Raw genomic sequence first — 120,536 nt, forward strand, 5'->3', positions numbered from 1 at the left:
CTACAAACTTTCTTCGCATTACTGCTTTTATTGCATCCCATAACTTTTAGGATGTTTCTTCAGTTCAAGATGTATTTAAAAATCACTTTTTGATCCAGTAGTTTTTAAGAGTATGTTAGTTTCCATGTATTTGTGAATTGTCCCCCTTTCTTGTTACTGATTTCTAGTTCCACTTCATTGTGGTCAGAAAAGATACTTCATATAATTTTGATCTCCTTAAACTGGTTAAAACCTGTTTTGTGGCTTAACATGTGATGTATTTTGGAGAATGTTCCTTGTACACTTAAAAAGAATGTGTATTCTTCTGCTGTTGGGTGAAAAGTTCTGTACAAGTCTGTTAAGCCCATTTGGCTAACAGTGTTGTTCAAGTTCACTATTTCTTGATTTTCTGCCTGGATGTTCAATTTAGTATTCAAAGTGGAGTGTTAACGTTTCTTATCATTGTTCTACTGCTGTCAATTTCTCCTTTTTTCTCTCTCAATATTAACTTTAGGTGCTGTAAAGTTTTTGGATGCATATACGTTTACAATTATTCTATCTTTCTGTTAAATTCACCCTTTTATCATTATGTAATAACCTTCTTTGTCTCTAGCGACAACTTTTGACTTAAGTTTACTTTGTCTGATATATGTATAGCCACTCCTATTTCCTTTGGATTACCATTTGCGTGGTAACATATTCCTCCTAACTGAAGTTTTGTACTCCTTGGCAAACATCTCCCTATTGCCTCCCCTGCCCCCAGCCTCTGGTAATCACCATTCTACTCTGCTTCTATGAGTTAAGCTTTTTTGCATTCCACATATAATTAAGAGCATGCAGTATTTGTCCTTCCGTACCTGGCTTCTTTCATTTAGCATAATATTCTCCAGATTCATCCATGTTGTCACAAATAAGAGGGTTATTTTCTTTCTAAAAATTAGTAGTGGCTCAATCAGTCGCTCTCTGCGTGCTAGGCGCTCGGGAGGGGGCGGCTCCTCTGGTGCCCGGCGTAAGACACGGTGGAAGCGATGGATTTGGGCAAAAACCCCAACGGGCCCAACCATTCCTCAACTCTGTTCGCGAGGGAGGACGGCAGCTCCACGTCCTTCTACGTGCGGCCCAGGCCCGCCAAGCGGCGGCTGCACCGAGGGCGGGGTGCGGGAGCCCTCGGGCGGCTTTGCCTGCGCAGTGCGTCCTGGCGGCGTGGAAGGCTGCAGCGGCCGGGGCGGGCGGCCTATCGCTGAGCCCCGCCTAGGCGGCCCACCCGGGCACAGACGCAGGGCAGGACCCTGGCCGAGCGCGCCGCAGAGCCCGAGCCGTAGTCGCTCGCGGGGCTGCCTTCACGGACGCGGGCGACGTGGCCTTTCGGGCCTACGTGAAGGAAAATGCCCGCTCGCCCCATTCGGTCGCGGGCTGCAGGTCCCGAGCCCTGCCCCGCGGGGAGGCAGCTGAGGCCCGGCGAGAATTCGAGCACGGTGCTGGCGGCCGGCAGTGCTGGGGGACCCGGTGCATCCCCTGCGGCTGCGGGCCTCGGTCCTAAGCCCCTCACTGCCCGGGGCAGGCGGCGCCAGTCGAGCTCACGCCCACCCCACCCGGAACTCGCTCACGCCCACGCCCACCTGGAACTCATTGACCGGGGCCGGCGGCGCCAGCCGAGCCCACGCCCATGCCCACCCGGAACTCGCGCTGGCCCGCGAGCACGGCGCGCAACCCCGGTTCCCGCCCGCACCTCTCCCTCCTCACCTCCCCCAGCAAGCAGAGGGAACAGGCTCCGCAGAGTGGGGGTGAGGAGGCACCGAGAGCGGGGGGGGTTAGGCTGGGGGAGCGGGGGGTGGGGGGGGGGGGAAGAGAGACAAACAGAAGTAGAAAAAGTTGTAGCCAGTATACCAGTGTTATCTACGGTGTAGATTTATACCTTTTCTACTTGACCAGGTCTCTTAGGTCCTGTCTGAGTAAATATTTTTAACACTAAAGCGATTACAAATGAAAGAGTGGCCAATAAAGTGACGACTCTCCTCAGGGCTTTAAACCAGTTGGGATAATGTGGTAAGAGAAAAAGTTCAATGTGTAATGCTCTCCCCGTTACCTATTACTGTGACTGTGGCTTCACTGAGTGTTTCAGAAATAAGGCATACCATGAAAACACAACAGGAACTGTACTATTAGCTAAATTAAGGAAGTCGGGTTTGGCTGGACTGCCTTCTGGTAGAGCAAAACCCCATCTGACCACCACAAGAAGGATACGAAACTGACTCCATCTGAGTAAAAGCTAATATGGGAATATAAGCCTTTGTTATTAGCAGGACCAGTGGTGGAGCAACGAAGGGGATTAGTCCTGCCAGAGTTACCTATAATGCTGGCTTTGGACTGTCAGGCAGGTACATGATGGTGCTTGGTGGCCTGGCTGGAAATACTGCTTGCTTCTGCTTCTTTTTAAAGTTGCAGGGGGATGTGTGATAGCCTTGTGTCTTGCTCATATACACTGGAAATGATGAGAAAAGCCAAGGCCTTGGAAACAAAGAGGGAAAAGTACTGCTGGAGAGACATCTTGAGAGAATGTGTATCTGTTCCTCTGCTGGCTCCTAGTGCCACTGCGAAAGAATACTTAAACATCTTAGAAGATGCTTGAGAAAACTTCAGGATGAAGTGAAACATACTGGGCCCTATTGAAAGTCTTTTTCAGGAGGATGCCAGGCAGTTCTGATAAACGTATTGTTATAACTAAGTGGAGGCATTGAATCAGAAGCATGTTTTTGTCAGCATCTCGCAGAGAGATGGAAAACTGAGCTGAAAGAACAGTCCAGGACTCCCGGAAAGGCACTTCCAACAAGTGAGTCAAGAGCCCTGATTTTGAAATACATACAACAATGTGTGATGATAATTCGCCCATGCCTGAGGAAGACAGAAACACAGCAGGAGCAGAAAGGTGAGAATGGGAAAGAGGAGGAGCGGGGAGAGACAGAGAAGGAGGGGGACTTCTGGGGATGGGAGCTGCCATTACGATCATTCGGCAGTTAATTGAAAAATTTAACTTGGATCTACCAACAGTTACACAGGCCTTCTTAAAAACTATTGGTGAGTTGGAGGCTACTTCTTCCTTCTTAGCATCTGGTCAGAGAGCTGATAGATACCCCATTTGGTCCCGACAAGATGACATAGATCTGCAAAAAGATGAGGATACCAGAGATACATTGGTCAAAAAACTTGGTGCTTAGAATGTAGCTCGGAGGATTGTGTTTTAAAAGAAATAATTGGCAAGATAAAGAGAAAAAAAAAGTCGTAGCAGATGAAGTGATTTAAAAAAGAAATTGTGACCATTGAACTTTAGAGAGTTCTTGCATTAGAACTGGCACTTACCTTTTGACCAATGCTGCCATTGCTGTGAGAGTCCTAGATTTTGTAGCCAAGCAGAGTTGTATAGGGGGGATAAAAAGAAAGGAAATTGGATAAACTTAGAGCTCTCCTTGGCAAGGGTCAATGTGTTTATGAAAGGAAAATCTAAACCAGAGAGGAGTTGGTCCTCAGTAGTAATCCTTTGCTGGAATGAACCCTTGCTATATTAGTGACAGAGTCAAAGGAAATTTAGGAGACATAGGCCATTTTAGGCAACAGAAGTGATCTCCTTTTCTTTGGCAGAAGCTCCTTGAAATTGTGACAGATTCCATATCAAGAATCTGGAAATGTGGGAAGATTTCATTATGAGGCCTTGAACATGGATTATCTCCAAACCCAGTGAGCTCTGATTTCTAGACTGCTTTGAAAAATCCCATATTCATTTTGCTAACTTGGTATTTGGGGACACTCCTCCTTGGCTGTTCTTTTCTTTGAGCCCTTCTCAGTCACGTTTGTAGGGTGTCTTTCTTTACCTACCACTCAGTTTTGTTTAAAACACACACACAACCCTAGAGAATCTCAAGAATAATCTTACTCCATTAATAATGTGTTTTTATTTATTGAGCATAGTTTGTGCTAAGCATTGTGTTAGATTTAAAAATTAGTGCATTGACTCCACTTCGTTTTTTGTTTGTTTGTTTGTTTTTTCGTTTTTGAGATGGAGTTTTGCTCTTGTCGCCCAGGCTGGAGTGCAGTGGCATGATCTCAGCTCACTGCAACCTCCGCCTCCCAGTTTCAAGTGATCCTCCTGCCTCACCTTCCCAACTACCTGGGATTACAGGTGCACACCGCCATGCCTAGGTAATTTTTGTATTTTTAGTACAGACAGGGTTTCACCATGTTGGCCAGGCTGGTCTCAACCTCCTGACCTCAGGTAATCCACCCGCCTCGGCCTCCCAAAGTGCTGGGATTACAGGCGTGAGCCACCACGCCCAGCCTGACTCTGTTTTTTGCTGTTTATTGAAAATTAATGCAACTTTGTATTTGAAAAAAATTGAACAGTATTCCATTGTGTATATATACCACATTTTCTTCCTCCATTCATCCACTGATGGATGCATAGGTTGACTCCATCTCTTAGTTCTTGTGAATAATTCTGCAGTGAACATGGGACAGCACATATCTCTTTAGCACATTGATTTCAATCTTTTGATGTTTACCCAGTAGGGGGATTACTAGATAATACGGCATTTCTATTTTTAGTCTTTGGAAACTTCCATACTGTTTTAGATAATGGCTATACTAATTTACATTCCCACCATTAGTGTACAGTATTCATAGTTTTGTCAACACTTGTTACTTTTGTCTTTTTGATGATAGCCATTCTATTAGCTATGAGGTAATATCTTCTTGTGGTTTTATTTCTTATTTCCCTGATGATTAGTGATGTTGAATATTTTTAAATGAAACTATTGGGCATTTATGTGTTTTTTGAGAAATGTCTCCTCAGGTTCTTTGCCCATTTTACAACCGTGTTATTTTTCTAACTATTGAGTTTTTAAGTTCCTTATAAATTTTGGATATTATCCTCTTATCAGATATATGGTTTGCAAATATTACTCTTACTCTACAGGTTGTCTCTTCACTTTGTTAATTGTTTACTTCACTGTGAAAAGCATTTTAGTTTAATGCTATTCCATCTGTATTTTTGCTTTCATTGCCTGTGCTTTGCGGGTGATACTCAAAAAATAATTACTCAGGTCTATGTCGTGGAGCTTTTACCTTCTTTTTTTCTAGTACTTTTACAGTTTCAGGTCTTATATTTAAGTTTTTGGTCTATTTTGAGTTTATTTTTGTACATGGTGTGAGATAAGTTTTTAAATTCTTTCTTCTGCATGCAGGTATCCAGTTTTTCCAAGACCATTCACTGAGGAGACTGTTCTCTCCCCATTGTGTGTTCTATATATCTTGACTAATCGTCAATTATTTACAAATTCATGGATGTTTACTGGACTCTGTATCCTGCTTCTTTGGTTGACATGTCTGTTTTTAGGCCAGAAACATGATGTTTTGATTACTATAGCTTTGTAATATATATTTAAGTCAGGTAATGTGATGTCTCTAGCTTTGTTGGTTTTGGTCAAGATTGCTTTGGCTGTTTAGGGTGTTTTGTGGTTCCATGTAAATTTTAAGATTTTTTTTTCTAATTATGTGAAAAATATTATTAAAATTTTGATAGGGATTCTATTGAATCTGTAGATTGTTTAAGGATAGTATGGACATTTTAATATTACATCTTCCGATTCATGAACATGGAATAACTTTGTGTTTGTGTTTTTACCAATTTCTTTATCAATGTTTTGTAGTTTTCTGCATATAGATCTTTCATCTTCTTAAATAAATTTACTCCTAAGTAGTATTTTTTGTAGCTATTGTAAATGGGATTCTTTATTAATTTCCTTTTTGGATAATTTGTTAGTGTACAGGAACACTACTGATCTTTACAATATGATTTGGTTTCCTACAACTTCACTGAATTAGTTTATCAGTTATAACAGGTTTTGGTGGAGTGTTTAGGTATTTCTATATAAAATATCATGTTGTCAGCAAACAGACAATTGCATTCCTTCCTTTCCAATTAAGATGTCCTTTATTTCTTATTCTTGCCTAATTCCTCTGGCTAGAACATCTAGTACTATGTTGAAAAGAAGTGGGAAGAGTGGGTATTCTTGTTTTGTCCTTGATTATTGAGGAAAAGCTTTCAACTTTTCCCCATTGAGTATGTTGTTAGATGTGGACTTGTTATGTATGACCTTTATTGTGTTAAGATACATTTCTTCCATACCTAATTTGTTGAAAGTTTTTATGGTGGAAAAAAGTGTTGAATTTTGTAAAGTGCATTTTCTGCATCCATTGAGATGATCATATGGTGTTTGTCCTTTGTTTTGTTAATGTGATGTGTCACATTTATTGATTTACATATGTTGAATCTTGCTTGCATGCCTAGGATAAATCTCACTTGATTACAGTGAATGATCTTTTTAGTTTTGTTAATTTCAGGTTGCTGGTATTTTGTTGTGGAGTTTTGCGTATTTGTTCTTCAGGAATAGTGGCCTGACCCTGTGTATCCAGTCCCAGGTTAACCACTGAAGCCCCAGGACCCAAGCCAGCCATCTCAAACCTAGCCAGTAGCTTAGCACGGATACATTTAGCCTGAAGACCAACACCAGTGGATACAGGCTCCAGGACAGCCACTGTGGCTTCAGTGACAAGGCCAGCACTGACAATCCTAGGCCCCAGTCCAGTTCCTGCAGAGTCAGGCTCCATGCCATCCTAAGTACTAAGATGTTCTCAGGCTCTAGACCAGTCTCAGCTGCTCCATGACCTAGAACCTGCTCCAGCAGACTCAAGGTGCAGGAACATTAGACTCCAGTGACAGGAAGGATTCTGTGAATTGAAGTTCTAAGACCACCCCTGAAAACAAAGGCTTTGGGCCAGCCACCATGGATTCCAACTCCAAGGACATTTTACTGGTCTCAGTTGCCAGGTAAGCCCCAGAACAAAGCCAGTTCTTTTGGGCTCAGGTTCCAGGCCCATTCCAGTGGATCCAGGTGCCAGAGCCATCCTTGTGCCTATCTAGCCCCTGCAGACTCAGGCTCAAGGCCCACCCCAGCACCAGGTCATCCCTGTGGATCTAGAACTTAGGCAGCCTCAGCAGATACAGGGTCACCCTCATAGACACAGCCTCTAGGCCCATCCCCATAGACTCAATCAATAGGTCTACCCAAGGGGATCCAGGCTTCAGGCCAAACCCACAGACCTAGAAGTCAGTTCTTCCCATCTGCTGACGCAGGCTGGCCTGCCAAAGGACTCTTGTAGCAACACTGACCTCAGACAGAGAGCCTTGCTAGAATCTCTAGATGAGATGACTGGTGAAAATGCTTCCCAGACAAATCCAGTCTGCAAAGACTGGAATAATCCTTACTTTGTCAAATGTGCAGACATCAACATAAAGCAAAAAGAAACAGGGAAAACTAAAGAGGTATAATACCACTAAAGGAACACAATAAACTCCCAGTGCCAAATGTCAAAAAAATGAGGATATACAAACTGCCTGACAAAATACTTAAAATAATAGTTTTAAGGAAGCTCAGTGAACTTCAAGAAAATAGAAACAATTCAATGAAATCATAAAAATAATAAATGACCAAAACTAGAAATTTAACAGATATTTAAATTATTTAAAAAATCAAACAGATGTTCTGGAGTTGAAAAATACAATTAATGAAATTTTAAAATGCAATAAAGAGGATCAATAGCAGAATTGATCAAACAGAAGAAAGAATATGTGAACTCTAAGACAGGTTATTTGAAAATATACAATCAGAGGAGGAAAACAGTATAAAAAGAATGGAGAAAGTTTATAAGACCTATGGAATGGTATCAAAAGAACAAATATTCGAATTATAGGAGTTTGTGAGGAGCAGAGAAAGATAAAGGGATAGGAAGAGTAAAGAAATAACAGCAGAAAACTTTCCAAATATGATAAAAGCTATAGCTATCCAGATACAAGAATATCAAAGGTCTTCAATAAGTTTCAATCCAGACCAGAAATATAGCAAGACATTATAACACAACTGTAATAAGTGAAGAACAAAGAGAGAATCCTGAAACTAAGATAAAATAAGTAAATAGCATATATGGTAGTTTGAATGAGGCTTGGATCCATCAGCAGATTTCTCAACAGAGAATGTGGGATGATATAGTCAAAGCGCTGAAGCAAACAAGCAAACAACAACAAAAACTACCTATCAAGAATAATGTACAAGGAAAATTATCTTTTAGAAATGAAGGAGAAATTGAAACAAGTAAAAGCTGAGGAAAGACAAAGATGGCTGACTACAGGCACCCAGCACTCACCTCCTCCACAAGGAAGAACCAAAACAGCAAGCAGGTAATCACACATTGAATATAGCATGTAGAGAAAAAATGCTGGAATCCAGAAGGGAAGCAACTGGACCATTCTGAGGCATGAAAGCTTGAGATGGCAGCACAGAGAAGGAAGTGAGGCATCCAGTCCGATTAGCTCAGAGCCAGGAGGGACTCCCATTGGAGGAAAAGGCAAGTAAGAGATCCTCAGCAGTCCACATGCCAGAGTCCTGTAGTACATGCTACAGGAAAGTCCCTCAGCCCTCAAAGGCCCTGAGTAGTATAGGGATTTGCTGGGTCCATGTTACTGCACTGTTCCACAGAAGGAGTTCATGCAGTGTTATATCCCCAGGACCCAATCAACTGCAGCATGACATCATTTTGAGAACAGACCCAATACAAGACAACATTCTGCACCATGGCTTAATAGCCCCTGCATCTCCACATCCCTGGGGTCCCATGAGCATCCTCTCATATCCACCCAGAAGTCTGCAGCATCAGAGCATTAGCTGGACCCAGATGTACAGTAAATCTGAACCCATGGAGCACTCTAAACCCGGACAGCAGGCATTCCTGCGCATCAGGGAGTCTGCGCTCAGAACATAGAGAACGGAAATACGCACTCCCCAGAACTTGAGAGCCGCCTTCCTGGGTCCACCACCACAAACAGTTACTCTGTTCCCTTCAGTAATTATGTAAATAAAGTTTATATGCTATTTTTAATTTTTAGTTATTTCTTTATAGTTAAACAGTTAATCTTTCAAAAAAAAAGTGAAATAACTCAGAAAAAGAAGAATGAAGAAATCCTATATGACATATGGGACACAATCAAGTGAACAAAAACTCAAATTTTGGGAGTTCCAGAAGGTACAAACATGGCAAAAGGCATAGAAAACCAGTTTAAAGATAATAGCTGAAAAGTTCTCATGTCTTCGAAGAGATGAAAACATTTATATGTGGGAAGATCAAAGAATCCCAAATAGACCAAACCCAAAATGTCTTCTCTGAGGCACATTATACTCAAATTGTCAAGAGTCAAAGACAAAGAATTGTAAAAACATCAAGAGGAAAACATCAAGTCACATGAATCTCCATCAGATTAACAGCATGTTTCTCAGCAAAAATATCTGGGCCAAGAGAGAATGGGATATGTTCAAAGCCCTGAAAGAAAAAAAAAAAAAAAAAAAAACTGTCAGGCAAGAATACGATACCTAGCAAAGTTATCCTTCAGAAATGAAAGAGAAATAAAGTCTTTCCCAAAACAACAAAATCTAAGTGAATTCATTATCACTAGACCAGGCCTTCAAGAAATGCTTGAAGGATTCCTGCGTCTAGAAGTGAAAGGATGATATCTCCCATCACAAAAACACACAAAAGTATGAAACTCACTGGAAGAAGCAGATACACAAATAAGAAAAAGAAAGGAATAAAATGTCATTACTATAGAAAGCCATCAAATTGCAAAGATAATAAGAGAATAAGAAAGGAACAAGGATATACAAAACAATTAAAAGGCAATTAACAGAATAATAAGAAGTCGTTGTTAGTAACAGCCTTGAAAGTAAACATATTAAATCCCACAATTAAAATTAAAAGTTTTTTTTCCAAGATGGTGGATTAGAGGCATTGTTAGCATGCCTCTCCTACTTGGAAAAACAAAATAGTGTCTAGACATACACACTGTGAATTTTTTTTCTAATAAGCAGGCAAGAACTTAACAGGAAAACTGAAAGAAACCACAAACTCTGAAAGAAGTGGCAGGCTGCAGCCTACACAATGAGTCAGGCAGAAAACTGTAAGTCCTCAAAGTATGAGGGGGGATAAACTACCCCCAAGATATACACTACCACTGGGGAACCTGACAATACAGGCCATAGGGGATGGCCTTAACTCTATCCAGCCTGAAACCAATTTAGGGAGTAGTGGGGAACAAAAAATTAGAAGCACCAGCACAAGAGAGCCTTGCATGCATTCCCAGTCTCCAGTGTGGACCAAGGAAGCCATTCCTGATCCTACCTCCCAGGGGACCTCACAGAAGTCGACCAGCTAATTCAGGCAGCAGTCACAGGTTAAGAGAAGCTTCTAACTAAAATTCATCATATTCTCTCAAGTGGGATGAACTTCCTTTGCCAGAAGTGGGAGGTGAGTGGAAAGCGTGCTGCATCCGTGAGTGCAGAAGCTGGGCACCCTGGCTTTGCTGGCAGACTGGGAGGGGCATGGCCTAAGTGCCACAGTTGCTGTCTCTGCCAGAAAGGCTTATGGCCTGGAGCAGTTTTGAGTTCTGAGTGAAAACTGCCTGAAACTTAGCCACTGCTAGTGGAACACCATGGGCATGAGATCTGCCTTGCCAAGTACGTGGGGACTGGGTGGGGCTTACTGCCACCTGCTGCTCCCCACTCCCTGTGTAAACTCTTCTGTGCAATAGAGGCAGCTGCACCCCTTCCTAGAACGTTGCCCCAGTGGCAAGAGAACCACCTTCAACCCCCACAAGAGCCACTGTTTTCCTTGCATGTGGAGAGCCAGCACGTGGACCCGCCTGACCCAGCCTCGACCTGGTTTTGCCCCTCCACCTACCCTGTTAACTTTATACAAAGGACGGAAACTTTTGGGAATTCTGTAGCCCCTCCTATTGCCTGAGACACCAGAGTACCTCCCCTGGGTAAACATAAGGCAAGCATAAATCCCACTGCTACTACTGCAGCTGGTGCTCTTTTCCAAGCAACACCTCCAAGCTAGAGGCCAGCTGACACATTCCATTACAGCAGCTCCAGGTAGAGTAACAGAGCACCCAGGAAGAAGAAAACTTGTGTGTAACCTCAGCTATCACCATTTCCCGCAGTGTCCTGACTAACCAGTGGATCCTAGTCTGTCCAGGTGACAGTTCATTACTACTATAACCATCATTTGAGAAAGCCAACATACCAAGGCTATTTATAACGAAGGAATCTCAGAGTCTACGTTACTCTCCTGCCACCCTCATCAGAGCTGGTGCTGGTACCCATTGCTGGGAGACTTGGGGACAGATTACATCACTGATGACTTTACTGGCAAATTCTACCAAACTTTAAAAGAAGAATTAATACCATTTCTACTCAAACTGTTCGCAAAAGTTGTAGAGGCAGGATCTCTCCCTAACTCGTTCTATGTGGCCAGCATTGCCCTCATACCAAAGCTAGGCAAAGACACAACAAAAAAAGAAAACTACAAGCCAATATCCTGAATGAACATAGACGCAAAAATACTAGCAAACTAACTCCAACAACACATCAAAAAGATAACACACCACGATCAAGTGGAATTGATCCCAGGGATGCAAGGATGGATTAATACACACAGATCAGTAAATGGGATACACCACATGAACAGAATGAAGGACAAAAACCACATGATCATCTCAATAGACTCAGAAGTAGCATTTTATGCAATTCAACATGCCTTCATGATGAAACTGGATATACAAAGAAAATACCTCAACACAGTAAAGACCATGTATGACAGATCCATAGCTAACATCATACTTATTGGGAAAAAAACCTGAAAGCCTTTCTTCTAAGATCTGGAAGAAGACAGAGGTGTCCACTTTCAATACTTTTATTCAGCATAGTACTGGAAGCCCTAGCAAGAGCAATTAGGCAAGAGAAAGAAAGAAAGTCCATTCAAATAGGAAAGGAAGAAGTTAAATCATTCTTGTTTGCAAATGACATAATCTTATAATTAGAAAAACTGAAACACTTCAACAAAAATCTCTTGGCACTGATAAATGAATTGAGTAGTTTTAAGATACAAAATCAACATACAAACATCAGTAGCATTTGTATATGCCAGTAGTGAACAATCTGGAAGAGAAATCAAGAAAGCAATCTCATTTACAATAGCTACCAAAAATTTAAATAGCGAGGAATAAATTTAGCCAAAGAGGTGAAAAAACTCTACAATGAAAACTACAAAAAACTGATACAAGAAGCTTGAGGAAACAAATAAATGGAAAGATTTCTAATGTTTATGGATTGGAAGAATTATTATTGTTAAAATATTCGTACTACCAAAAATGATCTATAGACTCAATGTAATCCCTATCAAAATAGAAAAAGAGTCCTAAAATGTGTATGGAACTACAAAAGACCTCACATAGACAAAGCAATCCTAAGCAAAAAGAACAAAGCTGGAGATACCACGCTGCCTGACTTCCAAATTTACTGCAAAACTTTGGTAACCAAACAGCATGGTAGTGACATAAAAGCAGTCACATAGACCAACAGAACAAAATAGAGAATCCCAAAACAAATCCGTACATTTACAGTCAACTCACTTTCAACAAAGGCAGCAAGAACATACACTGGGGAAAGGGCAGTCTCTTTGATAAATAGTGCTGGGAAAAATAGATATCCATATGCAGAAGAATGAACTGGATGCCCCATCTCTCACCATATACAAAATCAAATTAAAATGGATCAAAAAACTTAAATATGATACCTGGAAGTACTAGAAGAAAACACTGGGGAAATGCTTCAGGACATTGATCTGGGCAATGGTTTGTTTGTGTAAAACCTCACAGACAACAAAAGCAAAAATAGATAAATGAGATTATATCAATCCAAAAAGTTTCTGCATAAAAAAGAAACAACAGAGTGAAGAGACAGCCCACACCATGGGAGAAAATATTCACAAACTAGACATCCAATAGGGAATTTCTAACCAGAATGTATAAGAATTCAAATAAACAGAAAAAAAAAAAAAAAGGCTTGATTTAAAAATGGGCAAAGAACTGGAATAGACATTTCTCTAAAGAAAACATTTAAATGTTTGAAACATATATGAAAAAAATGCTCAGCATCACCAGTCATGGGAGAAATACAAACTAAAATCACAATGGGATGTCAGTTCACACCTGTTTGAATAGTGATTATCAAAATGATGAAAGATTAGTGTGAAGGATGTGAAAAAAAGAGTTCTTGCACACTGTTGGTGGGAATGTAAATTAGTACAGCCATTATCGAAAACAACATGGAGATTCTCCCGAAAATTAAAAATATGACCACCTTATGATTCAGTAAGTAATACTACTCCTGGGTGTATATGCAAAGGAGTTTAAATTGGTATGTTGAAGAGAGAGCTGCACTGCCATGTACATTGCAGCATTATCCACAACAGCCAAGAAATGGAATCAACCCAGGTGTCTGTAAACAGATAAAGGGATAAAGAAAATGTAGTTTTAGTAGAGATGGCCAGGCTGATCTTGAACTCCTGACCTCAGATGATCCACCTGCCTCGGCCTCCCAAAGTGTTGGGATTACAGGCGTTAGCCGGGCACGGTGGTCCATGCCTGTTATCGCAGCTACTTGGGAGGCTGAGGCAGGAGAAATCGCTTGAACCCAGGAGGCAGAGGTTGCGGTGAGCCAAGATCACGCCATTTTACTCCAGCCTGGCTGACAACAGTGAAACTCAAAAAAAGAAAGAAAGAAAAGAAAGAAAAAGAAAGAAAGAAGGAAGGAAGGAAAGAAAAGAAAGAGAAAATGTTGTGTATATACAAAAACATTTATCTAAAGAAAATATTAAACATTCTGTATGTGTATGTACGTGTGGGTAGACACTATGTATGTATATAGATACACAATGAAGTAGTATGAACCTTTAAAAAGAAGAAAATCCTGTTATTTGTGACAACCTAGATAAACCTGGAGGACAGTATATTAAGAGAAATAAGCCAGGCCCAGAAAAAGAAGTACTGCGTGATCTTATGTATATGTAGAGTCTAGAAAAGTTGAACTAACAGAAGTAAAAAATAGCATGGTGCTCACCAGGGGCTGAGTGTATGGGAAGTTTGGGGAAATGTTGGTCAAAAAGTAAAAAGTTTGAGTTAGGAGGAATTCATTTAAGAGATCTATTGTACAACCTGGTGACTATAGTTAATAACAATGTATTGTATTCTTGAAAATTACTGAAACAATAGATTTCATGTGTTCTCATCACAAAAAAGATAAGTATATGATGGAATGCATATGTTGATTAGCTGTTTATAACCATTCCACACTGTATAGATATTTCAAAACAACATGTTGTACACAACAGATATATACAATTTTTGTCAATTAAAAAGAAAACAAAATAGCTGAGTGCAGTGGCTCACGCCTGTAATCCCAGCACTTTGGGGAGGCTGAGGCAGGCAGATCACCTGAGGTCAGGAGTTTGAGACCAGCCTGGCCAACATGGTGAAAACCTGTCTCACTAAAAATACAAAAATTAGCCTAGCTGCTTGTGGTGGCGGGTGCCTGTAGTCCCAGCTACTCAGGAGGTTGAGACAGGAGAATCACTTGAACCCGGGAGGTGGAGGTTGCAGTGAGCCAAGATCACACCACTGCACTCCAGCCTGGGGGACAGAGCGAGACTGTGTCTCAAAAAAAAATTAAATATTAAAATAAAATAAAATAAATATAATACCAAAAGAAGAAACAAGTAACTTAGCCATAAGGAGAAAGAACCAAATCGAGAAGCCATAAAGTTTTCCCTGTGGAGACAACACTGGGGTAGGTTGGAAAGGGACACTGTAGTAAGGCACTGGGGGGCTATTGCTTTTTATTACAATGCTTTTAAAAAATCATGTTTTTGGTTTTTTTGGGGGGGGTTCTGTTTGTTTGTTTGTTTATTTGTTTTGAGACAGGTTCTCTCTTTGTTACCCAGGCTGGAGTGCAGTGGTGTGATCTCAGCTCACTGCAGCCTCAACCTCCCAGGCTCAAACAGTCCTCCTGTCAGCCTCACGAGTACCTGGGTCCACAGGCGTGAACCACCCACCTGGCTAATTTTTTGTATTTTTTTGTAGAGACAGGGTTTTGCAATGCTGCCCAGGCTGGTCTCGAACCCCTGGGCTCAAGCAGTCCACCCACCTGGCCTCCCAGAGTTCTAGGATTATAGACGTGAGTCACCGCACCGGGCCTAAAACCTCCTTTAAATATTAGTTTGCATTACTTTGATAAAAATCCATGTTTAACAGTCACATGGGCTTCTCTACATCCCAAGCAGATCTGGGATGTGAAGTCAGGTTTCCTGTGTGAGTGACGTTGCTGCTGCTTTTTTGTGTGAGTTTTTGTTTGTTTGTTTGTTTTTTCGTCAGTTTTATTTTCTTTTTCTTCCTATTTTGGCCTTGTAAGAGAACAAAACCACAGAATAGCTCAGAAAATTTCACTTTTACCCCTACTTCTTTCCTCCTTTCTCCTTACATCTCTCTCTCTCTCTCACACACACACACACACACACACACACACACACACACACTCTCTCTCACACGTCTCTGTATGAGCTTGGCTGCCCAAGGCCGTCCTAGCCCTCTCTCCTTTCCTTTCAGAAGTTAATTTTCTGACACCACCTTCCACAGTGCCCTCTCAGCTATTTTGTTCCTAGACAGTTCACAGCAGTCCATCCACCTATCTCTAATGTCTGTCTTCTGGTAGTTTCTGAGAGTATTTATTACTCCCTGAAGAACACACAGGGAACCTGCCAGCATCTCTTGTCACTCACCACGTGCTCCTTCGGCTCCCTCTGTCCCTCTGGCCCCTGGACTCAGCTCATCGACTACAACCCGCTCTGCTTCCTCTCCCTGAGGTGCCTCAGGAGCCTTGCATTCTTCCCCAGGCACAGCGGGGGCACTTAGCTCCTGATTTGGGCCCCACCGTCCTGCTTCTCACTGCTGTCCTAAGGCTGGAAGCTCAATGGCTGCACCAGGAGGCAGGCTCTCCGGAGCTTCTAAAAGCCCATGTTGCGAAGATTTGGCCCCTGACACCAGCCTGGGCCTGAGCAGCAGCCACTGGGCCTGGTGCTCCTGTCTGTCACTGCTTTAGTTTGTTTTAATCATCTCTATGATGAAAACTAACTTGGTGGTTGGGATGTTTTGTGGGGGAATTCATTATATTGGCACTTATTGTTTCTAGTCTGACTACCATGTTACATTAATGTTAGCTTTATCACCTGTTGTTCCAAGTTTCTTATTCATGATTTTAGTCCTTATTTAGTTTGGATGGCACAGCTAATGGCATCATTCAATTTTGATTTGTTGAAGATAGTTGTTCTGATATTCGAAGCTACAGAATTTTTTTAAAATCTTCTATTTCATTGTCATTTGATGTGGGCCAATACCAGTTGAATCTCTGCAACTCTGTTTCACACACATTTATTTATTTCAACAACCCAACTTCATTTTGAAATAAATGTGTTTTTTTGTTTGTTTTTTGAGACAGAGTCTCGCTCTGTCACCCAGGCTGTAGTGCAGTGGCTGGATCTCAGCTCAATGCAAGCTCCACCTCCCGGGTTTATGACCTTCTCCTGCCTCAGCCTCCTGAGTAGCTGGGAGTACATAGCTGGGACTACAGGCGCCCGCCACCTCGCCCGGCTAGTTTTTTGTGTTTTTTAGTAGAGACGGGGTTTCATCATGTTAGCCAGGATGGTCTCGATCTCCTGACCTCGTGATCCGCCCGTCTCAGCCTCCCAAAGTGCTGGGATTACAGGCTTGAGCCACCACGCCTGGCCAAATAAATGTTGTTTTTTTAAAGCTACTTTACAAATTTTTGTTTTATTTTGAAACAGTCGTATAAATTTCCAGGAAATTGCAAAAATTGTTGAGTCTTGAGTACCCTTCACCAAGCTTTCTCCAATGTTAACAATTTTTTTAAATTAAGGTAATGGCAACATCTTATACAGCTTTGCTATGGCACAATATTGAAACCAGGAGATTGATATTGATATAAATATGTTAACTAGACTCCAGGCCTAATTCACGTGTTACCAGTTTTTACATGCACTCATTTGTGTGTGTGTGTGTTTATACATGCACGTGCGTGTAGTTCTGTGCAATTTTGTTAGATATATAGATTCAGGTAACCACCATCATAAACAAGATACTGTTCCAAACCAGGCATAGTGGCTCACACCTGTAATCCCAGCACTTTGGGAGGAGGATCCCTTGAGCCCAAGAGTTTGAGACCAGCCTGGGCAACATAGGAAAACCTAATCTCTACTAAAAATAAAAGTTAAAAAGGTAGCAGGGCATGGTGGCACATGCCTGTGGTCCCAGCTACTCAGGAGGATGAGGTGAGAAGATCATTCAAGCCTGGGAATTTGAGGCTGCAGTGAGCTATGATTAAACCACTGCACTCCAGCCTGGGAGACAGAGCAAGACCCTGTCTCAAGGGAAAAACATACTATTCCATCACTGTTGAAGACCTCCCTCAATGTGCATCCATAAATCACTCTGATATGGTGTGACTCTGTGTCTCCACCCAAATCTCATGTCAAATTATAATCCCCATGTGTCAAAAGAGGGACCTGGTGCAAGGTGACTGGGTCATGGATGTGGTTCCCCCATGCTGTTCTCGTGATAGTGAGTTCCACGACATCTGACAGTTTAAAAGCATGTGGCAGGTCCCCCCTTGTTCTCTTTCTCTCCTGCCGCCATGTAAGACGTGCCTTGCTTCCCCTTTGCCTTTTGCCATGATTGTAAGTTTCCTGGGGCCTCCCCAGCCATGCAGAACTGAGTCAATTAAACCTCTTTTCTTTATAAATTACCTAGTCTCAGGTAGTTCTTTATAGCAGTGTGAAAACAGACTAAAACACACACCTTTCCCCCCTTTCCTAATTCCTGGAAACCACTTATTTTTCTTCCTCTCTATGATTTTGTGATTTTGAGAATATTATGTAAATGGAGTCATATACTATGTAACTTGGTGAGATGGACTTTTTTCACTGAATATACTGCTTTCAAGATACATCAAAAATGTTGCATGTATCAATAGCTTGTTCCTTCTTTTTAACCAAGTGGTATTCCATCTACAGCTGCTTTAAGACACACTCTCCCAGCGCTACAGAGAAGGGACTGTGGAAGACCCTGTAGATTTTCACTTCAGTCCCCCTCAAGCTCCCTGGGGTAAGGCCAGAGGGATTGAACATTGGCACCTCCTGGGAGCTGCCAATCACCTGGCAGTCACCTCTTCTCACTCAGCAGATGCTGCGTTAAGAAGCACATCCAGGCCGGGCGCGGTGGCTCAAGCCTGTAATCCCAGCACTTTGGGAGGCCGAGACGGGTGGATCACGAGTTCAGGAGATCGAGACCATCCTGGCTAACACGGTGAAACCCCGTCTCTACTAAAAAATACAAAAAACTAGCTGGGCGAAGTGGCGGGCGCCTGTAGTCCCAGCTACTCGGGAGGCTGAGCTAGGAGAATGGCTAAACCCGGGAGGCGGAGCTTGTAGTGAGCTGAGATCTGGCCACTGCACTCCAGCCTGGGTGACAGAGCGAGACTCCGTCTCAAAAAAAAAAAAAAGAAGCACATCCCTCTCCCCCTCTTGACACTGTCTACGCTCAGGTACCTGAGTACCCACAGACTTGGACATTCCATAAAATCAATAAATGAATAGTAGTGTATCAGGCATATTACTGTGATTTTAAAAATGTGAGTGTTCATATTATAAAGTGAAAGAAAACAATCTAAAAAGACCACATATTGTATGATTCCAACTATATGACATTCCAGAAAAGGCAAAACTCTGGAAATAGTAAAAAGACCAGTGATTTCCAGAGGTTAGTGGTGAGGGAAGCAGGAATAGCAGAGCACAGAGGATTTTTGGGGCAAAGAAAGCATTCTGTGTGATGCAGTGATGATAAATCCATGTCATTATCCATTTGCCAAAACCCATAGAATGTACAACACCAAGAGTGAATGCTAATGTTAGCTGCAGACTTTGGGTGATAATGAGGTGTTAACACAGGTTTATTGGTAGTTGCAGTGTTCCACTCTTGGTGGGATGTGGACAGTAGGGAGAGCTATGCACCTGTGCGGGCAGAGGGTATATGGGAACTCTTTGTACTTTCCATGTGACTTTTCTATGAACCTAGAACTGCTCATTAAAATAAAGCATACATTTTTAAACATGAGCATAGCACTCAAAGGATGACGTTCGAAGGCCAGGAACCTTCGCCTTTCTGGTCTTTCACCTTGGCCACGCCTTGGCTGGGCCTCAGGCTGCTCACCTGGATCTTCTGGATATTCTCTCTGTCCAGCCCGGTGTTCCCTGTGTAGTAAGAAGCATTTGGAACTGTGGAGGGCTCTGGCTTGTTACAAGGCAGATCCCTGCTGCCAGCACAAGCACTGGCCACATGAAACGTAAGGTCTAAAACGCTCTCCTGTAGTATCTGTGACCCAATAGCTGTTGGCTGTTGTTGGTCGTGGTGTTTAATATTTCTAAAAGCAGCTTTATTAAGGTATAGTTGACATAAACTGTACACATATAAAGTGTTCAATTTGATTATATTTGATTTATGAATATGTCTATAATCCGTCACCACCAAAGTGACAATCGAGATAGTGAATATACCGTCACTTCCAAAAGCATCCTTGTGCCTTCCTCCCACCCCTCCCTCCCCTCCAAGCAACCACTGATGTGCTTTCTCACCTCAGTTTGCATTCTCTCAAGTTTCATATACATGGAATCACACAGACTGTATTTTTTTTTGTCTACCTTGTTTCACTGGGAGTAGTTATTTTGAACTCCATCAATGTTGTGTGCATGAATAGTTCATTTTTGAGGGGCAGGGAGCAAATTAAACTTCATTTAGTTTTAAAATCAAACCACTAGGAAAATATATCACAGCCTGAAAACAGCAAATGGACAGGCTATATTATCATTTCAAGTATTCAGTTGGTAAAAATACAATGAGTTTGCTATCAAAACAGTAAGATGCCATGCTGGGGCAGGAACACTAGATGCCACAAAGGCCCCAAGCAAAAATGGCATTTGGTAGTAGGGGGCTGCCTCTCCTTTGCTCTAAGGGAGTCACCGCCCATCCTAGCCCAAGTTGCTTATTTTTCTCCCTCCCTTACCTCCTGTTGCCAGAGGTTTGTCTCGATTGTTAATTCAGGGGGCTAGGTAAGCAACGCTGGGTCTAGGCTTTCATTGTATTCTGTTCTATGAAAACCAGGTTTTTCCAGATTCAGTGCATCATAACTCTCTTATAAGCAAGTAGCCAACAGCTCCTCTTTCACTGTTCGTTCCAGGATACTAGTATATATCACAGTCAAACCCCCCTTCTTTCTGAGGGGAAAAGTGCTGCTGTAAGGTTTTCTTGTCATTTTGCTCCAGGCAGCCTCAAGGCCTATTAGCCAGTAAGAGGGAAGCTCTGCTTCCCATAATTAGTGTGACCTCTTGTGTTGCCTCTTGTGTTTTTCGCATGGTCTCCAGGTTGAAAGATGCAGTGTGTAATAATTTGCAATGTGTAATAATTTGCAGAAGAACTGCACATCCACATCTTGATGGGCAGAAAGAGTATCCACGAGGAACCTTTCAAAGTTCTTATCCAAACTGCTCTCCCTCCCAATTCCACACCTTAAAATCAACTTTTATTCCACGTATACATTACACAAAATCAAGAAAACAAAGACCCAGAAGACTTTTTTTTTCCCCAAGCTAGTGACCTCATGGGTTTTGTGTGAGAGGTTGTGGGAAATGTTGTGGTGACACTTTGGGAAACAGGATGTGACAACAAACAGAAACACCTCTCCTCAAACACCATCAGATCTAACCTGCCAGCTGGTGGTCCCTGTGTGGCAAGAGGAATTTGGTAGCGTGGAGGGCTCTGGCTTGTTACAAGAGAGATCCTGCTGCCACATGAAACATGATGTCTGAAACCCTCTCCTGGAATATCCCTGACCCAACTTAGCGCTAGTTTTTCCATTTCACTTTTTAGGACTGGAACATAAAAGACCCGGTGTGTGGAGGAGGGTGACGCGTGCCTTTCGCTTGTTGCCATTCTTAACTTCTTCCTTCGTAAACCTGGCTTAAAAGACTAAAATTCCCATTCCTTTTTTTTTTTTTTTTTTTTTTTTTTTTTTTTTTTAAGACGGAGTCTCGCTCTGTCGCCCAGGCTGGAGTGAGTGGCGCCATCTCGGCTCACTGCAAGCTCCGCCTCCCGGGTTCCCGCCATTCTCCTGCCTCAGCCTCCCAAGTAGCTGGGACTACAGGCGCCGCCACCACGCCCGGCTAATTTTTTGTATTTTTAGTAGAGACGGGGTTTCACTGTGTTAGCCAGGATGGTCTCGATCTCCTGACCTCGTGATCCACCCGTCTCGGCCTCCCAAAGTGCCGGGATGACAGGCGTGAGCCACCGCCCCCAGCCTCCTATTCCGTTTAAAAAAATGAACTCTTCGGAAGGGCAGTGAAGGGTCGTCACACAGCTGTTGTGGGTGCAGGAGGTGGTGGACTCTGTGGTGAAGAGTCTGGACAGAGAATATCCAGTAGATCCAGGTGAGCAGCCCGAGACTCAGCCAAGGCGTGGCCAAGGTGAAAGACCAGAAAGGCAAAGGCTCCCGGCCTCCCAGGTGGCCTCATGTTCCGCTGCAGTGCCAGCTGTTGTGAGGGCCACTGGCAAAGACTTTTATTTCCCAGAGGATAAGAGAGACTCCTTCATTTCCTTGCTCATAGTCGGGATGAGGTGTACGTGGCCATCCACACACTTGGTCACTCAGCCGTCCAGTGGTTGCTTCACCTGAAGCTCCTTACTCCCTGCTTGAATCTTCAGCTTTGTCACAGCAACGCAGGAGGCACCAGGCCAGGTGGTCCCAGAACGTCTCCAGCTCGCTGGTCACCAAGGCCTAGGCTTGAGTCAGAGGCGCTTGGCAGTGCTCAGTGCACTGCTGCACCTGCTGCATGGATGCTTGACTGTCCTCACAATTGTATTACCACTCCAATAGGTAGGAATGGTATCTCGTTATTGTTTTGAGTTTTCTCAATTACTATGATGTTGAGCATCTTTTCCTGGGCCCGTCGGTGACGTGGAGCGTCTTTTCATGGGCCCGTCAGTGACGTGGAGCGTCTTTTCGTGGCCTGTCATCTGTGTGGCTTCTTTGCTCACAGGTGTAATTTTTCCTGCATCTGTCGAAGTGATCGTATCGTTTTCTTTTTCAGTTTGTTGATGTGGTTAATTATACTGGTTGATATCTGAATATTAAGCCACATATGAGAAAAACCACATTTGGTAGTGATGTCTTATTCTTGGAATGTATTGCTGGATTCAGTTTGCTAAAAGTTTAATTAGAACATTTGTGTCTAAGTTCATGGGGGATATAGACATGTAGTTCTCCTGTCTTTTCTTGTAATGTTATTGTCTGGTTTTGGTATGAAGGTAATGTGGGCTCTATAGAATTAAATGGAAGTGCCCCCTTCCCTATAATTCCTTGGCTGTGGCACAGAGCACGTGCCTGTTTCATGGGTGATTTGAAGTAGGGAACAATAAATTCATGTGAAAGAAATAAGCAAAGACCTTATGAAAAGTGTAATATAATCAACAAGCCATTAGGATACATTCTGTCACCAACAAGATCTAAGCATGATTCACATTCCTTGTCTACTTAATCTACACCACAGGCTGTGAGTTGGGAATTCCTGACTGTTCCTCACCTGAGAGGTGGTGACTATTTCAAGATTACTTAGCTGGATGGAGTGAGAGCAAACTAAATCTAATGTCAGCTTTCTTCCCTCCCCACTCAGGGCAGCCATGACCCCTGACTCCCATATGGACAGGCCAGTCCCCCTTCATCTGGAAGCCACCTTGGCTGGCCGCTGTGGGACTTCGGATCTGGGAGAGAAACCTTAGTATCCTAAAGAAGAATGTGAGGTGTGATTCGTCCTACGCATCACTCCCGGGGAGGAAGGGCGTGGTTGCCTGTGAGGAGAACTCGCTGTTGCTTGCCTCTGGGATTGCAGAGGCGCTTTGCCAAGAGACCTTTCTCTCCGATTCCTGGGTGACTGGGCAGATGACTATGGGAGTCCCATTTTGCTCATTATGGGATGGATACTCAATGTAGGGCCTCAATAAACCTTCAAACCGACATGTCAGGGTATAAATGAGGGACTGGTCATTTATGTTGAAGAAGGAGACGGTGCCGCACTCATAGTCCAGGAAGACCCCTATTTGTGTCAGAGGGGTCCTGGGGCAGAGGCTGATAAAATGGGGATTTAACGTGAAATACAAATTTTCTGCATTCATTCCGAGGACCCAGTACCCATGATTGGGAGACAAAGTCACTCTCTTCTTCCTCCTGCTCACGCCATCCCGGCACACTCCCACGTACCACCTTTGATTGTGTCCCACGTCCACCTCCCAGTAATGTCTCCCTGCTTGGAAATTCTGAGAAGCCACCACACTCTTCCTTATAAATCTCTTCTCAGAGGGAGGCATATCCTGGGGAGCTTTTCTATGGGTTACAGTTTTCAGATCAGAAACGCAGAGCTGTGGGTGAGCCGTCTCTGGGTCCAGCGTCACCTCCACTGGGGTGCGGTGGGGGAGAGAGGAAGCGTGAGTTACTGAAGAGGAAATCTGGGCTGGAACAAGAGGTCAACCCTCCCGCTGCAGACTGGCTCCGGGTGGCATAGGTGAGGCCCCGGACCTGAGCCTCCCTCAGACACTGCTTTTCAGATTCTCTCATCACCAGTGCAGCCTGGAGGACCCATCAACGTCTAGAAATGTCCCAATATGACGTCCCAATCTCAGCATATCACCCAACCCTGCCACTGTCCCTTCACACATAAAACTATTTGTTTCATAAGAGCTGGAGGGACTCCACTATCTAACTTCCTCCCACTCAGAATTTTCTACCTGACTTCACTTCCTTCCCCCAGCTCAGACCCCTGACCAGTCACAATTTCCTGAGGTCAGGATATTGACCTCAATTTCCTGAAACTGTGCCAAAGACTCCCCCTATCTCCCAGCCCTTGTCTCCTCCCCTTCTAGACCCAGGGGAAGAAGTGTGTCTGGGGGCACTGCACTCTTGGGAGCTATCAAGCATTCCAGTTTCTCCATCTGCAGGCAGGATGGGTCTCAGCATCACTCTGTTCCCATATCTGTCCCTCTTCAGCTCGCCCTCTCATGTCCACCTGAGATTCTGTCCCACCGTCACCCGACCAGGCATTGGTACCTGCGTGTTTCCGGGCATCTCTCAATTCTGAAAGCAAGCAGACAGAGCAGGCAGTTCAGTGCTCAGGTGGGAAACAGGCCTCAGGGAGAAGGGAGAGACCAAGGATTAGGACCTTTTTTGAGTGTCGTGGGCCCTCCAGAGATCTGAGGAAGGCTGTGGGGCTTCTCTACAAAATGTACCTCCCCCAGAATCTGCAGTTTCAGAGTTCCCATCACAAGCTTGGCTCTGCAGGGACCCATGGGCCTCCGGATATAAAAATCCATAAACGAGAGACTTGGAAAGGAGTCATAAATGTGGGAAGAGGAATATTTTCTTTTACCTGCCTGTCTGTGCTTTCTTCTCCAGTCTGAAAAACAAAAACAAAACACACATAAGAGGCTGACATCACAGAGCAGGGCCCAAGGAGAGCGTGGGAGGAAAGCCCTGCATGTGATAACATTCTCACCCAGTTTATCCTGCAGTTCGCTCGAAACAAAAAGCAGACGATTTAGTGGTTGATACAGGACTGGGTAAAGTCTCAAAGCATCAGGCCAGGGAGGTTGAGGATCACCCACCAATTTTTCTCAAGTTCCTCCCTGTGGTCCACACACCCTCAGAGCTTGTGATCAACACCTCCCCCCACCACACACAGAGCGGACCAACGGGCAACAGGCACAGATGGGACTTCCAGGCCCTGAGGCCTATCCTAAGCCCTCCAGATATCTGAGGGGCAACTCATTAGCCGTGGATGGAGAGAGCGAGGCAGCTGCTCTCCTCCCCCTGCCGGTACTTCCTGTCCAGCCTGGAGCCGGGGTCTCCAGAGGCTCACGCTGTGGATCAGGGAGGGACCCGGGAGAACCATGTGTGGGAGGCTCAGGACGTGACACACACTTACCCAATTCTGCCTGGATTTTCCCTGAAACAGAAACAGTGTATTCAGTGGTGGACACAGGAGTGTGCAAGGTACAAACATGACCCTGGCTGCTTGCACAGGTGGGACAAGCTGCGGGTGTGAAGGGCAGGGCCTCTCCTAGAACACTTACATGTGCTCGTCTCCGCAGCCCCCGCACGGAGCGTAGCTGTCTGGGGAGAGCAAGAGATCAGGAAGGTTCATGCTAAGGAGAGGGACAACAGCTGGGATGCTGTGGAGGTGGAGATGGAGATGGGAGAAGGCGGCTGGGAGGGGAGGCGGGGGCGGCCTCATCCCCGGGAGAAGTGTCACTCCCAAGGGGGAAGAAATTGGTTTTGGGGGTAAAAAGTCTTATTGAGACTGAATATAATTTTATCTTATTGTCAGTCACTTTGACTTCTTCCTTTATGAATTTGTTCGCCACATTAAAACTTTTTAATAGGAGTCTTGGTGTTGTTCATGGAAAATTATCCAAGCTCTATAGGTACTGAAAATCATTCATCCCCTTATTATTTGGCCTCAATGAAGTAGCAAGGGCCTGTCGTAGTTGATATTTGCGGAGGAAGAGTTGTTTGAATACCCTGCAGAAGGGTGATTACTTTTTTGGGCCTGGGCCCCTGGAGGCTAGGACTAGAGGAAGAGAAGCAGCTGGGATGTGGGAGCATCTCTGATCCTGTCCCTGCTGGAACCATAAATAAGTCGCCGGCCCATGCTTCTCTCTCTCGCTTACCCTGGAATTTGGAGAAGAAAATCTTCAGTCCAACAATGCCAAAAAATAGGCCACAGCAGAGTATTCCCAGTACTTTGGTAGCCAGGTACCATGATACAGGCTGGAAAAAGGTATCTGAAAAACAATCCCACAGACATTTTAGTTATCGGTGAACAAAGGACACAATTCAATTCTTCTTTAAGGACTCACCTATAGAAAATTTATAGGTTTCTATAAATTCTCCCATAGGTTTAACACTTTGATTTTATTTTTGTTATAAAACGCAGTAGTGGTTCTATTTAATTTTCTTCTCAACAGATAACGACCGTGCCAACATTTACTGAATGGACTTTCCTTTCCACACTAATACACGCACCGTCACCTCTGACCCAGTGGGCCTTCTGTTTAGGTTTGGATTTGTTGCTGGGCTCTCTGCTTTCTGTTTAGGTTTGGATTTGTTGCTGGGCTCTCTGCTCTATGCCATTTGTCTACTTGTCCACTTTTGTGCCAATAATTTTGAGTGGCTTAATCACCACAATTCCAGGATATGTTTTGGTATAAACTAGGCTAATTTTCCTCACTTCTTATTCAGTTGTGCCTTGGCAATCATGGCCATTTGCTGTGCAACATAAATTTTTGTATTGACTTGTCAAGTTCTAAGAAAATTCTGCTGAAAATTTGAATGGAATTGCACTGAATCTATAGATCAATTCAGAGAGAACTGATACCTTAAAATATTTGCATCTTCTTGTCTGAAAAAATATCTCTTCCCTCCTTTTACTATTATTTAAACTGACAAACCTCATACATATTAACGGGTACAGTGTGACTCTTTGATACATGCCTACAATGTGGAGTGATTAAATCAAGCTAATTAATACATCCATCATCTCCCTTACTTATCATTTTTATGATGAGACATTTAAATTTTGTTCTTTCTGTTATTCTGAAATATACAATATGTTATTATTGACTACAGTCACCCTGTAGTTCAACAGACTTCAAAACATATTCCTCTTGTCTATCTCAATCTTTGCGCCCTTTGACCAACAACTCCCCATTCTCTCTTGCCCTCTGCCCCAGCCTCTGGTAACATTCTACTCTCTATTGTTGAGTTTAGCTTTTTTAGCTTTGACATAGATCACGAGAGATTCATCTTTCTGAGCTTGGCTTATTTCACTTAGCATAATGTCCTTCAGGTTTATCCTCGGAATTACAAATGACAAAATGTCCATCCTTTTTTTAAAGGCTAAATATTATATTCCATTGTATTTATAGATCACATTTTCTTTACCCATTCATCTGATGATGGACACTTAGATTGAATTTAGCAATTGTGTGTAATACAGCTATTCATTCAACATATTGATTACAGTGCATTTTCATATATTCCCACAAGTAGGATTGCTGAATCATGGAGCAGTTCTATTTTTAGATTTTTGAGAAAACTCCATACTGTTTTCCATAATGGCCATACTAATTTACATTCCCACCAATAACGTACAAGAGTTCCTTTTCTCAGCATCCTCGCCAACTCTTATCTTTAATCTTTTTGATAACAGTCATTCAAAGAGGTGTAAGGTGATATCTCATTGTGGTTTAATTTGCATTTCCACAATGATTAGAGATGCTGAGCATTTCTTCATGTACCTGTTGTCCATTTATTTATTTATTAATGTTTATGTGCAAAGAGCTATTGTGGTTTTTCATTGCGTAGATGCCTTGGATAATCCATTCAAGGAAGATCACTTAGTCCATCTTAATGAAACCTATATCCTTTGCGTACTGATGGAAACACTTCCAGCACATATTGAGGCCATATTTCCGGATCAGACCGTGCCGGTTTGAGCAGACTCGACAAGAGAAGGACCCTGACCGAATTTTCACGGGTGGCTCCAGTACAGCTGCTGGTGGCCCATCTTGCTCTCAGGAGTGCAACTAGGTGGAAGAAGAGAGTTAACGCAAGCATACACCCTCCCTGTTGTCCACTTAAATATTATTTTGAGAAGTGTTTGTTTAGGTCTTTGCCCATTTTTAAGATCGGGTTATTTGTTTTCTTGCTATTGAGCTGTTTGAATTTCTTATATATTTTGCATATTAATCCCCTATCAGCTGTTTGGTTTGCAAGTATTTTCTCTCACTCTGTGGGTTGTCCTTCACCTTGTTTACTGTTTTCTTTGCTGTACAGAAGCTTTTTAGTTTGATGTAATCCCATTTGCCTATTTTTGCTTTTGTTGTCTATGCTTTTTATGGCATATTCAAAAATATTATTGCCAAGATCAGTATCATGGAGCTTTGCCATATGTTTTCTTCTAGTAGTTTTATAGTTGCAGGTCTTACATTTAACTTTTTAATCTAATTTGAGTTCATTTTTGTACATGGTGTGAGATAAGGGTTCAGCTTCATACGTGTGCATGTGGATATCCACTTGTTTCAATATCATTTGTTGAAGAGACTGTCCTTTCTTCATCCTGTGTTCTTGGCACCTTTTTCAAAAATCAATTGTTCATAAACACATGGGTGTATTTCTAAACTTTCCATCCTGTTCCACTGAGTCATGTGTCTGCTTTTGTGCCAGCCCCAGGATGTTTTAATTATAATCACTTTATATTTTGAAATCAGAGTATAGGGGCTCCAACTTTGTTACTTTTGCTCAAGATTGCTTTGGCTGTTTGAGTTATTTTGTGGTTCCATATGAATTTAAGGATTGCTTTTTTCTTTATCTGTGAAAAGTGACATTAGAATCTTGAGAGAGATTGTGTTGAATCTGTAGATAGCTTTGGGTAGTATGAACATTTTAACAGTGCTAATTGTTCCAATTCCTGAACATAGAATATATTTTCTTTATTTGTGTTCAATTTTTTAAGTTTTATTTTATTTCGTATTGACGTAATAATTGTTCATATTTACAGTACAAAATGGTGTTTTGATATATGTATACAATATGTAATGATCAAATTAAGGTATCACCTAAAACATTAATCATTTCTTTAAGGTGAGAACATTCAAAATCCTCCTTTCTAGCTATTCTGAGATATGTAATATGTAATTGGTAATTATAGTTACCCTACTGTGCAGTGGAAGACTAGAACTTATTGCTGCCATTTAAATGTAATTTTGTGCCTGATCAACCTCTCCTCATCCCCCGCAATCCCTCTACCCTTACCAGTCTCTAGTAACCACTGTTCCACTTTCTACTTCTATGAGATCAGCTTTTTAAAAGAATTTTAATTTCCACATAATAACTGTACGTATTTATGTGGTACAATGTGATGTTGTGATACATGTATACATTGTGTGAAGATCATTTCCATCACCTCAAACACTTGTCGTGTCTTTGTGGTGAGAACATTCAAAATCCTCTCTTCTAGCTATTCTGAAATATACTATACATTCTTGTTAACTATAGTCACTCTGCTATGCAATAGGACACCATTTCTCCATTCCTCCCTCTACCTTATCCCCAGCTCCAGCACTCTCTGGTAACCCCACTTCTCTACTTCTATCAGATAAACTTTTTGGATTCCGTATATGGGTGAGATCATGTGGTATTTGTATTTCTGTGTCTGGATTAATTTACTTAACATAATGTCTTCTAGGTTCTCTACCTCTATGAGATACATTTATTGGATTCTACATATGGGTGAGATCATGTATGGTTTAATGTACTAAACATAGTGTCTTCTAAGTTCATCCATGTTGTTGCAAATAATAGGATTTCACTCTTTTTATTACTGAATAATATTCTATTTTGTATATACGTCATATTTCCTTTTCATTAATTTGTTAATAAACACTTAGGTTGATTCCATATCTTAGCTATTGTGAATAGTACTGAAATAAACATAGGAGTGCAGATCTCTTCAATATGTTGATTTTCTTCCTTTTGGATATACTCAGTACTTTGCTGGATCTATGGTAGTTTCATTTTTAATTTTTTGAGAAATCTCCATACTGTTTTTCATAATGAACATACTAATTTAAAATCCCACCAGTGGTGTGCAAGTGTTCCTTTTCTCCACATCAACAACAATTGTTATCTTTTGTCTTTTTGATAATAGCAATTTTAACTTGAGTAATGTTTTATCTAATTGTAGTTTTTATTTGCATTTCCCTGATAACTAGTGATATTGAACAGTTTTTATATGTCTGTTGTTCATTTGTATGTTTTCTTTTGAGAAATGTCTATAAGGTCTATCATCTTGGCCGGGCACGGTGGCTCGTGCCTGTAATCCCAGCACTTTGGGAGGCAGGCGGATCACCTGAGGTCAGGAGTTAGAGACCAGCCTGGCCAACCTGGTGAAACCCCGTCTCTACTAAAAATATAAAAATTAGTTGGGCATGGTGGCAGGTGCCTGTAATCGGTTACTCGGGAGGCTGAGGCAGGAGAATCACTTGAACCCAGGAGGCCAACGTTGCAGTGAGCCGAGATTGTGCCATTGCACTCCAGCCTGGGTGACAGAGCGAGACTCTGTCTCAAAAAAAAAAAAAAAAAGAAATCTATCTTCCCTTTTGTGATTGGATTATTTGGGTTTTTCACTCTTGAGCTGTTTGAGTTCCTTATATGAATATCTAGTCAGATGTATAGTTTGCAAATATTTTCTCCCATTCTGTAAGTTACCTCTTCACTCTGTTAATTATTTCCTTTGCTGTGCAAAAGCTTTTCAGTTTGATATAATCATGTGTCCATTTCTGCTTTTGTTGTCCATGGTTTTGAAATCATATATTTAAAAAAATTATTGCCCAGTCCAATGTCCTGAAGCATTTTTCCTATGTTTTCTTCTAGTAGCTTTATAGTTTCAGGTTTTACATTTTAGCCTTTAATTCATCAAGAGTTTATTTTTATATATGGTGAGAGATAGGGGTTAGTTCTTTCTTCTGCATATGGATACTAGCAAATGCAGCACTATTTTTTGAAGAGACTGTCTTTTGTCTAATATATATTCTTGGCACCTTTCTCAGACATGAGCTGACTGTAAATATGTGGATTTATATCTGGGTTTTGTATTCTGTCTCATTCTTCTGTGTGTCTGCTTTCATGCTAGTACCATGCTGTCTTGGCTATTATGCTTTTGTAGTGTATTTTGAAGCTCCATAATGTGATACCTCCAGCTTTGTTAATTATTCAGTAATGCTTTGGCTATTTGGAGTCTTTTGTGGCTCCATATGAATTTTAGGATTTCGGTTTTTATTTCTTTAAAGAATGTCATTGGCATTTTGATAAGGATTGCATTGACTCTGTACATCACTTGGGGTAGTATCGTCATTTTACCCATCTTAATTCTTTTAGATCAGGAACATGGGGTATCTTTTCATTTGTTTGTGTTCCCTTCAGTTGCTTTCATCAATGTTTTCTAGTTTTTATTGTATAGATCTTCACCTCCTTGGTTAAACTTATTCCTTGGTATTTTATTTTGTTGTAGCTATTGTAAATGATACTGCTTTCTTGATTCTTTTTCAACTAGTTTGTTATTGGTATGTAGAAACACTACTAAATTTATATGTCGATTTTGTATCCTGCAACATTACTGAATTTGTTTATCAATTCTAAGAGGTTTTTTTGGTGGAATCTGTAGTGTGTATATATATATATAAAGATATATATATATATATAAAGATCGTGTTGTTTGTGAACAGGGACAATTTGACTTTCTCCTTTCCAATTTAGATTCTCTTTATTTTTTTTCTCTTGCCTAATTGCTCTGGCTAGGACTTCCAGTACTTGGTTGAATAAGAGTAGTAAAAGTGGGCATCCTTGTCTTGTTCCAGTTCTTATTGAAAAGCTTTCAACTTTTCCCCATTCTGTATGATGTTAGCTGTGAGTTTGTCATATGTGACCTTGATTGTGTTGAGGTACATTTCTTCTACATCTAACCTGTTGAGAGTTTATATCATGCAGGAATGTTGAATTTCATCAGATATTTTTTGATGTCTATTGAGATGATCATATGCTTTTTGGTCTTCATTCTGTTGATATGATATATCACATTTATTGATTTCCATATGTTGAACCATCCTTGCATCCCAGGAATCAATCCCAGTTAATCATGGTGTATATTCTTTTTGATGTGCTATTGGATTTGGATTGCTAGTATTTTGTTGAGAATTTTTGCATCTATGTTCATAATGGATATTGGCCTGTAGCATTCTCCTTTGTGTTGTATTCTTTTATGATTTTGCTATCAGGGCAATACTGTCCTTATGGAATGAGTTTGGAAGAATTCCCACCGCTTCAACTTTTTGTAATACTTTAAGAAAAGAAGGTGTTAGATCTTTAAAAGTTTAATAGAATCCAGCAGTGAAGTCAGATATCTTGTTTTGAGCTTTTGTTTGCTGGGATACTTTCTACCACTGATTCACTCTTGTTACTCATTATTGGTCTGATTAGGTTTTCTATTTTTTCCTGACTCTATTTTGGTATGTTCCATGTGTTTATGAGGTTATCTACTTCTACGTTTTCCAATTTGTTGGCATATACTAGTTTTCTCTTTCTTTCTCTCCTTCCTTCCTTCCTTCCTTCCTTCCTTCCTTCCTTCCTCCCTCCCTCCCTCCCTCCCTCCCTCCCTTCCTTCTCTTTCTCTTTCTTTGGCTAATTTTTGTGGGTTTTTCTTTTTTAGTAGAAACAGGGTTTCACCATGTTGGCCAGGCTGGTCTCGAACTCCTGACCTCAAGTGATTTGCTGCCTTGGCCTCCCAAAGTGCTGAGATTACAGGCATAAGCAGCTGTGCCCCAGGGCATATGTTTCTTAATAGTCTCCAGTGATCCTTTGTATTTCTCTGGTATCAGTTGTAATGCCTCCTTTTGGTTTCTAATTTTCTTTATTTGGGTCTTCTCTCTTTTTTTTCATAGTCTAGCTAAGGGTTTGTCAATTTTATCTTTTCAAAACACAAACTCTTATTTTGTTGGTCTTTTGTATTATAATTTTGGTCTTTATTTCGTTTATTTCTCCTCTGATATTTATTTCCTTCTACAAAATTTGGGCTTCGTTTCTTCTTGCCCTTCTAATTTCTTGAGGCTAATTGTTAGGGTTTTTTTTTTTTTTACTTGAAATATTTATACCTTTTGTGATGTAGGCATTTATTGCTATAAACTTCCCTCCTAGTACTGCTTTTGCTATATCCCATATGTTTTGGTATGTTGTGTTTCTTTTTTTTTTTTTTTTCCCTCTGAGATGAAGTCTTGCTCTGTCACCCAGGCTGAAGTGCAGCGGCATGATCTCAGCTCACTGCAACCTCTGCCTCCCTGGTTCAAGAGATTCTCCTGCCTCAGCCTCCCGAGTAGCTGGGATTAGCGCCACCACACCCAGCTAATTTTTTATATTTTTAGTAGAGACGGTGCTTCACCATGTTGGCCAGGCTGGTCTTGACCCCTTGACCTCATGATCTGCCTGCCTCAGCCTCCCAAAATGCTGGGATTACAGGCGTGAGTCACTGTGCCCAGCTTGTATATTGTATTTATATTTTCATTTGTTTTAAGGAGTTTTTTTTAACTTTCTGTTAAATTCTGCATTGAGCCAATGGTTGTTCAGAAGAATGTTGTTTAATTTCCATGTATTTGTACAATTTCCAGTATTCTTGTTATTGATTTCTTGTTTTATTCTATTGTGCCCTGAAAATATACTTGATAGAGTTTTTATTTAAAAAACTTTTTTTTGAGGTTGTTTTGTGGCCTAACATAAAATGTATCCTGGAGAACGTTCCATGCACTGATGAGAAGAATGTGTATTCTGCAGCTTGTGGATAAAATGTTATGTAGATATCTGCTAGGTTCATTTGGTGTATAGTGTACAATAAATCCAATATTATTTTGTTGATTTTCTGTCTAGATGATCTGTCCAATGGTGAGTGTGGACTGTTGAAGTCCCCAGCTTCAACAGCTAGACAGTTCAGCTAGACGTTACATTCGTTAATGTACTGAGATCTACCTTTCCCTTTAGATCTAGTAATATTTGCTTTATGAATCTTGGTGCTCCTGTGTTGGGTTCATATATATTTACAATTGCTATATCCTCTTGCCGAATTGACCCCTTTATCATTAAATAATAATCTCCTTTGTCCCTTTTTATAGTTTTTGACTTAAAATCTATTTTATATACTGATACTTATATCAGCTACGCTGATATATAAGTATAGCTATTCTTGCTTGTTTTTTTTTTTTTCTTTTGTGTGGAATACCATTCATCATCTCTCAATTTCAGTCTATGTGTGTCTTTACAAGTGAAATGAGTTTCTTCTGGGTGGCATATAATGGGATCTTTTTTCATTCATTCATTCATTCATTCAGCCAATTTATATTTTTTAATTAGGGAATTTAAACTATTTACATTGAAGGGTATTGTTGATGAGTGAGGACCTACTCCTGTCATTTTGTTAACTTTTTGTTCATTATTTTGTAGATCCAGTTTGATTCTTCCTCTCTTATAATTTACCTTTGCCATTTGATGGATTGCTATAGTGATAAAATTTGATTCTCTTTCTCATTTTCATATCTGTTCTTCCAGTGAGTTTTCTACTTTCAGGTGTTTTCATCTGGTAGTTATCATCCTTTCCCTTCCAGATGTAGGACTCCCTTGAGCATTTCTTGTAAGACTGATCTAGTGGTGATAAATTCCCTCAGTTTTGCTTATCTAAAAATGTATTTTTCTTCTTTATTTCTGAAGAATAGCTTTGCTGGACATCATACATTAGTTGGCTTTTTTTCCTTCCAGCACTTTGAACATAGTATCCCTTTCTCTCTTGGCCTGTAAGATTTCTGTTAAGAAATCTGCTGTTACCATCCTGGCCAACATGGTGAAACCCTGTCTCTACTAAAAATACAAAAATTAGCTGGGTGTGGTGGTGTGTGCCTGTAATCTCAGCTACTTGGGAGGCTAAGGCAGGATAATCACTTGAATTAGGGAGTCAGAGGCTGCAGTGAGCAGAGATTGTGCCAGTGCACTCCAGCCTGGCGACAGAGCGAGACTCCATCAAAAAAAGGAAGGAAGGAAGGAAGGAGGAAAGGAAGGAAGGAGGAAAGGAAGGAAGGAAGGAAGGAAGGAAGGAAGGAAGGAAGGAAGGAAGGAAGGAAGGAAGGAAGGAAGGAAGGAAGGAAGGAAGGAAGGAGAAAGAAAGAAATCTGCTGTTAGTCTGATGGGAATTCTCTTGTATGTAGCATGACACTTTTATCTTGCTCATTTTAGAATTCTCTATATGTTGTTAACTTTTGACAATTTGACTATAATGTGCCATGTAGAGGACCTTTTTGTGTTGAATATATTTGGAAACTTTTAAGCTTCCTGGAACTGGATCCACATCTCTTCCAGGACTTGGGAATTTTTCAGCTATAATTTTATTAAATAGGTTATTTACACTATCTGTCATTTCTTCTTCTGAAACTCACATAATGTGAAAATTTTTTCACTTAATGATATTTCGTAAGTCCTGCATACTTTCTTCATTCTTTTTCTTTTTCTTTCTCTTTCTTTTTTTCATCTGACTGGGTTATTTCAAAATACCTGTCTTCAAGTTCCGAAATTCTTTCTTCTGATTGATCTCCTGTATAAATTTGAAAGGAATCAAATTTTATCACTAGAGTAATCCATCAAATGGCCATGTTTTTATTTCATTCATTGAATTCCTTAGCTCCAAGATTCCTGTTTAGCTCTGTTTTGTAATATCTGTCTCTCTGTTGAATATTTCTTTTTTAAAAATGGGGAAAGGAGTTTTAAAAAAATATTTCATTTAGATCACAAATTGTTTCCCTGATTTTGTTAAATTCTCCATTTCTAGTCTCTTGTATCTCAGTAAGTGTTCTTAAGATCATTATTTTGAACTCCTTTTCAGGCATTCATAGATTTTATTTTCCTTGGAGTCTGTTACTGAAGAATTATTGTGTTCCTTTGGAGGTGTCATATTCCCATGGATTTTCATGTTTCTTGTGTTCCTACATTGATATCTGCAAATTTGGTGGAACAGTAACCTCTTCCAATTTTATGGAATAACATTATATATAAACCAACTATTAGTTTTGTTGATGTTTTCTTTTGTTTTTCTACTCTCTATTTCTGCTCTAATTTTTGTTATTTCAAACATTTTCAATTTGGGGCTTAATTTTTTTCTTAAAACTTTTATAGGCAAAGATATTTTCCTGTAGATGAGTCCTATGGTGTTGGCTGGATACGTGGGCACTGTATTATATTAATAATTTCCATGTAACTGCTTCAGCTGTAATCAACATTGGCAGTACCTTCAAGTGTGTCAATGTTGTAGGCTGTGTGTATTTTTGGAGGCAATGCCACAGCTTTGCTGGGGGCTGGGGCCACCAGGTAGGCTGGTTTTTAGGCAAGGAAGGTGCACACCAAACTTGACAGCTCCACTGGTCACTTGTCCCAGTGGTGTACCAGTCGAGGAGGCAAGGTTACTAATGGTGCCAGATGCTGAGTGGGCCAGTACCTGGAGTCCTGGGTGATGGACATAGCATGCAGAAGCTCTGCAAGTAAATGAGATATGGCCACCATCAGTGGTGGACACCAAAAGGGCTGTTACTGAGACTCCTGGGGGGCTGCATGCAGCATGTAGTCACTCTGCCAATCAAGGGTATGAAGTCATGGCAGCAGGTGCTGAGTGCACCAGTCCTTGGAACCCTGGGGGATGCAGGCAATGTGTGGTGCCTCCACTGTTCCAGGGGGTGGTATTTCTGGTGGCAGCAAATGCTGGGCAGGCTAATTCCCAATTCCTGGGGAACATGTGTGGTGTACAGCACCTGTGCCAATTGAAAGTTTCGGCTCACCAGTGGTCTGGTCACATGTGACTCCACAAGTCCTTAGATCACTGGAGTCACATGTGGCATGCAGCAGCTCCACCAATCAAGTGGTCAGGGTCACTGGTTGAGGGGATGGAGTGGCTGGTGGCAATCTTCAACTGTGCTGGTCCACAATTCCTGCAGAGCACACTCAGCACACGGCAGCTCTGCTAGTCAAGGACATCTAAACGATATTAATTCTTCTAATTATGAACACAGGATAGTTTTCTATTTGCTTATGTTTTCTTCAATTTCTTTAATTAGTGTTTTATAACTTTCCATAATTTTAACCAGGTCTTTCATCTCTGAAGTACTTTTTTGTTGCTATTGGAATTGTTTTCTTAATCTTTTTCAGACAGTTTTTCATTAGTGTATAGAAATGATACTGATCTTTGTATGTTGATTTTGTATCCTTCAACATTACTAGACTTACTTACCTGTTCCAATCTTTTTTTGGCTAAGTCTTTAGGATTTTCTATATATAAGATCATGTCATTACTAAATAGAGACAATTTTACTTTTTTCTTTCCAATGTGGATACCTTTTCTTTCTTTCTTTTGCCGAACTGTGCTGGTTAGGACATCCAGTACTACATTAGAAAGAAGTGCTGGGGGCAGTGGCCTGTAATCCCAGCACTTTGGTAGGACGAGGCAAGCAGATCACAAGGTCAAGAGATCGAGACTATCCTGGCCAACATGGTGAAACCCTGTCTTTACTAAAACTACAAAAAAATTAGCTGGGTGTGGTGGTGCATGCCTGTAGTTCCAGCTACTCAGGAGGCTGAGGCAGGAGAATCACTTGAACCCAGGAGACAGAGGTTGCAGTGAGCTGAGATAGTGCCACTGCACTCCAGCCTGGCAACAGAGCGAGATGCCATCAAAAAAAAAAAAAAAAAGTTGTAAGAATGGGCATTCTTGTATTGTCCCTGATCTAACAGGAAAAGTGTTCCACCTTTCATGCTTAAGTATGATGTTGGTAACCGTGGCAGCCTGTGTGGAGCAGTTGCTGTGAAGAAGCTGGCTGCAGCAGGGGAGGTGTGGCTGGGGCTATGTGCTCCATGGAGCCAGGTGGGGCTGGGAACAGGTGGGAGTCCCACCCTCTACCGAGTCCATGGGGCAGGAGTCCTGCCCTCTGGGGCACAGCTGCAGTCACCCAGCTGTGGCTCCATACCCAGGCATCTCTGTGGTCATGGAGCCCTGGAAACCCTCTCTGCCCCTGCAGGCTCAGAAGTGCCTGTTCCTGCTTCCTACCCTCTCCCTGCTCCTGGTGCCCACTCCAGCGCAGAGTAAAGTTGTAGCTGAGTCCAGGCACTGTTGTGACCCAGCCAGGTGTGCATGTGCTGGAGGCAGTGCTGACATGCCAGCTCCTGCCTCCTCAGCTCCCTCTAGACTTTGAGCACCAATGAGCACAAGAGGGAGGACGGGGGCTGAGGGCAGCTCTGCACAGGTCTGCAGGTGCCACTCAGCATGAATGGCCTGGGTGCCATGGATGGCATGTTGATGGTGCAAGGGAAACGGTTTCCTGGGTGAAAAGGGGCAGGTCCCTGACTACCTTCAAGCCAGGGATGACCAGAAGCCTGGGGGCTGGGCTGCCAGTTCTGGGTGGACTCCATTGCCTGGAGTCAGAATTTATGGTGGTTTTTCCTAGCCACCCATGGCCATCCATGAACCAATCAGCATGCACTCCCTTCCTTCTGAGCCCATAAAAACCCCTAGACTCAGCCAGACATCAGGACTATGAAGTGAGAAGCAGGAAGGAGCTACCCACTTGTCGGGATGAACTGCCTGCAGAAAGGAGCTACCCACTTCAGGTCTCCTGAGAATTGTTCTGTTGCTCAATAAAGCTCCTCACCACCTCACTTGCCCTCCAGTTGTCTGTGTACCTCATTCTTCCTGGATATGGGACAAGAACTTGGGAACCATTGAATGGTGGGACTGAAAAAGCTGTAACACAAACAGGGCTGATACACACCGCCCTATTTGCCATGTTGCAGACAATGAGAAGGAGAGAAGAACTGCAGCTCTTCAGGGAGCCCAGACCTAGGGGCTTCCCAAACCAGGACTGTGATACCCTCTTTGGGACTGTATGGTTTCTGGCATTTCCAAGCTTCCAGGCACCACCACATTCCCCTCGTCCAGACACAGGGGCCTACAGTGGAAGCCGCTTGCAGTGCATCTGGTCTAGCCACACAGAGGCTTACATGGAGCTGGCACCTGTGCTGATGCCTAGAGCTGCCTGCTCCACCACAGCAGCCAGCATGCCTGGCTGTGCACAGTGGCTACATTTTGCATTCACTCACTCATGCACTCCTCACTGCTCTGTGCCTGGCTCGCCCTTGGCAGGTGCAGGATCTGGATGGTAGCACAAGCCAAGCATACCCTGCAAGGCCAAGGGGGCAGAACAAGCCCAATGGGCCTGAGAAAAACTTGGGCAAAGGTTTCCAGAGGAAAAGCAACACCCAAAGGATCCCATGACATTGTTAGCTATGGGTTGTCATATATGGCTTTTATTGCATTGAAGTACATTCCCTGTATACCTAATATGTTCAGAGATTTTAATCATGAAAGAGTGTTGAATTTGTCAAATATTTTCTCTGTATCAATTGAGATTATCATATGATTTTTATCCTTCACTTTGCTTATATGTTATATCACATTTATATTTGTATATATTGAACCATCCTTGCATCCCAGGGTTAAGTCATACTTGGTCAGTGGACAGTTCTTTCAATGTGATATTTTATTTGGTTTACTAGTATTTGGTGGGGGGTGGAATTTTTGCATCTATTTTCATCAGGAATATTGGCCTGTGATTTTCTTTTTTTTTTTTTTTTCAGTGTCCTTGTCTGATATTGGTATCAGGGTAATGTTGACCTTGTAAAATAAGTTTGGAAGTATGTCTTCTGTCATTTTTTGGAAGAGTCTGAGAAATGTTGGTAGTTTTTCTTTAAATGTTTGGTAGAATTCATCAGTGAAGCCACTGGGTCCTGGGCTTTTCTTTGATGGGAGAATGTTTATTACTAAATCAGTCTCCTTACTTATTATTGATCTGTTCTTTGGACTTAATTCTTTTTTCTTTTTCTAGTTCCTTGAGGTGTAACATTAGGCTGTTTATAAGAGATCCTTCTTCTTCTTTGATATAGATGTCTATTGCTATAAATTTCCCTCTCATTTCTGCCTTTAATGAACCCCATAAGTTTTGTGTGTTGTGTTTCCATTCTTGGTTGTCTCAAAATATTTTGTATTTCATTTTTGTTTTTTTCTGTGACCCATTGGTTGTTTGAAAGCATGTTGTTTAATTTCCACATATTTGCCTATTTTCCAAGATTTCTATTTCTAGTTTGTACCATTGTGGTCTGAAAAGATACATAATATGATTTGAATCCTCTTAAATTTAAAACTTTTTATGTGGCCTAAGATATGATATATTCTGGAGAATGGTCCTTATGCACTTGAGAATGTGTGCTCTACTGCTGTTGGATGGAATATTCTGTATATGGCTATTAAGTCCATTTGCTCTAACATGTAGTTTAAGTCCAATGTTTTCTTATTGATTGTGTGTCTGGATTATCTGTTCATTGCTGAAAGTGGGATTTGAGGTTCCCTACTTCTATTGTGTTGTAGTTTATCTCTCCTCAAAATATTTACTAACTGCTTCAATGTTTTGTGCACATATATTTACATTGTTATATGTTCTTGGTAAATTGGTCCCTTTATTATTACATAATGACCTTTTTCTCTTTTTATAGTTACATACTTAAAGTCTATTTTGTCTCATATAAGTATAGCTACCACTGCTTTTTGTTGTTGTTGTTTTTATTTGCATGGAATATCCTTTTTCATCCCTCACTTTCAGACTTTGTGTGTCCTTACTAGTAATGTGAGTTGCTTATAGATGGTATATGGTTGATTTTAAAAATACATTCAGCCACTCTATGTATTTTAATTGGAGAATTTAACCCATTTACATTCAAGGTTATTTATAGGTACAGACTTCCATTTTGTAATTCGTTTTATGTTTGTTTTGTAGATCTTTTATTTTTAATATTTCTCTGACTGTCTTCCTTTGAAGTTTGATGATTTCCCACAGTTGTATGCTTTGAATCCTTTGTTTTTTATTATTTGTGCGATCACTGTGGCTTTTTAAAAATTATACTTAAAGTTATGGGATACATTTGCAGAATGTACAGGTTTGTTACATAGGTATACACGCGCCATGGTGGTTTGCTGCACCCATCAACTCGTCATCTACATTACGTATTTCTCCTAATGCTATCCCTCCTTAGCCCCCACCTGCTGACATGCCCCAGTGTGTGATATTCCCCTCCCTGTGTCCATGTGTTTTCATTGTTCAACTTCCACTTATGCTTGTTTATGGCTGCATAGTATTCAATAGTGTATATGTGCCACATTTTATTTATACAGCCTATCATTGATGGGCATTTGGGTTGGTTCCAAGTCTTTGCTATTGTGAACAGTGCTGCAATAAACATTCATGTGCATGTGTCTTTATAGTAGAATGATTTGTAATCCTTTGAGTATATACTCAGTAATGGGATTGCTGGGTCAAATGGTATTTCTAGTTCTAGATCCTTGAGGAATCACCACACTGTCTTCCACAATGGTTGAACTAATTTACACTCCCACCAATAGTATAAAAACATTCCTATTTCACCACATTCTCTCCAGCATGGGTTGTTTCCTGACTTTTTAATGATCACCATTCTAACTGGTGCAAGATGGTATCTCATTGTAGTTTTGATTTGCATTTCTCTAATGACCAGTGATGTTGACCTTTTTTCATGTTTGTTGGCCACATAAATGTCATCTTTTGAGAAGTGTCTGTTCATATCCTTCCCCCACTTTTCGATAGGCTTGTTTTTTTCTTGTAAATTTGTTTAAGTTATTGTAGATTCTAGATATTAGCTCTTTGTCAGATGGATAGATTGCAAAAATTTTCTCCCATTCTGTAGGTACCTGTTCACTCTGATGAGTTTCTTTTGCTGTGCAGAAGCTCTTTAGTTTAATTAGATCCCACTTGTCAATTTTGGCTTTTGGTGCCATTGCTTTTAGTGTTTTAGTCATGAACTCTTTGCCCATGCCTATATCCTGAATGGTATTCCCTAGGTTTTCTTCTAGGGTTTTTATGGTTTTAGGTATTATGTTTAAGTCTTTAATCCATCTTGAGTTAATTTTTGTATAAGGTGTAAGGAAGGAGTCCTGTTTCAGTTTTCTGCATATGGCTAGCCAATTTTCCCAACACCATTTATTAAATAGGGATTCCTTTACCTATTGCTGCTTTTCGTCAAGTTTGTCAAAGATCAGATGGTTGTAGATGTGTGGCATTATTTAAGGCCTCTGTTCTGTTCCACTGGTCTATATATATGTTTTCATACCTTTACCATGCTGTTTTGGTTACTGTAGCCTTGTAGTATAGTTTGAAGTCAGGTAGCATGATGCCTCCAGCTTTGTTCTTTTTGCTTAGGATTGTCTTGGCTATATGGGTTCTTTTGTGGTTCCATATGAAATTTAAAGTATTTTTTTTTTCTAATTCTGTGAAGAAAGTCAATGGTAGCTTAATGGGGATAGCATTGAATCTGTAAATTACTTTGGGCAGTATGACCATTTTCATGATATTGATTCTTCCTATTCATGAGCATGGAATGTTTTTTCCATTTATTTGTGTCCTCTCTTATTTCCTTGAGCAGTGGTTTGTAGCTGTCCTTGAAGAGGTCCTTCACATCACTTGTAAGTTGGATTCCTAGGTATTTTATTCTCTTTGAAGCAATTGTGAATGGGAGTTCATTCATGATTTGGCTCTCTGTCTATTATTAGTGTGTAGGAATGCTTGTGATTTTTGCAAGTAGATTTTGTATCCTGAGACTTTGCTGAAGATGCTTATCAGCTTAAGGAAATTTTGGGCTGAGATGATGGGGTTTTCTAAATATACAATCATGTCATCTGCAAACAGAGACAATTTGACTTCCTACTTGAATACCCTTTATTTCTTTCTCTTGCCTGATTGCCCAGGCCAGAACTTCCAATACTATGTTGAATAGGCATGGAGAGAGAGGACATCCTTATCTTGTGCTGGTTTTCAAAGGGAATGCTTCCAGCTTTTACCCATTCAGTATGATATTGGCATGGGTTTGTCATAAGTAGCTCTTATTATTTTGAGATGCGTTCCATTGATACCTAATTTATTGAGAGTTTTTAGCATGAAGTGGTGTTTAATTCTATCGAAGGCCTTTTCTGCATCTATGGAGATAATGGTTTTTGTCATTGGTTCTGTTTATGTAATGGATTATGTTTATTAATTTATGTATGTTGAACCAGCCTTGCATCCCAGGGATGAAGCCAACTTTATCGTGGTGGATAAGGTTTTTGAAGTGCTGCTGGATTCAGTTTGCCAGTATTTTATTGAGGATGTTCACATCAATATTCATCAGGATTATTGGCCTGAAATTTTCCTTTTTTGTTTGTGTCTCTGCCAGGTTTTGGTATCAGGATGATGCTGGCCTCATAAAATGAGTTAGGGAGGAGTCCCTCTTTTTCTGTTGTTTGGAATAGTTTCAGAAGGAATAGTACCAGCTCCTCTTTGTAACTCTGGTAGAATTCGGCTGTGAATCCATCTTGTCCTGAGCTTTTTTTGGTTGGTAGGCTATTAATTACTGCCTGAATTTCAGAACTTGTTATTGGTCTATTCAGGGATTTGACTTCTTCCTGGTTTAGTGTTGGGAGGGTGTATGTGTCCAGAAATTTATCCATTTATTCTAGATTTTCTAGTTTATTTGTGTAGAGGTGTCTATATTATTCTCTGATAGTAGTTTGTATTTCTGTGGGATCAGTGGTGATATCTCCTTTATCATTTTTATTGCATCTATTTGATTCCTGTCTCTTTTCTTCATTAGTCCCGGTAATGGTCTATCTGTTTTGTTTATCTTTTCAAAAAACCAGCTCCTGGATTCATTGATGTTTTGAAGGGTTTTTCGTGTCTCTATCTCCTTCAGTTCTGCTTTTATCTTAGTTATTTCTTGTCTTCTGATAGCTTTTGAATGTGTTTGCTCTTGCTTCTGTAGTTCTTTTACTTGTGATGTTAGGGTGTCGATTTTAGATCTTTCCTGCTTTCTCCTGTGGGCATTTAGTGTTATAAATTTCCCTCTAAACACTGCTTTAGCTGTGTCCTAGAGATTCTGCTATGTTACGTCTTTGTTCTCATGGGTTTCAAAGAACTTATTTATTTCTGCCTTAATTTCATTGTTTATCCAGCAGTCATTCAGGAACAGATTGTTCAGTTTCCATGTAGTTTTGTGGTTTGAGTGAGTTTTTTAATCCTGAGTTCTAATTTGATTGCACTGTGGTCTGAGAGGCTGTTTGTTATTATTTACATTCTTTTGCATTTGCTGAGTGTTCTGTTTTGAATTATGTGATCAACTGTAGAATAAGTGTGATGTGGTCCTGAGAAGAATATACATTATGTTGACTTGGGGTGGAGAGTTCTGTAGATGTCTATTAGGTCCACTTGTTCCAGAACTGAGTTTGAGTCCTGAATATCCTTGTTAATTTTCTGTCTCATTGATCTGTCTAATATTGACAGTGGGATGTTAAAATCTTCCACTATTATTGTGTGGGAGTCTAAGTCTCTTTGTAGGTCTCTGAGAACTTGCTTTATGAATCTGGGTCCTCCTGTATTGAGTGCATATATATTTAGGATAGTTAGCTCTTCTTGTTGCATTGATCACTTTATCATTACTTAATGCCCTTGTCTCTTTTGATCTTTGTTGGTTTAAAGTCTGTTTTATTAGAGACTAGGATTGCAACCCCTGCTTTTTCCTGCTTTCCATTTGGTTGGTAAATATTCCTCCATCTCTTTATTTTGAGCCTATGTGTGTCTTTGCACATGAGATGGGTCTCCTGAATACAGCACACTGATGGGTCATGACCCTTTATCAAATTTGCCAGTCTGTGTCTTTTAACTGGGGCATTTAGCCCATTTACATTTAAGGTTAATATTGTTATGTGTGAATTTGATCCTGTCATTATTATGCTAGCTGGCTGTTTTGCCCATTAGTTGATGCAGTTTCTACAACTTGGTATGTTTTTGCAATGGCTGGTACTGGTTTTTCCTTTCCATATTTAGTGCTTTCTTCAGGAGCTCTTGTAAGGCAGGCCTGGTGGTGACAAAATTCCTCAGCATTTGCTTTTCAGTAAAGGATTTTATTTCTCCTTCACTTATGAAGCTTAGTTTGGCTGGATATGAAAGTCTGGGTTGAAAATTCGTTTCTTTAAGAATGTTGACTATTAGCCCTCACTCTCTTCTGGCTTTTAGGGTTTTGGCAGAGAGATCCACTGTTAGTCTGATGGGCTTCCCTTTGTTAGTAACCCAACCTTTCTCTCTGGCTGCCCTTAACATTTTTTCCTTCATTTCAACCTTGGTGAATCTGATGATTATGTATCTTGGGGTTGCTCTTCTCAAGGATTATCTTTGTGGTGTTATCTGTATATCCTGAATTTGAATGTTGGCCTGTCTTACTAGGTTGGGGAAGTTCTCCTGGGTAGTATCCTGAAGAGTGTTTTCCAACTTGGTTCCATTCTCCCCATCATTTTCAGGTACACCAATCAAACGTAGGTTTGGTCTTTTCACATAGTCCTATATTTCTTGGAGGCATTGTTTGCTCCTTTTCATTCTTTTTTTCTCTAATCTTGTCTTCACGTTTAATTTCATTAAATTAATCTTCAATGTCTGATATCCTTTTTTCCACTTAATCGATTTGGCTATTGATACTTGTGTATGCTTCACGAAGTTCTCATGCTGTGTTTCTCAGCTCCATCGGGTCATTTATCTTCTTCTCTAAACTGGTTATTCTAGTTAGCAATTCCTCTAACCTTTTTTTCAAGATTCTTAGCTTCCTTGCATTGGGTTAGAACATGCTCCTTTAGCTCAAAGGAGTTTGTTATTACCCACCTTCTGAAGCCTACTTCTGTCAATTTATCAAACTCATTGTCCATCCAGTTTTGTTCTCTTGCTCACAAGGAGTTGTAATCCTTTGGAGCAGAAGAGGCATTCTGGTTTTAGGAATTTTCAGCCTTTTCACACTGGTTTTTCCTCATCTTCATGGATTTCTCTACCTTTGGTCTTTGATGTTGGTGACCTTCAAATGTGGTTTCTGTGTGGACATCCTTTTGGTTGATGTTGATACTATTCCTTTCTGTTTGTTAGTTTGCCTTCTATCAGTCAGGCCCCTGCAGGTCTGCTGGAGTTTGCTGGAGGTCCACTCCAGGCTCTGTTTGCTTGGGTATCAACAGCGAAGGCTGCAGAACAGCAGAGATTGCTGCCTGCTCCTTCCTCTGTAAGGTTCGTCCTAGAGTGGTATGCACCATCTGCCAGCTAAGCTCTCTTGTATGAGGTGTCTGTCGACCCCTGCTGGGAGGTGTCTTTCAGTCAGGAGGCACAGGGGTCAGGGACCCACTTGAAAAGGCAGTCTGTCCCTTAGCAGAGCTCAAGTGCTGTGCTGGGAGATCTGCTGTTCTCTTCAGAATAGGCAGGCAGGAACATTTCAGTCTGCTGAAGTTGCGCCTGCACTGCTCCTTCCCCCAGGTGCTCTTTCCCAGGGAGATGGGAGTTTTATCTCCAAGCCTCTGACTGTGGCTGCTGCCTTTCTTTCAGAGATGCCCTGCCTAGAGAGGAGGAATCTAGAGAGGCAGTCTTCCTACAGCGGCTTTGCCAAGCTGCGGTAGGCTCTACAGAGTTTGAACTTCCTGGTGGCTTTGTTTACACTGTGAAGGAAAAACCTCCTACTCAAACCTCAGTAATGGCGATGTCCCTCTGCCTACCAAGCTCTAGTGTCCCGGGTCGACCCCAGACTGCTCTGCTGCTGGTGAGAATTTCAAGCCCTTGGATCTTAGCTTGCTGGGCTCCATGGGGGTGGGATCTACTGAGCTAGACCAGTTGGCTTTCTGGCTTCAGCCCCCTTTCCAGGGGAGTGAATGGTTCTGTCTCACTGCCATTCCAGGTGCCACTGGGGTATGAAAATCTCCTGCAGCTCTCTTGGTGTCTGCCCAAACGGCCACCCAGTTTTGTGCTTAAGACCCAGGGCCCAGGTGGTGTAGGCACCTGAGGGAATCTTCTGGTCTATGAGTTGCAAAGACCATGGGAAAAGCATAGTATCTGGGTTGGAGTGCACTGTTCCTCACGGCACAGTCCCTCACAGCCTCCATTGGCTATGAGAGGGAGTTCCTGACCCCTTGCACTTCCCAGATGAGGTGACGCCCCACCCTACTTCAGCTTGCTTTCCATGGGCTGCACCCACTGTCTAACCAGTCCCAATGAGATGAACCAGGTACCTCAGTTGGAAATGCAGAAATCACCCGCCTTCTGCATTGGTCTTGCTGGGGGCTGCAGACCACGGCTGTTCCTATTTGGCCATCTTGCCAGCCACTGCCTGCTGTGGTTTTTTGTGTTGTAGTTACCATGATGCATACACAAAGTATCTTATCCTTATAACAGGCTATTTCATTGTGATAACTTAACTTTAATCACATACAAAAACTCTACATTTGCACTCCTTTCCACTTTTTATGATTTTGATGTCACAATTTACATGCTTTGTAATTTGTATTTCTTTACAATTTATTTTAGCTATAGGTGCTTTTAATAATTATGTCTTTTAACTGTGACAGTAGGGATAAATTAGCTTTAAATACCACCTTTACTATATTAGAGAATTCTGAATATGACTATATATTATTTTTACTGGTGAGTTTTTTACTTCCATATGTTTTTGTTATTATTATCCTTTTGTTTTATTTAAAGGGCTCCCTTTAGTAATATTTATAAAATAGACCTAGCAGTGATTAATTACCATAGCTTTTGTTTGTCTGGGAAAGATTTTATTTCTCCCTCATTTCTGAAGGACAGATTTGCTAGTAATGTAATCTTGATTGGCAGTCTTTTCCTTCAACACTTTGAATATATCATGCCATTCTTTCCTGGCATGCAGGATTGCTGCTAAGAGAATATGGCTGAAAACCATATTGGGGCTTTCTTGAATGTGACATGGTTCATTCTCTTGCTGCGTTCAGTGTTCTTTCTTTGTCTCTGATTTTTTGATAATTGGAATATGATATATCTTGGTAAAATCCTCTTTGGGTTGAATTTGATTGATGACATCCAAGCTTCCTGAACCTGGATATTTTTGTGTTTCACCACATTTGGGAAATTTTCAGCCATTATTTTCTTAAATATGCTTTCTGGATCTTGTTCTCTCTCATCTCCTTCTGAAACTCCTACTATGCAAAAGTCAATACACTTGATGGTGTCCCATAATTCTTATAGGTCTTTTACATTTTTTATTATTTTTTCTTTTTTATTCTCTGACTCGATAATTTAAAATATCCAGTCTTCAAGCCCAGTGATTCTTTGCCTTGATCAAGTCTGTTGTTGAAGCTTTCTAGTTAATATTTCAGTTCAGTTACTGTATTCATTATTTCTAAGATTTTAACTATTTTATTGCTTTTATTTCTTTGTCAAGCTTTTCTTTTTTATTATTAACCATTTTTCAAATGTTATTTATTTTCTATCTGCATTTTCTGTAGTTTCCTGAACTTCTTTAAGGGGATTATCTTAAATTCTTAGTGGTCTCATAGACTTGCATATTTCAGGGTCTATTACTGAAGCATTATTAGTTTATTTTGGTGTCATATTTTCTTGATTTTTAAAATAATCCTTGTGTCTTTGTGTTGGTGCCTGCACATTTGAAGACATGGCCATCTTTTCTGGCCTTTGCAGGTGTTCTTTGTCAGTAAGAGGCCTTCACTATTTAATATAGGCTGGGATTCTGAATAGGCCAACTGGTAGCAACCTCAGACAGGCAGATGTGGGTGTTGGGTTCTCTAGTTGGGCTGGGCCACTACCTGTGCTCTGACATTAAATGGAACTGCTGGCTGTGCTCCTGTGACAGGTGGAGCTGCTGATTGGGTTCTGCAATTGCCTCTGACTGTCCAGGGTTAGAGGTTGTCTTTCTTGCTAGATGGTACTGTTGTTTGGAATCTGTAGTTGGTCAGGGACATATGCTGAGCTCTGAGGCTGGGTGAGATTTCTGGGGTTGCTGCTTGATCGCTCAGGGTGGGCAGGGCCAGAGGCTATGCTCCACAGATGTGTGTGGACTTGGCTTGCCTCCTAGTCTAGAGTAGCCTTAAGCAGAACACCAATGGTGGGTTGAGTTGCTGCACAGCTCCTGGGGCTGGGCAAGATCAGATGCTCCCTCTGTGGATAATCACAGACCTGCATTGTCTTCCTATCTAGGGAATATGCAGAGAACCCAGGGCTGGCTGGGTCACTGCTCAGCTGCTGAGGTCCAGATGCTCCCTGTATGGGCAACTGCCAATGTGCACTTGCCTCCCAGAGTGAGTAAGGCTTAAAGATAGCATCAGGAATTGTATTGCCACTTGACCAGTGGGGCTCAGTAGGGCCAGATATGTCCCTCCTCTTATTTTAGTTACTTTAGTAAACTTATCTAATCCTCAATAAGAGTATAAAAATATTTTATTAAATATATTTCTATGTAACATTTTGTGTTATTATACATGGCACATTTGTTTGTTTTTCTGTCTTTCCTGGTGTATAAAATGCAAGGCATTTTGTTTATTGATCTTATTTTTATGAACATAATGAAGTATAAATTGAAAGAATTTGTCTGTAGATTATTCCAGATTTCCAATGTGTATTATCATATAACTTGTTGGAAATAGGCATTCTACTTTTTCCTTCCTGGAAATTATAATTCTTTTTTCACTTTCTTTCCTTTTTTGCAGTGATTAGTATTCCAGCATAGTGTTGAACAGCAATGTTTAATGCAGTTATCTTCATTAAGCTCCTGAGTTTAAGCCTCCTACTATGATATATGATGGTAGCTATGGGTATTTTTAAATAGCTCTCTATCAGATGAAAGAAGTGCTCTTCTGTTGCTAATTCATAAAAGGTTTTCTTTTATTTCTGGATTCACAAGTGTTTTAAATCATGATTAGATGTTGAAATTTATATATGTTTTATTAACATCTATAGAGAATCTTATAGATTTTCTCCTTTAACTTATTAAGGTAATACTTACATAAATATACATATTCCAATGTTGACTTAACCTTTTATTCCTGGGTAAGCTCAATTCAGTCATAATGTATTAAGTTTTTTAAAAAACATTTTATTGGAATTTATAAAATTTCTTATTAATGTTTTTTGAACTGCCTTATTGGTTAAATCCCCCAATTAAAAGGCACAGAATGGCAAGCTGGATAAAGAAACAAGACCAAATGGTATCCTGTCTTCAAGAGACTCATCTCACATTAACAACATCTACAGGCTCAAAATAAAGGGATGTAGGAAAATCTACTAAGCAAATGGAAAGCAGAAAAAAGCAGGTTTTGCAATTATAATTTGCGACAAAACAGACTTTAAACCAACAACAATCAAAAAAGACAAAGAAAGGCAATATATGATGGTAAAGGGTTCAGTTCAACAAACATAACTATCCTAAATATATATGCACCCAACACAAAAGTACCCAGATTCATAAAGCAAGTTCTTAGAGACCTTCAAAGAGATTTAGACTTCCACACAATAATAGTGGGAGACTTCAACACCCCACTGACTGTATTAGATAGATTATTGAGGCAGAAAATTAACAAGATATTCAGGACCTGAACTCACACTGGATCAAATGGCTCTGATAGACATCTACATAACTCTCCCCCCAAAAATAACAGAATATACATTCTTCTTATCACTACATAGCACATACTTTAAAACTGACCACATAATCAGACACAAAACACTTCTCAGCAAATGCAAAAGAACTGAAATCATAACAACACTCTCTCAGACCACAGCTCAATAGAATTACAGATCAAGACTAACAAAATCACTCAAAACAATACAATTACCTGGAAATTGAATAACCTACTCCTGAATGACTTTTGGGTAAATGATGTAATTAAGACAGACATCAAGAATTTATTTGAAACTAATGAGAAAAAAGACACAACATACCAGCATCTCTGGGACACAGCTAAGGCAGTGTTAAGAGGGAGCTTTATAGAACTAAACAACCATGTCAAAAATTAGAAAGATCTCAATTTAAGAACCTATTATCACAACTAAAAGAACTAGAGAACCAAGAGAAAATCAATCCCAAAGTTAGCAGAAGATAAGACATAACAAAATCAGAGCTGAACTGAAGGAGATTGAGACATGAAAAACCATTCAAAAGATCAATGAATCCGGAGTTGGTTTTTTGAAAAAAATTAACAAAATATACAGACCACTAGCTAGACTAATAAAGAAGAGAGAAAAAAATCTGAATAAACACAATCAGGAATGACAAAGGGGATATTACACTGAGCCAAAGAAATACAAATAACTATCACAAACTATTATGAACACCTCTATGCACACAAACTAGAAATTCTAGAAGAAATGGATACATTTATTTAAAGGTGTTAATTAATTTTTCTGTTTTGTTTTTTGTTTCTTAAAACCCTTTCTCAAGGTATGATAGGTGTGATTCACATGTAAAAAGCTGTACATATTTAATTTATGCAACTCAAAGAGTTTGGTGATAAGTATATACCCATTCAAATCATCACCACCATCAAGACTATAGACATATTCATCATCTCCTATAGTTTCCTCCTACCACTTTTACTGTAATTATTACCATTATTGTGTGTGTGTATGTGTGTGTGTGTGTAGTATGAACAGAATATAAGATCTACCTTCTTCACAGAATTTAAGAATACAATAGTTTATTGTTAGCTACAGGCACTGTGTTGTATTGTAGATCTCCAGAACTTCTTCATCTTGCACAAATGAAATGTTTTTATACCCTTTGAATATCACCTTCCCATTTTTCCCTCCCCTCATTCCCTGGCAATCACAGTTATGCTCTATGCTTCTATGACTGATGATTTTAGATTACACATGTAAGTGAGATCACTTTTATGTCTGGCTTATTTTACTTAACATAATGTCCTCCATGTTCATCCATGTGTCAGGATTACCTTCTTTTTATTGTTGAATAATATTTAATTATATATATGTCACTTTTTAAATCCATTCATCTGTCAGCAAATAGATTGTTTTCATATCTTGGCTACTGTGAACTATGCCACAATAAACATGGAAGTGCAAGTATCTTTTTGAAATCCTGACTTCAATTCTTTTAGATAAATGCACAGAAGTAGGATTGCTGGATTATAAATTACCAATGAGGTTACTTATTTTATATAATTTTGTATACTGCAACTTTACTAAATGTATTAGCTTTAACAGTTTTTTGTGAAATCTTTAGGGTTTAGTTACATGTAAGAGCATGTAGCATAGTTGTATTTGTATTTTCTTTAAGGAATCTGCATACTGTTTTCTATAGTGAATATATCAATTTATATTCCCAGCAACAATGCAGCAACACCTGTAATATTTTTTAAATTAGTAATAACCAGTCTAACAAGTATGAGGTGATATCTGCTTATACTTTTGATTGAATTTCCCTGATGGTTAGTGATAGTGAGTCACTTTTCATGAACCTCTTGGCTATTAATATTTATATTTCCTTTGGGGGAAATGTTTATTCATGTACTTTGCCCATTCTAAAAACTGGAGTATTTTTGGTTATTAAGTTGTATGAGTGTCTTACATATTTTGGACATTAACTCTTTATCAGGTATATACTTTGAAAATATTCTCCCATTCCACATGTTGCTTTTTATTTTGTTGATTATTTCCTTTGCTGTGCAAAAGCTTTTTAGTTTGATGTAATCTTACTTGTTCATTTTTGCTTTAGATGGAAAACATGAGTTTTCCATCACTCTGTTGCATGTAAATATCCAGTTTTCCAAACACCATTTATTAAAGAAACTATCATTTATCCATTTTGTAGTCTTGGTAATCTTACTGAAGATTAGTTGACCATACAGCATGGGTTTATATCTGGGCTCTTAATTCTGTTCCATTGATCGATATGTCTTTTTTATGCTAGTACCATATGGTTTGATTACTATTAGGTTGGTGCAAAAGTCTTTGCAGTCTTTGCTATTACTTTCAACGGCAAAAACCACAATTACTTTTTTCATAACATAATTTGAAATCAGGTAGTATGATGCTTATACTTTGTTCTTTTTGCTCAAGACTTACTTGGCTATTTAGGGTCTTTTGTGGTTCCATGTGAATTTAGATTTTTTTCTAATTCTGTGAAAAATGCCTTTGAATTTTAATAGTGATTGCATTAAATCTATAAATTTATTTGGGTAGTATGAACATTTAAGCAATATTAATTCTTCTAATCCATGAACACATGATAGATTTCTATTTATTTGTGTTTTATTCCATTTCTTTCAACAGCGTCTTATAATTTTCAGTGTACAGATCTTTCACCTCATTGGCTAAATTTACTTCTAATTTTTTGATGCTATTGTAAATGAAGTTGTTACCTGGATTTCTTTTCAATTTATTGCTAGTGTATAGAAACACTACTAATTTTGTATGTTGATTTTGTATCCTACAACTTTGCTAAATTCATTTGTTAAGTTCTAACAGGTTTTTGTGGATTTTCTAGGGCTCACTACATGTCATGTCATCTCCAGAGACAAATATGTTTCTTCCTTTCTGATTTGGTTGCTTTTTATTTTTTATTTATTTATTTATTTTTTGCCTAATTGCTCTGGCTACAACATCCAATACTATGTGGCAAGGATGGACACCTTTATCTTGTTCCTAATCTTAAAGGAAAGCTTTCACTATTTCACTGTTGAGTATAATGTTAGCTATGAGCTTATCATGTGTAAACCAAAAATAAGTTCTAAGCTTCCCAGTCGACTGAATGGACCCCCCTTCTCAAGAAAGGGAATTCCCAAGTAAACCTGAAGGACGAGTCCAGGCCATGATGGGAAGGTGAGGTTGGGCATGCCTCATTATATCCTCTTCCCTTTGGAGTTCAGGCACAACAGAGCAGCATTAACATTACAACAGAGGTCTTAAGACTGACAAAACGGACTCTTTATAGCAATAAAATACCAAATGCCAACCTGTCATATAGCATCACATTACAGATAGCAGGCCCTGAAAGAAATTAAAATATTTTACCCCAAAGCATATTTCTTTGACATATTTTGAAATAGCCTGGCAAAGCTGCCTCTGGTGGGTGAAATGTAAATTCTCTACAGAATATAAATTTCCCTTTCCAGGTCTTTGTCTGATCCTGAAGAGATTGATTAGCTGAGAGTCTAGCAATTTTTAAAGATCTGAATATGAAACATTTGCCATCTATTGCCTGTAAGAGTGGCCACCTATGAGACTTCATCTACATGTAAGAACCTTGGTCTCCACATCCCCCTATCCTAATCCAGACACTCTTTTCTACGATTCCAGGTCTTTTAGATAATAACTTAACTCATAACCATTTGCCAATCAGAAAATCTTCTAATCTACCTATTACTTGGAAGCCCCCACTTGAAGTTGTCCTGCCTTTCCAGACCAAACCAGTGTATACCTTACATATATTGATTGATGTCTGTCTGTAATTTCTGTCTCCTTAAAACATAAAATCAAGCTATAACTCAACCACCTTGGGCACATTTTCTCAGGACCTCTTGAGACTATGCCTTGGGCCTTGGTCACTCACATTTGGCCTAGAATAAACCTCTTTAAATGTTTTATAGAGTTTGACTCTTTTTGCGGACACATATGTGATCTTTATTATGTTGAGGTACATTCTTTTGTTACCTAATCTGTTGGCTTTTATTATGAAAAGATGATGAATATTGTCAAATGCTTTCTCTGCATTTGTTAACGTAATTATACATTATTTGCTCTTCATTCTGTTAATTTCATATATTATATGTATTTATTTGCATGTGTTGAAACATTCTTGCATCCCAGGGATAAATTCCATTTGATCATGGGGATTCTTTTAATGTTTCTTTTAATGTACTTTCTAATGATTCTTTTTATCATGAATTTGATTGGCTAATATTTGTTGGAAATGTTTGCATCTATGTTTATCAGGGATATTGGCTTGTAATTTTCTTCCTTTTTTGTGGTGTTTTTATATGGTTTTTGTATCAGGGTAATTGTGGCCTAATAAAATGAGTTTGGAATTATTCCCACATCTTAAATATTTTGCAAGCATTTGAAAAGTATTGGCATTAATTTTTCTTTAAATATTTTGTAGAATTCACCAACAGAGCCATCTGGTCATGGAATTTTCTTTCTTGGGAAGATTTTGACTATCAGTTGTATTTCTAACTCATTCCTGGTCTGGTATTTTGTTAAAAAATTCTGAAGCAGTTTTTATAGGTTGTATGTTTCTAGGAATGTATCCATTTCTGCTAGATTATCCAGTTTGTTGGCCTATAATTTTTCATAGTGCTATAGTCTAACCTTGTCTTTGGTTTCACTTTTCATTATTTTAGTTACTCATGATCAATTGTGGCCCAAAAATATTAAATGAAAAATTTCAGAAATAAACAATTTGTAAGTTTTAAATTGCACACCATTCTGAGTAGCATGATGAAATAAATCTCTATCATCCTGCTCTGTTCCATTTGAGACACGAAAAATAGCATATATAGGGTTTGGTACTATCTGTGGTTTGTGGCATTCAATGGGGATCTCGGAATGTAACCCCTGCGGATAAGGGAGAACTAGGATCGTCTCATGACATTTCATATTTATTTCTGTGGTACCAGTTGTAATGTATCATCTTTTATTTATAATTCTATTTATTTGAGTCAGCTCTTTTTTTCTTGGTTAATCTAGGTAAAGGCTTGTCAATATTATTTATCTTTTCAAACAAACAACATTTAGTTTTATTGATCTTTTTATTGTTTTTCTATTTCATTTATTTCTGCTCTAATTATTATTTTTTCCTTCCTTCTGCTAAATTTTGGCTTAGTTTTTTCTTTTTCTAATTTCTTGAGGTATAAACTTATGGTGTTCATTTGAGATCTTTCTTTTTTCTTAATGTAGATATTGATAGCTATACACTTTTAGAGCTGCTTTTGCTACATTCCATAGATTTTGCTATTGTTTAAAAATTTTTCATCATCACTATGGTTTCAATGTATCCCCAAAGTTTATGTGTTGAAAACTTAATCCCCAATGTGATAATGTGGACAGGTGGGACCCCTAAGAGGTGATGAGGCCATGGGGATCCTGAGGATCCTGCCCTCATGAGTGGATTAATGCCGTTTTTGCAGAAGCAGCTTCCTTCCTCTTTCTTACTCTCTTGCCCTTCTACCTTCCTCCACGGAATTACACAGCTAGAAGACCCTCACAGGATGTGATCCCTTGATCTTAGACTTTGCCCTTCTACCTTCCTCCACGGAATTACACAGCTAGAAGACCCTCACAGGATGTGATCCCTTGATCTTAGACTTTGCCCTTCTACCTTCCTCCACGGAATTACACAGCTAGAAGACCCTCACAGGATGTGATCCCTTGATCTTAGACTTTGCCCTTCTACCTTCCTCCACGGAGTTACACAGCTAGAAGACCCTCACAGGATGTGATCCCTTGATCTTAGACTTTGCCCTTCTACCTTCCTCCACGGAATTACACAGCTAGAAGACCCTCACAGGATGTGATCCCTTGATCTTAGACTTTGCCCTTCTACCTTCCTCCACGGAATTACACAGCTAGAAGACCCTCACAGGATGTGATCCCTTGATCTTAGACTTTGCCCTTCTACCTTCCTCCACGTAATTACACAGCTAGAAGACCCTCACAGGATGTGATCCCTTGATCTTAGACTTTGCCCTTCTACCTTCCTCCACGGAGTTACACAGCTAGAAGACCCTCACAGGATGTGATCCCTTGATCTTAGACTTTGCCCTTCTACCTTCCTCCACGGAGTTACACAGCTAGAAGACCCTCACAGGATGTGATCCCTTGATCTTAGACTTTGCCCTTCTACCTTCCTCCACGGAGTTACACAGCTAGAAGACCCTCACAGGATGTGATCCCTTGATCTTAGACTTTGCCCTTCTACCTTCCTCCACGGAGTTACACAGCTAGAAGACCCTCACAGGATGTGATCCCTTGATCTTAGACTTTGCCCTTCTACCTTCCTCCACGGAATTACACAGCTAGAAGACCCTCACAGGATGTGATCCCTTGATCTTAGACTTCCCAGCCTCCAGGACCATGAGCCAAATAAACCGCTGTTCATTATCAATTACCCAATCTCAGGTATTCTGTTACAGCAGCATAAAGTGGACTAAGACAACCTCTGGGCATATGCTCTGTGGGCATGTTACACATGGCCTTTATTGTGTTGAGCTACATTCCTTCTATACCTAATTTGTCGAAAGTTGGTTTTGTCATGAAAGGGTGTTGAATGACGTCAAATGCTTTTTCTGCATCTATTGAGATGATTATGTTGTTTTTGTCTTTCATTCGTTAGTGTAATATTTATTGATTTGCATATGTTGAACCATCCTTGTGTTCCAAGGATAAAGCTCACTTAATCATGGTAAATGAATCTTTTAATGTGCTGTTGAATTCTGTTTGACAGTGTATTTGGTCTTTCTATCACTCCTCCTCCTCCAGTCTGTACAGCAGACTTTGGTAGACAAAGACCTTGACCAGTCAGCCTGGCTGGATACTCCGGAAGTCTCTCAAATCTTTTTTACGGATGTACCTGCTTTACTCCTCTTGTTCCTTCTTGGTGAGAGGGAGTCTTGGGATTTTCTTTTCTCAGTCCTGCAAAGCAGACTAGCTGCTGAGAGCCTTCCATTTATTTATCTCTAGGGCAATTCCCTAAAATACTCAAGATTGTGCACCTTCTCTCAATCCAGGAGAGTCAAGCTGATTGCTATCTGTGTTCTGACTGCATAAGTTTGTGTGCACATCTGCTAGGCTCAGGCACCCTGGCTGCAGGGAAGCACGTGCCCGACTGTGATGGACCAAGAGGTTCCAGCCACAGGGGGTGGTGTGTGGAGGGCTGGGGGCATGTATCAGCTGGCTGGGTAGTCAGCAGGCTGTGAGGTCGCCCCTAGTAGAGTGCAGGAGCTGGCCAGTAGGTTCTGCGGCTTGTTGTTCAGGTCCACGCACTGGCTGCCGTAAGCCCCTCCTCTTTCCCTGCTCCTAGCTGCCCCCAGGTGATTCAGCCACACTGGTCCCCTCAGTGTTCTGCATTAAGTGAGACAGAAATGGGTTTCCTGGGCAGCATCCCACATGCCTGGGGAATGTGGACATTCGCTTTGCTCTCACTTTCCCCATGGCAAAAATTGTGGGCTGAGGGAGTCTCTCTTGGCACTGAACCTTGGAAGAGCAGTGAGGCAGGTAGCATGAAGCAGTTCTTACCTTCCTTCACGCATCTGCTCTTGGCTTTTTTGCCTGATCAACCAGCTGGAACCTCTCAAGTGGCTTCCTAGACTCCTACAAAAATACCTTTGTTCATGGTAGTTGTTAAAATTAGAGTTTCTACGGGAGTTTGAGAACTGAAAACTCCTTTCACCATCCTAATCATGTCACTTCTTAGAAGGTTTAGTTGTATGATAGTTTGTATGTATAGTTTCATTATCATTCAGTCATAAGACACTTTTAATTATCATTATGACTTTTTCAGTGACCACTTAGTTATTTTTGAAGTATGTTTTTAAAGTTTCAAACATATATGAATATTAAATTTTCTTTTTCTCAATGAATTTAATTATATTGTGATTAGAAATCATCGTGTGAATCATACCAGTCTTTGTCTATTTGCGCTGCTATAACAAAATACTACAGACTGGCTCATTTATAAACAATAGAAATGTATTTCTCATCGTTCTGGAGGCTGAGAAGGCCAAGGTCTAGTATCAATAGATTTGGCATCTGATGAGGACTCTGCCCTCTGTTTCAAGATGTCACCTTGGTGCTGTGTCCTCTGAAGGCAATGAACGCTGTGTCCTCACATGGCAGAAGGGGCGAAAGGGTAAGTTCACCCCCTCAAACCCTTTTATAAGGCACTAACCCATTCATATGGGCATAGTCCTCAGGACTTAATCACCTCCTAAAAAGCCCACCTCTTAACAGTGCTGCATTGGGGATTTAGTTTCAACATGAATTTTGGAGAAGACACAACGCTAAAACCATATCGCAATACCATTTTCTTCAGAGTTTCTGCAAATGATTTTATGTGCTTGAGCCTGATGAGAATTAATTTATGTTCTATGTGTGCTTCCAACGCTTTGCTGTGGGTGCAGCCTTCTAAGAATATCTATTAAATTGGGTTTGGTAATTTGTAGTTCAAATATTTTACATTCTTACTGATTCAAGTCACATTGCAACTTGATGGCCCATGATTAAGTGTTCAGTCTCTCCTAAGGTCTAGCCCAAGATGTATTTTTCAAAAGAATAGTAGTTATTCATAGAGAATGGCAGGGCTCTGCTCCTAAATCCTGAGGGCCTGTGCCATGATTCACTTATGGGGCCTGGCAAAGGCTCCTAACAGCATGCCTGTCTGTTACTCTCTGTGGGCCACATTTTGATCCATGCTTCCGCCAACCAAACTACAGAGCCTTTCTTACATTCTGAGCTGCAACATTAAATGCAGAATCTCTGATTAGTGAGGCCATTACATGTGGTTTGAGCCAACCTTATGTCCTTGTACCGCCACCTTACACCCTAAATATCATTTGACATGGATTCTCTGGATTTCTGGTCTGTATAGATTAGAATAATCAACTAGCTCTTTTGGAGTGTGGTTCACTTTCTAATGCATCATGCATTTTTTCCAACTTTAGGGTCCTGTTGAAACTTGAGCCTAGGTACAGGTCTAGAAGCAAAGAGGGATGGTAGGGGTGGGTCCTGAGTAGAATCAGCATTGTCTTGCGTGGCAGCTGCCTCAGGAGAGAGGCCATTACAGTTTCTTTGGGCAATGCAGGGTTGATCCCCTGAGATGAAGGTGGAGAGGCTATTTCCAATTGACGCAGAGAGACTGAGACTGCTTTCACTGGCAGACTCATCAGCATTTAGGGTTCACTGTCCCCAGCTCCATCAGTCTTCCCATACATCCCCATTTCAACTTTCTGAATCTCATTTCTTCCCAGTCAATGCCCCCTCACATTGACAGATATTCTGAGGAACAAGTTTGGATTTCCACTGTCATTCAGCCAGTCACCAGATGAGTTCTGAATTTGGTTTTCAGCTGTCTTAGCCCGGTGGCTACAGAAAATAAGGGTCTCTTTCAGGGCACTCATGGAAGCTTTCATGTTATTTATGCAACACCAAGAAACTCAGAATTCAAATTCCTCCGCTCATATTTTCTTTCGTCACTTTCCTCACTTTCTCTAGCAAGAATAGGAGCAACCAGCCAATCTCATCTTATTCACTAGGTCGACAAACACGTTTGAAAATATGATACACCAGTCAACCCATGGTTAATTACAGGTCGCAAATGGTGATATTTTGCATATCTGTATTGCTAGATCACAGCATGGACTTTCAGTGCTTTTTGTTTTGTTTGTTTGAAGACGAGGTCTTGCTATGTTGCCTAAGCTGGCCTCAAACTCCTAGGCTCAAGTGATCCTCCCACCTCAGCCTCCTGAGTAGCTGGGACTACAGGTGTGCACAGTAATCCCAGCTCAGAGAATTTTAGAATTTTAGGGATGACTGAAAAGTCATCCCTAAAATTCTTTTTCTCTAGAAATACTCTTAGTACCAAATTTGTATTAGCGAGAGTTCTCCAGAGTAACAGAACCACTAGGATGTATACATACATATATATGTATGTATACGTCCTGTTGTTTCTGTATATTTGAGAGAAAGATGGAGATAAAGAGAGAAAGGAAGAGGAGAGATGGAGAGATTTAGTATAAAGAATTGGCTCGCATACATCATGGAAGCTCTTTTAGTTCCCAACTCATGGGTGAGTCAGCAATCTGGAGACCCAGGAGAACCAATGGTTAGTTTAAGTTTAAACCAGAAGACCTGAGAACCAGAAGAGCCAATGGTGTCAGTTCTGTCCAAAAGTTCGCAGGCTCAAGACACAGAAAGAGCCAGTGGTTCAGTTTGAGTCTGAAGGCCAGCAGCCTGCTCTGAGGCCAGGAAGAGCCAGTGTCCCAGTTTCAAGGCTCTCATGCAACATCATTCTCTCACTTAGGGAAGGGTCAACCTTTTGTTCTATTCAGGTCTTCAACTGATTGGGTAAGCCCACCTGCATTATGGATGGTAATTTTCTTTACTCAGTTTACCAATTTAAATGTGAATCTTATGTGTAAACACCCTCACAGAAACATCCTGACTAATACTTAACCAAATCTGAGCAAATCATGACCCAGTCAAGTGGACACAAAAAATTAACCATCACAGGGATACATCATAGGGGAAGGAAATACTTAATTCTACTCCTCTGGAATTGTAAACAATTCTATTTCCACCTAACCAAATGTTTATAACTTTATTTTTACATCTCATTGATTTTAAACGTTTAAAACAAATCATTAAAACTGAGAAAGATAAAACAACAATGCCAAGATAGAGGCTCCTGTCCTCACTCTGAGTTACTCAAGCATCCACTCCTCCTCCTCTTCTCCTCCCCTCCCTACTCACCTCCTATCTGTACCCTGGATTCCACCTCTTGGCTCAGATGAGCATGCTGCATGGAACAGGATACGCTCCCAGCGTTCTCTTGGACGGTCAGGGAGAGCTCCACATCAAACAGGCCATGCATGTTCGTGTTTGTCCTGGAGTCTGCGGACAAATCCTGTCCTTGTGGACCTTTCCACTTCGCCATGGGCCGGGGGAACCAGCCCGAGGACCGACAGAGTAGTTGGATGCCTCTGTCAACATATCCCACGATGGAAATGAGAGGAACTGAGCCCAGTGCTGGGGAGAAAACAGGGAAGAGCTTAAAGCAAAGATCATATCCCAGAGCCACAGCAATTCTGAGTCAAGTGCATTAGTCCACCCCCCACCCATTCTCTCTCACACACACACACACTGAAACCGCGACCACCCCCCGCCCATTCTCTCTTACACACACACTGAAACCGTCAGTCCACCCCCCACCCATTCTCTCTCACACACAAACACTGAAACCGTCAGTCCACCCCCACCCATTCTCTCTTACACACACACAAACTGAAACCGTCAGTCCACCTCCACCCATTCTCTCTCACACACACACACACTGAAACCGCGACCACCCCCCGCCCATTCTCTCTTACACACACACTGAAACCGTCAGTCCACCCCCGACCCATTCTCTCTCACACACACACACTGAAACCATCAGTCCACCCCCACTCATTCTCTCTCACACACACACACTGAAACCGTCAGTCCACCCCCACCCATTCTCTCTCACACACACAAACACTGAAACCGTCAGTCCACCCCCACCCATTCTCTCTCACACACACAAACACTGAAACTGTCAGTCCACCCCCCGCCCATTCTCTCTCACACACACACACTGAAACCGTCAGTCCACCCCCACCCATTCTCTCTTACACACACAAACACTGAAACCGTCAGTCCACCCCCCACCCGTTCTCTCTCACACACACAAACACTGAAACCGTCAGTCCACCCCCCCACCCATTCTCTCTCACACACACAAACACTGAAACCGTCAGTCCACCCCCCACCCATTCTCTCTTACACACACACACACTGAAACCGTCAGTCCACCTCCACCCATTCTCTCTTACACACACAAACACTGAAACCGCGACCACCCATTCTCTCTCTCACACACACACACACTGAAACCGTCAGTCCACCCCCCACCCATTCTCTCCCTGAAACCGTCAGTTCACCCCCCACCCATTCTCTCTCACACACACAAACACTGAAACCGTCAGTCCACCTCCCGCCCATTCTCTCTTACACACACACTGAAACCGTCAGTCCACCCCCCACCCATTCTCTCTCACACACACACTGAAACCGTCAGTCCACCTCCCACCCATTCTCTCTCTGAAACTGTCAGTCCACCCCCCACCCATTCTCTCTCACACACACACACACACTGAAACCACGACCACCCATTCTCTCTCACACACACACTGAAACCGTCAGTCCACCCCCCACCCATTCTCTCTCACACACACAAACACTGAAACCGTCAGTCCACCTCCCGCCCATTCTCTCTCACACACACAAACACTGAAACCGTCAGTCCACCCCCACCCATTCTCTCTCACACACACAAACACTGAAACCATCAGTCCACCCCCACCCATTCTCTCTCACACACACAAACACTGAAACCGTCAGTCCACCTCCTGCCCATTCTCTCTTACACACACAAACACTGAAACCACGACCTTTGGCAAAAGCCTTCCCAAGGCCTTTTTTTCATTTGCCATTTTTTAGCAACTACTGTATATGCGTCGCTATTCCTAGGCACCAGTTATGATGAAGTAAGACAGAACTGCTTCTGATGAGAAACTTTTCAGGAGCTCAGCTACTAAAGTAGAGAGAGAGCTGAGCCGCCAGGTGTAGGAGTAACAGACCAAAGGAACGATGATCCAAATTAAAATAATAGTGAAGCCTCTGATCAGTTGCTACAAAAGTACAAGCAAGAGCTAAACTGAGGAAGATGCCAACTCCTCCCTGTTTCATCCTCCCCCATGAAACGGAACATTCCAGTTGAGGGGCAGATGGATCATCGCACGTGTGGGGCTGACTCACTATTGACGGAGGGCTGAACAAAAGGCTTCGCAGCTCTATGAATCCGGAGCTCAGGAAGGGGGTGTAGGGCGGAGGAATTAGGGTGTAAGATACTGGATACTAAGACAGAGTAGAGAAAAGTGTCTTGGAGTTTGCCTTTTCTGTCACGGAGGAATGACAGCCAGCGGCTGGGAGTAATAGGATTTACCAAGCTGGTTGCCGGTAGAGAAAGGCAGATTTATTAGAGAAAGTGGGAAAATACGTTGCAAGGAAGGCAGTGGGCAAGTTAGCATGAGGGAAGCTAACTGCAAGAAAAAAAAGGCTCGTTGGAGATTTTATAGAATGGAACTTGGGCTGATTGATAACGCCAAGGTGGCGAGGAGCCTAACTTATATTCTTTTGTCAGCTGGGATGTTTGATAAATTGAGGTGTTTGGTGATAGGCAGGAAGTCTGTGAGTTATGTATGTTATCTGGGCAGAAAGGCCAAATGTTCTGGGCCATATATCCTGGACTGTATGTCCAGGACGACAAAGAAAGGCAGACCTGTAGCTTCTCTGCTGTCTCTTTTGTTTAAATTTTCTAGACATGAAGAAAGGCATGTTTATAGTTTATTTCCTTTTTTTTTGTTTGTTTTTTGTTTTTTTGGTTTTTTTTTGCTTTCACCTGGTCCCACCAGCCTGACTCCTTTTCCCGTTAGGACCCCACATTCTCCTCCTTGATACAAGGCACTTGAAAGTCCTGCCCAAGGCCTGAAATCCTGAGAATTAAAATGCTTGGGCTAGAAATGCAAATATGTAAAGACCAGGACAGCTTGGAGGGGCCTGAGGGCTCACCTGAAACTCTCCTCAGATTGCAAAGCATTGGCTGTACTCCAAGTCCGCTACGAGGAGGAGGCCTTCCAGGAAACGCTTTTGAAAATTGCCCATGGTCAGGCCTGAAATATCACTCATAGTGGATTTTTCTAATTTTTTTAAGTTAGTCAAATTTAGCAGTGGGGAGTTGTATACCAATTTTAGTGACACTGCTGTTCGTAAGTTCTGATAATCCACTCGCATCAGAGCAGCCCCACTGACAGGTTTGTAATCAGGAGACAGATTCTTCACAACTCAACGCACAACTGTAAACAACCAATTTCTTTTTTTTCCTTCTTTTTGTTCTTCTTCTTTTTTTTTTTTTTTTTAATAGAGATGAGGTCTTGCCATATGCCCAGGCTGGTCTCGAGCTCCTAGACTCAAGCAATCCTCCTGCCTCAGCCTCTCAAAGTGTTGGGATTACAGGCCTGAGCCACTGCACCCTGCCCCATCAAATAAATTTCACTGTGAAGGGTGTGACTATGGAAGTATGGTCAAGTTAACGCCGAGCATTCAGTGATTAATTGTCAGGGGAAGTCACAGCTTCCTGGAGCTGACATTCGCTCCCTGCTGTATCAGATAAACAAAAAATCTGTAGGACAAGGGAGCAGGAATTTTTATTTGTTAATTTAAAAGTAAATTTTCATAAGGAAAACTACGTTTTGACAGTGGGGAAAAAAAGAAAGAAAGTATTGATATAAGTAATAATTTGGATAGATCGCAAGAGCATTATGCTGAATTTAAAAAGTCAGTCTCAAAAGGTCACCTGTGGTGTGAAGCTGTGTATGTAACATTCTTGAAATTACAACATCAGGGAGATGGAAAACCCCAGCCAGGGGCTGAGAAGGGGTGGGTGTGACCATAACGGGGTGGCAGAGGGAGATCTTTGTGATGGTGGGGTAGTTCTGTACCTTGATGTGATGGTGGTTACATGACTTTAAACGTGTGATAAAATACATAGAACTATACACATAAGACAGAAGGAACTTGCAGTATAGAGTGCCGCCTTCTGACTAAATGACCTGAAATTTTAAAATTTCCTTATTGAACAAACCACTCGCCAAGCCCAGGATGGTTCTCTGGGACAGCGAAGTTCTGGGAAATGAAACTGACCTGACACCTGCAGCTCCCAGGTGGCCTCCTGGTAGTAAGAAGACTGGGAGCCAATCCAGCACCCGTAGAGGCCGTCATCCAACACAGTAATGTTTTCCAGCCTCAGAGAGAGGCGCCCCCCTGCAATAGAATCCTTCACCAATTTTGTCCTGCCTTGATACTGTGGCATCTGCATAAATGGCTGGTCCTTCCCATCCCTGTAGAGGTGGACCACGCTAAAGCGCTGGCCCCTGAAGAACCGCACTTCCATGGCCTCTGCGTTGGTCTTAGGCAACAGGAAACAGGAGAACACAGCGTCCTCCCCCACCAAAGCCTGGACAGCCTTGTTTGGCCCAAACACCTGCCACTGCCCTGTGGGAAGAAATACAAAAGATAAACAATCAAAACCCTTTATAGTGTGACCTACTCAGGGCTCCACTGGGCTGGGCTGGAGATGTGCGTCAGGGAGAAACATTCATCACAATCCTGTTTCTAAAGCCAGTGACTTGCATTTGTATATCTCCTTACATTTGACAAACCATGTCCACGTCAGGTACCTCATTCGGTCTTGAGGAACGCCTGCAGAAATGTGAATTATTAACATTTTTATTTTCAAGATGAGAAAACCATGTTATCCAGAGGAAAAAGTCTCTTTCTGAAAGTAGAACCTTTGATTCCAGGAGATTCTATTGTCACATAATCTCCCATCTGCCCATTTGCTTCAATTAAAAAAAAAAAAAAAAAACCCAAACATCCCCTTTTCCATCTTCCTTGCTAAAAACCAAAGTTGACGTCTTTCTATTGACCTAGAGAAGAGTGTGGGCCATAAAGTCTCCAATTTGGGGCAATTTGTTAAGGTTTCCTTCAAACACAATATTACACCAATGTTTTATGGCTACTATGGAATATTTCATTTCTGCCCATGGCGCACACAATTATTTGTACTTCCTTAGTTTTTTTGGAAATCTACTTGTTCTGCCAAGTTCTGAAAGACATGCTATGGCACTGCAACAAGATTTTGCCATTTATTTTCTGTAAATTTGTTCTTTGGCACATTCATGTGTGACTTACATTTTCCGTAGCATGTACCTTTTGCACTTGTGTAGTAATTTTTTCCTTTTTACTTTAGCACTGAATGGTGCTTCATCTAGTGCTTAGTCAACATATCTTGCCTTCATTTTTGTAAAAAAAATTCTTAGTACACGTATGTCCTCACCTCACTTTTGAAACTTTCTTCATTGTCTTGCTTCAAGTGTGACAATTACATGTTTTCTGTGTGCCCCCCCGCACAGCTCTTGGCTCTGTGGGGACAGGGCCTGATTTTCTTGCTCAGCATAGTACCCACTTGTTCAGCACAGAGCCCGTCACACAGAACAGGCTCCACAAACAACTTACTCATGTGAACGGCGAGCCCCATTTCCTTTCGTACTTGCTCATCTGTTTAACAATCATTTGAATAATTTTCCTGGTGTAAATCACTCTTACTACCCTGTAAGGATTACATTGCTTCTTAGAGACCACAAACTATGGAGGCCCACTCCCTTCACTTACTAAGTACCCACCCCTTTGATTGGCAGTGTCTCTTGATTCATTCACATGTATCCACTTATGGTCTATGGATCTACCTGTATGTGGTGTCTGCATGTGCATCAGAGGCAAGGTGAATTACATGTGTGAATTTCTAGGTAAGTGGATATTTTTAATTCTGGCACTTAATTTTTTTTGGTTAATTACATTTTATAAATCTTGCTGAAAGGTATTTCACTCGTGTATCTTTAAGAGTATTATTTAAGTGAGGTGTGACTTTGCAGCCTGATGTCTGACCAGCTGCTGACCTGGTGTAGCAGATGTTGAGGCCCTGCTCCTCACCACCCAACCCTGAGTCCCCCTGGAATGGGATGGGCACTTGCCTGCCTGCTGACAGCTCCGCCCCTGGAGCCTGACCTCTGCCTCTCTGCTGAGGGCTTCCTGCAACCTTTGGAACCTACTTAACCCTGGCACAAGGCAGCTCGAAGGTTTGAGATTTTAACAGTCCCAGGGCACATCTCACCCAGTGGGGAAAGGAGACAGTAGAAGTTGGAATGACTCTGAGCAGATTCCTCCAAAGGTCCCAGTGGGACTGGGTCCCAGTTGCCACCGCAGCAACCTGCTCATTAGTGCACCTCTATGGCTTCCCCTCCACTGGCTTCACTCTCTGCACTCCCTCACTTTGTTTTGCAGAATCACCTGCTCAACAATCACTGGTAGGAAGGCCCTCGTCTTAGGTCAGGTTTTGGGACCCAGCCTGTGCCAGCTGGGCTGCTATGGATGCTGCCTTCAGGGCTGTGTGGGGCTCTCAAGGCAAGGAAACATTTTCCAGGGTACCTCTGCTTCTCCGGCCAGCCTTTGCTGCTGTCATTTCTCTTGCCTATAACATCTCCTTTCACTCCTTCCACTTCCTTCCCTTGAAAATAAGAAAGGAACAAGACTGGCTGTTGTTGCAACATGCCAAACACCAGTGCAGCTGTGTGCAGTCCACATGCACAAGCTCATGCAGTCCTCACCACAGCCCCATCAGGACTGTGAACTTATCTTCATGTCATCATAAGCAAACCGACACTTAAGGAAGCTGTGAACCATAAAGCTCACAAGCAGATGAAATAAGAGTTTTAAAAAATAAAATGTTTCTGTCTCCAAGATTATTTCCAGGATGCTCTGCTGCCTCACCCAGAAACAGAAGGGACACAAAGAAGCTCATCAGAACATAAATGAAAACAAACCGAAATGAGAGCGTCTCCTGTTAGTAACACATATGGGTTTTTGTTTTAAGGAAATACACTCTATGTTTTGATTGCCCTTATTTCTGTTTTCTTAGCTTCATTTAGCAAAAAAGATATAGGTGGACAGGTGGCAGGATGAACCTTCACAGACAGAAAGTGAACACAGTCAACTGAATCTTCTGTGGCTGGGTACTGACCATGTAGCCAACAGCATTCTACTCCAACCTCAAGCTTCCTCTGTGAATTTTATTCAATTACTCAACATCCTATATACTAGGCTCCATGTTAACAGTAAGTGGAAGGAGAAAGGGTGGATTTCTTCCCAGAATAAGCCAGGTTTCAGCTAATTTCCCACCTCAAGACCTGTACACCTTCTTCCACCCTCGTGTCTCGTACCACAGACATTTCTAACTCAGCATGTCTTTAGCTGGATACATTGTCTTTTCCCCAAAAATCCTAGCTGTGTCTCTTCCCAGCTGGACATCTATGTCAGCAACCTTGGTACTCTAATAACCCTGCCTACACCACTTAGCCCATCTGGGACCAACACGGAATGTATTCACCTTAACACGCTGGCTGTGTCCCCGTCTACAATCATGATGCCTCTTCGGCACCCGTGTTTCCATTATGGGGGCTACTATAATTGTTTCCACAGTGCCTGATCCTTCCCCAGGCTGAGGCTAGAAGCCAAAGGAATAGAAACAACAAAGATGGCTTCGTTCCATTATGCTGCAATCATCGTAGCTAAAGAACTCAAACTATTAGTTAATAAGGAGGAAACAAAGATCAATCTTACCTGATCCCAGCTTGAGGAGACTCAGAACCAAACTGAGCAGGAGAGCCATGGATGTGTTCTGTGAATGGACCTCACAGCATGGAAACAGATGACAGGAGAGGTGACGGATGGATTAGAGAGAAGAGGAGAACTGGCCTAATGCTGAAGGTACGGAAGCCATGGAGAGGCTCTGCATGAGCGGAGGGCAAACTGCACTGTTCTGAGATTCTCCCCCATCGAGACACGGCTGTAATGTGCCAGAAGTATAGGGACTCTAGACTTTGAACCACTGCATTTATAGGCAGGACATAAATGTCTATCTCTTATCAAGAAAGCAAAGATAGAAATAGTGTGGATAAGATTGGAGATGAACTTTGTCCTGAGTCAAAACGATGCCCTGTGTGGGTGAAACAGGAATGTGAGATGAGGAAATAATTTTCAGGTCCAGTCTGGCAGGCAGGGATGTATGGCCATGGGATCTAGTCCTGAAAGAACATCATGTTAGCACTGGATAGTTTGGTGTCCAAGTAAACAGGCCATGCTCCATTAGTAGTAGCCTACAGCAGGTGACTTGACATTTCCTGGCACAGTCTGAGGTCATTTTGCTTACCCCTCCATTGTCTGGAGTTCAGGACCAGGACTGTAATCATGAGTCCAGATAAAAATAACTTTCTAAAATAAAACAGATCCTTAGTGTTAAACATCTGATATATTGGGAAAGGTACCAGGGCGTTCAGGCATGAGGAAACTAGTCTTTTTAAGCACACAGAAACTCACAAAGTCACCACTTAACAAGATGAGAATGAAAATTTCCACAGATAACCACCAAAATAAACACACTCTAATCATAATGCAATTAAAATTAAAAAGAAATTCAAAAACATAGGAAACTCTATATACTAAGAAATTCTTATATAACACAATTTAAAACAACTCACAGGATGGGACCAAATCACAATAAAAGTTAGCATCTAGAATAGGGCAAAATGAAAACACTACATTTAGTCTAAAATCTAGAACACTGACAACATCAAATGCTGGTGAGGATGTGGAGCAACAGGAACACTCATCGATTGCTGACAGGAATGCAAAATGGTTCAGTCATTCTAGAAGACAGTTCAGCAATTTCCTGCAAAATTAAACATACTCTTATCACATAATCCAGCAACTGTGCTGCTTGTTGTTTACCTAAATGACTTGAAAACTTATGTCTACATGAAAAATTACACATGAATCTTTACAGCAGCCTTATTCATAACTGCCAAAAATGTATGCAACCAGATATCATTCAATAATGAATATATACATAAACATATGTGTAAATGTGTCTTTATAGTAGAATGATTTGTAATCCTTTCAGTATATACCCAGTAATGGGATTGCTGGGTCAAATGGTATTTCTGGTTCTAGATCCTTGAGGAATCGCCACACTGTCTTCCACAATGGTTGAACCCATTTACATTCCCACAAACAGTCTAAAAACATTCCTGTTTCTCCACATCCTCTTCAGCATCTGTCATTTCCTGACTTTTTAATGATCACCATTCTAACTGGCACAAGATGGTATCTCATTGTGGTTTTGATTTGCATTTCTCTAATGACCAGTGATGATGAGCTTTTCTTCATGTTTGTTGGCCGCATAAATGTCTTCTTTTGAGAAGTGTTCATATCCTTCCCCCACTTTTTGATGGGATTGTTTGTTTTTTTCTTGTAAATTTGTTTAAGTTCTTTGTAGATTCTGGATATTAGCCCCTTGTCAGATGGATAGATTGCAAATATTTTCTCCCATTCTGTAGGTTACCTGTTCACTCTGATGATTGTTTCTTTTGCTGTGCAGAAGCTCTTTAGTTTAACTACATACCATCTGTCAATTTTGGCTTTTGTTGCCATTGCTTTTGGTGTTTTAGTCATGAAGTCTTTGTTCATGCCTATGTCCTGAATAGTATTGCCTAGGTTTTCTTCTAGGGGTTTTATGGTTTTAGGTTTTATGTTTAAGTCTTTAATCCATCTTGAGTTAATTTTTGTAATAAGGTAGAAGGAAGGAGTCCAGTTTCAGTTTTCTGCATATGGCTAGCCAATTTTCCCAACACCATTTACTAAATAGGGAATCCTTTCCCCACTGCTTGTTTTTGAACAGGTTTGTCAAAGATCAGATGATTGCAGATGTGTGGTGTTATTTCTGAGGCTTCTGTTCTGTTCCATTGGTGTAGACATCTGTTTTGGTACCAGTACTATGCTGTTTTGGTTACTGTAGCCTTGTAGTATAGTTTGAAGTCAGGTGGCGTGATGCCTTCAGCTTTGTTCTTTTTGCTTAGGATTGTCTTGGCTATGCAGGCTTTTTTTAAGTTCCATATGAAATTTAAAGTAGTTTTTCTAATTCTATGAAGAAAGTCAATGGTAGTTTGATAGGAATAGCATTGAATCTATAAATTACTTTAGGGAGTATGGCCATTTTCACAATATTGACTCTTCCTATCCATGAGCATGGAATGTTTTTTCCATTTGTTTGTGTCCTCTCTTATTTCCTTGAGCAGTGGTTTGTAATTCTCCTTGAAGAGGTCCTTCACATTTCTTGTAAGTTGTATTCCCAGGTATTTCCTAGGTATTTTATTCTCTCTAGCAATTTTGAATGGGAGTTCACTCATGATTTGGCTCTCAGTTTGTGTATTACTAGTATATAGAAATGCTTGTGATTTTTGGACATTGATTTTGTATCCTGAGACTTTGCTGAAGTTGCTTATCAGCTTAAAGAGATTTGGGGCTGAGATGGTGGGGTTTTCTAAACATGCAATCCTATCATCTGCAAACAGAGACAATTTGACTTCCTCTCTTCCTATTTGAATACCCTTTACTTCTTCCTCTTGCCTGATTGCCCAGGCCAGAACTTCCAATACTATGCTGAATAGCAGTGGTGACAGAGGGCATCCTTGTCATGTGCTGGTTTTCAAAGGGAATGCTTCCAGCTTTTGCCAATTCAGTATGATGTTGGCTGTGGGTCTGTTATAAATATCTCTTATTAATTTGAGATACATTCCATCAATGCCTAGTTTATTGAGAGTTGTTAGCATGAAGCGTTGTTGAATTTTGTCGAAGGCCTTTTTTACATCTATTGAGATAATCATGTGGTTTTTGTCATTGGTTCTATTTATGTGATGGATTACATTTATTGATTTGTGTATGTTGAACCAGCCTTGCATCCCAGGAATGAAGCAGACTTGATCGTGGTGGATGAGCTTTTTGATGTGCTGCTGGATTTGGTTTGCCAGTATTTTATTGATGATTTTCTCATCGATGTTCATCAGGAATATTGGCCAGAAATTTTCCTTTTTTTGTTGTGTCTCTGCTAGGTTTTGGTATCAGGATGATGCTGGCCTCATAAAATGAGTTAGAGAGGAGTCCCTCTTTTTCCACTGTTTGGAATAGTTTCAGAAGGAATGATACAAGCTCCTCTTTGTACCTCTGGTAGAATTCGACTGTGAATCCATCTGGTCCTGGGCTTTGTTTATTTGGTAGGCTATTAATTACTGCTTCAATTTCAGAATTTGTTATTGGTCTATTGAGGGATTTGACTTCTTCCTGGCTTAGTCTTGGGCGAGTGTCCTGGATTAGTCTTGGGTGGGTGTATGTGTCCAGGAATTTATCAATTTCTTCTAGATTTTCTAGTTTATTTGTGTAGAGGTGTTTGTAGTATTCTCTGATGGTAGTCTGTATTTCTGTCGCATCAGTGGCAATATCCCCTTTATCATTTGTTACTATGTCTATCTGATTCTTCTCTCTTTTCTTCTTTATTAGTCTGTCATCTATCTATTTTGTTAATCTTTTCAAAAACCAGCTCCTGGATTTATTGATTTGTTGAAGGGTTTTTGTGTCTCTAGCTCCTTTAGTTTGCTCTGATCTTAGTTATTTCTTGTCTTCTGCTAGCTTTTGAATTTGTTTGCTCTTGCTTCTCTAGTTCTTTTAATTGCGATGTTAGGGTGTTGATTTCAGCTCTTTCCTGCATTCTCCTGTGGGCATTTAGTGCTATAAATTTCCCTCTAAACACTGCTTTAGCTGTGTCCCAGAGATTCTGGTGCATTGTGCCTTTTTTATTGGTTTCAAAGAACTTATTTATTTCTGCCTTAATTTCATTATTTACCCAGTAGTCATGCAGGAGCAGCTTGTTCAGTTTCCATGTATTTGTGCAGTTTTGAGTGAATTTCTTAATCCTGAGTTCTAATTTGATTGCACTGTGGTCTGAGAGACTGTTTGTTATGATTTCTGTTCTTTTGCATTTGCTGAGGACTGTTTTACTTTCAATTATGTGATCAATTTTAGAATAAGTGCGATGTGGTGCTGAGAAGAATGTATATTCTGTTGATTTGGGTTGGAGAGTTCTATAGATGTCTATTAGGTCTGCTTGGTCCAGAGCTGAGTTCAAGTCCTGAATATCCTTGTTAATTTTCTGTCTCATTGATCTACCTAATATTGATAGTGGGGTGTTAACATCTCCCACTATTATTGTGTGGGAGTCGAAGTCTCTCTGTAGGTCTCTAAGAACTTGCTTTATGAATCTGGGTGTTCCTGTATTGGGTGCATATATGTTTAGGATAGTTAGCTTTCTTTGTTGCATTGATCCTTTTACCATTATATAATGCCCTTTTGTGTCTCTTTTGATCTTTGTTGGTTTAAAATCTGTTTTTCAGTGACCAGAATTGCAACCCCAGCTTTTTTTTTCCTTTTATTTGCTTGGTAAAAATTCCTCCATCCCTTTATTTTGAGCCTATGTGCATCTTTGCATGTGAGATGGGTCTCCTGAATACAGCACACAGATGGGTCTTGACCCTTTATCCTATTTGCCAGTCTGTGTCTTTTAATTGGAGCATATAGCCCATTTACATTTAAGGTCAATATGGTTATGTGTGAATTTGATCCTGTCATTATGATGCTAGCTGGTTATTTTGCCTGTTCGTTGATGCAGTTTCTTCATAGTAGCCTTTCTTTCTGGCTGCCCTTAACATTTTTTCCTTCATTTCTACCTTGGTGAATCTGACAATTATGTATCTTGGGGTTGCTCTTCTCGAGGAGTATCTTTGTGGTGTTCTCTGGTTCAATACCCCTTTTTAACAATAGATACATGAACCAGACAGAAAATTAACAAGAAAATACTGGATTTGAACTGCACATTAGAGCAAATGAACTTAAACAGATATGTACAGAATTTTTCACCCAAAAGCAGCAGAATGTGTATTTTTCCTAGTGTACATGGAACATTATCCAGGATAAACCAAATATGAAGCCATAAAACAAGTCTTAGCAAACTCAAGAAGATTAAAATCATAATAGTATTGTTTTCAGGATGACAGTATAAAATTAGAAATCAGTAACAGGAGAAATTTTGGAAAAGTCCCAGATATGTGGAAATTAAACAGCATGTTTCTGAAAAATCAATGGATCAAATAAGAATCAAAGGTAAATTAAAAGTGCTCACTTCAGTAGCACATATACAGAAGGAATTTTTTAAATTTTGGTATAAATGACAATAAAAATACAATATATCAAAACCTATGGGGTGCAGCAAAAGTAGTGCTAAAGGGGAACTTTATAGTTATAAATGCCTACATTAAAAAAGAAGAAATATCTTAAACAAAAAAGTAATGTTATGCCCCAAGGAGCTAGAAAAAGAATGTAAACCCAAAGTTAACAGGAGGAAGAGAACAATAATATCAGAGCAGAAATAAATCAAATAGAGAACAGAAAAACCATGTGAAAAAAAAAATAAACCAATACTTGATTCTTTGAAAAATAATTTTTTTTTGAGACAGAGTCTTGCTCTGTTGCCCAGGCTGGAGTGCAGTGGTGTGATCTCAGGTCACTGCAACCTCTGCCTACTGGGTTCAAGCAATTCTCCTGCCTCAGCTTCCCAAGTAGCTTGGACCATAGGCGTGCACCCCCATGCCTAGAAAATTTTTTTGTATTTTTAGTAGAGACAGGGTTTCACCATGTTGGCCAGGCTGGTCTTGAACTCCTGATCTCTCAGGTGATCCACTGGCCTTGGCCTTCCAAAGTGCTGGGATTACATGCATGAGCCACTGTGCCCAGCCTTGAAAAATAAATAATATCAAATTCCGAGATAGACTAAGAAAAAAAAAGACAAGACTGGAATAAATAAAATCAGAAATGTAAGTGGAGACCATACAATACATACCTCAAAAATAAAAAGTATCATCATAAACAGTTATGAAAAAGCATCTGCCAACAAATTGCATAACTTATAAAAGTTAATAAACTACTACAAAACAGTAACTTTCAAGAATAAATTAGGAAGAAATCGAAAGCTTGAACAAGCTATTATAATAATAAATAAAGACACTGAAGAAGTAATTAGAAACCTTCCAACAAAAACAAAGCTTGGTACCAGATGGCTTTATGGCTGAATTTTATCAAACATTCAAAGAATTATTACCAATACTTAACTCTCCCAGAAAATAGAGCTGGGAGAATATTTACAAACAGACTTTACAAGGCCAGCATCATTTTCATAACTAAGCAAGAAAAAGACATCACAATAGGTGTCTTTAGGCCAAGAAAAAAAAAAAAAAAACTATAGGCCAATAACTCATATAACGTAAAACTCCTCAGTCAAATATTAGCAAACCAAATTCAACAACACATCAAAAAGAGTAGATGTCATGACCAAGTGGGATTTATCCCTGGCATGAAAGGCTGGTTTAACATAATCAATGTAATACATCACATGAACAGCACGAAAAACAGAAAACCACATGATTATCTCAATTGACACAGAAAAGTACCTGACAAAGTTCCATGTCCATTCTTGATTTAAAAAACTCTTAATGGCCGGGTGCAGTGGCTCACACCTGTAAACCCAGCACGTTGGGAGGCCAAAGCGGGCAGATCACTTGAGGTCAGGAGTTCAAGACCAGCCTGGCCAAAAAGGTGAAATCCAGTCTCTACTAAAAATACAAAAATTAGTCAGGGGTAATGGTGTGTGCCTGTAGTCCCAGCTACTCAGGAGGCTGAGGCAGGAGAGTCACCTGAAAACAGGAGGCAGAAGCCACAGTGAGCCAAGATTGCACCACTGCATTGCAGCCTGGGTGACAGAGCGAGACTCCTTCACAAAACAAACAAACAAACAAAAAACTCTTAACAATTCATGTATAAAAAGCAAAATTCTGGCCAGGAGCAGTGGCTCACGCCTGTAATCCCAGCACTTTGTGAGGCCGAGGTGGGCAGATCATGAGGTCAGGAGTTCAAGACCAGGCTGACCAACATGGTAAAACCCCATCTCTATTAAAAATATAAAAATTAGCTGGGCGTGGTGGTGAATGCCTGTAATCCCAGCTACTCGGGAGGCTGAGGCAGGAGAATCGCTTGAACCTGGGAGGCGGAGGTTGCAGTGAGCCAAGATCATGCCACTGCACTCTAGCCCGGGCAACAGAGTGAGACTCCATCTCAAAAAAAAAAAAAAAAAAAAAAAAACTAGATACCATGGGTCGCTTCTAAGATGGCCGAATAGGAACAACTCCAGTCTGCAGCTTCCAGTGAGATCAATGCAGAAGACGGGTGATTTCTGCATTTCCAACTGAGGTACCTGGTTCATCTCATTGGGACTGGTTGGACAGTGGGTGCAGCCCACAGAGGGCAAGCTGAAGTAGGGCAGGGCATCGCCTCACCTGGGAAGCACAAGGGGCAGAGGATTTCCCTTTCCTAGCCAAGGGAAGCCATAACAGACTGTACCTGGAGAAACGGTACACTCCTAAGCAAATATTGCACTTTTCCCATTGTCTTAGCAACCAGCAGACCAGGAGATACCCTCCCATGCTTGACTTGGTGGGTCCCACATCCACAGAGCCTTGCTCACTGCCAGCACAGCAGACTGAGATCAAACTGTGATGCTGCAGCTTGACTGGGGGAGAGGTGTCTGCCATTGCTGAGGCTTGAGTAGTTCACCATGTAAACAAAGTGGGGAAGCTTGAACTAGGCGGAACCCACTGCAGCTCAGCAACGCCTACTGCCTCTCTAGATTCCACCTCTGGGGGCAGGGCATAGCAGAACAAAAGGCAGTAGGCAGCTGCTGCAGACTTAAACGTCCCTGTCTGACAGCTCTGAAGAGAGCAGTGGTTCTCTCAGCACAGTGTTTGAGCTCCAAGAACAGACAGACTGCCTCCTCAAGCAGGTCCCTGACCACCGTGTAGCCTGACTGGGAGACACCTCCCAGTAGAGGCTAACAGACACCTCAAACAGGCAGGTGCCCCTTTGGGATGAAGCTTCCAGAGGAAGGATCAGGCAGCAATATTTGCTGTTCTACAGCCTCCGCTAGTGATACCCAGGCAAACAGGTGTGGAGTGGACCTCCAGCAAACTCCAAACAGATCTGCAGCTGAGGGGGCTGACTGTTAAAAGCAAAACTAAGAAACAGAAAGGAATAGTGTCAACATCAACAAAAACGACATCCACACCAAAACCCCATCTGCAGGTCACCAACATCAAAGACCAAAGGTAGATAAAACCACAAAGATGGAGAGAAACCAGAGCAGAAAAGTGGAAAAGTCCAAAAACCAGAGCGTCTCTTCTCCTCCAAAGGATCACAGCTCCTCACCAGCAAGGGAACAAAACTGGACGGAGAATGAGTTTGATGAATTGACAGAAGTAGGCTTCAGAAGGTCGGTAATAACAAACTTCTCCGAGCTAAAGGAGCATGTTCTAACCCATCGCAAGGAAGCTAAAAACCTTGAAAAAAGTTTAGACGAATAGCTAACTAGAATAGCCAGTGTAGAGAAGACCTTAAATGACCTGATGGAGCTGAAAAACATAGCACGAGAACTTTGTGACACATGCACAAGCTTCAGTAGCCAATTCGATCAAGTGGAAGAAAGGATATCAGTGATTGACAATCAAATTAATGAAATAAAGCAAGAAGACAAGATCAGAGAAAAAAGAGTGAAAAGAAATGAACAAAGCATCCAAGAAATATGGGACTATGTGAAAAGACCAAATATACGTTCGATTGGTATACCAGAAAGTGACAGGGAGAATGGAACAAAGTTGGAAAATACTCTTCAGGATATTATTCAGAAGAACTTCCCCAACCTAGCAAGGCAGGCCAACATTCAAATTCAGGAAATACAGAGAACCACAAAGACACTCCTCGAGAAGAGCAATCCCAACACACATAATTGTCAGATTCACCAAGGTTGAAATGAAAGAAAAATTGTTAAAGGCAGCCAGAGAGAAAGGCCAGGTTACCCACAAAGGGAAGCCCATTAGACTAACAGCGGATTGCTCAGCAGAAACTCTACAAGCCAGAAGAGAGTGGGAGCCAATATTCAACATTCTTAAAGAAAAGAATTTTCAACCCAGACTTTCATACCCAGCCAAACTAAGCTTCATAAGTGAAGGAGAAATAAAATCCTTTACAGACAAGTAAATGCTGAGGGATTTTGTCACCACCAGGCCTGCCTTACAAGAGGTCCGGAAGGAAACACTAAACATGGAAAGGAACAACCAGTACCAGACACTGCAAAAACATGTCAAATTGTAAAGACCATTGACACTATGAAGAAACTGCATCAATTAACAGGCAAAATAACCAGCTAACATTATAATGACAGGATCAAATTCAAACATAACAATATTAGCCATAAATGTAAATTGGCTAAATTCCTCAATTAAAAGACACAGACTGGCAAATTGGATAAAGAGTCAAGACCCATTGGTGTGCTGTATTCAGGAGACCCATCTCACATGCAAAGATACACATAGGCTCGAAATAAAGGGATGGAGGATCTACCAAGCAAATGGAAAGCAAAAAAAAGCAGGGGTTGCAATCCTAGTCTCTGATAAAACAGACTTTAAACAAACAAAGATAGAAAGAGACAAAGAAGGCCACTACATAATGGTAAAAGGATCAACTCAACGAGAAGAGCTAACTATCCTAAATATATATGCACCCAATACAGAAGCACCCAGATTCTTAAAGCAAGTCCTTAGAGACCTACAAAGAGACTTAGACTCCCACACAATCATAATGGGAGACGTTAACACCCCACTCTCAATATTAGATCAACGAGACAGAAGGTTAACAAGTATATCTAGGACTTGAACAGAGCTCTGGACCAAGCTGACCTAACAGACATCTACAGAACTCTTCACCCCAAATCAACAGAATATACATTCTTCTCGGCACCACATCAAACTTATTCTAAAATTGACCACATAATTGGAAGTAAAACACTCCTCAGCCAATGTAAAAGAACAGAAATCATAACAAACAGTCTCTCAGACCACAGTCCAATCAAATTAGAACTCAGGATTAAGAAATTAACTCAAAACCTCACAAATACATGGAAACTGAACAACCTGCTCCTGAATGACTACTGGGTACAAAATGAAGGCAGAAATAAAGATTTTCTTTGAAGACAATGAGAAAAAAGACACAACGTACAGAATCTCTGGGACACATTTAAAGCAGTGTGTAGAGGGAAATTTATAGCACTAAATGCTCACAAGAGAAAGCAGGAAAAACCTAAAATCGACACCCTAACATCACAATTAAAAGAGCTAGAGAAGCAAGAGCAAACAAATTCAAGCTAGCAGAAGACAAGAAATAACTAAGATCAGAGCAGAACTGAAGGAGACAGAGATACAAAAAATCCTTCAAAAAATCGATGAATCCAGGAGTTGCTGTTTTGAAAAGATCAACAAAATACATAGACCACCAGCAAGACTAATAAAGAAAAAAAGAGAGAAGAATCAAATAGATGCAATAAAAAATGATAAAGGGGATATCACCCCAATCCCACAGAAATACAAACTACCATCAGAGAATACTGTAAGCACCCTATGTGAATAAACTAGAAAATCTAGAAGAAATGGATACATTCCTGGACACATACACCCTCCCAAGACTAAACCAAGAAGAAGTTGAATCTCTGAATAAACCAATAACAGGTTCTGAAATTCAGGCAGTAATTAATAGCCTACCAACCAAAAACAGCCCAAGACCAGATGGATTCACAGCCAAATTCTACCAGAGGTACAAAGAGGAGCTGATACCATTCCTCCTGAAACTATTCCAAACAATAGGAAAAGAGGGAGTCCTCCCTAACTCATTTTATGAGGCCAGCATCATCCTGATACCAAAACCTGGCAGAGAAACAATAAAAAGATAATTTTTAGACCAATATCCCTGATGAACATCGATGCAAAAATCCTCAAGAAAACACTGGCAAACCAAATCCGGCAGCACATCGAAAACCTTATACACCACGATCATGTTGGCTTCATCAAGGCTGGTTCAACATATGCAAATCAATAAACGTAATCCATCACATAAACAGAGCCAAAGACAAAAACCACATGATTATCTCAAATAGATGCAGAAAAGGCCTTCAACAAAATTCAACAGCCCTTCCTGCTAAATACTCTCAATAAACGAGGTATTGATGGAATGTATCTCAAAATAATAAGAGGTATTTATGACAAACCCACAGCCAATACCGTACTGAATGGGCAAAAACTGGAAGCATTCCCTTTGAAAACCAGCACAAGACAAGGATGCCCTCTCTCACCACTCCTATTCAGCATAGTGTTGAAAGTTCTGGCTAGGGCAATCAGCCAAGAGAAAGAAATAAAGGATATACAATTAGGAAAAGAGGAAGTCAAACTGTCTCTGTTTGCAGATGACACGATTGTGTATTTAGAAAACCCCATCATCTCAGCCCCAAATCTCCTTAAGCTGATAAGCAACTTCAGCAAAGTCTCAGGATACAAAATCAATGTGCAAAAATCACAAGCATTCCTATACACCAATAATAGACAAACAAAGAGCCAAATCATGAGTGACTTCACATTCACAATTGCTACAAAGAGGATAAAATACCTAGGAATACAACTTACAAGGCATGTAAAGGACCTCTTCAGGCAGAACTACAAACCACTGCTCAATAAAATAAAAGAGGACACAAACAAATGGAATAATATTCCATGCTCATGGACAGGAAGAATCAATATTGTGAAAATGGCCATACTGCCCAAGGTAATTTATAGATTCAATGCTATCCCCATCAAGCTACCACTGACTTTCTTCACAGAATTGGAAAAAACTACTTTAAACTTCATATGGAACCAAAAAAGAGCCTGCATAGCCAAGACAATCCTAAGCAAAAAGAACAAAGCTGGAGGCATCATGCTACCTGACTTCAAACTATACTACAATGCTATAGTAACAAAAACAGCATGGTACTGGTACCAAAACAGATATATAGACAAATGGAACAGAACAACAGAAATAACACCACACATCTACAATCATCTGATCTTTGACAAACCTGACAAAAACCAGCAATAGGTAAAGGAATCCTTATTTAATAAATGGTGCTGGGAAAACTGGCTAGCCATATGTAGAAAGCTGAAATTGGATCCCTTCCTTACACTGTGTACAAAAATTAACTCAAGATGGAGTGAAGTCTTAAATGTAAGACATAACACCATAAAAATCCTACAAGAAAACCTAGGCAATACCATTCAGGACATAGGCGTGGGCAAAGACTTCATGACTAAAACACTGAAAGCAATGGCAACAAAAGCCAAAATTGACAAATGGGATCTAATTAAACTAAAGAGCTTCTGCATAGAAAAAGAAACTATCATCAGCATGAACAGGCAACCTACATAATGGTAGAAAATGTTTGCAATCTACCCATCTGACAAAGGGTTAATACCCAGAATCTACAAAGAACTTAAACAAATTTACAAGAAAAAAAACAACCCCATCAAAATGTAGGCAAAGGATATGAACAGACGCTTCTCAAAAGATGACATTTATGCAGCCAACAGACATATGAAAAAATGCTCATCATCACTGGTCGTCAGAGAAAGCAAATCAAAACCACAATGAGATACCATCTCATGCCACTTAGAATGGCAATCATTAAAAAATCAGGAAACAACACATGCTGGAGAGGATGTGGAGAAACAGGAATGCCTTTACACTGTTGGTGGGAGTGTAAATTAGTTCAACCATTGTGGAAGACAGTGTGGTGATTCCTCAAGGATCTAGAACTAGAAATACCCCCTTTGACCCAGTGAACCCATTACTGGGTATATACTCAAAGGATTATAAATCATTCTTCTATAAAGACACATGCATATGTATGTTTACTGCAGCACTATTCACATTACCAAACACTTGGAACACATCCAAATGTCCATCCGTGATAGACTGGATTAAGAAAATGTGGCACATATACACCATGGAATACTATGCAGCCATAAAAAAGGATGAGTTCATATCCTTTGCAGGGACATGGATGAAGCTGGAAACCATCATTCTAAGCAAACTATCACAAGGACAGAAAACCAAACACCGCATGTTCTCACTCATAGGTGGGAGCTGAACAATGAGAACACATGGACATGGGGAGGGGAACATCACACACTGGGGCCTGTTGAGGATTGGGGGGCTGGGGGAGGAATAGCATTGGGAGAAATACCTAATGTAAATGATGAGTTGATAGGTGCAGCAAACCAACATGGCACATGTATACCTATGTAACAAACCTGCACGTTGTACACATGTACCCTAGAACCTAAAGTATAATAATAAAAAAAACTAAAATTCCTCTACATAATAAATGTCATTTATAAAAAAGCCCATAGCTAACACTGTAATCAATGGGGTAAAACTAAAAGCTTTTCCTCTATGATCCAGAACAAGACATAAATGTCCACTCTCACCACTTTTACTCAGAATAGCACTAGAAATATTAGCAAGACCAATCAAATGAGAAAAAGAAATAAAAGGCATCCAAATCAAAAAGATGTAAAACTATCTCTATTTGCAGATAGCATGATCCTATGTGTAGAAAACTGTAAACATTACACACACAAACTAGGGCTAATAAATGAATTCAGTAGAGTTTCAGGATACAAAATTAACATATAAAAATCAGTAGCAATTATATAGACTAACAAAAAAATTTGAAAAAGAAATTAAGAAAAAATCCTATTACAATAGCATCAAAAAATACCTAGGAATAAATTTAACAAGGGGATAAACTTAACAAGGGGATGAAAGATTTGTCTTCAGAAAATTTTAAAACATTGATGAAGGAAATTGAAGAAGACAAAAATGAATTGATAGATATTCTGTGTTGATGAATGGGAAGAATTAATATTGTTTAAATGTCCATACTACTCAAAGCAATATACAGATTTAATGCAATCTCTATCAAAATTCCAATGGCATTGTTTATGGAAATAGAAAAAACAATTCTAAAATCTATATGGAGCCAAAATAACCCAAATAGAAAAAGCAATACTGAGAAAGACAAACAAATCTGATGGCTTTATACTTCCTAATTTAAAATTGTGTTATAAAGCTACAGTAATAAAAACAGTATTGTGCTGGTATAAAAAAAAGACATGCAGACCAGTGGAACAGAGAAGAGAGCCCACAAATAAATCCAAACATCTATGGTCAACTAATTTTTGACAATGGCACAAGAGGATACAATGAGGAACAGATAGCCTGTCCAATAAAAGGTTCTGGGAAAACTGGATTTACACAGGCAAAGGAATACAATTAGATTCTTATCTTATGCCATGCTCAAAAATCAACCCAAAATGGATAAAAGACATACGTATGAAACCTGACACCATACAACTCCTAGGAGAGAACACAGAGGGAAAGCTCCTCAACATTGGCCTTGGCAATAATTTGGATATCACCTCAAAAACTCAAGTACAGTAATAAAAATATATAAATGGTACCACCTCAAACTAAAACCAAAGGAAACAATCAACAAAGAGAAAAGACAACCGACAACCTTCGAGAAAACAATTGCAACCACATATCTGATAAGGGGTAAAATTTATAAAGAACAATTAAAACTCAATAGCAGAAAAATAAATAACCCAATTAAAAATGGGCAAAGGACTGGAACAGACACTTCACCAAAGAAGTCACAAAAATGGCCAACAGGTATATAAAAATGTGATCAACATCACTAATCATAAGGCAAATTCAAATCAAAACCACTATGAGATATCACCTCACCCATATTAGAATAGCTAGGACCTAAAAGACAAAAGATAACAAATGTTGGCAAGGGTATAGAGAACAGGGAACCCCTGCACAATATTTGGTGGGAGTGTAGGTTGATACAGCCATTATGGAAAACATTATAAAGGTTCCTGGCTGGGCACAGTGGCTCACACCTGTAATCTTGGCATTTTGGGAAGCTGAGGCATGTGGATCACTTGAGCTCAGGAGTTAGAGACCAGTCTGGGCAACATGGCAAAACCCCATCTCCACGAAAAATACAGAAAATTAGCTGGGTGTGGTGGTGCATGCCTCTGGTCCCAGTTACTTGGCAGGCTGAGGTGGCAGGATCATTTGAGCCTGGGAGGCAGAGGTTGCAGTGAGCTGAGATCATGCCACTGCACTCCAGCCTGGGTGACAGAGTGAGATCCCATCTAAATAAATAAATAAAGCTCCCTAAAACGTTAAAAATTGAAATGCCATATGATATGGTTTGGCTGTGTCCCCACCCAAATCTGATCTTGAATTGCAGTTCCGGTAATCCCCACATGTCGTGGTAGGGACCTGGTGGGAGGTAATTGAATCATGGGGGTGTTTACCCCCATGCTCCTGTTTTCCTGATAGTAAGTAAATTTTCACAAGATCTGATGGCTTTATAAAGGGGCTTTTCCCCCTTTTGCTTGGCACTTCTCCTTGCTGCCGCCATGTAAAGGATGTGTTTGCTTCCCCTTCGGGCATGACTGTAAGTTTCCTGAGGCCTCCCCAGCCCTGTGGAACTGTGAGTCAATTAAACCTCTTTCCTTTATACATTACCCAGTCTCGGGTATGTCTTTATTAGCAGTGTGAGAATGGATTAATACACCATATCACCCAGCAGTCCCTCTTCTTTACCATCTTGTAAAGCTATTTACACTCTTATGTTTATGGCAGCATTATTCACAATAGCCAAAATATGGAAACAATGTAAATGTCATAGAAAAACAAATACATAAATATGATATATGTACATAATGGAATATTTTTCAGCCTTAGAAAAGAAGATCCTGCCACTTGCTACAACATGTATGGACCTGGAGGACGTTATGCTAACTGAATAATCCAGACACAGAAAGGAAAATGTGACTGGGTGCAGTGGCTCAGGCTTGTAGTCCCAGGACTTTGGGAGTCTGATGCAAGAGAATTGCTTGAGGCCAGGAGTTCAAGACCAGCCTGGGCAATATAGCAAGACCTTGTCTCTAGAAAAAAAAAATTTTGTTTTAATTAGCCAGGTGTGGTGGCACATGCCTGTAGTCCCATAACATCATGTAGTCATAGCTACTCAGGAAGCTGAGGCAAGAGGATTGTTTGAACCCAGTTTGTTACAATGAGCTCTGATCATGCCACCACACTCCAGCCTGGGCAACAGAGTGTGACTATTTTTTAAAAAAAGAGCAAATATCCAGCATTCATCATGCTAATTAAGTCATAAGAATCACCAATAAACTCCATTAAAAATCAAAACAAGAAAAACATTACATGATTTCATTTATATGTGGAATATTAAAAAATCTGAAAAATAGGCCAGGCGCGGTGGCTCAAGCCTGTAATCCCAGCACTTTGGGAGGCCGAGACAGACGGATCACGAGGTCAGGAGATCGAGACCATCCTGGCTAGCACGGTGAAACCCCGTCTCTACTAAAAAGTACAAAAAACTAGCCAGGCGAGGTGGCGGGCGCCTGTAGTCCCAGCTACTCAGGAGGCTGAGGCAGGAGAATGGCGTAAACCCGGGAGGCGGAGCTTGCAGTGAGCTGAGATCCGGCCACTGCACTCCAGCCTGGGTGACAGAGCGAGACTCCATCTCAAAAAAAAAAAAAAAAATCTGAAAAACACAGAAAAAGAACTGACAGTGGTTATCATGGCTGAGGGAGGGGGAGGAAATGTGGAGATGTAGATCAAAGGATAAAAAGTAGGCAATATGTAGAATGAATGTCTAGAGGTCTAATATACAATATAAGAAGTCAAGTAGTAAAATTGTATTGTATTAGGAATTCTTGTTAAATAAGCATATTTTAGCTGCTCTTATTACAAAAATACAAAGTAACTCTCTGAAATGATAAATATGTTAATCTGCTTCACTAGTGTAACTACTTTACTATCTATATGCATCCCATAATGCTGTGTTGTAAACCTCAAATACACATAATTTATCTTTGAAGAAACAGAGTAGGATGAAGGACAGAGCAAGATGGCAAAATAGAACTATTTAGCTGTTGTCTCACTGCGGAAACATCACCTGGAATGACTAGCAACATACATAAATACCTTCATGAGAGCTAAGGAGCCCAGGTGAGAGATCAGAGTATATGTTTGTAACATAATAAGAAAAGATGCATTGGAGAGGGTAGAAAGGACAGTTTTAATTACCTGAATCACTTCTCCCCCAGCTCCAGGTATCACAGCACAGAGAGAGATACCATGCACTTGGGAGAGAAATGTAAGTGAACACAGGGTTCTGCCTTGTTCCCTAACATTTGGCCCCCAACAATAAAACCAAGCATTAGGCATACCCCAAAGCTTCTTAATCCAGGTCAGTACCCATAGTTTGATCCTTCTGACCTGCTCCAGTGGCAGGCAAGATCCCACAGCCCCTTCAAAATTTACTGTACGCCTGGCCTTCATCACTGCCAGCTGACTACAGTAGCGTCTGTACCAGAAAAACCTCAGAGGCAGAGAGGCAGGCATCAGCAAATACTTTAGGTACACCTAACACTGTACCAGTCAGTAGCCACAGCTCCATTTAGGGTAAATGCCCTATATTGGTGTACCTTTTTTTAATCTTTTATATCATATTTTTACTGTATATTTTCTATGTTTGGATATGTTTAGATACACAAAACTTACCATCATATCACAATTGCCTACAGTATTCAGTGCAGTCACATGCTGTACAGGTTTGCAGCCCAGGAGCAATAGGCTGAATCATACAGCCTGGGTGTGTAGCCGGCTGTGCCATCTTGGTTTGTGTAAGCACACTCTACAATGTTCACACAATGACGAAATCATCTAACAACACATTTCTCACAATGTATTCCTGTCATTACATGATGCACGACTGTATTTAAAACTGTAAGCCTTTTATAGCAAATTCTTTAAGAAAGGGAGTCCAGGGGCCTGTCAACAGATGTATCTTAGCTAAGACAAATAGTCATTTCCTGGCACATTGAACTTTCTCAGGCAGGCACTTTAAGGAGTGCTGGTTTTGTCTGAGGGGCATGGTCTTATGCTGTTAGAAGCCATGCTAGGGTTTGGTCAGTTCTCTCAGAGCTGACCAAAGTTGTCATGTAGTGAGAGTTCTACCATTTTCACCTGCAAAGTCTTCCCCAGATGCTTCTATCCATTCTCCCAACACTTTTTTTTTTTTTTTTTTTTTTTTTTTTTTTTTTTTTTTTTGAGACAGAGTTTTGCTCTTATGCCCAGGCTGGAGTGTAATGGCGTGATCTTGACTCACCATAACCTCCACCTCCTGGGTTCAAGTGATTCTCCTGCCTCAGCCTCCTGAGTAGCTGGGATTACAGGCATATGCCACCACACCTGGCTAATTTTTGTATTTTTTTAGTAGAGATGGGGTTTCTCCATGTTGGTCAGGCTAGTCTCAAACTCCTGATCTCAGATGATCTGCCTGCCTCGGCCTCCCAAAGTGCTGGGATTAAAGGTGTGAGCCACCACACCCAGCCTCTTTCAACACTTTTTATTTCTGTAGCGTTAACATTCCTGTGAACATTCTGTCTTTGTTTTTCACCCCTGTCTGCACCTCTGCTGTTGGTGAGGGGCTCCTGGTCATCACAGTCACATGTGGACTCCCCTGCTCTGTACCTCCCAGCCTTTCTGCCAACAGCGTTGGAATCACAGTGTTGTCCTGGAGATTAAGTGAGGTAGGTATAATGTGCCAAGTCCCCTACTTGACACAGCAGGCGCCTAGCAGAGGCTGAGCTCAGTGAGTTAGTGGGGATGTTGGTATGTGCCTTCCCCTGTTTCTAGCAGAGGCTGGGCTCAGTGAGTTAGTGGGGATGTTGGTATGTGCCTTCCCCTGTTTCTAGCAGAGGCTGAGCTCAGTGAGTTAGTGGGGATGTTGGTATGTGCCTTCCCCTGTTTCTAGCAGAGGCTGGGCTCAGTGAGTTAGTGGGGATGTTGGTGTGTGCCTTCCCCTGTTTCTAGCAGAGGCTGAGCTCAGTGAGTTAGTGGGGATGTTGGTGTGTGCCTTCCCCTGTTTCTAGCAGAGGCTGAGCTCAGTGAGTTAGTGGGGATGTTGGTATGTGCCTTCCCCTGTTTCTAGCAGAGGCTGAGCTCAGTGAGTTAGTGGGGATGTTGGTATGTGCCTTCCCCTGTTTCTAGCAGAGGCTGGGCTCAGTGAGTTAGTGGGGATGTTGGTGTGTGCCTTCCCCTGTTTCTAGCAGAGGCTGGGCTCAGTGAGTTAGTGGGGATGTTGGTATGTGCCTTCCCCTGTTTCTAGCAGAGGCTGGGCTCAGTGAGTTAGTGGGGATGTTGGTGTGTGCCTTCCCCTGTTTCTAGCAGAGGCTGGGCTCAGTGAGTTAGTGGGGATGTTGGTATGTGCCTTCCCCTGTTTCTGAGTCCTGCCAGCCCCGCCAAGGGACTCTGCCACAAGACGGCAGAAACTCCGTCTGTCTGCCTTACCAGACACGCTACCCAGACTCACAGCTGACTGCTCAACACATATGCTGGCTCACTCACTCACAGCCAGTAATCCTGTGTATCATGACTGAAATCTCCACACAGGCATCTCTCTTCTGCTTTCCTTGGTTACTGGGAAGGTGAATTTGTGTTCAGATGAAATGGAGGACGGGAAGGAGGCATAAGAAGAGGGAGTTCTTTAAGTCCACATGCATTCTCCCATGCCAGCCACACAGGAATGGAGAGGGCTTTATTTATAAAAGATATAAAAAGCAAACAGACTGAAATATTTAAATCCCACCAACTAGAAGCAACTGATCAACACTTTGATAAATTTCTTGTCACTTTTTTGTTCAAAGGTTCAGAATGGTTTCTGTGTATCTTTTAAAATACGTAATTGTTTACAGCATATTCAGCTTTTTATCCTGTTCTTTCTTTCCATGTGAGATTTTTCCACATTACTCTCATGCTGGCTGTCTCCCTGTTTTCAGCAAGCCATTGTTTCTCAGAAGCTAACATAATTCCTTGAGAAGTTTATGGCAGATACACTCTTAGGTACTGTCAAAAGACAAAATTACATAAATTTGGTTTAAGATCGAATTGGCTTTTATGAATCAGGGAAGCCTCTATTCTTCAAAATAGAAGGAGAGCTCCCACTGGGCAATGGCAGAACTGTGGGCTTTGTAAGGTGGGACCGAGCAAACAGAACAATAGAAAAAAATCAGATTGGTTAATATCAGGTTACTTCAGGTTATTTTCTTGTAAGGTAAAGCACAGGGGACTTCTTCATGATGCTGACTCAGGTAAACTGAGGTCTTTCCAATTGGTTGCTGTGAATTTCCTGTTTTCAGGAAAGAACAGTTAGTTTGGGGATCCACCTGCTTCCTTAAAGTTTCAGTCTGTAGTCCCAGCTACTCGGGAGGCTGAAGCTGGAGGATCTCTTGAGGCCAGGAGTTCAGGCAGGTCAGGGCTGCTGAACCAGACCAATGGGGTCAGTGAAGACCTAGGCTGACACCATGTGTTAGTCAGGATTCTCTGGTGAAAGAGAGCCATAGAGAGAGAGAAACTGATTTATTTAAGGAATCGGCTCACGCAATTATAAAAGCAGCAAGCCTTGAGATCTACAGGGTGAGTCAGCAAGCTGGAGACCCAGGAGAGCAGATGGTTTAGTTCCTGTCTGCGGGCTGAGTGAAATAGCCAATGCCCTAGTTTGAAGGCTGCCATGCGGGGGAGTTCCCTCTTACTTGGCGGATCAGCCTTTGCGTTCTTCTCAGGCCTTCATCTGAATGGATGAGCCCACCCACATGAGGAGCAACAATCTGATTTCCTCGGTCCCCCAATCTCATACAAAACACCCCCACAGAAACACCAGAAGAATGTTGTCCAAAGATCTGGGCACCCTGTGGCCCATCAGGTTGACACCAAATTAACCAACACACCCGTCTGCCTACTCTGCCCTCATCAGCCGCCTTTAGGGCCTCCTGGGTGTTGCTTCATGGTTACAAGACCGGAGTGGACCCAGGCATCACACAGGAGGACGCGGGAATAGGCAGTACCAGCCAGCTCTTCTCTGTGCTCTTCTGTTTGTTTGTTTGTTTGTTTTCTTTTTTTTTTTTGAGAGAGGGTCTGATTCTGTCACCCAGGCTGGAGCGCAGTGGTGCAATCTCGGCTCACTGCAACCTTCACCTCCCAGGCTCAAGTGATCCCTCCACCTCAACTTCCCGAGTATTTGGGACCACAGGCACTCACCACCATGCTTCACTATTTTTTTGTTTTGTTTTGTTTGGTATTTTTGGTAGAGAAGGGGTTTCACCATGTTGCCCAGGCTGGTCTTGAATTCCTGAGCTGAAGAGATCCTCCTGCCTCAGCCTCCCAAAGTAAGCCACCACGCCCAGCCCGGTTTTCTTTTTTAGTCTTAAAATCTTTCCCAAAGCTCATACCAGAGTTCCCCACACATCCCAATGGCCCACACAGGTCACCTGGCCTCCTTTAGCTGCAAGCAGCAAAACTGAGTATCCGGGAAAGGAGAATGGGAGTCGCTGTGCTTGGCCATCTTACATCAATTCTGATTGGTCTGGGCGTATTGCTGCCCCCAAGTAATTCTGGGGCTCTGTCAGTCAAAGAGAAGAGAAGTGGGGTGGCTACCGGGGAGCCAGACAGCAGCATCAGCCACAGGTGACAGACCGAAATCCCGAACCAGTCCTGCTCTTTCGGCTGTGGGTCAGGGCTGAGCATAACTTAACCACGTGTGTAGAGAGTCTCTTGCCTTACTTTGTCAGGAGCTGATTCTCTGTATTATGCCAGGAGCTTTATATTTTAATTCCCATATGGCAGCCTCCTTCTTCCTCCTTCTGTGTCTCATGGGGTGGGTGGGTGTCTTGCTGTGGACCCCATGGCCACAGCTGAATTGAAACTTCCCCCAGTGGAGGGTGGAGGTCTTGAGGCAGCATCCACCTTGGTGGCTGTTTTCCTCCCAAATCCCAGAGGCGAGCCAGCCATTCAGCACAGCAGGTGCCCCCGCCACAGTCAAAAGCCTCACACGGCTGGCTCTGGCAGATGTCCTGGATGTGCTCAGGTGATCCTGTGCCACCTCCCTGACCCGACAACCCGTCCACGAACCAAGTGCCCCATGCTGTGCCCTGTCTAGGTCTGTGCCGGGGCCATCTCTATGAGACACAGATTAAATATTGCTGTTTTCAGGATTCACATTTTCCATCAGGTTGTGCCTACACCTGTGAAGTAAAATCCTGCAAGCCTAGAGTTTTGGATTTCTAACAAAAGATGCAGTTCAGCTGCCATTCTTGGTACCCCAGCACCCCCCCGCCACCCCCGTCACACACACACACCCTGGTTGGCCTGACCCTCGGCATGATCACTGCCTGGCTTGGGGCAGAGCCTCTGTCAGTCGAGTTGCTACTGCCTTCAAGGGCTGTACAACTTCATAATGTACACTTCATAGTGTGCTAAGACCCTGCACTTAATACAACTTAATATAATCCCTTGTATATCTAGAGGCTATGCTACTAGGGAACTTGTAGTCTGGCTTAAAGTTTTATGACCTCTGAAAAAATTAAATGTACTTGGACATGACAAAAGCCAGACAGATCAATGTAACTAAATAGGTGGTCCATGACAAGCCCTTTTGTAGATGATGATTTAATACTATAAAGTAGGCCGGGCACGGTGGCTCAAGCCTGTAATCCCAGCACTTTGGGAGACCGAGGCGGGCGGATCACAAGGTCAGGAGATCGAGACCATCCTGGCTAACACGGTGAAACCCCGTCTCTACTAAAAACACAAAAAACTAGCCGGGCGAGGTGGCAGGCACCTGTAGTCCCAGCTACTCGGGAGGCTGAGGCAGGAGAATGGCGTAAACCCAGGAGGCGGAGCTTGCAGTGAGCCGAGATCGCGCCACTGCACTGCAGCCCGGGGGAAAGAGCGAGACTCCGTCTCAAAAAAAAAAAAAAAAAAAAAAAAAAAAAAAAAAAAACTATAAAGTAGTTCAAAGCAATGGAGAAGTTAAATGAGTAAATGGTAATGGGGCAATCAGTTCTTCATAGGAGAGGGAAACTCAGGTGTTCTAAAATAAATTCAAGGGAGATCGTTGTAGTTTTAAAATATGTCCACAAATTCTTTTATATTCCTGATTTCAAGAGATGGAGTTTAGGTCCCCTTTCCTGGAGTGTGGGCTGGACTTAGTGATTTGCTTCTCCTAGAGTAACACATGGCAAAAGCGCTGGTGTGCAACTTCAGAGACTAGGGCATAAAAAGCACCACAGTCCTGTGTTGCCCTCTCTCTTGGATCACTTGTCATGCCAAGAGGACACTCAAGCAGGCCCGCGGAGGGGCCTATACTATGAGAAACTGAGGCCTCCCACCAGCAGCCACAGGAGCGAGCCAATTTGGAAGCAAATCCTCCAACTCCAACTGAGGTATTTCTCCAAATGACTGCAACCCCAGTCCAATCTTCACTACAGTCTCATAAAAGACCTGAGTCACAGCCACTCAGTTAATATGCTTTCAAATTCCTAGCCCTATCTCCATGTGGGATAATAAATGTTTGTTGTTTTAAGCCACCAAGTTTTGGGGGCAATTTGTTATATGGTAATAGTTCACTAATTAAAAGATCAAAGGGAAATATATTTTAAAATTAATTTTAGAAAAACAGAACTGGGCGTTGGAGGAGAAAGGACCTCTAAACTTTAATGAAGGATTCCTGTATAACCTGAATGTGGGTTTTACCAGCTCACGCAACAATGAGGCCGCGCTGGCCACGTTGTTGAATGATGCCAGCTTGTGGCCAGAGTGCAGTGTGGCCACAGGGCACCTTTTCCCCTTTTTGAAGTTTCCTGACTATGGCAAGACTGCCAGTATTCACCAGCTGTCCACGAGATCCTCTAAGCCCCGGCCTCCTCTGCAGTTAGAACGGAGCTGTGTGACCTGGTTCTGGTCAAGGAGAGGAGGTTTTAAATGACGTAACGCACGTCTGGGCCCTTAAACATCCCATGGGCTCTTCCAGCCTTCTCTACAGTGGCAGTTCTGAAGGCCACACATTCCAGATATGATGGCTGCAGGATGGAAGAGGGCAAACTGACTGACAAGGAAGTTTACATGAAGAACAAACAAACCTTCTTGTCTTAGGCCACTGGGAGGGAGGGTGTATTTGTTACTGCAACCTCGTCTAACTATCCTGACTAAACCATTGCACTTTTCTAGCATCTCTGGGTCTTTGAGGTACTCCATGTGTTCTCCAGGGCCAGTCCAGATTGTGTGTGTGTGTGTCTACACTGCTGTCACCTCCAGTTTAGTAACAGTGCTTTGTACAGAAAGATTATTTCCAAAGTTCTAGGGACCCTGGTGCCCACCACACAGGCTGATATGAACATAAGCCTTTCTTGTAATTTTTCCTTAGCCCAGCCACGACCAGACCTTCATGCTTCAGAAGTGTTACTGTTCGGAGAATAACCTGCCACAGGCTACCTTCCACACCCACAGGCCCTGAGCAGTCTCATGGAGCCCCTACAGGGCACTGCCTGCCAGCTCCTGACCTGCTCCCCGAGTGCTTCTCTGGACTCCGAGAGCCAGACCCAGAGAGAGGGAGGGGTCAACCACTGACCCAGCTAAGGCTGCACTCTTCAAGTCCTCAGATCCCGTCCTAAGATCTTCTGCTTCCCAGGGAGACAGAGAAAGGTGATCCAGTCCCCTCAGGAAGACTCAATACCTACAGGAGTGTGACCACAGCAAACCAATCATGAATGCTCAGATAGTGCATGCTGTATGGCACCATAAGATCTGAGCCTCAAGACTGCCCAGCTGTGTGTCCTTAGACAGTTCTTACCCTCTGTGTTCCCCATCTGTAAAATGGGGATGTATACAGTGCTGTCATCAATGGGTTACTGACAAGATTCAATATATCAATATATACAAGTTCTAAGTGCCTTACGTATGCTAATTTAATTTTCACAACAACTCTGTGAAGTAGGTATTATTACCTATATTCCAGATGAGGGAGCGGAGACCAAAGATTACCCAACTGCCCAGTCCCCTAAGAAACCCAGAGCCCAACACAGATTCAAGAAAGTACCTTGGAGCAGGTGCCATTTTCCAAGAACTCTCTGTCCAAGTTAGGGAACGATAGCTCCTTTGATTTTCTCCTTTCCCGAGGTCTTACGAAACTGAGTTAGTCCATGTGTACAAGAGGGTCCAGCTCTCTCTCTTTTAAAACAAAAATTGCCTCCTCCTGCCAAGTTGGCAGAGGCCTGCATGGGTGGCATCCTAACAGCCTCCTGCTTGGTCTTGGCACTCTGTGGCTTGTGAACAACCACCAGAGATGAATATATCTTCACGAGGAGAACAAGCAGCTGGGCTTGAACCAGCAGGTGCCCAGGGCAGAGCATTTCAAAGATGTCAAAGATCCCAGCCTCAGAACTACCCAGCTGTGTGTCCTGGGACAATTTGCTTTCCCTCTCTGTTTCCCCTTCTGTAGAACAGGTGTATGTGCCTTCATCAAAGGGCTGTTGAGAAGATTCAATATATCAATATATATATTTAAAGCATTTAGAAGAGTGCTTGCACAAAATAAGCCCCATAAAATTTTCGCTGTTATCATTTTAGATGCAAGTGTCAGTCAGGACTTCTGACATAGACACCTCCCTTTCCACAGGGCCCAGAAATGAGAACAGTAGGAGGCTGCTTGTGCCTTCTAGACCTTTTCCCAGGGACCACGGGTTATCCCTTAAGAGCCGCTGGTAACAGGTTTCTCCAGGTTCATCCCACGTCCCTTCCAGCTCAACAGCGCCCCCTGCCACGCAGATTTTACACATCCATGTAAAGCTTCCAGGCATGAAAGGAAATTGTCGGTGCTAAAGGGCAAGCCGGAGAGAGAACTGCAGTTGATGGCCAATTCAAAAGGTGAATTTCTCTAATAAAGAATGTGTTCCCACAATGGACACAAACTACAAAAAGTACCGAAGACTTGATCTAAGGACACGACGGGCACTCCCTGGGAGAGATGGCTCAGCTGGGTAACACACATGACAGAAGAGTAAAGAAAATTAAACAACCAGACACTATTTGCTGCCTGCAAATTTAGAGAAAAAACAAACCTGCCAAAACCCGGTCCTGGGGAGGTGAGTGCGTAAAGAGCTTTCACTTACAGGTGGAAGCTCTAGAAACTGAAATACTCCTTCTTGAAGTTGTTTAGCAATCTGATGCAATTTAGGATTATTTATGTTTACATATAATTTTTGAATAAATACTATATTCTCGTGGTTCAAAATGCAAGTATAAAAACGATATGCACTGAAAATTCTCCTTCCCACCTTTCTCTTCCAGCAACCCGGGTACCTCCTCACAGACAGCCCAGGTTAGTGGTTTCTGGTGCAAACTTTCAGGAACATTTTTATGAACATACACAAATATGTACACATTCATTTCACCCTTTCTTATGCAAATTATAACATATTATAGCTTGGCACGTTGATTTCTTTACTTAATATACATCTTGAAGATTTTCTCATACCATTTTATAAAGAGGCCCCTCTTCCTTTTTTATGGCTGAAAGTAGTACATTGCATGCTCTTATGGGTTGAACTGTGTTCCCCCAAAATTTATATGTTGAAGTCCTAACCCCAGATACTTCCTAATGTGACCTTATTTGGAAACAGAGTCATCGCAGATGTATTTCGTTAAGTCGAGGTCATGCTGGCGTGGGCCCTAATCCAATATAACTGGTCTCCTTAAAAAAGGGGGAAATTTGTACATACGCATGCACGCAGTGAGAACGTGGTGTGAAGATAAAGGCAGAGACTGGGTGATGTGTCCACAAGCCAAGGAACGCCAAGGATTTCCATCAAACCACCAGCAGCTAAGCACAAAACGTGGAACAGAATCTCCCTCACAGCCTCAGAAAGAACCAACCTTGCTGACACCTTGATCTCAGACATCCAGCCTCCAAAACTGTGAGACAATAATGTTCTCCTATTTAAGCCACATTGTGTGGGGTACTTTGTTACAGCAGCCCTGGCAAACTAACACCTGTGAATATACAATAACTTATGTAATCATTTCTTTAGTTTGGACCTTTCGGTTTTCTCCATCTTTTACTTTAGAAACGCTATTGTGAATAACCTTTTCACACACCATTTCATGAGTGTGTGACTATACCAGCAGGGCAGATTTCTAGAGGAGAACTGCCGCGGCAAAGAGTACATGCACGTCCATCCATACTGCATGCTGCCTTCCCTGGAGGTGGGGTCCGTCAACACTCCACTGGCAGGGCGGAAGAATGCTTCCCCGCCATGCCATCACCACCATCGCGTGCATCAAACTTAGGATCTTCGCAATTCTAATAAGAGAAAGATTGTGTTTCCGTGTAGTTTGGACTTGCTTTTTTTTTTTTGAATCATTTGTATAAGCTTTTCTGTGAGCCCATTTTTCCACTGGGTTGTTCATCTTTTCAATTTTGGAGAAGCTCTGTGTATCAGGGAAATTTGCCCTTTGTGATGTAACATGCAAATATTTTTTCCAGTTAGTCATTTGATTTTTTTACTTTTCTTGTGGTGGTTTTGCCACACGAAAGTATTTTATTTTTATGTATTTGAATTGATCTATCTTTACTTTTACAGTTTTTGGATTTTGCGTTATAGTAAAAAGGAAAGAAAGAAAACAAAAACCCTCCCTCAGTCCAATATGAGCAAAGAAATCTCCTGCTGTTGTTGTTTTTTTTCTTTGTAAAATTTTACGGAAGTGGGAGCAGCCGCCATGACGGTTAGTGTGTGCATTTCACATTTAAGTCTTGGATACACCTGGCATTGGTCCTGGTGTAAGGGCTGCGGTTTGAATCCAACTTCATTTTTTCCCCAATGCTTCCAGCTGTCCCTGCTCTGTCTTTGCCACTAGTTTGAAATAATAGCTTCACCAGATGCCCAATACCCATGACTGTTTAGGTCTATTTCTAGACTTTATACGTATGTCTCAGAATTATACCAGCTTAATTATTAATGTGCTTTAATAGTGCCTTGCATCATTCATATTTTTATAGGCATTTTCTGGCTAGAAACAAGCAAGAGCCTGTTAATTTGTCCTTGTGAACTTTAGAATCAATTGTGCATTGCAAAAGATTCTATCGCTTTTATTGGGATCGTGACAATTATAATTTACAGGAAATGACTATTCTGATGTCAAGTGTATCCATTCATGTGAATGGAACATCCAAGAATCTTTCCATAAGTTTAGTTCATCCTCCACGTCCCCGGGAGCACTGTAAATTTTCTTCATAGGGGTCTTGCACATGAGTCGTGAATTCCTGGACATTTGGTCTTGTTTGTTTCTGTTGTAAATGTAGTCTTTCCTTCCATTATTCCAACTGTGGTTTCCATAGAAGGAAACTTGATTTCTGTATGTTAATTTTGAAACTACACACCTTACAGCATTCTCATTTATTCTAGTTTTTTTAATTCTTGTGAGTTTTCCAAAAATGAAATCTTAACTGCAAATAAGACAATTACATCTTTGCATTCCAATGTTTATATTCTGATTTCTTTTTTCTTTGTTTAATCCAGCTGCAATGGGAAATAATAGTAGTGATGGGTAACGACCTTGTCTAGTTCTTTACTCTGATTGCTTCCAGTGTTTACCTACTAAGCTTATTAGTCTTTCTAATTCCCTATTGTTCTTATTTTAAGACTCTTAAAAATGTTCTATTGAACCAGTGATTCCTCTTCTTGTCAATTATTCCAAGGAAAATACGATGAAAGCGTTATGCACGCCACTATCTAAAACAGCACTAATTTATTTTTTTAAAAAGACATACTTAGAAAAAAACCTCAGTGAGTTACACAGAATAGTTAAGGAGACTATAGTTTAATGGAATATCACAAAGACTAAAAACATGAAAAATGCTAATGTATATTATTTGTAAAAATGCTATATAAAAATACAGATATAGTATTATTATGGCACTATCTGAAAAACACTCACAAATTGGTGACAAAAAAAGTTTACTAAGCTAAAGTCTACTAAGTAAGAAAATTTACTAAATTATAGGCTGGATGTGGTGGCACATGCTTGTAATCCCAGCACTTTGGGAGGCCGAGGCAGGGGGATCATCTGAGCTCAGGAGTTCAAGACTAGCCTGGGCAACATAGTAAGACCTTGTCTCTATTTTTTTAAAAAATGAAAGTTTAGGCTGGGTGCAGTTGCTCACGCCTGTAATTCCAGCACTCTGGGAGGCCGAGGCGAGTGAATCACCTGAGGTTAGGAGTTCGAGACCAGCCTGGCCAACATGATGAAACCCCATCTCTACTAAAAATACAAAAACTTAACTGGGCATGGTGGCGGGCGCCTGTAATCCCAGCTACTCAGGAGGCTGAGGCAGGAGAATCCCTTGAACCTGGGAGGAGGAGGTTGCAGTGAGCTGAGATCGTGCCACTGCACTCCAGCCCGGGCAACAGGAGCAAAAACTCCATGTAAAAAAGAAAAAGAAAAAGAAAGAAAGTTTACTAAATTAAGAATAATTTTTCTGTTTTCCAGATTTAACATAATGAAGTGATATTATGGTACAGTGGGAGGAGAGATTTTATTTTAAAATAACTTTGCAGTTGGGCATGGTGGTTCACACCTGTAATCTCAGCACTTTTGGAAGCCAAGGTGGGAGGATCACTTGAGGCCCAGGAATTTGAGACCAGCCTGGTCAACACAGCAAGACCCTACAGCTCCAAAAAAATTAAAAAATTAATCTGAGCCTGGGAGCGGTGGCTCACGCCTGTAATCCCAGCACTTTGGAAGGCTAAGGTGGGCAGATCACCTGAGGTCAGGAGTTTGAGACCAGCCTGGCCAACATGGTGAAATCTCGTCTCTACTAAAATACAAACATTAGCCGGGTATGGTAGTGGGTGCCTGTAATCCCAGCTACTCGGGAGGTTGAGTCAGGAGAACTGCTTGAACCTGGGAAGCCGAGAGTGCAGTGAGTTGAGGTCGTGCCACTGCACTCCAGCCTGAGCAACAAAGTGAGACTGCGTCTACAAAAAAAAAAAAAAAAAATTAATCTGGATCTAGTGGTGCACACTTACAGTCCTAGCTACTCAGGAGGCTGAAGCAGGAGGACTGCTTGAGCCCAGGAGATTGAGGTTGCAGTGAGCTATGTGATGACACCACTGCACTCCATCCTGGGTGACAGAGCAAGACCCCGTCTCTAAAAAAACAAAAACAAATAAATTTGTGACCAAATCCAGTGGCTAAACACAGAGTGGGAATTAAGCCCTATGGGCATAGCTCAACATTAGTTTGTACTTAAACCACTCCAAAGGGAGGTAGATGAGCCCCCAAAGCAAGAGCAAACCCAAACAACCTCATTGCTGCACCTACTGGCCTCCTAGAGCAGTGCTGTTCAATGGAAATGTAATGTGAGCCAAGTATGTGACTTCTGATCTTCTAGTAGATGCATTTAAAGTAAAAAGGAACAGGTAAAATTCATTGTAACCATGTATTTGATCTACCCCAATATAGTCAAAATATTATTTCACCATGTAATCAACATTAAAAATTATTAGTAAGATAGTTTACATTCTCTTTTCCTACAAAGTCTTAGAAATGTGGTGTGGATTTTACATTTACAGCACATCTCAATTCACACTACCATAAGCTACATGTGAATAGTGACTGCCCTACTGAACTCAGCTCTGACCTGTAGATATCCCTAAAAGACAGGTGTTAGAAAGGCAAGTGTGTGTCCTGTGTCTGTGTGTATGTGTGTCTGTGTGTGTTATGTAGACACAGGCCAAATGAAAGGTACCTGCAATATAACAAGGCTCAAGGAAGAAAAATCATCATCTAAAATAAAAAGTATCTGACAGGCATGGTGGTTCACGCCTGTAACTCTAACACTTCCGGAGGCCAAGACAGATGGGTCACTTGAGCCCAGCAGTTTGAGGCCAGCCTGGGCAACATAGTGAGGGCCCATCTCTACAAAAAATACAAAAATTAGTGGGGCTGTGGTGGCATGCACCTGTAGTCCCAGCTACTTGGGAGGCTGTGGTGGGAGGATCCCTTGAGCCTGGGAGGTCGAGGCTGCAGTGAGCCATGATCATGCCACACCACTCCAGCCTGGGCAACAAAGTGAGAGCTTGTCTCAAAACAAACAAACAATAAGATAAAATAAAAAGCATCTGACTTAAGATGATTTATGTGGGTTTCCCATAATCCCTTCCGCACACATACCACCTTTCATGGAGCGAAGTGTTCCAACCTGGACGTGAATATTTTTCTGTCTTGTTGCCTAGAGGTAAAAACCCAGGCTTTGACTACCATGAACCTTTAAGGGCAGCTTTAATTCTGGAGGCCTGTGAGGACCACCCAAAGCTCCTTCTAGAGCTGTGCTAGCCAATAAGGCAGCCATAGCCACATGTGGCTATTTAAATTAAATGTAATTAAAAATTCAGATCCTCAGCAGCACTGCCCACATTTCAAGGGCTCAACAGCTGCAAGCATCTGGCTGTCCTTTGGGGGCAGCTCTAGGGGAATCACCTCCCAATCCTCTACTGGCCCTGGTGCTCTCACCTAAAGCTGCAGGCCTGGGCCTGGGGCTCTACTCCTCCTTAGGAGTTGCCGCTGCCTGTTAACTCGCCCAGACTTTCTTTGAGGTGGGTGGGGTTGTGGTGTGAAGCCCAAATGCGGTCAAGGGCTTAGTGCTACAATGAAACGCCCATTCCCTCTACTTAAGTGAACACTGTGTCTCAGCACCCACATGTATGACAATGAAAAATAGGCGTCCAGCTGATGCCAAACACTGGCTCACCCCAGCAATATGTAAAATTCATTCAAATAATATAAATAATTTGAGCTGTAAAACAAAATCCATCGCATTACAAGTTGTGTTGTGCTTCCAAAGCATTTCACTTTTTGTCTAAGAATTAACAGTAAACATTTTGATATATATATATAATTTTGCTAATAATCCAGAAAATAATTAACCCTAAGAGGGAAAAAAGTGTAATCTAATTCGTTACGGAGATACATGCTAGGGTAAACAATAAACAATAAAAATGCATAAAACTATTTTACACTAGTATCTGACAGGCACGGTGTCAGATACACTAGGATAAAATTATACACTAGGATAAAATTCAATGAGGCACATAGAGTGAAAATATTTTTACAGTAGAATAAAAAGCCGGTGAGGGACATAAAAGTTCAAGGAAAAAAACCCCAAAAGATGTAAAACTTATGAGTGTTAAAAGTGGGTAATACCAAATCTTCAGGGATTTAGATTCCATTGGATACCCCTGAAAGAATAAAGCAACTTTGTTGTTTTTAATATTAACAGCATGCCAAAAATATACCCTTTGCAATTATTTAAACTTAATATGAAAAATATTTAAATGTTGCTGTTTTTAAAAAAGGCTGACTATAGCCAATAACTTGGTTGTATATTTTAAAATAACTAAGAATATAATTTGATTGCTTGTAACACAAAGGATAAATGAAGTGATGGATACTCCATTAACCCTGATACGACTATTACGCATTGCATTCCTGTCTGTATCAAGATATCTCACGTACTCGACAAATAGGGACACCTACTATGTACCCACAAAAATTAATTTAAAAAAAAAAAAAAAAGGTCTTCAAATTCATTTTAGGCCCTGGGTTTGGAAGCCGACACCGGGGGTGGGGTGGGCAGGGGGCGAGGTCGCTGCCAAGCTGGCGCCCCGGCTGGGAGTGCGGCCCGGTCCCAGGGGCCGCTCCCTCTCCGCATCCCCAGTGCCCAGCCGGGGGCGCCTCTGGTGCTGACGACCAGGAACGGCTGGTGCTCTCGGGCCAGCCCCCAACCAGCTGGGAAGGCAGTGGGTCCCCAGCCCAGCGCTGTCCTGCGCCCCTCCCGGGTTCCCCATTTCCCGCCAGGCCCCCCTGCCGGGAACGTCCCCGCACCCACCTGGCAACTAGTCACGTGTTCAGGAACACCTGCGGGTGCGTAGGCAGGTATTTACTTTATTACCTGTGCCCCGCCCCCAACCCCCCCAAGGTAAAATGCACGGAAACAGGAAGCCCCGCCCACGGTCTCCTGGCCGCGCCCCCAGCGCGCGCCCTGCAGCTGGCGCTCAATAAATAGCGGAGGCAGGCGCTCCCCTCCCTCCCGCCGGCGCGGGCGGCCGGACCATCGAGTCAGTCCTCCAGCGTCCCAGAGAGGGCGCGGAAGTGCCCCAGGGCCGGCGCGGGTTCTTCCGGCCGTGCGGTCCCCGCTTTTGTCCCGCCGGCGGCCGGGCTCCCGCGGCGCCGCCACAGCCAGTACGTGAGTCCGCGGCCGCCCGCGCTCCCGCCCCCGGCCCTTGCCTGCCACGCCCTTCCCTTTTTGGCCGGGTCTTGGCCGCCCTGCGGGTCTCGGGCGGGATCTGGGAGTAAGCGTGCCCCCTCCCTGCACAGATCTCAGTAGCGCGTTCCTGGGGAGCGGAGCGGAGGGGAGGGAGGACCTCGGGCAGGCAGCGGGGTGCGGGGCGCGCCCCTGGAACGGACTGGGCTCCTGTGGGCCACAGCTGCCACCTCTGAACGGACCAGCGTCGTGCTAGGTCTGCTCAGTGTTCCGAGAAGGGCCAGGGCCCCGCTCCGGTGTTCCGCAACTCTTCATCCCCGTCTTGGATGGGAGGGGGATTCCTAAAAATTAGTGCTTCAAAATACCCACCGTTTCGTGCTCCCTCTGAAGTTAGGTTTGGTACTCGAGGACTTGAGAGTGATGGCGAGGGCAGAGAGACCTCTAGGGGCGATCTGATTCGACCTTCTCCCCTCCCCCGACACACACCTTTTTGTTTTGATCCGTGAGTGAGGAGGATAAGCTCCTGCTTCAGGGTGAATGGAGACCCCGGAGGCGCGTCCTGGCCCTCACCTGGGGAAGCGCACCTGCATCCAGACGGGTGCACCGGGGGGAGGCGACCTACCGCGGGTTCCTGCCAGCAGAAAAGGCGTTAACTAGGGAGGGAGAGGAAGATCGAGGAGTTTCTTAGACCCGGGGACACAGCCTGCGGGAACCCGGCGGGGGGACGGAAAAGATCACTGGGGAAAGCCAGGGCTGGGTGTGCTGCTCTAAGACCTTTAAAGTAGTTGGCCAGCAGGAGCGTTTCTTTGTGAAAGCCCAAGGCTTAAAAAAAAAAATATGAAATATGTAATACTTTCATATGGCTGGGATATTAAAAATATTAAAAGTTACCAGTGAAAGATTTCCTCCATCCCTCTTAGCTATCTTCCTAAGCCCTACCCTCTTAGGTAATTTGTTCCTTTGTATCTTTTCCAAATTTCTTTCTGCAAGTACTGGCGAATATCACTAGTTAGTGCCCGCTTTTATCACACAGGTGATAGAAATCCTTCTAACCCCTTGATTCTTTCACTTTATCTTACCGGTCTCTACATATCAGAACACAGAAGTTTTGTTCTGTTTTGTTTTACGGAGCTGTGGTAAGTATTGGATGGGCCATTTGTTTGGATGTTTTCGGTGTTCTGTCCTTTTTTAGATCTATTCGGGGGCATTTGGGTTATCTCCAATTTTTCGTTGTTTCAAACAATGGTATACTCAATACAGTGTATTACGATAAGGATTTTTAAAGAAGAAACCTAACAGCCATTAGAAAATTCTTTTTTTACATTAACTCAACCAGATATTGGCAGATTGTTACATATGACAGTCATTATCAAAATCACTGATGTAGAGTGTTTAAAGAACAAATAAAACTTAAGTAGTCCTTCCCTCCTTCGACTTGTCACTATATTTAGTGTTACACTAGCCTAACAGACTATGTCAGTGACTCCAAGCCAGTCCCTGCTGGCTTTAATTCAGAAAATCAGCCTCCCTTTTAGTATCTCCTTTGCTCACCTGCTCCCTAGAAATCTCTTCTCCACTACTTGGTTTGAGAATGTTCTACTTCAGATTTTTACTTTAAGGAAAAATCACCTTTCATTCTTATTTCTATATTTAAGCAATAGAAGCAACTCACGTTAACCATCTACATTCCTAATATTCATAAGACAAATGCAACAATAGCTAGAACACAAACCATATTCTCTTCTCATCTGCATATCACTTCTCTATTCCTTAGTCCCATCTTTCCTTTGCACATTTTCCCCCTCCTAGGTACTCTTTCTTCTGGGTTGATAAGCATTTTGTGGTCACTTTCTCTTTTTTCCTTTCTTTGGTCATCTCCAAATCAAATACAGTATGCAAGAACTTAAGGTATAGAATCCACGCGTGAACCTTAGGTGGTAAAATTGTCTTGTGGAATATGGTTGGACTCCAAATTCACAGTAGTTCCAGGCTGGTTGCAATCTGCTAATAGGAAGGAGTTTTCAGCCGGAGCAGGCCACAGTTCCTGTCTTACAAGTTGTCTAGGCTCTTGAAAAGTGGCTCCTGAGTCTCGGAGGCAGAGACAGCAAGAATTTAGGGCAGGTTCTTACTATTTGCATTCACTTTTCTAGGCCTTGGCGATAGAGCATGAACAAGAAAGAAGCACAGAAGTACCCAGAGGTTGTTGGTTATATATAGCTTGGAAGGAGTGGATGGCATTCTATGTCTGACAGTTTTGACTGATGTAACCAGGCTATTAGAGTCAGGCTACGTGTTGAAAACTGGTTAGAAAGGGCTTGCCCATTCTGCCTTTAGAACTTTTAAGAAATTCAAAAGTTTCTGGGTCTTTCTATGGAAGAATTGTGTTTTGGGGGTAATTCCTTACTTGTGTCATAGGGGACACATGACTTAGCCACTACATCAGTCTTGATTGGATTATAGTGACTTATTCCTGGAACTCCAGGACTCAGTCCTGTCTTGCCTTAATCCATTCTCCCACTGCAACTAGTATGAGTCATCTTTCTTTTCTTTTTTTGAGACAGAGTCTCGCTCTGTCACCTAGGCTGGAATGCAATGGCGCTATCTTGGCTCACTGCAACCTCCGCCTCCCAGGTTCAGGCAATTCTTGTGCCTCACCCTCCCAAGTCAAGTAGCTGGAACTACAGGTGTGCACCACCACACTTGGCTAATTTTTGTGTTTTTAGTAGAGACAAGGATTCGCCTCCTTGGCCAGGCTGGTCTTGAATTCCTAGCCTCAAGTGATCTGTCTGCCTCAGCCTCCCAAAGTGCTGAGATTACAGGCGTGAGCCACTGCACCTTGCCTGATCTTTCTTTTTAAAATTTTTTTCTTCTCTTTTTTTTTTTTTTTTTGAGACAGACATACAGGCGCCCGCCACCACACCCAGCTAATTTTCTTTGTTTTTTGTTTGTTTGTTTTAGTAGAGACGGAGTTTGACCATGTTGGCCAGGCTGGTCTCAAACTCCTGACCTCAGGTGACCCGCCTGCCTCGGCCTCCGAAAGTGCTGGGATTATAGGCGTGAGCCACTGTGCCCGGCCCAAAGTTTTTTCTTATGAACTTCCATATACCCATCACTTGGATTCAGCAGTTATCAGGATTCTGCTGTTTAACTTTTCCCTTTTTAGTTTTTCTTGATGGAAATATTTTAAAGCAAATTCCAGATACCATGCCATTTCACTCCAGACTTCAGTCTGATTAAAAAAAAAAAAAAAAAAAAACTCTGGGTGCAGTGGCTCACACCTGTAATCCCAGCACTTTGGTAGGCTGAGGTGGGCGGATTACGAGGTCAGGAGATTGAGACCATCCTGGCTAACGCAGTGAAACCCTGTCTCTACTAAAAATACAAAAAATTAGCCGGGTGTGGTGGCGGGCGCCTGTAGACCCAGCTAATCAGGAGGCTGAGGCAGAAGAATGGTGTGAACCCAGGAGGCTGAGCTTGCAGTGAGCCACTGCACTCCAGTCTGGGCGACAGAGCAAGACTCCGCCTCAAAAAAAGAAAATAATAATAATTTTTAAAAAGGGTCTGGGTGCGGTGGCTCACGCCTGCAATCCCAGCACTTTGGGAGGCTGAGGTGGGCACATCACAAAGTCAGGAGATCGAGACCATTCTGGCTAATGCAGTGAAACCCCATCTCTACTAAAAATACAAAAAAGTAGCCAGGCGTGGTGGCGGGCGCCTGTAGTCCCAGCTACTTGGGAGGCTGAGGCAGGAGAATGGCGTGAACCTGGGAGGCAGAGCTTGCAGTGAGCTGAGATCATGCCACTGCACTCCTGCCTGGGCGACAGAGTGAGACTCTGTCATTTTTATCACATGGTTGTTTTCCTACCAGACTCTCCTACTAGTCTGCAGGCGCCTTGATGGCAGGGCCTTGTCATATCCATCTCTTTGGATAGGAATAGCCCAGGGCCCGGAAAACAAACAGGATACAGATAATAGTCTAAGTTCCTTGCGCAACAATTAGCCTCAGAAAGAACTGATATACTAGAATGCATCTTCAGTATTGTTTATAAGGATAACTTAATTATCCTTTTATGTTACATTCTTTGCATTGTTTTTATGTTTTAGCAGCATGTACTCTAGTGCTGTCTTGTTGCTTTTCTGCCTGTTTTTGATGGATCTTAGTATTGATTAATATAGATTTCATTTCAAGCCATGTATTTTCAGTGAAGATCATGTTTTTATTAATCCATCTTGATTTCACTCAAGAAGAGAATTGGATGAACTACATCAGGTGACGGGACATTGTGCCTCCAACCCAAACAGAGGGGTTTAAGCAGAGCCAGAACAGGGAGGCCCCTGGCCTGCACTTAGGTTAGAGAGGTAAGTGGCAATGTGTCTGTGATTTTAGGCAGACCAGGCCAGTCAGCAGCCAGTCTAACATGGAATCCCAGAGGACAGGAAGAAAACTAATAATCCACTTGTCGAAGAAACAAAGGAGGAAAGATCAGACTGAGAATCAGTGAGTGGAGTGGCAGTGAGGGGTGACAGTTGCACAGGCGGCTGGTGCAGAAGGCTTCAGGTGCCACAGTAAGTAGCCAGGGAGAACTTGGCACTGCCCAGTGACTAGGTGTGCATTTTACAAAAACTCTTGACAGTGGTTGGAGAAAGAATTGGGCAGGGATAAGAGTGAAGGTCGAGAAACGATGGCAGTAGTCCAGAAGAGAATTTAGAAGGCTTAAACTAAGGCCTTAGCGGTAAGAAGCAGGTGGGGGATGGGGTGGGAGCTTCAGAACTACTTAGGCAATAGAATCAGCGGTCCCCGGGGCTGTTTTGGATGTGGCCACGGGAAATAGCCCACTTCTGATTTAGGCAGAGGGTGGGGGGCGAGGTGGATATGAGGATCTGTAATTGAGAGGGATCTTGGGCAGAGATGAGGACCTGAGACGGTGTGTGGGAGTGCTGGGAGCCATGAGGGCTCCCAGGGGAGTATGGGGAGCCGGAAGAGGAAAGGCTCAAGGTGGAAGGAGGGGCCGGAAACATCCAGGGGGCAGCAGCCCGGAGGGCAAGCACCACCCTGAAGAAGCTAATGCAGTGGGGTCTGAGTGGAAGAAATGAGGCATGAGGGGAGTGGGAGTGGGATGTGAAGACCACTTTTCCAGATGTAACAGGCAGTAGGATGGCGAAGCAGTACCTGGAGGGGAAGGTGTAGAAGAGGAAACAAATTTGCTTTCCGACATTTTGAAAACTTTTTGTTTGGTAATAATTTTAAATGCACAGAAAAAAATCAAGAATACGAACAGTAGAAAGATACCCATTACTCAGATTTACCTGCAGTTAACATTTGACTTCATTTTGTCCTTTTTTTTTTTTTTTTTTTTTTTTTTTGAGACGGAGTCTCGCTCTGCCGCCCAGGCTGGCTGGAGTGCAGTGGCCGGATCTCGGCTCACTGCAAGCTCCGCCTCCCGGGTTCACGCCATTCTCCTGCCTCAGCCTCCCGAGTAGCTGGGACTACAGGCGCCCGCCACCACGTCCGGCTAGTTTTTTGTATTTTTTAGTAGAGACGGGGTTTCACCGTGTTAGCCAGGATGGTCATTTTGTCCTCTTGCTGTCTTTCATACATGCTAGTATTTTTCTAAACCATTTGTAGGTAAGTTATGTACATTATGGCCCTTTATCCCAAAATACTTCAGTGTATTTCCCAAGGATTGGGATAGTCTCATAGATAACTACAGTACAGTTTTCAAATTGAGTCAATTTGAAGTTGATACTGCTTTTACCTAGTCTACCATCCATATTCCACCTTTGTCAGCTGATATAATTGTTTCTATCACAATTTTCCCTCCACTGCAGATCCAGTCAGGGTCAGGAATTTAATCTAGTGGTCAGATCTCTTTAGCCTTCTTTAATCTGGAACATTTCTACAGCTCTTCGTCTTTTATGAAAATGATGTATTTGAAAAGTATAGTCCCCCCTCTTCTCTCCACCCTCTGTTTTAGTAGAAAACATTTTTCATTTTGAGTTTACCTGCTGATTCAGTTCAGGTAATGCATTCTCATTGGTGATGTGTCCTTCTCCCAACTGAAAGCATGTTATGTCCATATGCCCCACTGGAGGTGTTAAATTAGAACACCTGGCCAAGGCATTGTCTCTCCACTCTTGCATTTTTCCCCCTTGTAAATAACTTAAGCATTATAAATGTTTAAGGCTATGCAGATATCCTGCCCCTTTCAGAATTTCCTCTTAGACGTGGAATTCATTGATGATTCTCTCCTGATCCAGTCTTTACTGTGATAGTTGCAGAAAGCTGATTTTTCCAATTCTGGTATTCCTTCTACGTTTATCAACCAGCACTCACATTCTGCTGTAAGCAAGAGGCCTCCATTTCTATCCTGTTTGTACCTGTGTAGACTCATGAAAGCCTATCTTCAGTGGTTTATAGTGTATCACTATACTTAGTTATTATGGTGCCTAAAGTTATTATGGTGCTTGAACACTGGATGTGCAAGCTGGGTCTTGCAGCATGTCCCTACCCTGTTTTTGAGCCTCTCTTTACTTGCTGGTGTAACATGATGTTCTTCTTGTATGTTTCCAGCTCTCAGCCTGAAATCAGCCATTTCTTTGAGAAGCTGTGGTTCCTTTTAGTAAGTAATGGTAATAGAGACCCAGAATGAGGGTACTAGATGTGCTCATTACCACTGGAGTGTTTTTGTTTTTTGGGCTTTCAGCAAACAGAACTAGGAAATACATGCAGATATATGCATACAGCTATACGGACTTGAATATACATGCGTGCACATATATGTGATTTAGAAATCATAAGTTCACACCAGTACTTCGAATTCATCCCAGGATTCATTTTTGCCTTCCTTTATTCCTTATTTTTATGTCCCTTTCTTTAGGAGAGCCCTGAGCCCAACAAAATCAACACATTTACTCAAGTTCTTAATACATCTTAAGTTGTTTCAGAATTGCTGTTCATACCTCTGCAGAAAACCTGCTAACAGTTGAATTGTTTGTGCCTCTTCCCACTGCCACTGCCCCGCCTCCAGCTTTCCCCAGACTGAATGGACTTAGGTAGTCAAATAGTTTCTAAGTTGCCTAGATTAGTTCTGTGTTTCCTTTTTGTTTGTTCTCTTCCTGCGATTGTGGTATTCATGTGAAATGCAAGTAGGTTGATTTGTTTTCTGTTTTAGCAGTTTTTCCCCTTTCCCATCCTCTTGATGTTTAATTTTATTGTTTGAATATGTAGAATATTATCATGTATTTTGTATAGTAAAAACTATTAAAAAGGCTATATACTCAGTCTCTCTCCCCCATTCCTTCTGCTCCATTCTCCACACTCCTCCCTTGTAGGCAATGAACCTCATTGTTTTCTGGTTTATCATTACTATAAAGAGAAACACATACGTGCTGCTTTTCCTGTTTTCTTTCCTACACAAAACGTAGCATGTGTATTACTCTTTTTCACTTTGACCTTTTGACTTTAGGATATACAAATTGCTCCATATCAATTCAGAAATGCTCCTCATCCTTTTTTAATACTCCATTGTGCATATGTGCCAGTTTATTTAACCAGTCTTCTGTGCTTGGAGATTTACGTAGGTTTCCAGATTTTGCAGTGACAAATAATGCTATAATGAATCATCACTCTGTGCACGTACATGTTTTATATTTTTATATTTTTTTATAAATTCATAAAATAGGATTTCTGGGTAAATGCATATATGGTTTTGTTAGATATTGGTGAATTCCCCTTAAAAGGGCTGTGCCGGTTTGCATTCCCAGCAGTGTATGAGAGTGCCTGTTTCCTCCACAGCCTTGTCAACAGTGTATTGTCAAGCTTTGAACATTTGCTAATATGACAGGTGAGAAGTGGTGTTTTACAGTAGTTCTTATTTGCCTTTCTCTTATTATGAATCAAGTTGAATGTTTAAGGATCACTTAAAAGAATTGTCTGTTTATCTTTTTGCCTGTTTACCTGCATGATTTTTAGTTTATTTTTCTTCAATTTTTGAAAACATATCAGTCTTTTTTTTTTTTTTTTGAGACGGAGTCTCGCTTTGTCGCCCAGGCTGGAGTGCAGTGGCCGGATCTCAGCTCACTGCAAGCTCCGCCTCCCGGGTTTACGCCATTCTCCTGCCTCAGCCTCCCGAGTAGCTGGGACTACAGGCGCCCACCACCTCGCCCGGCTAGTTTTTCGTATTTTTAGTAGAGACGGGGTTTCACCATATTAGCCAGGATGGTCTCGATCTCCTGACCTCGTGATCCGCCCGTCTCGGCCTCCCAAAGTGTACAGGCTTGAGCCACCGCGCCCGGCCCATATCAGTCTTTTGTTGCGTATGAGTCATTGTTAGAAAACTTTCTCTATATTCAAGGCGTGGAGGCATTTACCCATGTTTTCTAGCATTTGTACAGCTCTTTTATATTTAGAGCTCTATTCCATATGGAGTTTATTTGTGTGTGTGTGGTGTGAAGAATGGGATCTAATTATATCTTTTTCTTTTCCTTTTTTTTTTTTTTTTTTTTTGAGATGGAGTCTCCCTCTGTCACCAGGCTGGAGTGCAGTGGAACAATCTCGGCTCACTGCAACCTCTGCCTCCCAGGTTCAAGTGATTCTCCTGGCTCAGCCTCCCGAGTAGCTGGGATTACAGGTGCACGCCACCACGCCCAGCTAATTTTTGTATTTTTACTAGAGACAGGGCTTCACCACGTTGGCCAGGGTGGTCTCAATTGCTTCACCTCGTGATCCACCCACCTCAGCTTCCCAGAGTGGTGGGATTACAGGTGTGAGCTGCTGCGCCCGGCCCTGATTTTGGTGGGATCACAGGTGTGAGCCACCGTGCCCGGCCCTGATTTTGGTGGGATCACAGGTGTGAGCCACCGTGCCCGGCCCTGATTTTGGTGGGATCACAGGTGTGAGCCACTGCGCCCAGCCCTGATTTTGGTGGGATCACAGGTGTGAGCCACCATGCCCGGCCCTGATTTTGGTGGGATCACAGGTGTGAGCCACTGCGCCTGGCCCTGATTTTGGTGGGATCACAGGTGTGAGCCACGGTGCCCGGCCCTGATTTTGGTGGGATCACAGGTGTGAGCCACCGCGCCCAGCCCTGATTTTGGTGGGATCACAGGTGTGAGCCACGGTGCCCGGCCCTGATTTTGGTGGGATCACAGGTGTGAGCCACTGCGCCTGGCCCTGATTTTGGTGGGATCACAGGTGTGAGCCACCGTGCCCGGCCCTGATTTTGGTGGGATCACAGGTGTGAGCCACCACACCCGGCCCTGATTTTATCTTTTTCTATACGGCTTCATAGTTGCTACAACACTATTAAAAGGACCATCTTTTCTCCGGTAATTGCAGATATCATCTTTATTATTAATTTCTGTGTCTACCTGGGACAGTGTCTGGACTTCCTGTTCTATTCCCTCTGCCTGTCTATGTACCAGGACCACACTATTTTAATTATAGAGGTTTAATGATATATTTTAATATGTAATATGCAGGTTGCCTTCTTTCTCATTTCTGCAGTAACTGTCTTCATGGTTTCATAGCCTTCTCCCTGATACCCCTCCCCAGGTACTGATTTTTTCTCTTTAGTGTTGTCTGTCCTCTGCTGATTTTGTCTCACTTTTCACAATTTAAAAAAAAGTTTCACCTAACTTTTGTCTTACTTAGGAATTTTTCTGCTTCTATTCCTCAGAGATTTCTTCTGCCCTCTTGTTTGTTTTTCCATGACTGGATGACATTGTTTAAAAACTGATTGATGTTGCCCATGGTTCTGTGAATCATTTCACCTTGCCCAATGCTAAGCTGTTATGCAAGAATAGAAAAGCTCATTGTTCCATTGAAAATCCAGGGCTCTAGCATTTTAACATTAGTTCCACAGGGGCAGAACTTTTGTCATATTCATTGTTGTATCCCTAGTACTTAAAAAACAGTACATGGTACTTATCACACAGTGTGTTGTCAGTAAGTGTTTGTCAGTTGAGCGAGCAAACTTTGTTGTTTGTTGTTATTCCAGTTTGTTCGTTTTTAAAGAGAGTGAACAGGTGTCCTTTTCATTTTCTCGGTTTAGTGTCACATTTGAAGACGAGCACTGAGGATGAGGAACCAGCTGAAGAATATGCAAATGCTGGAAATACAGAATCTAAGTGGCCGAAAGGGGAAGGTCTTCACAGGGATCCTGTGCCTGAGTCTAAGGTTGGTGACACGTGTGTTTGGGATAGCAAGGTAGAGAGTCAGCAGGAAAAACCTGTGGAAAACAGGATGAAGGAAGACAAAAGCTGCATCAGGGAAGCAATCAGCACAGCCAAGAGTACAGCAAATACAAAGACAGAACAGGAAGGTGAGGCATCTGAGAAGAGCTTGCGTCTGAGCCCACAGCATATCACACACCAGACTATGCCTGTAGGACAGAGAGGCAGTGAGCAAGGCAAATGTGTGGAGAACATTAATGGAACCTCCCACCCTAGTCTACAGCAGAAAACCAATGCTGTTAAGAAATTACATAAATGTGATGAATGTGGGAAATCCTTCAAATATAATTCCCGCCTTGTTCAACATAAAATTATGCACACTGGGGAGAAGCGCTATGAATGTGACGACTGTGGAGGGACCTTCCGAAGCAGCTCCAGCCTTCGGGTCCACAAGCGGATCCACACTGGGGAGAAGCCGTACGCGTGTGAGGAATGTGGGAAAGCCTACATGTCCTACTCCAGCCTCATAAACCACAAAAGCACCCATTCTGGGGAGAAGAACTGCAAATGCGATGAATGTGGAAAATCCTTCAATTATAGCTCTGTTCTGGACCAGCATAAAAGGATCCACACTGGGGAGAAGCCCTATGAGTGCGGTGAGTGTGGAAAGGCCTTCAGGAACAGCTCTGGGCTCCGAGTCCACAAAAGGATCCACACGGGGGAGAAGCCCTATGAATGCGACATCTGTGGGAAAACCTTCAGTAACAGCTCTGGCCTTAGGGTCCACAAAAGGATCCACACGGGCGAGAAACCTTATGAATGTGATGAGTGTGGGAAGGCCTTCATTACTTGTAGAACACTTCTCAACCATAAAAGCATCCACTTTGGAGATAAACCCTATAAATGTGATGAGTGTGAGAAATCTTTTAATTATAGCTCTCTTCTCATTCAGCATAAAGTCATCCACACTGGAGAGAAACCTTATGAATGTGACGAATGTGGGAAGGCTTTCAGGAACAGCTCAGGCCTCATAGTGCATAAAAGGATCCACACGGGAGAGAAACCTTACAAGTGTGATGTCTGTGGCAAAGCATTCAGCTATAGCTCAGGCCTCGCAGTCCATAAAAGCATTCACCCTGGAAAGAAAGCCCATGAGTGTAAGGAGTGTGGGAAGTCCTTCAGTTATAACTCACTTCTTCTTCAGCACAAAACTATTCACACCGGAGAGAGACCTTATGTATGTGATGTGTGTGGGAAAACGTTCAGAAACAATGCAGGCCTCAAAGTCCACAGGAGGCTGCATACTGGGGAGAAACCCTATAAGTGTGATGTGTGTGGGAAAGCCTATATCTCACGCTCTAGCCTTAAAAATCACAAAGGAATCCACCTTGGGGAGAAGCCCTATAAATGTAGCTATTGTGAGAAATCCTTCAACTACAGCTCTGCCCTTGAGCAGCATAAAAGGATTCATACCAGGGAAAAACCCTTTGGGTGTGATGAGTGTGGAAAAGCTTTCAGAAATAATTCCGGCCTTAAAGTACATAAACGAATCCACACTGGGGAACGACCTTACAAATGTGAAGAATGTGGGAAAGCGTACATCTCCCTCTCGAGCCTTATAAATCATAAAAGCGTCCACCCCGGGGAGAAGCCCTTTAAGTGTGATGAGTGTGAGAAGGCCTTCATCACATACCGAACCCTTATAAACCACAAAAAAGTTCATCTTGGGGAGAAGCCCTACAAATGTGATGTGTGTGAGAAATCTTTTAATTACACATCACTTCTTTCTCAGCACAAAAGGGTCCACACTAGAGAGAAACCCTATGAATGTGACAGGTGTGAGAAGGTCTTCAGAAACAACTCGAGCCTTAAAGTTCATAAGAGAATCCATACTGGGGAGAAGCCCTATGAATGTGACGTGTGTGGAAAAGCCTACATCTCACACTCAAGCCTTATTAACCATAAAAGTACCCACCCCGGCAAGACACCGCATCCATGCGATGAGTGTGGAAAAGCTTTTTTCTCAAGCAGAACTCTTATAAGCCATAAAAGAGTCCATCTTGGAGAGAAACCCTTCAAGTGTGTCGAGTGTGGGAAATCTTTCAGTTACAGCTCTCTCCTTTCTCAGCACAAGAGGGTCCACACAGGGGAGAAACCCTATGTGTGTGATAGGTGTGGGAAGGCCTTCAGGAACAGCTCAGGCCTCACAGTGCATAAAAGGATCCACACAGGTGAGAAACCCTATGAATGTGATGAGTGTGGGAAGGCATACATCTCACACTCAAGTCTTATCAACCATAAAAGTGTCCACCAGGGGAAGCAGCCCTATAATTGTGAGTGTGGGAAATCCTTCAATTATAGATCAGTCCTTGACCAGCACAAAAGGATCCACACTGGAAGGAAGCCATACCGATGTAATGAGTGTGGTAAGGCTTTCAATATCCGATCAAATCTCACCAAGCATAAAAGAACCCATACTGGAGAGGAGTCTTTAAGTGTGATATATGTGGGAAGTTATAGTGGCACACCCCAGAAGAGAACCTATGAGGGAGGGAGTGCCCTGGATGGGAGCAGGATGAGGCTGCCTCTGTAGCAGGCAGAGCTCACCAAGTCTCTGAACTCAAATGGAAGAAATACCTTATGAATGTGAGAATGTATGGGGTCATGGCTTGTAATTTACACAGTGTAAATGAAACCATCCTAGAAGATTGGGAGGAATCCTTTCTATGTGATTTTCAATCATAGCGAGCAAGAAAGGCTCCAGTTTATCAAAGTAGTTCAGCGCTTATGGGATATAAAATAGTCCATACTTGAGATAAAAACCTACCCAAGTGATGGAATGTGAAGCAATGTCTTCAAAATTAGTAGACATTTCTGGACATAAAACACAGATGAGGAAGGGACTTCAATTAGAAGTTACATAATCACCATCAGAATGTTCATGTTTGGTAAATTCTGTTACTAGAAATGTAGGAAATTCAGGTATAGCTTTGAATCCCAATTACACATTGGTCAGTGGGAAAACTGAGAAAGGCCTCCAACAGGCAAATTCAGGGAGAGGTAGGTTTCAGGGAATATAAATTTACTTAATGTTAGTGGTCTTTAAGTATAAACTTGATGTAATTGGTTTGGGAGGGGCAGTGATAATGACTTCTGAAACAAAATTTGGATTTCCTTTTAGGAAAAGTAGAAAGCATAGACTTACAAGTCTAACAGGAGATAGGAGAGAGTCACTCATAAAAAATGCAAATTGATGAATGTACTATTGTGAAACATTAGTTGAATGGATGAAACTTTTTTAAAGTTTCAGATGAATTCCCATAATGATGAATTTGTGATGAGGGATAACCTGGAAGTGGTATTCACACATGCTACAATAAAAGGTTCTACCGTGGAGAGGATTTTGACACATTCAGTAACTAATGGAACACACCGTCAACATGAATTTGCACCTTACATGACAGAATTGATTCAGGGATTCCTATGAATAGAAATGCTGAGAAGGAACGCATCTTAGTGCAGAAGCTAAAAAGCTAAGTACCAGTCATCTAGAGAGAAGGAAATTAATGTTTCTTAATCCTGTTAAATGTTTGATTGTTTGGAATATGTTATTGTAAAGATGTCATGCAGCATATGTGTATATTGTCTGTTGTAAAATGTTAACGAATACTTTGTTCAGGGCTCACTTTCTCTTTGTCATGAAAGCCAGCTCCTTGTGGCGAGGTAAAGTGGAATTCCAATAAAGAAATTCCTTAAATCAAAACGGGCTGTGAGTTTAGATGCAGGATACCCAAGAGCCATTTATGTGTCAGATCTTTGTGTGGGTAAGTTATATACCAGATCCAAACCAGAGAGGGCAGTGGACTCATCCCACAGGGCTAGCAGCTCGGCTGGTTTCACCAGAAGTTAGAAGGTGCCTCCCTAAGAGGAGCACAGGATAGATTTTGAGGAGACCACAGTGGAGCCATGTGATCCTCATACTGGGCCAGATCCTAACCCATGGGAGCAGGTAAGTTGTGTGAGTGGTCAGTCACCACACACAGCTCTGACAGGACTGTGTAGAATTGAACATAAAATACTGCTGTGTATGAAGCTGTTAACTAGGTAACTCAAGGGTAAAAATAGACTCTTCTGAGAATTGAGTAACCTGTCTGAGAATACTGTGAGTGGGCCAATCAGTAAAGGCTGAATTCTAAGTCTGGTCTCTGGTTTCAAAACCCACTGTCTTTACAAGAGAACAATCTCAGCCATGTAGTTTCCCATCTCCCTCTAGGACTCCTACCTCTCTAGCCAGATAATTTCCATGCTCTTTTCTAGGAGTATAATTCTTTCACTTTGTATCCAAACCTCTACCAGTAAGTTTTGATGGCTGCAGTGGGGAAGGGTGTAGTTGAGGGAGGAAAGGGAGATGGAGCATTTCTGCCATTGCTCCACTTTGGACTGTTCTGGTCATACTTGCTCTCTATCCTTCTTTGCACATGACACTGGGAAGCCTGACCCTATACACAGACTTGGACTGGTTTATTCAGCAAATACTTGAGGATTTACTAGGCACCGTCCCTGTCCCACGTACTGGGTGGGAGAGGATGGCAGCAGGAGTAGATGCTGGCAGGTAAGGATGAATAAAAGGAGAAAGGCTGTGAGCGGAACCACCCTAATGGATGTCTGAATTAAGACTGCACGTGATCAGAGGATGGTGACTAGGACCAACCAAGAGGGAGGAAGTGGTGACATCTAGGCAGGACGTTGAATTGGGTTTTCTGAGAGAGGAGTAGGAACTGGGATGACCTGAGTAAAGGCAGCTATGGAAGTGCCCAGGCATCCTCCTGCAGGGCTGGTCTCTGTCAGGGCTGGTGTCTGGGCAAGAAGGAGGGTGCCGTGGAGTACTTGTTCCCAGTAGTCATGGGGACATGAATTGGGCTTCCTTTTGCTGAAGATGAGACCAGCGCTGGCTATTTTTAACCTCAGGTTTCCATGTGCTCCTCACACAGGAGAGCTCCCGTACTTGAGCTCCAGCTGAACCTAAGGCACTGTCTACTTTTGGGGAAGATGCAGGCTAAATAACAAAGGAGAGGATGGCCACAGCTCAGGTGGGGATTCTGAGTGCCTCAGCCCCCCAAGCACCAGACAAGCTCCTACTGCGGCCCCCATCTACTCACATGCTCCGGAAATGGGCCCAGGTCCTCAAGTGTACCTACAGCCAGATACAAGCCATGCAGGCTGCTCCCAGACATGAGGGGTCTGCGTTGTAGCACAGACCTAATGAACTGGTGCAGCTGTGCCTGCTCAGATCAGGGACGGAACGTGGTTTAGGGACCATCCCCAATTCCTTCCAGAGAATGATATGCAAGTGGGAAAAATAAAGGGGGAGGGAAAAGTGGGGAGGAGAAAGAGAAAGGAAAAGCCTGAAAAGAAACAGTGAGTATGGAATAGCCTTCCATAGGAGTGCACATCTTTCTTAGCAAATTTGTCTGAAGGTGAAAGCCTGGAAAATAATTTCATGTTTCATGTATGGAGACACTGGGTGTGAAACGGTACTGAACACCAGTCCTGCAATGCAGGGAAATTTTCCTTCATGGGATTCAAAAACAAGAGGATCACCACTAGGACAACACCTGAAGATGTGTTAGCTGAAGACAGACATTGGGGACCTGACGTCTGTCTGCATCAAGACCTTGAGGAATTTGCCACAGCTGTACCCAGGGAGTCCCTGGGCTGGGAAGACCCTTCATTCCTCTTCTTCAGCTTCAGCTAAGGGCCTTGACCTAGAGAGATGGAGAAGGAAGCAGAATATAGTACTTCAATTTTCTTCCTACTGAGGAGCCGTTCTCATTTAGACCTGGCAGTTTTTCTGAGGCTATGGATAGTGTCATTGTGCTAAGGAAACTGCAGGAAACTTGTGTAGAGGCAGTGAAGTATAGTGACTGAGGACATGGTCTCTCTACCAGTAAACCTGAGTTCAAATAAGGACTCTCACTTTTTTCCAGATGAATTTAGGCAAGAAACTAAACTAGAATGTCCTCACCTGTCTTTTTTTTTTTTTTTTTTTTTTTTTTTTAAAAAAGACAGTCTTGCTCTGTCGCCCAGGCTGGAGTGTAGCAGCATGATCTCAGTTCACTACAACCTCCACCTCCTGAGCTCAAGCAATTCTCATGCCTCAGCCTCCAGAGTAGCTGGGATTATAGGCATGCACCACCATGCCAGGCTAACTTTGGTATTTTTGGTAGAGACAGGGTTTCATCATTGTTGGCTGGGCTGGTCTCGAACTCCTGCCCTCAAGTAATCTGTCCAGCCTCAGACTCCCAAGGTGCTGAGATTACAGGCCTGAGCAGCCACAGGCTACCATGCCAGGCCCTCACCTGTCTTTTGTAAAGATGATAATAGTAGCAACCTCATAGATTGTAATGAGGGTTGGAAGCATTAGTAGTGTTCAGGTCCTTAGAAGGCTGCCTAGAATGAGAAGTATTTGCATAAGAATGTATGGAGTAAGTCTAATGAGTAAGTGTAGTGGCCCTGTCCAGGGACTCAGCATCTAGATGCTTGGGTAATGGAGGACAACTCTTACCTGGAAGTCAAGGAAATCCCTCAAGGACCACCCCTTACTCAGACACAACTTCAGAAGAAACATGAGAAAAGTGATGTTTTGGATGTTCCTGAGAGGTATCTTGCTTCTAAGTAAGCAATCCATTGTCTCTAAACATGTTTTGTCTTTGTCGGGCTGCAAAAGGGCTCAGCAGAGGAGCCTCCGACTGAGGCCAGTAACCACACGTGTTGGGGGTCGAGGGCTGCCTCATGCTTGCTTCTCTGGCCTGGGCAGCTTGCTCACTCACATGGTATATTTTGTTTCCCCTGTGTTTCCCAGCAATACTCAGATGTGCTGGAGATTACTGTAGGAAGGGTTGGTGAGAGCCAGACTTCCACTGTCTTAACCATGGCTATTTCTGGTTAGTGTCGCTTAAGATCTCAGAGGATAAGTAGTGGTCCTGAGGTGGGCAGGGCAAAGCCCCAGAGAGGAGCAGGCGAAGTTCCTCTGGTCTTGGGTGCAAACCATAGGGCCATATTCCATTCAATGCAATAATACGAATTTATTTCCTGTTCTATCATTTTCTCATCTGTAAAATGAGGGAAAGGTCCTGTTTACAAGATTATTTTAAGGCTTAATAAAAATGCTCTGTATTTTATAAAAATTTTATACAAATGTTGTTAAATTGACTATCTTTTTAAAAGTTGAAAGAGATAAGAACGAGGGCAAACGTTGATGAAACAGCAAACAACACAATAAAGAAGACCAACAAAGTCAAGGTTGGGACTTTGAAAAGACTGAAAATTGGTAAACCTCTGATGTGATTGAAAAAGAAAAGCACAAAAAAAGTCAGGAATGAAAATTGGGAAATCACAACAGATTCCATGGGTTATTTAGAAGAGTATTTTTTAACTTCCAAACATGGGAATTTCCTAGTTATATTTTTGTTATTGTGGTTACAAAACATGCTCCATCTGACTGCTCTCCTTTGAAATGTGTTGAGATTTGCTTTATGGCCCAGCACATGTTTAACCTTAGTGAAGGTTTGTGGGCACTTGAAAAGAGTGCATGTTCTGCAGATGCTGCATGCAGTCGTCTACATAAAGCCATTACATTGTTTGTAATACGTTGTTCAGATCTTCTCTGCTCTTAATTAAGAAGTTTTATTTGCTTGTTCTATTAATGAGACAATTGTTGAGTTATCCCTACTTAGATATAGTTCTGTGAATTTTGCTTTATATATTTGAGGCCACACAAATATAAAATTGTTACATGAATTGAAATTTTATGAAGTAAACCTTGTATCTCTAGTAATGCCTTTTACTAAAAGTCTCCTTTTTTTCTGGTATTAATAACATCAGCTTCCTTTTTGGTTACTGTTATGTGGCATTTCTCTTTTCTTCCTTTTACTTTCAACCTTTCTGTATTTTTATGTTTTAGATGTACCTCTTGGAAATAGCATATAGTTGTTGTTTTAATCCAGTCTGATAACTTATTTTAACAGGATCATTTAGCACTTTAATATATAGTTACTGAAGGATTTGGGTTTAAATCTTATTCACTGCTTTCCATTTACTCCACATGACCTAAATTGTGTTATCTCTTCTATTGCCTTCATTTGG

The 120,536-nt window shown here is 41.9% G+C and overlaps 2 protein-coding genes, 1 long non-coding RNA gene and 3 pseudogenes across 5 annotated transcripts; 2 read left to right on the forward strand and 4 right to left on the reverse strand.

Annotated features, from left to right (window-relative positions):
* Positions 1 to 1,842: 1,842 nt before the first annotated feature.
* On the reverse strand, positions 1,843 to 2,634 carry LOC126957372 (transmembrane protein 69-like; annotated as a pseudogene).
* Positions 2,635 to 20,048: 17,414 nt separating this feature from the next.
* On the reverse strand, positions 20,049 to 22,776 carry LOC126957045 (protein FAM136A-like; annotated as a pseudogene).
* BTNL8 (butyrophilin like 8) lies at positions 22,548 to 101,877 on the reverse strand. Its single transcript, XM_050795150.1, has 8 exons — positions 101,844 to 101,877; positions 65,189 to 65,539; positions 61,157 to 61,432; positions 25,814 to 25,927; positions 25,069 to 25,089; positions 24,514 to 24,540; positions 24,195 to 24,221; positions 22,548 to 23,547 (listed from the first exon to the last, which is right to left on the reverse strand). The coding sequence occupies exons 2-8, from the start codon at positions 65,436 to 65,438 to the stop codon at positions 22,907 to 22,909; spliced, it is 1,356 nt and encodes a 451-aa protein (XP_050651107.1). The 5' UTR covers positions 65,439 to 65,539; positions 101,844 to 101,877; the 3' UTR covers positions 22,548 to 22,906.
* LOC126957373 (40S ribosomal protein S29-like) lies at positions 26,793 to 27,711 on the reverse strand (annotated as a pseudogene).
* Positions 101,878 to 102,049: 172 nt separating the features above from the next.
* Positions 102,050 to 119,582, forward strand: ZFP62 (ZFP62 zinc finger protein). Of its 3 annotated transcripts, XM_050795148.1 has the most exons (3): positions 109,896 to 110,062; positions 112,271 to 114,622; positions 117,383 to 119,582. In XM_050795148.1, exons 1-3 carry the CDS (start codon positions 110,056 to 110,058, stop codon positions 117,409 to 117,411), a joined length of 2,388 nt encoding a protein of 795 aa, XP_050651105.1. In that variant the 5' UTR covers positions 109,896 to 110,055; the 3' UTR covers positions 117,412 to 119,582. The 3 variants fall into 3 exon arrangements, with proteins under 3 accessions (XP_050651104.1, XP_050651105.1, XP_050651103.1); XM_050795147.1 differs by lacking the exons at positions 109,896 to 110,062; positions 117,383 to 119,582 and adding an exon at positions 102,050 to 102,196 and having other exon boundaries at positions 112,271 to 116,154; XM_050795146.1 differs by lacking the exon at positions 117,383 to 119,582 and having other exon boundaries at positions 109,897 to 110,062; positions 112,271 to 116,154.
* LOC126957376 (uncharacterized) lies at positions 110,522 to 111,765 on the forward strand. The gene is made up of 3 exons (XR_007726730.1): positions 110,522 to 111,110; positions 111,197 to 111,239; positions 111,369 to 111,765. It is a non-coding gene; the product is annotated as an uncharacterized LOC126957376 (long non-coding RNA).
* Positions 119,583 to 120,536: the final 954 nt, after the last annotated feature.

Source organism: Macaca thibetana, chromosome 6 (assembly GCF_024542745.1).
Source record: "Macaca thibetana thibetana isolate TM-01 chromosome 6, ASM2454274v1, whole genome shotgun sequence".
Taxonomy (NCBI): domain Eukaryota; kingdom Metazoa; phylum Chordata; class Mammalia; order Primates; family Cercopithecidae; genus Macaca; species Macaca thibetana.

What these genes read in the sequence shown, in the direction of transcription:
- BTNL8 (XM_050795150.1), bottom strand. Translation starts at nt 65,438, where the DNA reads ATGGAAGTGCGGTTCTTCAGGGGCCAGCGCTTTAGCGTGGTCCACCTC. An exon ending in GAAAATCCAGGCAGAATTGG is followed by an intron (nt 24,541 to 25,068) that starts GTAAGTGTGTGT and finishes TTTGTTTTTCAG; the next exon opens with ACTGGAGAAGAAAGCACAGA. An exon ending in AGATGCCCGGAAACACGCAG is followed by an intron (nt 23,548 to 24,194) that starts GTACCAATGCCT and finishes ACCGCACCCCAG; the next exon opens with TGGAGGTGACGCTGGACCCA.